Genomic DNA, 142,299 nt, shown 5'->3' on the forward strand with positions numbered 1-142,299 from the left:
TATGAAGCTTGATTGGAGCTGTGTTTTGGTTTGCTCCAAACTAAAGATTGCAAAATCAAATACTTGTCTTTTTTTATTCCATAACACATTTGAGTTTGTATAGGTCTAAATGTTACTCCATTGGTTTTAGAACTGCACTATGCTGCTGATTCCTATTTGACTATTTGTTGTTTCATATTAAGACTGAGATTAGTGTAGTTCCTGCCTGTTTTCATGACAAATGAAATTTGCTGGGCATTTGGGCACCCTAATATGTTTTGGGGACATTTTTTGCAGCCTTATATTAAGTGTCCCTGCAGTTCTTAATGATACTTATAATGTATTTTTATGTCAGGGGTGTGGCTTATCTGTCTAATTATCTATGTCCTCATAATGTTTCATAAAACCAGGTCATTATATCTAGGGTTGTGTAGTGTGTAAACTAAATTTTAAGTGGGATCTGTGTTAAGTAGGTAGTTAAAGATTTTTTGACACATTCAGTTGGTCTGTAGAGCAAGTGGAAAGGGGTGTCCCTATAGTTCCCCGCCATAATTGGTTTGAAAAAATGTCCTGATAGCTCACAGAGACCAGTATAGGTGTGTGTGTGTGCGCGCATGTGTGTGTGTGTGTGTGTGCTTGTACATGGAGCTGGGTGAGAACATATTTTGCTCATTTTACCAGTAAAGTGAGGACTCTGATGTAAAGTAAGGACTTTGTTTTTAGGTGTGGGCGCGCTCCACACATGCACAGTTTGCACTGGTTATGGTCAGGCATTGAAAGTCAATGCAGGTTCCTCATAAAGATAGTAAAACATGGATGTGTGTGCACATGTTTTTGTGTAATCTGCACATACTTGATAAGAGAAACCGCCCGTCGTTAAACAGGGGTGGAGGCCTTCGAGTCCAATTGTCCCCCTCTTACAAAGCTGCGAGCAGGACTCCCCCTGGGAACAGTGGCCATTAGTTGGTAGCCTCATGCATGTGAACAACCAGTTTTGATTGTCACCATTAAACGTGTTGATCCACTATGTGATGATATTGCATATAAGGTCGTGTTTACCTACAACTTTACAGACTCAAGAGGTTTCTTGGAGAAGAGACAAAACTTTTAAATGGAGAAGAACCCGTCCAGAGAATCTATCCAATTTCTTCATTTTTTAAATTTTTCTACCTGGATTATTGAGATGCATCAGGACACATTAGTAGATAATATATTGCCTTGCACCTGTACGTTCTGATACCGATTTTCTACAAAGCATAGTTTATCACTGGTTAGGATCAGCAGGTATGGGGTTAGCTTTCAAATTTAAGCTTATTTTAGATTAATCAAGATGAAGATAATGGCATATAACAATTAGTCACATCTGATAGAAATGATTTCCATAGCTGGGAAAAAGTAGGTCTGTACCATTTTTGAATTGCATGTCTTTCTGCTGTCTGGTGGTTCAACGCTTCCTTATCCTGGAAGTCATGTGTGTGTAGATGAACATGTCGTGTGACTTCTACTGTCATACAGCAGACTTGGACACAGAGTCACCGACCTAAATATAAGAACATCCCCTATGTCTCATGTGTCTGATGATGCGTGACTGTATTGCAGCTGGCAGATCTTACACGCACTCATACCTCCATCAGCAGATACAGATGTTTTAACGGACCAGCTTCAGTATGCAACCACCATCGGACCACCGTCACACCTGCTTTCAACGTGAAGAAGTGTTATACATTCATCATTGTTCATGCTCATTTTCTCTTGGCTTGTTGGATGCCATCATATCTGATGTATGTCTGTTAATCAGAAATTTGATTTGTTTTAATACTGTGATGCATTTTAAATACATGACTTTACTTCACAACAGCAGTGTCACTTGTTGTATAGAAAGTAACTGTGATATATGATTTGTATTTAAATACCGTGAACACTGTTACAATAGAGTTAAACAAGTGACACTTGATACAGTAGTGTTTCTGTGGCACAATGTCGGTAGTTTTATTTATTCAGTGCATGTGAAGATCTTTTTGATCCCAAAGCTCAGAAGAAACAAATACCTTTTCTTAGTTTTTCTTAGATCAATCTGAAGCTTTCTGGTTTCAATCTTTAAAACCTACGTTGATAATAACTTTTCAAAGGACTTCTAATTAACCCACTGCCTAAAGAGCTTCTTTATCTGTCACCTTCTCATGCACGTTCAAACATTGCTAATGACAAGGTGCTAATTAACCATTAGGGAGTACTTTGGCCTCAACGTTTTTCTTTTCACCTATTAAAAGATGCATGGCCTGATGCAACAGCTCTTGACATTAATGGGAAAAAAAAACAATCCTATGACCACTAATTTGCTGCATTCAATTTGAATGTTCTTGATTCTTAGATGCTTTGTGTAGATTAAAGCATATGCCATTCTTGTGCCCTGATATGCCTTCAACATCTTTTGCTGTAACTATATCAGGCAATATCTGTCTGGATGAACCTCCTATTATCAGTTTACAATAACTGATCGGATAAAAAATGGTGCTTATTGAAAAATACTTTGTCTATCCCAAGGGGAAAACGAGATATAGCACCATAATAGACACACTGTGTCGTAATGTCTATGGGCCTGAAAGAGCTCTTGATCAACCAGAAGCTGGGGGGAATAGAAGGTTACTGGAGTCAAGAAAGGTTAAGAAAGATGAGAAAGTCATCCAGCTTTTGACAAGTGAAAGTTATTAAATCGCACTGCTGTTATGTTATATTGTTGTTTTAGCTGTCTGAACCGACATCCGACATGTGTAGCAATGTAGCAAGTCAGCAATGTGGTGCTTCCAGCATTAATAGTATACAAGTTTTTTTATTTTATTTTATTTTTTTACCTAATGTGATCAGTTGCAATCTAGGTTCCTTAAAGCATTGCTATTAGCTAGGCTTGCAGTAAATTTTTACACTGAACTCTCAATGTTGACAAAACAAAGGGGAAAGAGCTGCAAAGCACATGCACAAACTAATAAATGCTGTTTTTGGTTTTACTCGCTGGGTTTTACGATTTCATTCAGTCAGGCTGAACAGCAACCTTTTTAACCTTTGTCTCAATTTGGTGTGTTTAGCTATTAAAGGTTAGTAAGCTCATAGGACTATTTTACTTCCAGATGACACTAAAGCTATTAGAAGTTGTAGTAATATGTTAAATAGTGTTTCTCTTCTGGCCAAGGACGGTCCAAAGTGGAACACCTGCAGTACCAAAACTAATGCAGGCACAACATATGATTTCACAATGCCCAAAGCAACAAACACGTTTGTACTCAATACCAAACCCATATTTATTTGTTATCCATAGTATGTAGCTGCACTGAAGACAAAATAAACCTTTTTTAGAACAAATGTTAGAATGTCGTCTCCAGCAATCAGTAAATAGTATTAGAATCCACACTTTTGTAATGTTGATGGAGATTTCTTTGGATGCAGTGCATTGTATGGACCTTTTCACAATGTGAAAGTATTTTCTTCGACAATTGTAAGACATAAACACTGTTAGTGACATCTGGTGTACAACAGGTGTACAACATGGCGCAGAAAATATTATTCATTGATTAACCATCAATAATATCCAATGGCTGTGATTTACTGTGATCATAGCACAGAGTATGATAAGAAAATAAACAACACCACCAATGTTCTTGTTCTCTGCATAAATTACACAACAAGAAGTGTATTTGTTGTGGTAGGGTTTTCAAAGGATACAACATACAAACATGATGTCTTGTGAGGCTTTATGAGAGAAACAACACAACAAAATAAATTAATAAAAAACTGACAGATGATGCGCCCTCTGCGACTCAGTTTGTTAAGTTTTTGTTTTTGTTTTCTCTGCGCTATTGCCTGTATCTGCCTCCAACACTGGGAATGCAAGGAACTGAAAAATTACAAAATGAAATGATGATGTTTAATATGGGGAATAAAGTTAAAAAAACGCCTATATAAGGTGGGGTGAGAGTGTGTAGTCTCTCACAAACTCTGCTTTAATCCACTCTTCCCAAATGTAGGTCCCATGATGCCGCAAATGTTTACCATACAGGAGTAAATTCCTGTTTGAGTCTCAAACCATGTCGAGGAAATATTATTCCAGTTTCTCTCCATCTGTTTCCTGTTCTCTGCTCCGTCAGGTCAACGACGACCTTGGGGGCTCTGCTGGGATCTCTGTTGTGCTAAGATCTTTGTTGTGTTAAGTGCAGAGTAGGCGAGCAGCTTCAGGCGCCGGCTTTCATCACTGACAGCTCTCTATCTATCTGAGCGCCTTTTGCTTTTCCTTTTTTCACAGCCCCGCTGGCTGTCAGTGGGCTGAGGAGCGCATCTTAAGCTCCAGTAAGACTATTCCTTCAGATTCCTCTTTGGCCACTTTAGATAATGAAACTTATTCTCTCTGAATTAATCTATCATCCGACCCCCCCCCCCCACCACCTCCTCCCCGCTATCTCACCACCAGCCACCATCACACAGGGGGTCATGACCTCAGCGTTAAATTATGTATGGGTAGATAGATTTATTTTCCAATAATCCTTAGTGCTGTGTGTCCAGGTTTTAAAATATATTTCCACGGTGGGCTCTTGACTCTTATATGATCATTGGCAGCCAGAGCCTCACTGTTGTTTTAGACAATGGGGAAGTTAAACCCCTTACTTGACAAAAATATAAAAATAAAACATCTTTGTAATGTATTTCTTTTGCTCCACAAACATGGAAGCAGATCAGGCCCCCCCCCCCTCTCTCCCCCCCCCTCCCACAGAGTTCTTTGCTTTGCACCATATGATAAATTTGCTGACTCAGAAGTCATGGGGAATCAGCTTCCTGTTATTACAAAACCAATTTGGCACAATGAAAATAGAACCTTACATCACTGCAGTGAGGCTTTACCGTGGAAATCAAATAACATCCCATTTTCTATATGAATGCATACCACCGAATCCCACTCTGGAAAGATTATCTAACTCTAATTTTGCTCCAGGTTTAAAGTAAACCTGCATAAGCTCTAGAAAACATCGAGCCCTCGAGCCAGTCAAAGGGAGAGAGAGCTCAAAGGGCCTTAAATCCCGATTTGAACTGTGTATACTTTTCCCTGACCAGTTCAGAGATTAGGCCAGCAGACACCAATGAGGTTTTAAGAGCTTGTTTTGATTTCAGATGATTAAACTATGTTGTCTTTTTTTTCTGCATTTGAAGCTCTGATTGTTTTCAAAAGCAAAGACATTCTGTGGGTTTACAGTGCTCCAAAGGTTATTGTTGTCTGAGCCACGTTTGTCCTGTTTTCAGTTCAATCCCAATGACACTGTTGGGCCATGGGAGGCAAAAAGGACTGCGCTGCATGCAGAAAACACAGAGGATAACAGTAAAGGCTCTGAACCCAAGAATGCACAGTATTAACACATTTTCACCACAGCTCCAAAGAAGGAGGAGTCATGGCTGGAACCCTACAGTTCTACAAAGAAAGTTGTGTTGTGAGAAAAAAAGTTTGTCAAACAAGATTTGTATATATATATATATATATATATATATATATATATATATATATATATATATATATACAAGGAAAGAGCATAGGAGAGCCCCAGGAAACCCCTCAGAAGACACAGTAAGAAAGCCCCTGGGAGCTGCTGCACCGAGCCTACGGTTTCCACCGGCAGCCAGCTACGCCACAGCGGATCCAGGCATGGGCCCAGGGGCATCCCACCCCCCAGCAGTGCCCCGACAGAGCCAGGGAACCCAGGCCCCGCGACGTAGCTGCCGGGAGGGAGTCAGCTCACACCTGAGCGCCTAGCACCGGACACCCAGGACCACCAATGCATCAGTTTGTCAAGGCAGCAGCCAAAGGAGGGGAGCCGGACGGGGGTTATGGTTAGTGCAGACCCCCAGGAGAAGGGCCAACCTCAAAACCCAGCCTCACAAAAAGAACAAGCAAACACTCTTTACCACACATGGAGACAAAAGGGGATGCTTTACACACAGTCACACTCACCACATACATACTGTACTCCCAGGTCCAGGTACCGGCACCCCAGAGGGGTGTCAAGCCCCCAGACCTGGGATGGTTCCCCATCATAAAGATGGGGGGTGGGGACCACCCCAAACCTGACATACCCAGTCCATACTCCAGCCCCAATGCCCCACCCCGATCCAAACCCTGGACCCACGAGCTTGTCCACCCGGAGATGGGGCCAACACAATCCGAAAGGGCCAGCCAACCGGAGCCCACCCCATGAGCCCAGACCGCCTCCCACACCCTACTCCCAGGGAGAACGCAGTGCTCTCCCTGGGAATAGGGAGAGCACTGGGGGAATAGAACCCCTGGACCCAACGCCAGTCCCCAACCACACCGAGGTTTATTTTTAACTTTATTATCAGAGACAAATTTAACATCATCCAGATTAAGTGATTGATTAAGAATTTTTTTTTCAAAGACTCTGATCCAAAGGCGACAACTTCTGTCTTGTCTTTAGAATGCATGTGGGGTGAGCTGAATATATATATATATATATATATATATATATAGATAGATAGATAGATAGATAGATAGATAGATAGATAGATAGATAGATAGATAGATAGATAGATAGATAGATAGATAGATAGATAGATAGACTGTGCAAAGCTCAACGATCAAAGATCCCTCTCTTTCTGTGCAACAAGCTTGTGAAATGTCATTGGACAAAACTAAAAGCTGATCACAGTAATGACAGAAGGAGATCCAAAAGAGTGGTGCCATTAATATATAAAATTATATTTTCTGTATAATTTATTTATTTTTTTAATCTGAAAAAATATGATCAAATTATAGGCTGGATTTTGTTTTGTCATTTTACGGAGGGAAATTTTGCTACTGCAATAAAAGATGCATTTATAACATTTTTAGACATATCTACCCGGGGGGGGGGGGGGGGGGCAGCATATACATCATGATTTGTCATATGTTAGGACTGAATCCAAATCAAAATAAAAAATAAATCAAATGGTGACAGTAATAGTCATTTAGTTGCCCCATTAAGATGAAACCCTACTCAAAGCATTAATAAATCACTTCAGCATTGGATCCAGCTGGGACATCTGTCCATAATGTGTTTGCCTGTGAGTGTGTGTCACATGACCTTAAGAAAATCATCAACGAACCCAGTCAGAAACTGAAGGCAAAACCAAGTCATTCATGATTCCTGTTGTCTAATCTCTTTATATGGCCTGGCTGCTGGGCATCTGCGATATCTGTTGATGCACACATGTGCTATACTGTTTAAGGGATTAGTATTTATTCTAAGCAGCCACAGAAACTCCCAGCACTACACACACACACACACACACACACACACAAACACACACACACACACACACACACACACACACACACACACACACACACACACACACACACACACAGCGAGATGAGAGCCCTTTTCACAAACACAAGCTGGGAGCACACATTCATAATTTTTCACTGGTTTATCCGTCACATGCTGATGGGTATCCACATTTGCTCTTTGGAGATTAGCAGCAGCGTTAGATTTTTAAAGTGCTGCCATGCCCTTTGCCTCTGCCCTTTAATTGATAATTTTAATTGAGGTTTAGAGAGAAATTGCTGATGTGCAAAAAATGAAATGAGCTTAAGGCTTGTCGCGGCACACTCAATGATACAACCCACCAGAATAGAGCAACCCTTGGTGTTAGTGGGAGTCTCCTAAGAGGAAGCAACAGCTGGGGCCTCGGCATGTGGTAAGAATCTAAACGGTCTGGCTTTAGCTTCGAAACTAGTTGGTATCCCATCACAGATACCATTCATGAGAGCTGCCTTTCATGTACGCACATCTGGATAAATCTGAAGTCTTGTAGATGGATGCAGCTCGGAAAATATGTTGAATTCAAATGTTGCATTGTTTATTTATTCTTAAATTTACACATGAACAGGGAGTGGTTCACTGCACAGAAGCTACTCTCAGGTGTTTGCTTGTACAACCATGTATATTGCATAGTTTTTCTCACATTGTTCTTCAAATTGGCTCCTGTCTTTCCTCTATTATAAAGCATTTTTTTAATCTAAATATGCTGCATTATCAATAATTTAGCAATATTTTCTTTTTTGCCTTTCTGTTAAGATCATTGTCTTTTGCATTAGGATCACATTAGCTTCTTTTTCATTGCTATTGTAGTGTGTAACTGTTTATGTGTTTTTGCCACCGTCACACCCACATTTCCCCATTGTGGGACAATAAAGGCATTTCTTATCTTCCTGTGGTCTTTAACAACCATTATTACAACCCTAAATGCCTGACTAAAGGCAACTGGACTCACTTTGTTTCTTAAAAATGTTTTCAGCCTCGACTTCATTGGGTCTCTTATGCTTGAGTCTCGCTCATCCTTTTAACATTGTCTGGTTTTCATGACAAATCAGAATAGACATTGAACATCTTCTAAAATACAAACACAGAAAGACGAACAATGAATAACCAAACCAGAATTTCTTTCTTAATTCTGTTCTCACAAACAGAAAGGAACATGATATTCTTGAAAACCCTCCAATGTTGATCATCTACCATCTCTTCATTCACATAAAAGCTGCTTGCAGTAAGTGAAAAAGGAAATGAAAATGTCAGGGAAAAAGCACAAAAGGTTTATTTAATGTCAGACAATAAGCAATGCACGGCTGATGCATTCTTAAAAATACCAAAGAGCTCTGAAAGCAGCGTTGGAATTAACTGACCTTCCTTTTCTTCACCAGCACGCCTGTCAGCTCTGGGATTTTTAGTAAGCGCTAAATCTGGTCACCACAGTTAAAGTTTCATGGCTTCTCTTTTATAATTAGCTACACTGTCTGCTGTTTATCTTAGACAAAACAAACTCAACTCAGGTTCTGATATAATTAAACTCTTGGGTAAAAAGCAGTACAAAGATGTAGTTTCACATGAAGACTGTCAGTGTACCTTTGGGCAAGGCTGTCACTTCTGCATGCACTCATTGATGATGGGTTGTCTCCCGGTATCGTTACTAAATGATAACATTTAATACTAATTGTGCTCCTAAAATGATGGCTGTTTGTCTTTAAGTTTTGTAATGCACACTTTGTCTAAACTTACTTTAACAATAACCTGCCTTAAATTTCTCTTCGGGGACTTTTGTTCAATGGAGCAACCAAGTGCCTCCTCCAAAGCTGTAATGGAGAGCTTCCTGTCGGCAGATCCAAGCCCCTGAGCGGCGGAAATGAAGATGTGCATGGCTGTCTTTCAGAATCCAGTGAACCAGCAGCAACAGGGATTAATTAAAATGGAAAGTGAGGTTTAGCCTCGGACCAACATCCCCTACCCAAATGGAAAAGTCAAAGCATCCTGAAAATCTGCTTACGGTCGGTCTGCGGAAACAATTTAGCTCCAGAGGGTAAGATTCCTACTTGTATACAGCTTTTTGATACCCCTGACTCTTTAATGTGATTTCACAAATTTACTCCTTTTCCCCCAACCACCAGGTCATCTAAAAATTAAGGTCTTTCATTTGATAGGTGTAAAATGAAAATAGTAAAATGATGATAGGACATTTTACAAAAATAGCAATACAACCATTATGTATTTAGATTAGTATTTTTTTATTTTTTTGGTTTGTAGATCAAGTTGCGTTTTGGTTTGGCTCCCTTTGTGTCCATTCTATGTTTCATGGTCACTTTTCCAGCTCAGAACTCTTCCAAAGTTGGGGATCACTCCCCTGATTATGCTCACCTGGTTTCCTTGTCGCTGATCACTCCTCCTCAGTATTTAAGCTCCTAGGTTTTCATCGTTTGCTGGTTTCTTCCGTTGAGTCCACCCTGGTTTCATGCCCTGTTCACCTCGTCTGCCAGTAAAATGTAATATTAAAACTCATCATGTTGCTCCTGATGTCTGCCACAACCTCACTTTGTCCCAAATAACAATAAACTGCATTACAAATGAATCATTTTGCTGATTCTTTGTCTCATATTAAAGCAAGACAGTCCCTAGTATAGTCTGAAACAATGCAGATGTCTGAAATGTATTGTTTTTCTAAAAAAAATATAGATTTTCACATGTCTTTGTTTTAAAACCTTACTAAACAGACCAATCACCAATCGTTTGTCCTGGGAGCACTGTCTAGTCTCCCAGCAGTGCTGTTCTTGTCCCACCTTTCACCACCATTTTTCTTACAAGAAAAGACTGAACAACAACAGTAACTAACAACGTATGGTGTAAAAAAAAAAGCTTCATAAAAGTACTGATTCTACATTGAAATTGTTTCAGCTAAAAGGAAAAAATGGTTTCAGCCTGAGTCTGTAGAGAACTTTACAGACTCTGTTGCAAAACACCAGATACTGAAAGTGACACGAAAAGGCAGAAGACGTCACATCTTGAAGATCCCTCTGTATAGTGCATTGACTACATATGCTTTAAACTGACACTATTTAAAGTATTATTCTGAAATGATAAGAGATTTGCATGTGTAAAGGAAAACTGCGTAGTTCTAGCCCAGGTCCTGCATGCTTCCGTCATCACTTGGACCCTTTTTGGTGCAGAAACCTAAGCCGGTACCGTGGGTCAAACCCATTCTGTTGTGTTAAATCAATCCAGGACTCAGCAGTGTTTTAGCAAAATAAGCCAAATGTTTTTAACCCAGGATTTTTTTTTAAACAGTTGATGCATATTTAAAGATGCAATGTTGATTTCCTTTTTTTTCAAAGAATAAATAAATACAAATAAATAAAATAAGTAAATATTTATAAAATATTTAGAAATAAAATCCAATACATTGACTGTTTAGTATTAAACAAGGGTGGTTCCAGATAGGGGGCAACAGGGGCCAGTGCCCCTGTTGAACTGGTCCTGGCCCCTGTTATGGCCCTTGTACTAAAGATATGATATTAAATAAATTTCTTATGATGATATATGCTGACAAAGATGTCATAACCAATCACAGTTTTAATCTAATAATAATAATAATAATAAAAACGATAAGCTGTTTCATGTTTAGCTCCAGCCATATTGAAATAGGATCAGGGGTCTGCAACCAGCAGTTCCAAACCCACAGTTGGCTTTTTGGCTCACTTAATATATTAAATAGGGCGGTCAGTTTTAACGCGTTATTAATGCATTAACTTTATTAGAACATAATGGCGACAATTTTTTTAACGCATGTTAATCACACGTCAAAACACACACACCGTTCCTAATGTTTTTTTCCCCACAGCGCTCTCTGTGTTTTTCCTTTTTCCCTCGGCGCTTTCTGTAGTTCCATGAATGCTAGAGATGGTAGCAAAACAGACCCGTGCTCACTGTTGCCAAATCCGCTTATTTTATGCAACTTTCAGCTTCTTTTTTCCAAAGTCGCTTGTAAAGTTCATGAATCGCTGGTTGCGTTTTTTTTTGGGCTTGTTTCTAGAAGTGAAGTCGCTTATTTGGGCTTTAAAATAAGTGACGATAAACACGAGTTATAAAGAGACTTGCTTGCGCTACAGGCACTTTGAGTATAACCAGCTGAAATATCCCTTCGCCTCAATACGCGCTGCAGCGCATCCTCCTCTAGACTGACATAGGAGCCGACGGTAGTAAAGGCAGAAGGAGCAACTCTGCCCGGATTTTCTGCAGTTTATGTTTACAATAACCGGTGATAACTGCTGAAAGTAGATAACGTGGGGCAGATCACCATTTTGAGCAGAGATTGGTTCTGAAGATGAGCTTTTACACCCTGATAACATTACAGAATCCCAACCCATAAACCATACTTTAATGCTTATTAATTAGTTGTCTCTGTATTTGACAAACTAAGGCTGAATCACATTGCCAAATGAAGAACCTGGAGTTACAGTGTCAGCAAATGAAGCTGTGCTAAACAGTTCTCTTTCAAGGGTATTAAGCTCCTGCCCCATTGCAAGCAATGTGTAAGACTCTGGAATGAGCTAGACATTTTAAACCTTTTTCTAGGCTTTTAAAAAAAACTGTGTATGAATGTGGATATAAAGAGCATACAAAAATATGCAAATAAATTATTGTTGTTGTTGTGAAAGCTCAGAATTAGATGTGTATGAGAGAGTGAGAAGATGAATAACACTTGTGACTTTATTAAAATGTAAAAATAGTATTACTTTATATGTAAATGCTTAATACCATGCCTATCTTTGTTTAAGAAGCAAAAAAAAAAAAATTTTGACATGAAATATTTATTTATTTACACATTTGTTTACACACTGTGTAAACATCAGGGCATTATGATAAGCGATCTAGCCATTATTGGCCACAGTTTAACATTTTATGACACCAGGATGCTTTCATTCCAATTATGAAAAGTGCTTGAAAATAAAAAATAAAAATATTTGTTGTACATGCATGTTTTTTACTAGTTTCATATATTGCAAAATTGCATATTAAAATGCCCAAATAGGCCTTTACCCTTTCAGAAATAAAAAGATAAAATATGCGATTAATTTATAATTAATCTTAAGTTAACTATTGAAATTATGCAATTAAATAATTAGGTGTAGAACCGCCACTGGTACTAAATATTGTTAGACTGTGTTTTTAAATGATGATGATTATTATTATTATTATTATTATTATTATTATTGTTATTATTATTATTATTATTATTATTATTATTATTATTCCCAAATTACTGTGGTTGTAATTGTAAATCACTTTGTCTGTTGTTGTTGTTTTTAAAGGTTTTCTGCGTAACACCCTTCGTTACTTGGGGATTTAAAGTATTACAGCCAGACACATGGCGCTTATCCAGCCTTAAATCTGCTGGACTTTTGTTATTGTACCATACTGGCAGCCGAGTGGAGAGATGCAGAGCAGCAGCATCAGCAGCAGCAGCAACGCGTCAGAGTGAAGCCGCTTCTCCACCTCATCACACCACAAGACAGACAGAGACGACCTAAATTATTTTAGTGCCATAATTATCTGAGAACTCCCCAAGGTATTCGACAGTCGGAGAAGGAATTAATGAAATGAGGAGGGCGGAGTGAACTGGCGCCGCTGCGGTGCGACAGATGTTGGGGATGTCTTGTTGAATGTGGAGGAAAGGAAGAAGAGGAGGGAGAGGGAGACTGTCCTAAACTCGGATGGGCATGTGAGCGATAAAGCCATGAAGGATTTGCGATGATTCCTTCCCCGAAAACATCCGCTGGTGAGTTTCATTCATGGAGTGTTGTATTTCTGAAAACTTAACACAAATTTGCTTTACTTTGGTTGGTTTTTAGATTAGAAGCAACATATCCACCTCACATTCCTCTACGTCTTTACTAATAACTCAGATGTAAACATAGACTTGTGTTGTCATCTGATGTCATCAGAAACAGAAAACCGTATTGCATCATTTGACATCCCCAGTATTTTCATATTTGTATCACACAGTAGTAGTTTGATGAAAATAGTTATTCTTATTTGAACTTTAAACAGTACTACAAATGATTTTAAACACAGTCACCTGACATTTAAAGCCTGTTTCTTTTCATAGAACTGGTTTACAGTTTAAAGGATTGAAGGAAGCAAGAAAAGGATTATGAAAATCAAAGTTTAGAAGTAAATATTCTTTCTAGTGCTTTTAGCTGTTTGTGTGGTAGTAGTGTAACAATGTCTATCCATGTTGATATTAAATGTGGTGCATCATCATCAAAAAGCCCAACAGAGTAAATACTCTGAGTAACCCTCGAAATATTAAAGCCTTTATGTTCATATCTTATGTCATACTAGTTGTGAGTGGCTACTGAGTATAAATATTGTCCTACTTTATGTTTACTCACTATTATTTCTTTTTTTTTGTATTATCGTTATTCAGCTGTAAAAATGCGTTTTCATTTTCATTTAACCGTGTGCATGAGTTGCCTGTTTGTGCAGATCCGGTGCTGTTTTTTTTTTTTTTGAAGTGACGCTGAGCAGTAATCCTCTGCATAGTTTGTTCTATAAACCTAAAAAGGGCTGCAGCAGACGGTGTTTTACCCGCCTTTGAGCAGCGTTACAGACAACAACTGCAGCCTCATTTCTTCACGGGACAGTTTTAACTTGTGTTTACGCCCAAGTCCTTCTATAACGTCCAACAAACGTTCTTTTCTCACGCAAAACTGCAGTATTACCACACTTGGTCCCCCTTGTGTTAGACTGTCACCTGCCCCTTTAGCTCACCTGGGTGAGGTTTAGTTTTCTTTTTTTTAAAGCATTGCAGAGGTAAACTTAGAGCTCTTCCCCATCATAATCAGGACACACATCACATCAGTTGAAGCTCAGGAGAAGCAGATCACCATCAAGGGAAAAACCAAGGATTTATGCCTGGTATTCAGCCAAATGGGCAATTTAATCAGAAGCCATTTTATGCACAGGAAGTATGTCAGTCTCCATAGGGAATGATTTACCTGAACCATTATATTCATATGCAAATTTAGACCACAACTGATTTCAGGCTCTGACAAGAAAGCGACTGACAAGTCTCCAGACTTGTTCGGTTCTTTGCTTGTGTCTCAGTGGAAATTATCTGAAGGCTAGATCTACTTCAGGTGATTCTGCTGTGGTAATGAGCCAGTTCATGGGTCCATTGACCTCCATTGCTTTGACAGGCTGTTAGGAACTCCATGCCGGTATATATTTTTACTCTTTGCAGTTGAATGTGCCTTTAAGGAGCTTTATTTTTACTCAGATGCTTAGGCATAAGTTCAGACATGTTTTTTTTTAGGTTTTTCATTTGGTATCTTTAAAAAAAATCCAGGAACAGTTATGAGAAACCCAAAACATCAAAAGATCAAATAAACTAACATTGCAGAGAGGATAAAAAAACGAATGGGTCGTGATTGGTTGTGTCAAACCTAACTTTAGCACTTTGCCAATCATGTTGCCAGTCATCCATTGACCATAAATAACCAATAACAAGTTTAATTGCTTGTTAAAGCTGCAGTAGGGAACTTTTGTATAAATATATTTTTACACATTGTTAAAACTGTCATGATGTTCTGACAGTAAAACATGAGAGAGATAATATGTGAAAAAACAATCTAGCTCCCTTGGCTCCACCTAGTGGTCCTAGCACCACCTGCAGGCATACACCGCTCCCGGTCAGAAACAGCCAATCAGAGCCAGGAGGAATGTCGACCTCTGATTGTGTTTACATGCACAAAATTTCACGATCATCTTAAAATGTATTCAGATTAAATAATCAGATTGTACCGTTTAGATGGGCACACAGTCAATTAATCTGATCATAGTGTGAGTTTATATGCGCTTTATTTAGAATAGAACCACTATGACATTCCCAGTTGTCAAATTCTCCTAAAAAAAAACCAGAAGAAGAAGTACTTCTGTCTGCTGGTGAAGATTATCAGTCATCCAGGTCATGGACATTCCAAAAAAGGTAAAAAACAAAGCAGAAAGCTTCCTGGAGAGGAAGCAAAACGTCTTCAACTACGGGAAACAAGTCCAGTTGCTTTGTTTTTTACTTTTCTTGGAACTACTTCTGTCTTTGCTACAAAAATAGTAAACAAAGCAGTATAATACAAGTTTGCTTGACTTCCAATCGCCCCAGCTGGACTTGCACAGTGTTCTAATTACGGTTGAAACTTTACTGAGTAAACAGCAATTTTGAGCTCTTTTATTTTTCAAACTGAAAGGTTGCATCGGGAGCCCTGACAGTTTTGCTTTCCCACATATTTCCGCCACTCGCCAGCGTGGAAATACGTCACGTTTAAGTCGGGCGCACATGAGCACTCGGGTCGGTTTGCCGTATTTGGAATAACTTAAGCCTGACTAGAGTTTATGTGCATGCTGACCGGATTATCAATCGGCATAAACCACTGCGCTCATTCGGAAAACAATTTCATTCGATCATCGTATTCCGATTGCCGTGTTTACATGAAGCTTTTTATTCCGATCGGCCCTTTATTCCGATTACTTTTGTCCATGTAAACGTAGCTACTGTTGTGTACACGCTGCTCACACCCCTCCCCCTCACAGCACTGCCTTCATTCAAGCTCAAGGTTGCTGGTTGGCTGCAGCTGTGTGGAGAAATGGTGGAGAAACCATCTGCTTTACAGGAAAACTGCCAATTTCCAAAAACAAAGACAGGTACATATTGGAATATGTAGGGGAGGAGCTGTGCAGGAAGAGCTGTAGTGCAGCAGAGAGCAAGGGGAAGGGACCCGGAAGGTTTCGAATTTACTGGAAATGCAGATTTAACACAAATAGCGACTCACTCTAAGTACCTTTAGGAATTTAGACACGGTGAAGACAACTTGCTAAAGTAAAAACCGGAGCATTGGATCAGCAAGAAAGGGAATTTAAGGGACTTTAATGGTTTGTGTCAAACAGGTTGGTGTGACTCTTTCAGAAACTGCTGATGCACTTCATTTTTTATGCATAACCATCTCTCAGGCTCACAGGGAAAGGCGTGGCACAGAGAACACATCCAGTCAGCTGCGGTTGTGTGGCAGATAATTCCTCACTGGTGTCCCTGTACTCCAGTGGCCTCCACAGCCACCAGAGCTCAGTTCAATAGAGCATCTTTAGGGTGTGGTGGAGCAGGAGAGTCTCTCTATGGATGGAGAGCTAACATTCTCCTCCAACCTACTGACATCTTTTTTTGTGCCTTTTCTTGTGTACATGAAATGATTTTGTAAACATTTGCCTTGAACCTTAACTTACGCTTAGGTTACACATACTTTTGTTTCTGAATATGGGTCAGTTCCTTTTTTCAAGTGCCAGTTGGCAGCCCTATGAGGGACCCAATGTGGCAGCCTGTGGGATTCAAACCTGTCAACTTGCAGCCTTCCCAGGGTGCACCTGAGCGAACTGCTTGGCGACTACAACCCCTTACTAGTAAGGTGTGCCAGATGCAGTGCACAGTGAATGTAAAGGTCATGGTCAGTCGTTCAGTGAAGTAGCTGTACTGTGTGAAATAAACCTCAGTGGGAAACGTAATTATAAAAATGCTGTAATGTCGCCACATTTAATTTACAAAGAATTATTTATTTAAGGTTTACATTTCAGCTTGTTCTCATTGGCTGAGGTTAAGATCCATGTTCTGGTCCTTTGACCCTAGAGCAGGAGTGTCCAAAGTAAAACCAGGGGGCCATTTGAGCACAATTCAAGAATGGATTTGTTCCAAGCTCAGACGCTTGATGCAGATACACATTTTAATAAGTCAGGGAGCAAATTTCAACAATTCGAGGCTGTTCAAAAATAAAGAAACAAGTGAAAACTTTTTTAAATTGGAAAATGTAATGTGCAACTTGACATATTTGTCTTTTTATCAACCATATTTATTTGACTTTGATGGTTAATAGCACTAAAATGTCCAAGTGACTTTTAATGAAACGCAGTCTTAGCTGAACCCATTTATTAAAAAGCAAGAGTGAGAAATACCCTGTTCTTGTTGCTGAAGATATACACACACAAAAATCTAGACACAGATTATCATCTCGATAATTTTAAGAGTATGTACGTTTTTTTTTTTTCGTTTTTTTTTTTTTTTAACCAGGCAAACCTCTGAGAATATTACATTTATGTTTTTGAATCTACATTGACTTACATATCCATTTTCTCTAGAAATCTGCCTGCTTTGCTTGTTTCCTTGAAATATTGTATGTTTAGTGTATTGTGGTAAGCAGATACAAAAACAGTTTTTTGCAATTTCAACGAAAACAATAAACAAAGTCATGTGGCCCCTCCCCAAGTACTTTGACACTTTGGCCCCCATGGCAACATTTTTTGACACCACTGCCGTAAACAAATATGACAGATTTTGACCCCTAATGAAGTTGAAATGACTGAGTGTAGGAAATCACCTGAAATCCTCAGATTTCAAAGCGAGTATGATGCTTTCTTACTGCAAAACATCCCATGGCAGACGTCTCCATCTCTTGCACAGAGATACCAAAACTGCTAAAGTATGAAATAGTGAAAGCAAAATGACGAAACCTTTATGAAACTAGACATATCTGTACTGATGTCAGGAGCTGTGAGCTTTTTAGGAATAATGACGATGTTCTCTATTTTCGTTAGTTGTGCCCTAAAAAAATTATACAATATTACAAATCATACAAAATTAATCAGATATGTTGGTCAGGGAGAATAGTTTTGAAGAAGATGCTTGCAGTCATTAAGATAAGATGGAGAACAAAAAAAATAAAAAAAAATTCTAACTTTTGATGCCTAAAATAAACAGATTTATAGAAGTTCAGTTTTGAGTGTTGGGAAAACTTAAAGATATTTTCAAATAAAAAAATGCAGTGTTTTGGTTTAGAAAATGTGAGAAAGCAGCAGAAGCCACTAAATACAACTATTTCATATAAAATAGGAATAAAGAAAAAGTGACTTCAAATAATCCCAAATCCAAATTTGAAATAGATGAAAAACCAGGTGGGTGGGAGCTGTCTGGATGCATAAACAGATCTAGTTGTATGTATATATATGTATATATATATTATATATATCATATATATATTATTATATATAATATATATATATAATATATTATATAATATCTTATATATATGTGTGGTGTGTGTGGTGTGTGTGTGTGCATTGAACCACTTGAGCCAATTGCGTCCGCGAGGGGTTTACTTTTCGAGTCTTCATTTGCACATGAAACCCCCTGCTGGCCAAGTGCATAATCACAGTCCACAATATAATCTGTGATGCTGGCATACTTTTTTATTGGTTAGGGCACTTGGAAATTAATAAGTAAAAACTAGTATTTACTCTTATGATTGTCACATGTGTGTGAGAAACTATTTTTCAACATGTTCTGTGTGCAGTTTTTCTAACAAAAGCACACTGTAATATGGGAGGCAGTTTATGTTTTTCTCTCACCTTAGTGAACTGACATGGCCTTAAGCAGATACAGGACAATGATGGCAAAACAGAGGATTTTATTCAAAAATAAGTTTTTCAATAGTTCTTTTTGTTTTTACGCTTCTTTGAAAACACCCGTCCACAGGGCACTGAAGATGCTGGTGTGCAAACATTTGTAAGAGCATGTGTGTATAAATTGGGACACAGTAGTTTTTGCCTCTCCTCGTACTCCAGTGGATCTTCCATTCTGCTAATTTTGGGCTCTAAAAGATAGCGCTGGACTTCAGCGTTAACATCAGCGGTTACGTTTCACATTTTTCTGGCCTCCGTTGCGCTCGTTTCCTAACGATGCCACAGTGCACTACTTAAGAGAAAACAGCAGATCATGTTAGCAGATTATCTCCAGTGATATCGTGAGAGGTGCAAGCCTGGGAGATTTCCTCTGAGCTCTGTCTCGAACACTTAATGGTGACACACTCTGAGGTCAGTCTTTTAGTTGCTTCGGTGGCTTTAGTTTAGCTGACTTTAAATCTAGGGTTGAGGAGGGTAGCTAGGGATAGGATGCTCAGGGACTGAAAAACCTGAAGCTCTTCCCATATTTTCCTGATGAAGAGGTCTCCAGCTTCTAATGCAGCTGCTGGTGATAGCTTTGACATCTCCTCCTGAAGGCTTTGCTCCAACATTTTCATGAAAGGAACCACTTTGGAGGGAGAAACATTTTCCTCTGCAGACAGCTCAGCAGCGACATCATGAAATGGAGAGAGCAAAGAAAGGCATCCTCCAACAATGCTGAACTCCTCTGATGTTAATAAAGGGATGTCGCTTTGTGGGCCAGCTAATGCACCTCGCCTATAAATAAATGATGAAACAGTGAAAAATGCAGTTCTTGGAAAGCAAATCTAATGAATCTTAAGTATGTTAGATTTACCTTACCTTATTGGTAGTGATCAAGTCAAAATGTTAACACATAGTTGAAATCCTCATCAGCCTTTTTACTCTCTTTAGTCTCTAAGCCATTTTTCATTCTCTCACCTAAAATCTCCAAAATATCTCCACACTATCAAAACTATATCCAAACCTGAACTCTCTAACAACTCTCTAACAAACACCCACATTTTGACTGAATACTGAGGCGCGTACATTTCCGTCAAAGCGCGCAGGCAATCCGAGCCGCTACCCAAAGCAGTTAACGAGGCTTCGGCCGTCCTCTTTTTCGGCTCCTCCCCTAAACGAAGCAAGCCTCGATACTTCTGCTTTGCGGAAACTTCTCCCTCCATCACTCGATGCATGCTTCGAAGCCTCGGCTCATCTCACGGCATTCCCAGCAGTAAGCGTGAAGCCGACTTTATGTGACAAGTGCGTCTCAAAACTACCGTTGTGCAATGGTGTGAGAAGCAAATGAACTGCATCCGAAGCAGGTGTGAAGATGACCAAAAAGATGGCCTGGTGTGCAGAAGAGAAACAAAAGCAGGAATAATCAAAGGAACCTGCAAAAGAGCTCAAATCCTTAAGAAATGCAAAGGCTTTAGAACAACAGCTGTTCACTTTGCTGCCTCTGTTCGGTATTTTTTTTTGCGCTGTCCTCAATTCTCTGCTAGACAAAACTGTGTCAAACTGTTTTTTTTCGATGAGATAAAACCCAAAAACTTCTTTTTTTTTTCCGGTTGTGGAACTGACTGTCCTCGTCCACTCCTAACGAATATTAATCTTTATTCAAAGCACTAGAGTTTAACAGCTCTAAGCCTCGGAACATCTGTCGGCAAAAAGCCACGTGCATATGTTTATAAAGTCATTGTCTTACTGTTCCTTTGACCTTTGTGCCAGAGCTCTAATACCAGGGTCAGGCCAAGACGGTTCTGTCAGGGAAGGTGAGCCTAGAACAAAGCATCCTCACATCCAGCGCCTGTGTTTTTTTTTTTTTTTCAGTCTTAACAGCCAGGAGATTATCTTCAGCACTTTACTTTTTTTTCTTTTTCCCAAAGCTGCAAAGGATAAATCTCTCAATTTGCACATGAGGCCAGAGCCATGTGCAGCTGTTTGTCTTTTCGTCGCAGTCTTAACTGCTTTTGGAAGGATGGTACATGAAAACATCTTTCCAGGGAGGAAACAACAATGAACAGCGCTTTTGAACCTGCTGTTCAGGATTTAGGCCACATAGTGATTTGAAGTCCTCTTGTAGATGAAGGCTGGAACATGCTCTGCCTGGAGTACAGCTGGACTGAGAATTGAATAGCGGCCCAAGGCGCATGTTTTTATGAACGTAGATAAAAAGCGTCTATACATTAGAGGGCTTCTTTCATCGTGTTTTGCTTTTACATGATGCATGTCTTTCCTTTTCAGTTTCACCCATTCATACACGCTCATGTGTAAGCCATGAACCTGTTCCACATTTGAAAGGAAGCGGGGTTACTCCACACAAAAGTATCTGTTTTGTGTTGCGCACAATATAAAGGCTTAATTGGACAATTTCTTTTTTATCTTCCATATTTTCAGACAAGAGAAACGGGCTTTTAAAAGTGTCTTCGACAAACAGGTTCATCTTAAATAATTACAAAATCCTTGAAAATGTAATTCAATTTAGTGATTCAATCCAAAAAGTGAAACTCTCCTATTAAAAAGATTCACTACCCACACTTTGAAACTTTATTTTGGTAATTATGTTTTATCAGTACATTTGAATTTACATCAAAACAAACAAAAAAAGTACTTTAATACAAAAATGTTAAGATATGGTTTGCCATAAACATGAAAGACTGCTGACTTGCTAGCTGTAGCTAGCATCACTAGAAAATATGGTGGAAGAAAAATACTGAGGAAGAAAAAAAGGCTAAAACAAACCACAGCCTTGAGAGAAGTGTAAAACAAAGTCCATTTGGGATTTTGAGGATCGACAATTGCAGACTGGACCTGGAGTTAGTGTTTCAAGAGCCACCCAGAACCAACACAGATGAATCCAGTAAATGGTCTACAACTGTCAAAGCCTTGGTGATAAGCCACTTCCAAACCAGAGAAGACGTCCAAATTGCAAATAGACTGAACATGTATAGCACTTCTCCAGTCCTGCTGACAGCTTAAAGTATTTTTACATGAGACCCACATTCAACCAGTTGGATTCTCAATGCTCAGCATTCACACACTGATGAGTGGGGACCTTGGAGTTACTGTAAGTGCTTTGGCCAATAGGTTTCAAGTCTAGTTAGTAAATTATTTGGGGAGCCGTGTCTTCTGCTGGTGTTGGTCCACTTGTGCTTCATCCAATCAAAAGGCAGTGCAGCCATCTTCCAGGATGTTTTAAGAGGCCCTCATGCTTCCTTTAACAGGAGGCTGATTTCCTTTTCCAGCAGGACTCGGTACCTACCAACACAGCCAACAGTACCCATACCTGCTTTATATACAGTGTCTCCATCTGAAAACCATTATTGAGTAAGAACCCTTTAGCCAAAGCAGAAGTATGTCTGCGGTCGCCATGATAAAAGTGCTGTCAGAAATGTGCAGTCAGTAAGGAAGGAGGTAGGAAAAGGAGCCTGTAAGCTTCCTCTCGTGGCTGTTTTGCCTGGGAACCTCGCAACGTTCCTTACCGGTGCTAAGAAGCCTTAAGGTATCCCACAATCCTTTGGGTGACATGACGTATAAGGACAGCCCCCTCAAACAAATCAATGAAAATTGCCAGAGAAAAGCGCGTGTGCACTTCGCAGTTCATTTTCAGAAGGCTGCTGGCCCAGATTTGACTCGTATCGTCCATGTGTGTTCCCGTCACGTAGTGAAGTCAGAGTTAAAGGAAGCTCCTTTCCTCCCCATGATATAGTTGTTATTGTTAAACCCGTGAAAGGTTACGGAACAGGAGCTAGGAGCTATGGGCATTTGGATGGAGCCCATGGTACTGCACACACTTCAACTATGTATGTGCACACTCATTGTCTTCCCCTCCGATTCGATTATTTCCTCTTAGCGTCTCACCCAAAATAAAACACCCTCTAAGCATTACTCAACTTCAGAGTTTAGCTTAACCATTCATCTAAATATGGCAGAGAAATTATTACAAGTTTCAGCGCTGAGGCTCCCACAGCAAAGCAACGCCGGTGACGTCCCGATGAAGAAGAGCCCCGAATAATGGCCACCTCGTCTTTTTCCAAACTCAGACACACCTCTAAGAGGAGGGTCTTGTTATGGAGACAGTATCTATTTTACGGCACGTGAATTCTTGTGAGTCTTAAATGTCCAACTAAATGCACACATCTAATCCACACAGTACAAATGTTCCAGTAATCAATCCCACTTTATCAGCTTAATCAATTCTTACTTTTGACAGCCAAAATGAAACAAGCATTTGCTGAACAGATTATCAACAGTACCGCTGAACTTGGTTTGGCGGAAACTCATCTGACCAAAACCCCACAGAGAGTCATTGGAATATTGTCAAAAGGGAGATAAAAGGCACGCTCCCCACCAATGCACATAAACTGAAGGCCATTTACAGCAGCTTTAAAGCTTCCTTAACACCTCAGCGGTTACACAGCCTGATCACCTCATCAATGTACTAATTCACGTAAAGGGAGCTCCTTCTATTTATATACTGCGCAGTACATGGAGATACTGTTCCGACCGACATTTATGTACTGTAGGATTTAAAATTGTGCAGCTCGGTGAGATGAAAATTAGGATGCTTGTGTCAGCGTTATGTTTTACACGTCTGCTATGACTAACCCTGTGTTTTAGTTTTCTTTGTATGGATCATCTGTCAGTAAGCAGCAGCGCATGTGACTCGTTTCTTTAACATTTTCTTTAAAGCAAATGAGGATAGACTTCTTGTAGCATTCAATCTTGGAAGTGTAAAAACGTGTGTGGGCACTGACTTTCTTAAAACCATAACTTTCTACGAGTTCAAGCACACAATGTTATTCCATATGTGCTGCAAAAAACAAATATTTCCCTTAATAGTCCCACAGTGGGGAAATTTATCTTTGCATTTAACCCATCCCTTAGGAAGCGGTGTGCTGCCACACAGGGAGCAATCGGTGGTCAAGGGTCTTGCTCAGGGTCCCAGAGTGACTGAGTTTTGAACCGGCAACCTTTGAGGTCTCTCTAAGATGCAAATGCCCATTTCCCTAACCACTCCCACAGTGCATACTCTGTTTCTAATTCATTGCATGAAGACCACAAAGGCAGACAAAATGCAAGTTCTTGAAAAGCTGCAGAAATCAGGTCATCCAACCTCAGGGCTTTTGTCTCACCTTCCACTGCAGACACTGTGAACAGCTCCCCTCCTGCATCTACTTGCTTTCTTCCTTCTGGACTAATGTATCTCTTTTAATAACAAAATTTCCTTTCCTGTAGAGATGTTGATAAAAGAAAGTGCTATCATACAGTGAGCATTCACAAAATTAAACGTAAGACCCTCTATTAAGTCGACCTATCGTCCTCTCTGTGGCTTTTGCTCCCATTTAGGCACAAAATTCCTCTTGGGGCCTGTTGGGTTACAAGACCCAACTTGTTTAAAAGCTGATTTTTTTTATTTACTTTTTTCCTGTAAGTAGGAAAAGCTGGAAGGTTCTCACTCATACACAATAACTCAGTTGATTTCAGGGGAGATTTCTTTTTAATTCGTAAATTTAGGTTTGAAAAGGCCACAGTGTGCAACTAAATGAATTTAACATAAGATTTTACTTCATTTGCAAATTTATCTTAATAATTCAAGACTTAAAAATGCAAGCTTGAAGGAATAAAATGGCATATTTTTATTTAGTCTAGCCTGGTACAGTGCAGATATCTTTATATTTTTTGGGTCAAATTTTTCAAGCCGTTTAGGTTTGTTTGTTTTCTATTACATTTTTTTTCACAGGGCTGGGGTGTTGGTTTCAGTTTGCTGTTGGCTCCCGGGCCTCGCCGCTTGTCTCCAGCCTCTGGCCCCGCAGATTTTGTTAGAGCTTCCAGTGGTGCCTCCCACTCATGGTAGATTTTTGGAGAACAGGGCTGCCTATTGGGGCCAGTGGGGGAGCTGGCTTCCTGGGAGGGCATGCTGCTCCCCAGTGATTTCTTACCCATCCGCGGATGCCTCCCTCTACCTGCTCCATCACGCAGCCATCCGGAAGGGGGATGGGCTGCTCCGGGCACCTCCCTTTTTGGCCCTCCCAGTCTTGAATGCACTTGAGGACAACATGCATCAACATGACATTTGAGCGGGCGGAGGAAGGCTCAGGGTCGTTTTCACACCCCAAGTTTGAGGCCTTGAGGAGGAGCGAGCCACCTAGTGGGGGTCTAGGCCAGGGATGGGTGCCGGGTCGGCTAGGGCTGTGGCTGGCACTTCTGCTCTCCCTGGAATACGGGGTAGGAAATATGGAGGACAGGGCATGGTGGAGGCAACACCTCCAGGTTTATGGCGTGGGCTCTGGTTGGCCGATCTGGTCGGTTTATGATGGCCCCATCTCCGGGTGGATGGGCTGCTGGGTCATCTGGGCTGGGATCAGGTGGGGGTGGATTTAGGGCGGGGTTGTGGGGACTATTGGGTGGGGTTCATCTCCCGGGTCTGGAGGCTGGATATCTCTAGGGTGCCAGTACCTAAACCTGGGAGTATAGGATGAGTTAGGTGAATGTAAATGTGTGTGTACAGCATCCCTTTTGTTTTGTTTTTTGTGGGTAAGAGTGTATGCATGTGGGGGCACAAGGGTGAGAATGTGTGAATGTGACTGTGTACCTGGTTTTGTGTTTATCTTTTTATCAGGTTGGGTTTGGACTGCCCCTCTCTGCTGGGACATCTCAGTTCTCCACTTTGTTTGTACCTGTAAGACTTCATCAGTTGGTTCTGCTGTTCCATTTATATCTCTCTTTGCAGGTGTTGAAGCAGACTCCATAGATGTTATCTTGCCCTCTCCTTTTCCTCTTTATTTTGTCACCATTTCTCCCTTTTAGCATTTTGTCTCATATTTGTCTCTTCGCCTTTTCTCTTCTATGTTCCCGTTTTTGCATCCATTGAACGTTAACCTTGCAGCTTCTTCAAGCACTCTGCTATCTAACCAGTTGACCACAACTCCCCTTCAATGACTTCAGTGTGAAAAGGGAGAACTGAAAAGCCTAATATGTCCCCTTTAACTTATTGTCTTTGGGTTTTGAAATGCCTAAAATTTCTCAGTGGTGCTGTGTCTCTTTATCATTAACTCACCTCAGTCCATCCCCTTCAAGATGTTCCTGATATGTTGTTTCATTTTTGATTCTGTTGGTCAGTCTTTTTTTCCCTTGAAAATTGTTTAGTAGTTCAGTTATAATTATAGTGTGCTATAAGGTGAGTTCCACCTCATAGCTTATAATTATTAATTTTGTGATTGTTTATCTTGGGTTTGGATTAAGTTGTTTCCTCTGAACTATTATTTGTTGAGTTGTACAAAAGGTGTTAAGCAAGCTTTTAGACACTTGTAATGCTACCATGATTTGCCAAAAAATGTATACCGTTTCTTATTGTTACAAATACAAAGACTCCATTTACATTGCTGCTTTATGGCTGTATTTGCACATTACATCAAATCAAGCTATTTTTCTATAGAAAAGGACTGGATCTTCCTCTGATCCCTTGTGCTGTTTTACCTGGCTCTAGTTCAAATGGAAATCGGGTGGGATTATGGAGAGGTCCTGCCAGATTATCTTGCAGGCAGCCAAAAGGGAAAGCCCCCACCTCAGCAATGAAGGCACATTACGGATTGATTGATTTTACCCAAAATAGAAAAGAAGAACATGTTGAAGAACTAACCAGTCTTTAAATCCTTCTGTCTCTTCCTGTAATCTCAGGCACACCTGATAATGTTAAGATCATGGATCTGAGAAGGCCATGCGATCACTTTCCATACTTCTTGTAATTCTCTATGCTGAATATAGTTCTCAATAACCTTGGCTCAAAGTTTAAAGGTCATTGTGGTTTTGCTGTATGACTTTGGGGCCTCCATGATGGTACTGCGTGATGGCCAAATATCTGCCTGTATTTCTTAGCATTGAGGAGACCATTAATCCTGACTTAATCGCCAACTCAATCTGCAAAAATGCAGCCCCAATATATATATATATATATATATATATATATGTATCTTGAGTATGATTTTCTACTTTAAGATTCTAAGTACTCACTCTTTAATCTTGTTTTTTTTAATGCAAGAGTTGTCTTTTGAATTAAAAAAAATAGAGGTTCTGTATTCCATATATAGTGCCAGCACGTAAGCAGGTTTCATAAAGAGATATGTGCAACAATGATCGGTAAGTGCATTGCCCTGAATCACTATCAGTGTGTAATAAACGACCTGTTTCAGGTTTGGAGCCTTCCGTCCCCCATCAGTCAGCTCGCCTTTAACGCATGACCTCCCAACATCTCTCTGATGCACAATGATGGAGCCAAAGCATAATTTATGCCGGCTGAGATGGCCTAATTTGTCACATTACATAGGCGTTGTGCTTAGACTAATTCCCCTCCCTCATTTAATTGCACTGTTATTAATATTGCAGGCGTTGCACTTTACGCAAAGTCAGAATGTGGAATAAAGGCAAAGTGGTTAACCAACGAGCTGTGTTGAGCTTAGAGTGATGTGAATGGAACACCTTTAACTAAAGATTTATGATCTGGATACTCAAGGACACCTTTCTTTTTTTAAGTTGTTGTATGTTCTGAAAAGAAATGTAGTCCATAATAATAAGACAAAACATTGAAGTCATAGTGACATCATATTGAATCTAAAAGTGGCTCACTTAATGTCATGAATGTAAAGTCAACCTGAATTATGCAAAGACTTTACGCTGTACTACCAACACATATATATATATATATATATATATATATATATATATATATATATATATATATATATATATATATATATATATATATATATATATATAAACTTATACTCAATTATTATCCTCCCAATATAATATCACTTATCAAATGTTGGATCATAATGTAAAGCAAGTGATGACAGAAATCTGTAGAAGATTCCTTTATATACAGTATGCACCAAATAAAAGAAAGAAATGACCAGTTTGTATCCATGTAGTCAAGCTGTATATTACTTTTACTAAAATAAGCTTGATTTCCTCAAAAAGTTTTATAAACTTCATTAGGATTTCTTGGACAGCATCCAGTTATGACTCTGAAACTGATTTGCAAAGGTGCTGAGAAGCACTTTCTCTTTACCCCTCCAAAATCTTGCAAATTTACTTAGAAAAAACAAGTCAACTTATTCCTGCCACTGATGAGGAAAAACCTTGACAACTGTATGAAGATAGAAACCTGACTTTTGGGTGTTTGTAACATTGCAGAATTACAACTCTGATGCATTTGTAAAACACCCAAGGCGTGATGATCCATCTCAACCTCTGATACAGTCATAAAATCTGGCAAACAATGTAACCTTTTTTTCACACCACCAGTATCCAAACATTGTGCTCCTATGACTAATATCCCTAAACTGCTGCATTCTTTTTGAATTTGGTGCAACAGATTTACTTTCACTGATACATCTTTTTATGTAGTTAATTTAGTTGTTTAATCAATTTAATTGGGTAGTTCCTGTGCACTTCTCAATTAATTTTAAGTCATTTTTATTTCACATTCCCCCACTTTTTTAACTGGAACCTATGAAGAACCATTTGCATGACCACAATTTGTTTTCCAACATTTATCTTTACATAAAGACAAGTTTTTTTAAACTTGATTATAGCTAAAACATGCTAATTAGTATAAACCTTTGATTTTGTAATGGCCAGAATGGTCAGAGGTTTATTATGCTGGTATGTTTCATATTATATGTTTCATGCAAAACATGCGTTGCGACATGGATCACTTTTATTAATACCTGGAAGAGAGTCTGTCTGATGCAAAAGTTAGGAAGAATTAAAAGGAATCTGTTCAGTTTAATTCAATTCAATTTTATTTATATAGCACCAATTCATGGAACATGTCATCTCGAGGCACTTTACAAAGTCAAATTCAATCATATTATACAGATTGGTCAAAAATTTCCTGTATAAGGGAACCAATTGATTGTGTCAAAGTCCCGACAAGCAGCATTCACTCCTGGAGAAGCGTAGAGCCACAGGGAGAGTCGTCTGCATTGTCCATGGCTTTGCAGCAATCCCTCATACTGAGCAAGCATGAAGCGACAGTGGAAAGAAAAACTCCCCTTTAACAGGAAGGAAAAACCTCCAGCAGAATCGGGCTCAGTATGAACGGTTATCTGCCTCGACCGACTGGGGGTTACAGAAGACAGAGCAGAGACACAACAAGAGAGACAAAAAAGCACAGAAGCACACATTGATCTAGTAATCTGTTCTACATTAGATGGTAATAGCGGGTGATCTGTCTTCTCTGGATGATGTCACAGTTAACACAACGCAAGACCAGGTGTACCTACTATGAAGGAAAAAAAAAGACAAAGAACAAAAAGTTAAAAGCTGAAATGACAACAGTCATTTCAATGTAATGCAAAACTAGAGAACAGTAGAACTCAGTAGAGTGAGAACAATAGACCCTGATGTCCTCCAGCAGCCTAAGCCTATAGCAGCATAACTATAGAGGTAGTTCAGGGTAACATGAGCCACTCTAACTATAAGCTTTGTCAAAAAGGAAAGTTTTAAGATTAGTCTTAAAAGTAGATAGGGTGTCTGCCTCACGGACCAAAACTGGGAGTTGGTTCCACAGGAGAGGAGCCTGATAGCTAAAGGATCTGCCTCCCATTCTACTTTTAGAGACTCTAGGAACCACCAGCAGACCTGCAGTCTGAGAGCGAAGTGCTCTGTTAGGAACATACGGGGAAATCAGAGCTCTGATATATGATGGAGCTTGATTATTAAGGGCTTTATACGTTAGAAGAAGAATTTTAAATTCTATTCTTGATTTAACAGGAAGCCAATGAAGGGAAGCTAAAATTAGAGAAATATGATCCCTCTTGTTGATTTTCATCTGTTATGGCAAGTGATACAACTGGAAGTAAATCACAATCGTTTCACATTTGTATATGCATGCTATCAGGAAATCCTGTGATGAACAGGTCATTGTTAAATATTGTGATGGATATAAGTTGCAACAAATCCACCTATTTCTCTTGAAGAGGGAACATGGATGCATTGGTGCAGGAGTCCTTTTCTATGTGAGTCAATGATGAGTTAATAGCATCAACAACTCTTTAAATGGCCTAATTGCAAAGGAAATCTCACCTAAAACGATAAGATCTGAGACAGTAGTACAATACTTGGGCAGAAATGTAAAGTACTTCTAATTTGTGGAAGCATTAACTTCTTAAATGGCTTTGTCCGGGAGAGAGAAAAGGTCACACACAGAAAGGCAGGGCAAACCATATTATATATAGAAAAAGAACATGAAGTTAGGGGTAGAAATTGGCAACAATAACACAGCTGACACTCTGTTACACAACAAACGAAAGGTGACATTGTTTTTGTCATTCGTTCCTATATTAGCCCAGCGATGGACTGGCAACCTGTCCGGGGTGTGCATAGCCTCTCATTCCGCCACTGCTGGAATTTACCACCAACCCCCTGCAACCTTGAACCGGATTAAAGGGGTATAGAATATGGATGGAGGACGTTTGCATCAAAAGTTGGTATTCTGATGTGATGTAACAGCCAGTTGGCACCTCTGGCAGAGGTGTCAGGTAACTCAGTACAAATACTTTGTTACCTCACTGAAGTAGAAATTCTGGTTATTTATACTTCAGTGGAGTAATTTTTGTTTTGCCTACTTTTTACTTCTACTCCTTACATTTTCATGCAGTTATCTGTCCTTTCTATTCCTTACATTTAGAAAATAGTCTCCTTACTTCTATTTTATTTCAGCCTGTTTTCATTCTGGCTTGTCAATAAAAACCAAAACCAAAAAAATATTCAGACAAATTGCGCTACCCAAACAGAGGGATTTGGATAGTGGTTGGAGGCAGTACTGCAGCAAGTTGTTTACCAAACGCCTAACAAAAACTTAAGAAGAACAAAACGTAGAAGAAGAACATTATACTTTTAGGATTATTTGTTATTTTCCTTTCTTTTTTTCTTTTTTGATTAACGGTTTGGATTAATCATTAATTTTGACAACACTGTCTTCTGTATACAGGCAACCATACAAGGGTAGTTGTTATAAGATGGTAATGTACTCATTTTCATGTCCAGTTATTAATTCCTGTAGCTACGCTTTGATGTGCATTTATAGTCTAATAATAACAACGTAAGAATTATTGATAATATGTTTCTGAAGTTTGAATTTTTGCACCAATAGTTATAGCCAACCAGACATCAGGTTTTCTGCTCCATGAAACTTATGTTTGTGCTCATTATTGCACCTATATGGACCTTTAATATATTTCCATTGACTAAATGGTTAATTTTTAATGGACATATATGTGGGTGAAACAGCCAATCCCAATTTCATTCAATATTAACATCATACTATACAATTACAGTAAGGGGGTGGGGGGTTGACTTCTACTTTAATACTTTAAGTAGTTTTATATCCAGTACTTTTATACTTTTACTTGAGTAAAAGATTTGAGTTGTTACTTCTACTTCTGCAGAAGTATTTTTTAAACCCTAGAATCTATACTTCTACTTGAGTACTAGATGTGAATACTTTTGGCACCTCTGGTCCAAAATCACTCATTGCTTTCATGAGTAGCTGGTGATGTCCTGCAGTCTTTCATTTTAAGTTTGTCATATGGGGGTTGTTACCAAAGGTAATGAGCAAGTTAAGATGGAGATTCTTAGAGATATTTCAGAGCAAGTTTGTGATTGAGTGAGTGTGCAAATAAACACGCCTTAATTGGACCAGTGGGCTGTGATAGCTTCCTTCTCGTCATCTTCCTTCAGCTTTTCTCAGCTTGCTTCTGATTTACTTTAAAAGTGCACTTTTAAATTAAACCTTGCACTCTGTTCTGATTTGGATTAGGCTGGCAGCTAGAGCATTAAGGCTTCACTTCATGTTTCTCTTTGCAGTTGTGTTGGATTGAAACTTTGAGGAAACCGCTTGAAATGACGTGTACAAATTAAACCATACTAAATTTGCTAAAAGGCTTTAATGGGGGAAAAAAAAGGTTTTACATGTTTTATTTTAGAGCTCCTGTCTGGCTGGCATAATTCTGAATTGACACTGTTTACACGTTTTCCCAGACAAACCCAAAGGAGAACCCCCGAGACCTTTGTTTGCCTGCTTTGCACCCAGCAGCTGTTCTGCTGGCAAACATTCCAATATTTGCCGTTTGAATTGAGAAGATCCCAGGGGCCATCACACTGTAGCTGCCAGAGGCCCTAAAGGAAAAAATGACTCACAAACACCCCCCCAACTCAACACACTTAACAATTCGAAAAGACACACAGAAAGCCCACAAAGTGCAAAGACCCGGCACTGTTGTTTTGTTCCAGAAGCTTTAATTGGGGATTTGGGACAAGCTCATGTCTTTCTCACTGCGATGAGCTAAAAATAGCCTCTGACAAGTGTCAGAAAGCCCCGTCGGGCTCAGACTGTTCATTCTCTGTCAGGACAGAGCAGCTCTGCACAGGGAGTCATGCTCGGGGCATATGAAGCCAAAAGGAAACAAAGCGCCGTGAATGTGGGGCTCCGCTGAGGTCATGTTCCTGTTTAATGGACCTGTTGCAGAGGAAGCCTTTGCCTCAAGAATTCATTTCAGTAATTGCACACTTGAACATTTGTCACACTTTTTCACATTCTGCTGCGGGCCACTTAGTAACAAGGCGCACTGAGATAAGGCGGCACTTAAAGAAGCAATACTCAGAGAGAGAGTCTTTTCTTCTCAAAGGTAATGAGGCCGTAATGCTGGCAAACGAGAACAGGATGATTTAACAGAGAATCACGGCGTCTCGCTTCCTTCTGGCAGAATCACAGCAGAGACTATGAGCACCAGGATGAGCAGCAAAAGTGTTTTCTCCCTTGGGATTTGAGTTTTAAGAATGTTGCAATCTAAAAATGCCATCTAAATAAATACAAAACCCCCCGCTGACTTCATTTTTTTCGTCACACAAAGAGGAAGACTATCAGTAAACACAAAGAGGCACAAAGAACTTTAGTGTAAGCCAGTCTGTGTCCAGTCGCTGAAGACAGACTGAACATTTGGTGGCAACTGGCCACAGACTGATGTAATGCGATAACGGGCCCGAGCTGAGAGGCTTGATGAGTTTTGCCCGATGAAAGAGCAGAGCGAAGCAAATTGGCAAAGTCGGCTCTGTTGGATAATGTCCCGTAAATAAGCAACAGAATAAGTTCAGCTAAAATCTTTTTCTAGGACAGGTCTCATGACATTCCTCGCTTCAGTTTCAAAACTTGCCATGATAAAGTTTTCATGGTTGGGTTTTTCAAGGAACAAAGATATTTTTTTAATGCAAAAAAAAAAATAATATAATCCAACAATATTATCATGAAAAATGTCTGCTACACTTAGAGGTAATGGCGACTTCTGACCATATACTCAATGGAGCCCCGGTAAAGATACGGTAACGTTTCAAATAAATTAACCTCATATTGCTGAAGCGTAATCATAGACTGATTTTTATTTTTATTTTGTTTGATTTGAGTAAAATAATTTTGAGCAGGAATGAAAATCTACCTTAAAATGCTAATATTGCCAGTACAACTTTTATTGGCACACCTTCCATCAAATGCTTTGTCCAATGTTGTTTGACAGTAGGAAATAACTTGCTCTCTTTTTAAGTCTTTAGGTCAGTGGTGATATTAATTGAGACACAAAATGGACAAATAAAAGGGTGGAAAACATACGGCAAAGGCCTTAAAGGGGACTAGTAACGTACTGTGACTTTGCAAATTTATATGCCAGTAGCTCACTCTGGTTGCATTCAAAAAGTTTTGTAATGAAATTAAATTATTGCGCCCTGTTGGCTCATCATACTTCATTTCTGTGTTTTTTGCTCTGTTAGTAAATTACGCACTCGTGTTCATTTTTATTATAACAACTCCAGATGACTGGAAGTATGACGCTGACATGTGCAGGAACGTTTTGGGGGGAACAAAGGAGCCGAGCGACGCCCAGCTTAGTTTCAGAAAGAAAGAGCATGTTACCCTGACCCTGTAGGTGGCGTTGGTCTTGGACCACGCTGAGCTCTCACTTTACTGCCAAACGTTGCAGAAAGGTCTACTGGCTCTTACAGTAGCTGTGTCAATTGTTGCCATTTTGCTTTCTGGTAGCTCTGCAGGACTACCAGCAGGTGGCACGACAATATTTATGTCTGCTGATCGAGCCCAGTTCAAAAAAAGGACCAAGTAAACGTTATCATGACAAATGCTTGATGTAAATCTTTTTTTTTTTTAAGATGAATATATGTTTTTCATCTTTTTTGATAGTCATAATTTAGGCCCATTTAAGGTAAATTATCAGCCATGAATAAATAATCTTGTCCTATAATTTCAGATATGGGCTGCCTGGTCTACTGCTATATCTATATCACTTATTCTTTTCCTGTAACATTTTACAAAGATGGAGCAAACAGGGAAAGCAATATTTGGCTGTTCGTCTTATCACCTTGTGAAAGAATTGTCCTTGGTCTTCTCTTTTGTTTGCCTCTCTTATGATCCCACAGCTTTTCTGAAGGATGCTGGTCTGTGGACTGCAGAGCATCAATTACGTGTGTGGTGAACCATTTCTGTGCTGATTTGGCCACACATGTTTTTGATCCTTATCCAGTTGAAATACCTGTTTTTCTAGCTGATGCAAGCTCATTTCAAATTTAAAATATCCAGGTTTTTCTGGTTCAGCAGGATCCCGACAAGCATCTGATCTTTTGGAAGAACAACAGGCCCACAGCATCACGGATCCTGTACCATGCCAAGCAGTGGACATGGGTCCTTTTTCCACACATCTCTTTTGTTTCACGCCAAACCTATCCTCTGTTTCAAGAGCAAGGAGTTTGCCCTGTAACTGGGTGGGTTGCCGGTTTGAGCCCCGCTCCGTACGTTTCAGTTGTGTCCTTGGGCAAGACACCTCATCTGCAATGCCTGCTGAAAAGGCGCTAAGCTAGCGGGTTTTTGTGACAAATCATATTTAAACCAACGGGAAAGAGAAAGTCATGGTTAGATCAAAGTTAAAAAGGTGACCTAAGACTCAATATTCACTGCAGTTTTATTTCTAAAGACTGCTCAAGGTGCCACCAATTGTGCTGTAAACAATTTTGTAAAAAAATTAAATAAATAAAATAAAAGACATTGTTTCTGAACATGAGATTTTCTTCCCTGACCCCTTTTTTCGTGTCAGACGAAGTTACTGTGATGTAAAAAAATTTTTAAAAATTGCTCTCTGGCCTTCACAAGTAATTGCGGATGATACAAATTCTAAAAATGTTTTGACATGTCTCTTAATTGGGCGACGCCGACACAAGCTCGTTTTATAACCTCTCTGATTTCAACCTCCATCAGCAATAGAAACGACAAATGACTCGGTGTGATAGAAAAATAGTTAAAATAATTAACACGGTAATGTGAAACTCATGCGACTTCGCTTCTCGCAGGGCGAGAAATAGATGCCAAAATTCCAAATGCGTCCCCCCCCCCCCCACACCCTCCCTGTCCCCCTGTTTGATTTGATGGATGGGGTCAGTCCCTGCAGTGGGTTGGTGCGGTGACCTTTGTATAGACTGCAGCTTTATCATGTGTATAAAAGACTGAGAGGAGGCGTGGTCCTGATCCCAGATTGGCTGAAAGGGCACAGTAACTGACCCAGCCTGAGATTTCACACACCTGCCAGGCTCTGTCTCTGACAACTTAGTTTAGGAAAGGCATTTAAAACTAATTTAAACTGTAAAACCCACCCATATGATCTATACATATTTGGAGAAGTGCACTAGCGACCTGTTGATTAACAAATCCTTCACACTCCTCGGTCTCATCATGCTAGAAAAGGTCTTCCCTAATGCTAAAGAAACTTTACTATCACTGAAAATCTGAATTGACTCATAAATCAAGCTGTTGTCATTGTGGATCTGCTGTAAAATGCTACTTTTTCAGCCATCCTCGGAAAGTGTATAAAAGTCTTTTGGGTTTAGCAATTTGATGCATCGCCCAACCACAAGAGCCGTGAGTTTAAAAGTGCAAGTCTTTGGCTTGTGAGTCAGCACTCCCTCCCAGTTGGTATAAGAAGTGTTTGCCTGGAGAACAGCAATGAGACAAAGCCTGCACAGCTCTGGGACTGTTGGCAGCTCTGTCACTAAAAGGAGAGGCTGTAAGCGAGGCTGGGGCGAGACTCTGGGAATTGCCTGATGTTGAAGTTTACGAAGCTTCGGCTGCTCCAGGTTGGATTTAAACTGCTTTGAGAATAACTTCAGATTGGATTTGTGGTGCATGTGATATCTCCATTGTTTTTAACAGAAAACGTTGGCGACGGCATGTTGCTCATCTTTAGGGTTCGCATGCTCCTGTCAAACTGTGGGACCTTTTGTCAGGTTACAAATTAACTTCCCTGGAGGTTTGTTGTATTTTAGCAGGTCTTGCTTGTGGTCGTTTTAAAGGAAATTCAAATTTGAAACATATCAGTGTTATACTTTTATGCGACTGGCACATTTATACCCTTAACGAAGAGTTAGATTAAAATTTCTGTCTGCACCATAACAATGGGAAGCTCTCTTTAAGATGCTTCTCCACTGCACATGGTTTTTACACTTCATTCTGTGGTAATGCACTCTGTGTTAAAGGTTTGTTTCATTTTGCTGTCTGCGTGATGTTCTGTGAATGTTCGTGACTGTATGCAAACTTTGGTCTGTTTTGTTTCGTGTTTGTCGCGCATCATATCACTAGAACACAATCGTACACTTTCCACAGACAATACTATAAACTATATGTGTTTGGACAACAACAAAAAATAGATAACTGAACAGAGACAAACTTGAATTATATTCAGGATATCAGTGAGAGCAGATTATATGGGATAATTTGCACAATGTTAGTAAATCCTTCATATCAAACAAACAAGCAATGCACTCAAGGTGTTTTCTCGAGACCAGAAGTTTAGAATCAACCTATAACTGTGAAATGTTTCTCTACCCTTAATTTAAGCTCTGGTTGCATCCTTGCCTTTCATGCAGCACATCTAGACTTCTGCTAGATGAATCATTTAACACTTAAGGGAGACCGAATGCTTGGAATGTTGCCTTTTAAGTTGTCTGATGTGTTGAACTTTTCATTTAGAGGCATCAACCTAATCCGACGGACTTGCTTCATACCTCTTATGTTTATTCTAAGAAGGTTTGCAGCCTTTTCACTGAAAGGTTAAAATTGTGTTTGGCAAAAAAAAAAAAAAAAAGAATTCTGGTTCTGAATGTTTAATAATTTTTAAGTTGATATTACTGTTCAGGACACGTTGCTCAGACTTGTTGTTTTCTCTGCTTCTCTGTTTTATCTAGGACACATTAGGAGAAATGCTTTAGAACCCAAAGACTTTCCTACGGAGAACACGACTCGGGAATGGTTCCTGCATAACTGGTTATGAAAATCTGCGCTCCAGGTCTGAAAAGGTTTGTGTTTACCACATCTTCAGGGGAGGGGGGTTTTATGTAAGGACCCTCGGACCATGCAGTGACTTCATGTTTGTCTCTTTTCAGGCAGGGGGTAAGATGTTTGTGGAGTCAGTTGTCCGATGGTGGGTGTGGAGCGTCCTGCTGCAGTTTGGACTGGATGTTTCTGCAGGAAGCTGTCCCGCTCGCTGTACGTGCCGACCCGAGGCAAGAGAAGCGGTCTGCTCTGGCAAATATTTGACTTCGGCGCCAGAGGGTTTCTCCAGCGATGCCAGGCGCTTGGATTTATCCCGCAATAGGATTAAAACTGTGGGACGGCGTCAGTTCTCTGGCCTTCTGCAGCTTCAAGAGTTGGACCTCAGCGAAAATATAATCTCCATGATTGAAGTAGAGGCTTTTTTGGGCCTGAGGAATCTTAGGACGCTCCGAATTAAAAACAACCGTCTCAAGATCCTTCCAGTGGGAGTCTTTTCAGGCCTGTCTAATCTGCGCTTTTTGGATTTGAGCCAGAATGAGATTCTGGTTTTCCTGGACTATACATTCAAAGAGATGGGCAACCTGCAAACGCTGGACGCCGGAGAGAATGACCTCGTCTTCATCTCCCAAAGAGCTTTCTACGGCCTGCAGAATCTGCAAGAGCTTAACGTAGACCGCAGCAACCTGACCTCTATTCCCACCGAAGCCTTGTCTCAACTCCAGAGCCTGGTGCAACTTCGCATGATACGCCTAACTGTTTCTGCAATACCCAACAATGCGTTCCGCCGACTCAACCGCTTGCGAAGCCTCGTGATCACGAACTGGCCAGCGCTGGACACCGTAGCTGCCAACAGTCTTATCGGTCTAAATCTGACCTCGCTTGTCATCAATAGCTGCAACCTAAGCGCTATTCCTTACGCGGCGCTTCGTCATCTGGTGTATCTGCGCTACCTGGACTTGTCAAACAACCCTATCACTGTCATCCAAGGTAACCTGCTAGGGGATCTCCTGAGACTGCAGGAGCTGCATCTTGCTGGGTCAAGTCTGCTCCAAATAGAGCCAGGGGCCTTCAGGGGACTGTCCTTCTTTCGCCTGCTTAATGTAACATCAAATCAGCTCACTACTTTGGAGGAGAGTGCTTTCCATTCTGTGGGGAACCTTCAGGTGTTGCGGTTGGACGGGAATCCCCTGGCATGCGACTGCCGACTCCTGTGGGTGGTCCGTCGCAGGCTGCGCTTGAACTTTGACGGACACCAGCCCACTTGTTTCACTCCTCACGCGGCGAAGCACCGGGAGTTCAGGGAGTTCTCAGAAAAGGAGCTGCCAAAGCTCTTCACCTGTCGGCCCGCTCGAATCTTGGACCGCAGGCCACAGGAGGTGAGAGTGGAAGAGGGCACCACTGTACTGTTCTCCTGCAAGGTCGACGGAGATCCGCTGCCGGCTACCACCTGGATCTCCCCCCAAAAGGCCGCGATCTCCCGTTCAGGGAGAATCCGAGTTTTACCCAACGGCACTCTGGAGGTGCGTTTTGCCCAGGTTCAGGACAGCGGTACCTACCAGTGCCTGGCAGGCAATCCAGCTGGCAATGACAGCCTGACTGTGGGTCTACACGTGAAGGGGCTCGCACATAACAGATCCGTTCCTTTGTTCACAGAGGAAGGCTGGGTCGAGCCGTCGACTGCCCAAGCTGCAAACTCCTCGGCTCAAATGGCCAAGCCATACCCCTTTGACGCAAAGACCCTGATAATTGCCACGACCATGGGCTTTCTGTCCTTCCTCAGCTCTGTGGCCATCTGTTTTGTCTTCATGTTTTTCTGGAGTCAGAGCAAAGGTCAGATCAAGCACACGGCAACTATTGACTTTGTCCCTCGGTCTTCTGTTGGCGGAGGAGGAGGGGACGGGGGTGATGGTGGCAGGTTTACCATGAAACTGATTTAAAGAGATGTAAGGTGATCAGACGATTCTCTAACCGAAGCACGTCCACCATATGGCTCACAGACGGCGACCTGCACTGAAACGCCCCTTGTGAAAGCACCTGGAGTTTATTCTCTGAGACAATGCCAGAGTTTCAGTGCTGAAAGTTACATCAGTGGCTTCTTTTCTGTGTCTTCTGGGTAAATACAGTCTTGTGATCCTTGAGCAGTAAAGTTGCTTGGCATTTGCTCTGCATACGTTTTTGACCTGTTGTACTTTCAGTCAGCATATCATTACCACATCATTCTTTTTTTTTCTCATTGCTAAACAACTATTATAGGTTCATCTGCTCTCTTAGGAAGATGTGCTGAATTTCAAAATGTATCGCTTTAAAAAATATAAAACAGACCAGATGCAGTTTAATCATCCACATTTTACTCATGTACTCCCATCTTATCTTCACATGCCAGAACTGACTTACTAGTTTTATAATGGCTTTATTTTTTTTTGACACAGAAATTGTGATTAAAGTACATAGATTAGAGACATAATTTCTGACTTCAAACCAAATTTTGTGTGATTTTGAAGTTGTTTTTTTAAAATCATTTTATAGGGTTGCTTCATTGAACAAAAATTAATGCTCAGCTTTTTTTCTGTAAGTTATGTTAAATCACGACGTAGGAGTGTCAAGCCACTGATAGCAAGCCATAATGTACATAGGAATGTATCCCTGTTTCTGATTTTAGATTTTCTTTTTTTATTTGCCTTTCCTTTTGTTACATAAGTTCACCTTATTAAAATGTTAGCTGACTGTTTATTCTATCAAAGCATGCTAAGGGTTCTCTTTTTTTATATTCAAGAAATGTTTTTTTTTTTATAATGTAACTTCACAAAACAGAGAAATATGTGCCTCAGCAACATTCTCACCATCGACAAAGAGAATGCTCACCTGAACAATGTTGTCGTGTTGATATTTAGGTCAGGGGCAACTTGCGTCCTCTCTTTATTGCATCATTTTTATCCAGTTCTGCGGATTAGTGTCGCTCAAATATGTCACTCTTAGTGCATGTGTGCTTAATTTATTAGATGTTATACACAAAAGCAGTGCTTAATAACACCTGGAGAGGATGTTTTGAAATCGACACACATGCATCAGCACGTTTATTTACTGTAAATTAATTTTTTTTCAGCCTGTTATTAAATGCCAATCTCAGTCTTCAATGTCTGTGTGCCGTGTTTTTCATCTCATTGTGACTTTTTCCAGGTTGTTTGGAACTTAAAACAAGTTTCATTAAGAGTGTTGCAGTTGCAGAGTTCTGCACATTTTCTTACATGGTTGAAACCGTAGATCTTAATTCTGTGAGTCCAGAAACAAGTGTCAGATTGAAATAGCAAGCCGGTTGAGTTGTCCTTTTTCGACGTAACAAAACCACAGCTGGCGTGTAGCCACACAAACATTGGACTACTTTTTCCTGTAAAGATGAAGGATTATGAGCACAGAGTAATACTGTATTTGCTGCTCCTTCTCTCCTGGCCCCACGTTTGCTCCGGCTGACGTACAATTAATCCCTTCTGCATTTACAGACATTTTCTGCCCCTTTCCCTCCGAAGGCTTTAATGCTGACTCTGAAATACCAAGAAAGCGTGGTAGCAAGGAGTAGGAAACAGTCATAAAGGTAGAAGCAGCCCAGGTTTTCACAGTTAAGGGACTTTCTGTGCTCTTAGTGAAACCACGGAGCAGCAAATCATTTTGTTCGTCTCATGCAGTTGCCCAGAATAACCCAGAAAAAAAATTATAATCACGTGTATGAGCAGAGATTTAAACCCTTTAGGATTACCTCTCCCTGTCTCAATCTGTTATATAGGTCTGTCTGGCGGGTGCTATCCTTCGGCCCAGCCCGGCCTGTAATATTATCTATTTTAATACAACTATTTGCTCCCATTGGACGGAAAGCCAAAGAAGCAGATTAAAGTGGTGTTTATGAACCACACCCTCAACCCTTTAACAGGCATGAACACGCCCCCGAGAATATTATGCTCTCCACGCATCTGCTGTAGGTTGCTTTCAAGCTCTTGATCTGTAACGTTGGTAAAGATTCCTTTCAAAATGAGTTGTCGTTATATATTCATGCTTAAAACCTTTAGCTGAGACATTTTTCAGGAAATAATTTTTTTTATCACAACAGCAAAATGAAGCAATGCTGAAATGCTTTTATTTTATAGATAAACATATAAAAACATATCCATTTACATAGTCTATTCTAACAGTTGAAACCATATATTTACATGCAGTGTATAAATAGGCTGATAACCTTAGATGTTAGACTGATGTTAAGTCAGTCTAAAATTGTCCTGTTTTTGTGTCAGTTTGGATTTCCTAAATTATTTGTATTCGCTAAATGTCACTGTCACCAGACAATGAATTGTTAGTTTTCTTTAAGTTCAACAGTTTATCAGCAATAACACATCTATGCCTTTAAAACTATTTGGGAAATGCCATGGCTGTGTAAGCTTTGTCCATCCTTGGACAAAGTTTGCAGAATGTTCAGCCATTAGGAGAGATGTTCTGTAAACCAGACATTAATGTGTTTTGATGCAAACTGTGCATCTCAACGCTAGAAAGAATGCAAAAGACCTTTTCAAGTTGCTGCCTGAAGCTGGTAAGAAAGTAATTTTATCTTCATTAAAACAAGTCCTGCGAGGAGAAGGGCTGGAAGGTCACTTAGAGGTCAAGAAGCCGTTGCTCCAACGCAGTATAAAAAAGCCAGATTAGTTTGCCAATGCACTCAGGGACAAAGATCTTAAAGGAGCAATAAGCTAAATTTCATTATTTTAGATAAGAAGAACTAAAGGTATATTTTTTTGCATGTATGTGAATGTGAACAGCTGTCACTCAGGGCTTAGCCCCTTCCTGCCCGTAAAACGCCACCGTGAGAGCAGTGTACCGTAGAAGCAGAATGGTCCGCTGGACCACGTCCAGTGGATCGAAACATTCTTTTGCTAAAAGGATTATAAAGTTAGGAGTTACTTACTTCTTCACTAGACATGTTCCTCCTGAAAGATGACGCTGTTTTTCTGTGTTTTTATGCTAGTAAATATGTGCATACAAGGTGACGGGTGAAGGGGAGGAGAATGGGGGGTGGGCCGGGTTGCAGCTGGAGTGGAGATACAGTAACCTGACTCCGCCAGATGGATTTGCTCCGCATATCCATCTGGAAACCTTCCGTTGAAGTAATTTTGGGAAGGGGCGAAAGTACTGGTTAGCTGATTGGCCTATGTTGGTGATAGATGGGCCAAATAAACCAATCAGATCAACGAAGCATATGACGTACTAACAGCGACGACGAAAACACAACCACAAGCTCTTGCCGGGAGAAGAGCAAAAACATCTTTTCCTCTGAGAAAAGCCTCCAGAGCAGCGTTTTGTTCTTCTTTCAGCAAAGAAATACTCTGTAATTCCGATAAAACTTGCTCGATAGCCACGCTAACGCTAGTTTCATCGGCTGAAGCCGCCATGTTCTTTAGACTGAACTGTCGCGCTTCTCGTTGCGTCACACCTCAACCCGCCTCAAAGCCAACGCTGATTGGACGTTCGTTTGGTGAACGGCTCCAAATTTTCTTTAACGGAGAGTAGCCAGACTGATCTGCGAGTGAAACCTTGAAAGCTCGCGAGATCAGGATGGTCTCACGAGGCTAGAGGTACAGAGTCGTGGCTTGTCACACATCTTGTTTTGGTTCTCAGACAGAGCTCAACAGGCCACCTAGTGGTGAAATTTCACTTATCGCTCCTTTAAGTTTTGAAGACATCTGACATGGTCTGATGAAACTAAAGTTAAGTGTTGGGCCAAAATGATCAACATCACATTTGCAGCAAAAAAGAAGAGGGAGCTTACAAGCCAGAGGACACCATCCCAACTGTAAAGTACGGGGAGCAGCATCATGTAGAAGCCTGGCTACAAAGTGACTACAGGGGAAAAAAAGTCCATGTTTTGGAGGGACTATATGTCAAAACCCTAAACTAAGTCACACAGAAAATGCGGGAGCACTGTTTAAAATTTTTGTATAATTTAAGTCGACCTACTAACCTGACTCGGTTACAGCAGAGCTGTCCGGAGAAATATTGTAAGAAGCTTGCGGTAGGACACGCCTGATGGCTGTGGAGTCATCTTAATATTTCTGCAGATGACAGGACTGACAGGACTGAGGTGTGCAAATTAAAAAGGGAAAGCTGAAAGTACAGACCCCCCTGCTGTGCTCTTGTGCTGCTGACCACCTGGTTAGAAACAGGACCTTTCAGTCCCACAAACTGTGGTCTGTTTGTCAGCTAACTATTAGTCCAGGCATTGGCGAGGCCTCCACCTGTGTCTTCTGGAGTTTCTGACAAACTAAATCAGACTGAATTGTGTTATATGTTCTAGATGAATCAAAGAACAAAATCCTCACAGTGTGTTCTGTTTTATGCAGATGACAGCTAGTTTGTTGAAGCAGGTGTAATGTGTGACAGCATCTTCTTCTCCAAAACCGTAAGAAAGCTGCCAATGGTCCCAAGTTGTGGTTGTTTGCTTACTCAGGTGGGCAAACATGAGTTTCTCTTGGACCTTCGTCATGTGGGGTGTTAGGGCAGCAGGTTAATGGTCATCGAGGACTGACGGTTGAGTTCTCGTTGGAACCAGAACAATACATTAATTTCCACTACTTCCTTCAATCCTTGCAGGATTACATTGCCTGGCTCAAATAGTCAAAGTCTGAGAGGCGGGGTACATCCTCAACAGCTCACCAGTTCATCGCAGTAAAATACCGAGAGGCACAGGATAAATATTTACGCTAATCCGCAAACACATAATTGTGGAGCTAACTTTGTTTTTATCGTATCGTTCTCGCTTGGTTTAAAAACTGTTTGTGGACCGGTTAGCATCCACCTTATCAGGTTTAGATACCTGTAAGTACGATAACAGCGTTTACGAGTTATTCATCCGCCTTTTACGTCACTGTCCTGGCTCTCACACAGACTTCTGTACAACATTAGCAGCCACAGCTCCACAAAAAAACGCTAATGATAGCTGTGCTGCTTTCTTCTTACCTTTCAACTTCTTCGATGTGATGTGGTCTTAAGATTGCCGGATTCTGATTGCTCAAAAACCAAGAGGCCGGTCTCTGCGTGAATTCTTTCTTTCTGTAAACAATGTGTTTCTGTATGTCACCCTAACCCTTTAATTAGTAGCAGGACCGTTGCAGGTAGGGTGCAAAGCCCTGTGCGAACTTGAAATGTGAGGCCCTGTGGTTTGATATGGATGCGTAGTGATCACACATTATCTTAATCTATCTCTAGATAGATTAATAGATAGAACATGGATGGATGAGATATTTAGCTTTAAAAAGAAATATTAAAATTGTTCTAAGTTTATCAGAAAAAACTTGCTAGCTTTTAAAGGTCAGCACTTTTTTAAAGCTTATTAGAAACATGTTGTTAAACTTTTGCGTAAAGTTAAACATCTTTTATGGGCTTATGAACCCTGGTGGGTATTTTTGGCTTTGAGTAAAAATGAGTTTATAGTTCGACAGGAGTTTTTTTCAGTTGAGGGTTTCTTCTGCGACTCGCTGCCACAGTGTCGCTTTACATCACGGTGTCCTCCGTGAGAAACTAAAAAATAACTTTGGCAAACTTCACAAAAAAGCTCTGAGAATCACCTTTCTCTGCCCTCACCCAGTTAGAAACCGTTCCCCCCATCTTTGTAGCAGCATTTTCTTTACTTTGACGTAGTTTTGTGTATGCATAAAAATCATTACATGTCTTATATTTTACGAGCGTCCTGGCTCGCCGCTGCTCATGAGGGGAGACACTGCTGCATATTTTTATCGCAGCTCTGCCTTTTTTAATTCAGAAAAGTAAATTGTCCAATGTTTTTGACTTTTCCAAATCTAACCCAGTTAAATGCAGGGTATTGTTTCAGTTTGTGGGACACCAAGACTACAATGAAACAAATCGGGACATGTGGTCACTCTAGCCTCAACATAAAGTATTGTATTTGTGAAGTACAGCTACTTAATTTTTTCTTCACCTCGGACTTCATCGTCATTCTCGGTGCCCACGCTCCGGTCCTTCTGTTGTTGAACCCGGTTAGGCTCTGCCGCCGGGTTGGTGAAGGCGAAGATTGCTGGTTTCACCACATTAGCAAAGTCAGACTCACTATGGGCATCAGCTCAGCCACCGCATCTCTGGAAGTGTTGATAACTGTAGCCAGCGATCCCCATAGTGACTTATTAAATTACTCCTTTTTCTTTTTATCTCCATTTTCCTCAGAACCAGATTTGTGCTTGCTAAATCGGTCTGGTTCTCTTGCAGCTGACATGTTGGCTTGCCCCCTCTTCCTTCCTCGGGGAGGCATAATGACATAGCAACCACTGATAATCAATGATAGCAACATTAAAAACCCACTAGATCTGTTGGATTTTCTTTGAAATTTTTTATGTGTCCCTGACAGAAACAGACACAATCATATATAACAACAAGGGGGTTAGTAGTACAACTAAGCTTTCTGGATTTGTTATCGGCACCGCATAAGGTGGAAGGGGACCGGACTCAGAGCTGGGATTCACCGCATGGCTCAGCGGGAATCAGTTATTTTTCCAACACCTATGTACAAAACACCAACCCGGCACACACTGCCTACCCTGTGGCAATCTTCCAGGGACATCTAACCAGCATGTATGTGATAGGAATAACTTGTTCCTATGCAGCAATGACGAAACTGATTTCTACTTATGATTTTAAATTCCCTTTCACGTCTGTCACATGAGCTCATTGTGAACCTATAGGAACCGGGCATCAGTGCTGAACCTGCCAATTCTGGTGTTTCCTGGCAAATACCAGTTGAGCTCCACGATGCAGAGAGCACAGTGCCTATAAGTTGACATTTAGCCCCCACGCCACCCTCATGATGTCTGTTTCTAATGGTGTGGTCAGAAGCATTCACATCAGTGGCTGCCTGGAGGTCACGTTGTAGGGCTCTGGTAGTACTCATCCTGTTCCTCCTTGCACAGTGGAGCAGGTACCAGTCCTGCTGATATGTTAATGTGCCACCCTGATGGAGCTGGACTGCCTGTGAAACCTCTGTAGGGTCCAAGTATCTCCTCATGCTGCCATTACTGACCCCAGTCAAATACTAAACTAGTAAAAAGCAGTTAAAAGAAATGAGGGAATATCTGCTTGTGGCTTTCATCTGTAAAACCAATCCTTTTTTTGGGGGGGATTGTCTCATTGTCACCTATATCATTTCTTTAACTTATAAATAACAGCTTTAGATGAACTCTGAGGGTGTAGTGTAGTGATTGTTGTAGGGACCCAAATGCAGAGAGGCAGAGGCAAGAAGTGGTGATCTTAATGAGAATCCAAACTCAGAAAAACACTGGAGGACACAGGAACCAGAGCAAAAACAAAACATGGACCTTGGGTGCAAACAAGGAAGCGATCAGGCAAGGTGACATGAAGCAAACAGCAGGAACCAGCAATAAATGGGACAATGAGAGGAGCTTAAATACTAGGAGGATGAGAGTTGTAGCAATGGCAGGGGCTGATTGACTAATTGATGGCAGGTGTGGAGAAGGAGCTGGAAGAAGAACTGAGGAGAGCGCTAGTGGCAACAGGGGGCGAGAGAGAGCAAGAGAGGAACAGGAAATACAATCTAACTGCAACTGAGGACAACTAGATACAGGGAATAAACTAAATACATCACAGAAGGGACCTGAAACAAGGCTGATCTGATAAATACCAAAACCCAGAACCGTGACAGAGGGACCTGGTTGCAGTTTACAAGTTAAACATTTTCATCTTTCCCCTTGAATGTTTGAGAATTTAGAGACAGAGGCATGCAATTCCACAGTAGTCTACTACTTAAGATCCTTTGATTCATTTTAATTTCATTTCAGCTTTTTAAAGGATCATTGTATCGTATTATGGTGCAACATTTCAGCCTCTTTATCAGATGTATCAGCCAAGGAGCCCACTGAATGTTCAGTTTTGAGTTTAGTTATTTTTAGATTTTGCTGTAAGCCTGATGCAACCTAGCCTCCAACATGTAATAGAAGTATATATTTTAAGCAGTCCATGTAAAGGAATCCCAAGAGATTTGGGCTCAATCATACTGAGTGCTTTCAACTTTATTCAAATTTCAGAGATATTTTGCTTAGATGCTAGGCCGGTTGAACGGTCTTATTCTATTGCATTATATGAAAGCTTTAATGAGGGGATCACTGTCATGCTGGCTGAGTTTCTGTACATTTTGTTCTTTCATCTTTGATCTGTCATATTAACGTAACAAACCTAAACATATGTTAAAATAGTACAATTATTGCATTGTCCCTTTGCTGATCACCAGTCTGATCCTGCAGCCTCTGATGTATATTGACTTAATACTGCAAATTGTGCTGAAAGTGTCATTAAAGAGACTCATTAGAATCAGCAAGCAGAAGTAACTCACCACAATTAGCTTCGTGATTTAACTAAAACACAGCAAAGCCTTAAGCTTGAATCACATTAGATTAAAGAGGATCTAGAGAACTTAATTACAATGAGCAAATAGCCTTCCACAAGCTGCAGAAGGTTCTTGCTTAATTTTGTTTGTACCTACTGCAACAAAAAAACACAATTATTTTCTATTTAACTGCAGCATTTGTCAGTTTTGTTTTGTTTAAATATTAGGACACAGTACATGTATATCGTGGTAGTTACATCATCAAATGTTTTGCAGATTTTACAAAAAAATATAATATACCTGTGACTTTGCAACATCAAAAATTTAAAACAAACTACTCCTGATCAACAAACCACCTTTAGCAACACAGCTGATGAATTCTAGACACTCTTAGAGTATAATGCACTGTAATACACAACAATTTATTCAATCTGAGATTTGAGAAGACCTATTTGTTGTTTTCACAGATTACAGCACATTTCTGCATTAGGATGTTTCCCGAACAGGTGCTACATTGTGAGTTTGATGAATAAAATATGCAAAATCTCTTTTCTTCAATTGGAATATTTATGTGACCTCCATACAGTCAGTCCTCATTAAAAAGAAATACATAAATTAACAGCACCAAATGTTATAAGTTAATGACTGCCTGTTTCTAAATCTGATTTGTTCGACAAGCTTAGAACGGGGTGAGAACCAGAAGGTAGTTTTTGACAGAAAGAAAATATTAAAAAGACATAAAATCCGTGCACCGAGCTGCAGAATGTAAGAGAACATCAATTATTCACCAGGCAACATCAGAAGATTAAGATTTCCTTTTGCTTCCCGTTGAAGTTAACCCTGAATTAAAACCCTGCTTTTGCTGCCACCTAGTGGTCAGCGACTCCATGTATAGTTATGGCTTTTAAAGGGCATGAAAGTAATGTTAGGATTTGAAAAATACATAATTATGATATAATATAATTGGTGAATGGACGCATTGATTAAGAGGTTGATTGATGAATAAAAGCCTAAGTGATTTTTTTTAACAGACAGAAACAAGAAGATTAACAAGGAAGAGGCTGAGCAAAAATGGAATATGTTGGAGAGTTCAAGAGGAACGCTTCTATAGACCCAAAAAAATGTTAGCCAAAAAAGGTGATGGAAGATTAAATGTCTGTGATTTATGTAAACATTAATTCTGCTCCTCAACATAAAATCCTGAGACACAATGTCTGGCTAGCAATTTGTGACCTTAAACTCAGGTATACTTGGATTACGCAGCAGAACAATTATCCAAAGTACGCTAGCAAGGGTTACTTCTTTATGACTTCAAAAATAAATAAAGAAAAGGAAGGTTTTGGAGTAGCCTCATTAAAGTTCAGGATTGCATTAAATTGAGATGCCGTGGGATGTATGTAAACGGGTCATTCATCCCGCAAATCCTAAAATCTGAATGACCAAAAACAACTCTACAACATAAAAATAAACTAAAATCCCTCCACATCAAAGTAAAAGAGTCTTTGCCAGTGAATGCAAACACTTGACAGCCAAGGATATCACAACTAGTTAAGAGGCTCATGAAGCCATTACTCTTTCTCAAAAGACTTGGTAGGTTTGGAGATCTTTCTTATTTTCAATAATAATAATAAAAATCTTAATTTGAAAACTGCTTTTTGGTGTTTACTCAGATCAGATATTATTGTCAGATATTAAATATGACGTCATGGCATAAAACATTTCAGAGTGACCAAAATTCATAAAACAGGAGAAAAGTGCAAATAGAATATACATTTCTGCACAGCCCTAGGGATCAGTAAAACAACAGCACGTTTGTGAAGCTTACACTTGATTAGCAGCTAACGGGTTACGTTCCTAAGAGGGAGCTCAAAGGTCTGGATTTCAGGGGCAACATGTGGAGACAACGAACGCCTCTGAATCAGATACAAAACGACAGTCTGGCCAAAGAAAGGAGTTGGGAAAATCAACCCTTGTGAGTTATGAGGCGCTCTCTGATTGGAAGGTAAAACAGAATCCCTCTGCCCTGTTTTTCCAGTCAAATCTGCTGCTTATTCCATTACTTTACGAGTCCATGTGCGCTCTGAAAGCTCTCATAAGTGTTCGGATTGTTTTCTGAATGGCACCTAAGAGATCCGTTTCATTAAATTGAGGGCATACATTTTATTATTAGCACCAACACAGATTAATTCTTTAGAGTTCTTTGGTTGTTTACATTTCAATCAGCTTTCTTCACAAATGCAAGCACAGCAGATTGAAACTGCTGATCCACTTCTATTCAGGCACTCAGGGACTATTGACACATATTGATTGGCCATTACAGTGGAGGCTGTTGATGAGGCAACATCAAATTAAGCCATAGGTGTGAGGAGCTTGGTGTGAAAATAAACAATCACTAAAATGATCATTCAAAATTATAATAGTTATGCTTAAGGCCATGCAAGAATCGATGCCGCTTTATCCGACATATACAGTCACACTCAATAAAGAGGAATATGATGAAGCCCATTTGTCAGATTAAATGAGCTAGTGAAGATTCTCAGTCGTCCAGGATGCGGCAAATCCAAGAAATGTCAAAAAGACAAAACATCTGGACCTTTGAACCAACAACCTTGAAGCAGGTGTTAAATATAATGCCAGTTTAAGCCCAGGTTTCTGTAATATAATTATTTTTTCTGATGTAATATTTGAATCTTAAACTTCACGTTTTATGCATTTTGGTGAAATTAATTGCGTTTCCAAAGATTTTCTGATTTATTGAATAGATACAAACACGTTGGACATGGCATGGCCTTTGGTGCCAAACGAACTGCAGTGAGTCGTTCAGAAACCATTCATCTCCTGGGATTTTCACGCACAAACATTCCAGTGAGCAGTTGTTCGAGAAAGCAAAAAGTGCCTGGTTGATGTCCGGGGGAAATAGGTAGAGTGGTTTGAAATGACAGATTACAGAAGTTCAGATAACCTCCTGTTGCATCACATTAAACCTTGAAGCAGATAAGTTACAACAGAAGAGGAGCACATCAGATGGCTCTACTGTTTGTGAAGACCAGGAGACTGAGGCCCCAATTTGCACAAAATTGGACAGTAACAGGAAAATGTTGACTGGTCCAATGAGGTTTGATTTTAGCCACAAAGCACAGTTGGTCGGGTCAGAATATGCTGAACGTTAGTTGGTCTCCTGGGGGGAGATGTGTCCCCTGACGCGAGGCAGCAGCTCCTCATGCTGGGCCACATTACATACAGCACCATGACTGGCTCGCTAAAATCCATCTCCTTCACTCCATGAGTTGAACAGACAGGAGGAACCGGCAAGCAGATAGACGCTCCTCCTATCTGGTGACGTGGTGAAGTGGGCTGAGGGGAAATGGCTGCGTCGTCCAAGATGCGTTGCTCCAACGGCAGGCTGTCCAGGCGAAACATTTGCCAGGATCATTTTCAGTGTGAACGTACCTTTACTGCCATTATTGTGTGGGGTATGTTTTCTTGCCACTCTTTGGACCCTTAAGTGCCAATAGAGCATAATGTATGCAGCCTACCTGAGTTGTGTTACTGACGCTGTTTGTCCACTCATAACCACAGTGTACCGATCTTCTGATGTTTACATGTCGACAGATAATGCACCATGTGGCTTCTTTAATCAATCGATCAACATTTATTTATATAGCACTTAACAACATCCAAAAGATGCCCTTTAAAGTGGAGATAAAACTATTAAAATCCAGACAAAACAATCAATTACAATAAAATAATATATTAAAATTCAATTTGAATAAATAGGTCTTAAGTTCAGACTTTAAAAATGCTGGATCTACATTCACGCCGGCCTATCGCAGGGCTACACAGAAACAAACAACCATTCACACACACAATCATACCTAAGGAGAATTTAGAGAGGCCAATAAAGCTAACAGTCATGTTTTTGGACAGTGGGAGGAAGCCAGAGTACCTAGAGAGAACCCAAACATGCACAGGAAGAATATGCAAAACTCCATGCAGCAAGAAGGTCCTGGGTTTAACCCAGGATCTTCTTGCTGCATGGCAACAGCGCTACCCACTGTGCACTGTGCTGCCCCACTAAACTGTAAATTGAGAGGAAGTTTGTTTCATATCCTGGGAACAGCAGCAGACATATGAGCCACTGTTTACCTTGACCTTGGTACAGTGCATTGATTTGAAGACCCCAGTGCTCTCTTGTTTTTATAAAGTTTGAGAATTTCTGTGCGATAAGATATAATAAATTCTTAACTTGAATTCTAACATTTACTGGAAATGCACAATAAAAAGCACAGGGGGAGATGTTGTCCCATCTGGATGTGTCAGTCAAAAGACGGACTGTAGTGTTTCTCTCATGATTTCAGCACTGTTGCCCGGTCTGATTACACACCTGTTTAACTCCGCCCTGTTCTCATTACCGCTCACCTGTTCCACCTGCATATGACAGTATATATTCACCCTGCAGACCAGACAGCAGTGGCAGTTTATTTCGTCTATAGTGATCCAGTTGTATCAGCATTCTTTACTCTGACTACCTGTTCTGCCCTCCGACCTCCGAGTTTACCTGTTCCTGCCTGATCAGTCTGACCTGTCTTTAGACGCCCGCCTGACCAGATACGTGCCTGATCTCTGTCTGACCATGTACCGAACCTTGAACTGTGACCCGACTTTGTTCTGGATTATCCCATGGCACCACACCGGCTCTCTGACCTCCTGGTTCCAACCACCGACTACGTTCCCAACATCGGCTCTTGCTTTACCCACTGGATTTTCCTGCCCTCTATCGTCTACACGGTTTCTGACCTTCTGCCTGTCCAACGACCATCGCTTCCTCCGCGCTTCGGATTCTCAGAGCTTGAAAACCTGCCGCGTCGTGTTGGCAGCTCGCCAGCTGGAATCCCTTTTTGTCACCGGACCGGTACTGGACATTAAGACCAGGTTTGTGGCCCACACGTTTGTGTTTAATCACATCCAGACAGATGAGGTCACTAACTTGTTGTCTCCACCCGCAGAGGTTCCTGCTGAAAACACAGATGCCGTCCACTCCATTTCAGTTCTTAATAAACTGTTTGTTCGCCTCGAATACTGGGTCCTTCTGTTCTGTGCTTGACAGTTTCGGCCTAACTTATTGGCCAGCAAGACAGGTCTGGCACAAACCGATGTAAAGGGCATTACACTAATCAGGTCTTGAGCTTATAAGCGTGAATGGCTTTTTCCATGTTGCAACAACTAAGAAGTTTAATGTTGGCCTTCTGTCAGTTTTTGCCACAGTTGTTACTGGGAAGTCACAGTGGCTGAAATTGAATATGCAAGGTAAGCTATTTCAGAGATTTAGTCTGATTATTCGGCTGAATATTCATATCAGCAAGCTTATTCTGGCATGTCGTGTTAATTAGGAGTTGAATGGTTGGAGGCATCGATAGATGAGTAAATGAATCAACGGAGCAAATATTTTGAGTTAATGTTCTCTGATGTTTGTCATTGAGACTTTTTTTCTTTTTCAAAGGGAAGTGAACAACTTAGAGATAGTTTAGCTTTGGCCAGGAGACAAGCATGGAAATAGCTTACTCTGACAACAGAGTCAATCAATTTGCCCAATTCCAAGCTGCTGTTAAAAGTAAATCCATATGTTTCCCTCGCTGCTTGAAAGTTTAAAGTCAGGGAACCAAAATTTGACAATTTCACACTAAGTAGGCTTGGGGTGGAAAACAGAATACATCCAGTCTCCTCTTGGTTCAGTGGTGAAACATTTCTGGACAGCCAGAGCTTTATCTCCCAGGTCAACAAAGAGCTAGATTCCATGCTTTCACTGGCAAATAGATTCATAAATCATTTGCACAACACAGTGGAAAGACACTTGAACATGACAATGAGTCCAGTGTGGTACCCACAGCTGCCATGACCCAATTCAAGTGAGTACTTGTAGGATGTGGTGGAACACACTGTTACTCAATAAAAGTGCTGGAACTTCATCACCGCCGTCTTTTTATTCAGTAACTCTGGGAAGTCAGTTATTGTTTAGAATTCCATCCACAGGAGGCTGCAAACCTCAACCCCCCCCTTACTGAACACCTGCACCCAGTCCCTTATCACCTCATAACCTTTTTACCCCATGCCGCTTGTCGGCCGAGTCTAAACCTTGGTGCTTTCACACCTAGGAGAAATCACTGACCCCCTACAGTTGCCTACAGAGCCAACAGGTCTGCAGACGACGCTGTCAACCTGGCCCTTCACCACATCCTCCAGCACCTGGACTCTGCAGGAACCTGCGCCAGGATCCTGTTTGTGGATTTCAGCTCTCATGGGACTGATCTCTGATGGTGACGAGTCCGCCTACAGGTGGGAGGCTGACCATCTGGTGACCAGGTGCAGAGAGAACAACCTGGAGCTCAACGCTGTAAAAACAGTGGAGATGGTTGTGGACTTCAGGCAGAACTCAGCCCCAGATACCCCCATCACCCTCTGTGACTCCACAATTCTCCAGGCAGCAGGTCGGGTTGGGTCAAAAGGTCTTGGTTCTCTTTTTCTGAGCCACAGACGTCCCATATCGTCTTTTCTTCTCGGCAGATTTACTGTAAACATCTGCTTCTCTTCTTCATCCGTTACTACCTCTTTCCACTCATCGTTAACCCGCTCCTACACGGTTTTACATCCTCTCACTGTACATGTTAAAATCTATTTTCTCCTCAGTCTGTCAAACATATCTACTGCATTAAAATAATCATTAATTCACTCATTTAATACATGAATGCTTGATCCTTTTAAGAAAGGAAAAACAATCAGTCAAAACGTACAATTCAAAATAGAGAAAACAGTCAATTTAAACACACAATTGCAGAGCACTCAGGGCAATAGCCCCCACTCTGGAGAAGTGGCTCCAACAGATACCTGGAGAAACATCAGACATCTCAGGCCAGAAGGGCACAATCTTGGATCCTAAGAAGAATCCTCAGGGTCCCAGGCCGTTGGTAGATGACCCGGGCTTAAGAAATGGAGAGCTATCCACCATGAGGGGTGGGTGAGAGAGCAGTTTTCTTTTTTTTTTGCTTTTTTTGTACTGATGGGACATTAAAATCTGGATGAATTTGGATTTTCTGCTTTTAAATTATGACAAGAGATAAGTAGTCATCTTAGGATCAGAGTCCTTAAAAAAATTTAACTTCTTAATCAATCACTTAATCTGCATGGCATTAAATTGGCCTCTTGTAATAAAGTAAGAAACATGGTGTTATGTCATTTAAATCCCATATCAAACAAGTTTCTAGGGTTTCCTTTTTATGCCTCTGGAATATTGCCAAAATTAGATATATTCTGTCCAGTAGTGGCATTGAAATATTAGTCCATTCATCTGTTACTTCAAGGCTGGACTATTGAGTTCTTATGAAAATTAAACAGGGAGATCATATTTCTCCTATTTAGCTTATCTGCATTGGCTTCCTGTTAAATCAAGAATAGAATTTTAAATTCTCCTTCTGACATGTAAAATTTGTATTAATCAAGCTCCATGATATATCAGAGCTCTGATTACCCCGTATGTTCCTAACAGAGCACTTCGCTCTCAGACTGCAGATCTGCTGGTGGTTCCTAGAGTCTCTAAAAGTAGAATGGGAGGCAGATCCTTTAGCTCTCAGGTCCTTCCGCCTGTGGAACCAACTCCCGTTTTGGTCCGTGAGGCAGACACCCCAGTAAACATTCTGACAAAGCCCTAGTTAGGTGGTTCAGTTACCCTGAGCTAACCTCTGTAGTAGATGCTTGGAGGTGTAACACAAACCTTCCGTGCAACGAAAATCTGTCGTAATTAGAGTGAATGGATGAGACCAGCTGTGCTCTACTTGGTAGAGCTATGCGCTGTAAAGTGCTCATCCTACTGAAACATGGAACTGTCAAAGAAACTGTCCGATGTACGGAAATATGTTAATATAATTAATGTCCATTTTTTTTCAACTTAAATGTCTTTTTCTTTTTATAGAAGGTACACCTGGTCTGGCGTTCTGTTAGCTGTGACATCATCCAGGGGGGGCAGATCATCTGCTATTACCATCTAACATAGAAAGTACTCCTGGATCAATGTGAGCTTCTCTGCTTTCTTGGTCTCTGCTCTGTCTTCTCTAAGCCCCAGTGGGTCGAGGCAGATGAGCGCTCACACTGAGCCTGGTTCTGGTTCTGCTGGAGGTTCTCCTCCCTGTTAAAGAGGAGTTTTCCTCTCCACTGTCGCCTCATGCATGTTCGGGGATTGCTGCAAAGCCATCAACAATGGGCTCTAGGCTCTTTCAGGAGGAGTGAATGCTGCTTGGAGAGACTTGATGCAACCTGCTGAGTTTCCTTAGAGAGGAAACTTTCTGACCAATCTGTCTGGATGATTAGACTGAATTTGACTTTGGAACGTGCCTTGGGATGACATGTGTTGTGAATTGGCACTATATAAAGACTGAATTGAATCTAAATATGTATTTATATTTTATTTATGTGGATTTGTTTATCTTTCTCCATGTTAAATGGACTCAAGTCAAATGTGTGATATTACCTCACAGACAGAAAGAAGTAAACATCAGAAAATGAGATCACAGTGTCAAAAACAACCAAAACCAATAAAAATCATATTTAATAGCAACAGGTATGACGTGCGATGCTCCACACACACCAGTGAAGGGATTTACAGTGACTTCCATTACCCCCAGCTGGGATTCCTGCGCCTCTGCTGAAAAGCGACACTCCCCCGCCCCGTTTTTTCGCCTTCTCTTTCTGAGGTGGAGCCTGATACCCCGACTTTACCGACCGCTGGCGAAGGAGACGGCGGAGAGAGAACCGGGACCGTCAAACGTCGGTGGCTCTGGGACGCGGCAGATCGGGGAGTAGACCTCATAAAGACGGCTTCAGGGAAGGAATCTGGAGGGTTGAGCGTGTAAAGCGAACGAACCGAGAGTGAAGGGCATATCCACACGAAGAGATGAATTATTTTATACTCCTGACAGTTTTGGCCACGGTTGTTACCGGGAAGTCACCTCGGCTGAAATTTACTGTGCACGGTAAGACATTTATTATTATTATTATTATTATTTATTTTTTTGTTACAATTTCATAGATTTAGCCTGATTATTCGGCTGAATGTTAATGTCTACAATTGTATTCCTTCACGTCGTGTTCTTTATGAGTTGGATGTGATGGATGCGTGAATGGCTAAATGGTCGGAGGGATGGACAGCTGAGTAAATGAACCAGTGGAGCAAACACCTTAGCTGATGCTCTGGTGTTTTTCCTCAATTCGACACATTCAGACTCTCGTTTCTTTTTCTGAGGAAAAGCTAAAATGCAAACGGCGAATTAATAACCGGCGCTCTTAATCATCAATTATCTCCATCATCAATCAGGATGTAAATTACGCGTTCCCACATTCAGGGCCCAAACTATCTATTAAATGCTTTTAATTACGTTTGCATCTTTATAGCAAACCAAAGTCTCTATTAACCGTGTGTTTAGAAAATACACCAAAATGGGTTTAAGGTTTTCTTTGAAAGCCTTTGCAGTAGTAATGTTGGACCTATTCATGCAACTTGTGGATTTTTTGTTGTTGTTCCTTTTGAGTTTAATTCCTTTGAATCCACCTAAAATTCATCGTCTGGCAGTGCCCAGGTCAAATGCGCTTTATTTTCGCTCCTCCCGTACTGTCACATCCTCCAGGCGCACAATTAGATATTAGGACCAGAGGCGCTGAAAAAAGCAGCCTCCTGTCCGCCGAAGGGTGGTCCACGGCGCCGCTTTGATCCAGAAGGCTGTGTCTTTTTAAGAGCGGCCGCTCATGGCTGGAAAGCGTCATTATTTTTGATATACGAGCCTTTGGAGGTTGACACGTTCATTGTAGCTGCCGTGTCCTTGCGGAGCTGCAATGCGGGACGCGGCATCTGCTTCACACTGCAGCAGAGGAATCAGGCTCAGGAAGAGAGGAGGCTGCCGCGCAGTCAAGACGACGGAAAGGCGCGCAGCCACACGCACGGAGGCTGAGGAAAGGGCGCACGGACGGACAGCAGAGCGGGGAATGGAAAATTTCGAGCCCCAGTCCCCGTTTTCCATTCCGCTCACGCACTTTTACGCCGCACACAGACCTCTAATATATTCAGCAATCAATAGCGATGTGGCTGCGTGTCAAGCTATCTGGATCCGTATCGCTCTCCTCCCTCCGGATAGAGCAGCGCACACAAAAACGCATCAGAGGATGACGTCCCTGGACGTGCGTGTCATATCAATCAAACTCGTTGTTATGCGTTTCCAGACGCAGGCACACACACACACACACCGCGGAAAGCAGGTAGAGAACGTCACACACAATCCACGAAAGCCTCAGTCTGCCCCAAGGCCCACTGTGATGTTGTCATTTGGCTCCCTTCATCCAAATGAGGACATTGTGGAGATTTTCATTCCTTTCACACGCCGCGCTAAGGCGAGTTTGGGCTCTTGAAAGCTAGACACATTACTCTGCATTCAGCTCTATTACAGTAAGTGCATCAAGCCACTGGGTAAACTAGACCTCTCGCAAAGCTCTGTGTGTCACAAACAATTATGAGAGAGCAATAAATTCAACACCAGTGGCAGGTGTGCTTTTTGGAGCGGTACCTTCATTAATGCGCACAAATGGACTCAACCGCATTATGTGATGCATAAAAAGGCACCATAAATAAAGAACGCTAGAAACAAACAAGCGGTACTCATTGCAATGTAAATGCTAGCTTTATTGATTGCATTATGGGCGTCTAGAGGAAGCAAACCAAATGCTATTAACCAGGATTGATAATAAAAATCATAAAGTGTTAAAATGATTAGAGTATTACACAAAGCAGAAGCACCTGGGGTGTCTAGACAATTGATATTTTGATGTAACTGATCGTAAAAAAAAAAAAAAAAAAAAATCTTAAAGATGCTTGTTTGTGTTAACCTGGCCAGCCAGGCTGATCATGTGTAGCGCTCTGCACATCATCAATCTGGGTCTGCTCCCATCAAATCCGTTTGGGGGAAGGAGGGCCGTGCAGCAGAACTCTCCGAACTGATTGGACGAAGCAACACTTACCAAAGGTTGGTTTCATCCAGTCACGGTATCAAATTAAAACGTAAGCGTCATTAGAAACCTCAAGAAGGTAAGCTAGTCAAGGCGCTTCGTGTTGTTCTTCTTTCGAAGATGAAATTGTGGATTCTTACAAAACAAATGTCACAGCAGCCGCTATGCGTGCGTCCTCCTGCGCTGTCATGTTTATGTCTGTTTGGCTGAAGGCTCGTCGGCTCTTGCTTTCGTCGCACCGATATGTCCCACTTTAAACTATAATACTGCAAAGGGATTGGCCCAAACCGTTTTTGGTTCGGACACAAACGGTTGAAGCTGGAGCGGTACAAGATGGATTCTCGTGTGTCTGTGAACGTATAAATAGAGCAAGAACTCAACTTGCAGGCAATGTTGTGTTTGTGTCAGAATGGTTGGAAATTGGGCCATTTTCATCTTCCTAAGCTGGCCCACAACTTCCTGCTACAGCAATGTAGAGATGTGCATTAGATTAATTACACACAGGCTGATGTTTTCAAGTCTTTATTTCTGTTAATCATAATGTTCTTCCTCTTACAGCTAATGGAAACACACATTTTACGATTAGAATATAACATCAGACGAGTAATAAAAGTGTTTGCTCCATGAAAAGTATATTTAATCTCTGCTTAAAAACTGTTATTTTCAAAAGAGCCTCATCGGAATGCATGTTGTAATTTATTAAATACGACTGTGTGTGGATATAATTTGCAGTCCGTTTTTGTTTTTTTGCATGTACAGCTGAACAATAAACGTACCACAACATCCTTATAAAATGTCCCGAATAAACAAATGATAAGCATCAGAGCATAAGAAAAAGATGTATTAATAGAATTTTAGTTGAGTCCAAACTGACACCCAAGAATATAAAATCACAGACCTCCTACATTTCCTTTTGATCTATTTTAACTGTAACTACAACGGCTTTTTTTTCTTAGAAAAAAGCACATTAACAGAATAAAAAAATATTACAGTTAAAGTACTGTAGCTTTTAGTTTTTAGCCAATACAGCATCATGTTCATTTCATTTGTTAATATCTCATCTGTTGCATTTGAGGTTGTCGCTGACACTAATTGTGTCGTTACCATGCAGTTTGCATCCTTTCTGTGCGAGCTAAAGGGCAGAGGGCCCGTGATTGAGCCTTGTGGGATGCAACTCTTTTGTCTGTTTATCATTGATCTTAACAATTTGTTCTCCACATTAGTGTGTTCTCTATAAAGGTTGGGGTCCTTTGCTCTTTCAGGTGTTCTCTACATTGCTGGGTCTATGAGAGCATCAATTATTATCATTACATTAAAAAAAAGCATTAGTGAGCAGATTTGCTGCGTGTTGTTTTCAGCCGTATTTGCTCTACAGAAATGAGAGCTGGTGTAAAGGTTAGCTGAGATAGCCTATTTGATAGTGGTTACACTTTACTTTTTAGGGCAATATTGTTTGTGGGAGGCCTTGTATGCAGTGACAGATCTAGTGCAAAAAGGCTGGGACTTTTTAAGTAGTTTTATTACCGTCACTTTTATTGCAATAAAAAACAAATGATGTTGTGAGAAAACCTTAGATCCGTGTGATCCACTCCTAGTCTGCCTCAGTTGTAGTTAGGAACGAACTGCTGCAATGGTAACGACTCTCTCCAGTCAGTCTGGAGTCCTTAAACATCTTTATTCTGATGATTATAAACCAAATTTGACGGGAGTGTAACAAAATAAGATGACATTTCCTCCAGGTGTGTGGAGATCAGGGTTACACAGAGCTATCCTTCCTTCACCTGTTCCTGCACAATGCTGGTCAGCTGGCTGAAAGATGGCTCCTGCAATTTACCTCTTGCTTACAAGAAAGAGAACTTTGTCAGTTTGTCTCCGTTGCAGTCCTTCACCCCACGTCACAGCCACATCTAGCTCCTGATTGGTTGTCGCTGCATGACAACACACTAAAGTTCAGCTTTTCCAACTCCAACAACTGTCGATTGCATCCATCGCAGGTTTCGTGTCGCGTAAAGCGAAGCCACTCTTTAATCGCCAAAATCACACGTTTTGCGTTGCTAGAATTGCTTCTGTGGCTTCGCTGCTGTGTGGCACCTGTACGCAGGGATATGTTGTAAATCTGTCGCCTGGCCTGACACATTTGCAATCAGTGGGAATTCACCTTTAGCCTTAAGGGCAATTTAGAAAGACCAATTAAAAATTATTCACACTCATATTTTTGGACTGACAGGGTAGTACATGTAGATAACCCCACGCATGCACAGGAGGACATGCACACACCTTCTTGCAGCAAGGCAACAGTGCTACCAACTGCACCGCTGTGCAGCCCTAAAAGATTAGAACAACATTTCAATATGTTGTTTAGACATAACAGGAATATTTGTTAGTTTTATGTCTTTAGTGAAAACACTTATACAATGGCAGACACTTTGGTTGAAATATGTGTTATGAATACTGTGAAACTGGCATAAAACTTCCTAAAAATCCCATGCAGGTGACTGTTAGGTAGTAACTTTGTTCTGTTATGGTCAACGTCCTAATGGAAGTGACTTTCAAGCAACAGAGTTCTGCATTCATTCTGTTCAACAACTGGTTGCTCTATTTTCTCTGGGCGCCTTTCAGAGATGGACAGAATGGGCTTATAGCTACTCTGAGAGCTTTTTCTTAGGAAATGGTGCCGCTGAAAATGGAGTGAGTGGCAGAACCATAAGAGTAAAACTCTATGCAATGCAAGCAAAACAGCTCACTGGTGTATGCTAAAAAGCCTCAGGGGTCTAATAGGACGGGCAGAATGGCAGAATAAATATCTGAGGCAGCTGCTGCCATGAGTTCATTATTTGGCTTTATGCATAGTCATATAAACCAGCCGTTGCCAATGTGAATATTGACAAGTGCAACTTGAATCATTGTAAAACTAAATGGCAGCTTTTCTGTTTCACATTTGTTTTGATCTGTTAGTGCAAATTCTTCTTCTTGTCTCTTTTTGCTGGTGAACCTGCTTCAGGATTAGGATTTGGATTAGTCAACCAATAGATTAAGTAGAGGGGAAAAACAGGCTTGCTTTGCTGAGCACTGTCACCTTTGGATTAGAGAAAAACAGCAAAAACCCAAAACACAGACAGAGGAACTCAATGACACTGAAATGAAAAATTATAAAATGAGTAAAAAGCTGATAAACAACAGGCCTTGTGTCCTTTTCATTTCTGAAATTTTGTGTTGACACCTCATCACCCATAAAATTATTAATACATTATAAGTATGTGAAACTAAAATTTGTTTTTTTAATTAGCTTTTTAAATGGCAGTCTTATCCATCTTGCTCGCAGTGTGTTACTGTCTGATGTTTCTTTGAGCAACTAGAATTTAGTTTCTTTAGAAATGCCTCACTAATTTCAAAATGTTTTGACTTTAAAGAAAGTGTTGTCCAAAAGCGTTAAGAAAGCCTTCCTTTGCTGGCTTTAAGGACAGCTTTTCCAGCTAAGTAGAAAGCGAGTCTGATTGTCTTAGTATGTGAAGTTTTTTTTTTTTACAATTCAAGGGTATTTTCCCCAGTAAGTACGTTTAAATATCCTGGAAAGAAGACAAGGAAGCACACAACAACCTACTTGGGGAGAAATATTTGTTAGTAGAGATCAACATCAAGTATTGTCTTGATAAATTCAGATTTAAAATCCCTGTTTTCCACATATTTCCAAAATATATGCAGTATTTGCATCAGTAAAGCAGCTGTTAAATTCATTGTTTATCCTGATTTTGCTGTCTGCATGATCTTTGAATGACTATTGGGCATTTGGAGATCAGAGAAAGGAAATATGGCCATGGAGGAACATTTCCACTGAAAACTCAGATGTTTCTAGACTATTTTTACATATTTTACAATCCTCTGGTCTCAGAAAGTCAGAAGGAACATTTTTTATAATATTCCTTGATTGAAGGCATTATTTTCCACTTTCAAAACTGAGATATTCTCTGACATAAAGTCAGACATTTGCAGGTGCAGACTTGCCATGAAAGCCTCAAACGTCAAAAAGATGTTGTGCCGGTCTGCAGAATAGACGGCTCAGACAGTGAAGAAGATGCTTCAACATGACCGCATCAATTCTGCACCAAGGCGATGTTGTTCTGATACAGGAAAACAGCCTCGATGCACCACTTACACTTTGGAAAATATCCATATGCACATCTACTTGTACTTTTTTTTTGCCTGTCTTTATACTTTATTCAGAACTTTTTTTCTGATAAATTTCAGTTGTTTACTAACAGAGATCTGACTTCTTGACAGAGAATATCACAGCCTTTTCTTAGAAAAATGTGAAATAATTTTTATATATCTCTGAGTCTTTTGGCAGAAATGTAATCCTCCGTGGCTGCATTTTTTTTCTTTGATCTACAATGGTCCTAACACTGTTGTATATTTCTGGGATGCACCCCCAAGAACAAAAAATCTCCCAACAAGAAGGTTTCCACAGGGCTGAATGGATGCTGAGAAAAAGTCTGTATTCTGCACTATTTGTCCTATTCCTTTGTTTCAGTCGCTCCTCAGCATTAAGGTCTAGGTCTTAATGATGCATTACGTAGCCGCTTAGAACTGCAAGTGCAATACCGGCAACATTTAACATCTTTTTCAGGTACTCAAACTCAGAAATTCAAAGGCAGGAAACATTAAGAATGCTAAAACAGAAAAGGCTGCTTGTGGAGAAGTTGGAGTATACTTTTAAATAAGCTATCTAAATGCAAGTGTTAAATTCCTCATTCCCAGGCTTTACCTGTTCTCTATATAGCATATTTATGAGGGTAGCTGCCTGGTCAAATTAAAACTTTGTTTGCCATTCACTGTCATAAAATAAAAAGTTACTAAAACAGGTGAAGGCAAACTGCATAAATATATGTAGATGATGGCAGTTAGTGTTGTAAATGCAAAAGTATTCAACCACAACCAAAACTTTAACACATTTTAAGGAGGAATTTTTTTCTGTGATAGACCAGCACCAAATTGTGCATAATTTTCAATTGAAAGGAAAAGGTTAAGAATAAATACTTATTAATTTATTTTACCTCTAATTTTTTTTGTCTGTGCTCGTATTCAGCTATGTGAGGCAATCTTCTTACATTAGATGGGCCCAGTCAACGTCTAAATCTCCATCTAAACTTAAAAATGTATGTTTTCCAATGTTCTCCATCTAGTCTGATTCAGCTTGTTCTGATTTGCAAAGAATAATGTACATAAATGTTAGTGTTGTCATTATTTCTAGAAAGAAATCTGTTTCCATATGTAAAGTAAGTCTCCTCTCAGACTAAACTTTGTTCAACAAAATAAATAATTGAAAAGAAAACAGTTTAAGCCTTAATTTGGCAAAAAATACTTGAACACTTTCCAAAATCAGCATGAAATGGAAAGGTATTAAAAAGTGCCACAGAAACATCTAAGAAGAAGATATGCTGTAATTAAAATATATCGTACTGGAGTGCTGAAAAGTCCTGTTTTTTAATAAATGGGTCAATTGTGTTCCTGGAGTTGATTTCTAGGCTCAGAAGTCAAAGTCTTACCGCAACTCAAGGAGAAATATTAATAGATATTTAGTTCTCTTGACAATTTCAACAAATGTTCTTTAATTTTTCAGCCACTTAACTCTTACCTATCCTAAACTAAGAGATTAAGCAACAATTGTTGTGTTAACCCGTAACAGGCAACTTAGCAAAGACCTGATTAATTTGGATCTCTAAGGTTCTGGTACTTTTGTGTGTCATAACTTTATAAAACTGGCTTACAATAATGACTTTATGAGGGATTTCAACTCTAAGGGAAATACACACAATATAGTTATAGAGTATCTATGGGGAAGATGAACGATAAAACAAAACTTTTCTGCTTTCATCAAAAAACGTTGCTGTGTAAACGGAGCCTTAATTCCTTCTATCTTTCTTTCCAGTTTGTGGTTTTTGCAGACCCTGGCCCACATTAATCTGTAAATTCATAGGGAATGCTTTGTATTTGACAGTTTTAAAATGAATCTAAACAATATATACAGTACATCTGGACAGTTGAGTCTGAAAAATTATGGAGTTATTAGAAAATACGTATAAATTTAAGGTGCAACTTCTCTATGCTGATAATACGTCTTACTCTAATTGTCCTTTTTACACTAACTTTAGTGTTGTTATTCTATTCACTTTCTGTTCTTGTTAAATGTGCTTGTTCAGAGTTTCACCTTAACCTCCTGGCCACCTATACCTGGGCCATCATGATTATCACAGACCCCAATTTAAACTGCTATAGGTTATAAGACCATATCATTAAAGTGTTTGCTTACAAATGTATGCAGGGCCTCTTCATAGCATAAAACATTTTCAAAAGTTTTTGTGACTTTTCTTTTTAACTTGACTGAAATCATTCAATTTATTTGAAGGTATAAGTGGACGATTCTTCTACAAATGTAGGTAAGAAAAGTCACTTTGTGCATAAGACCATCTTACCTACTCTTCCGCCATCGCGGGAAAGAATCTCCCAGAATCTGGTCTTATTTCTCTCTTCTGAGGCCTTCTTCTCATAAACCTGCAAGACAGTTTGCTTCTTGCGACTCTCTGCCGTTTCCAAAGCATACGGAGCTTTGAGATTCTTGTGAATTTGTCTCCCCCCCCCGCCTAAAACTGCCAAGGCGAACGCTACAAGAAATCTGTTTGTTTGACTGCTACATGTTTTCCGTAAAAAGGGTGTCCTTTGGTATCTCTCGTCTCTTTCGAAGAACAAGTTTCATCAATTAGATTCCCGTCGACGAAAGAGGCCGCTGTTTCCATAGAGACGTAGCTGGTTGGCTAGCAACCTGTATCCTCTTCTCTCTTCATCCTGGTGTTGCTGTCAGACTGAACGTCCTTTTTTTTTATTACAAGACTGAACAGCAAATCTAATTTATGGAAGTAATCACTTGTCTGATATGTAAGCTGAATACAATGAGATCTCCCGAAACACCTCCCAGTGAAATAAACACAGACGTTTGTTTCTGCTTGATGCGAACGACAAGTCTTAACAGTTTAAAATAATCATTTTAGGGCTACCATCCTCTTGCCGAAGGCCAGTAATCATGATATGTAGCAAAATCTCTCTCTCTCTCGAGATGTAACTCTTTTTGGAGCTGCTCACATATTTCACATAGCAGCAGGGGGTTTAATGCAACGGAAAGCACAGTTGCAGTGTAGGTAAGTGTGATTCCGAGATGCCCAAATGTTCTTTGGAGCCTTCTGGAGGTGTCTGCAGTGACTGGAAAAATCATGTGGGCAAACCCTATCACATATTCTCTGTGATATTTACGCTCCCACCACATGCCCTTTTCCTCCAGCACCCCACTTCTCTACTTGACTGGCTTGTTGCTTGATGAGAAACCAGAAAGGGCAGTGATGTTGGAGCTAATGTTCCTGTAAATACGGCCGCTTCCCTTGCAGGAAGTACTCAGCTGATCCCATATATTGCTGGGAAATTTAAATGAAAATTAAAACATCGGAGGTTTGGCGATTTGCCATGAAGATCTCAGGACTATGATTTACCTGTAAGAGCAGCTTAGGCCGGCTAAATCTGGATAATCCTTTTATTATATTTTTGAAAAAAAAAATGCATTTTGGCTTCATGCAATAATCTTTTGTTATTGCGTTGAAAATCTACTTTGTGGTGAGTGATTTATTTCCTGTGATTTGAAAGTTGTTATTAAACTGATTTGAAAAAACAACCCAGCATTTGCCCTCTTCCTTGTCCCTATGTTGGAGGTTTTTAGCTGTAGTCCTATTTACAGTGCAGATCGGAAATCTTACTTACATTCTTTTTTTGCATGAACTTAATGATGCATTTTAATAATGTTGGATTAGTGATAAACAGCTTCAACATGTTTTAAAGCAATTTGGTGCACAAATTTAAATTTATTGTGGACATTCATCCACACAGATTCCAAATTACACATTCAGCCGGAGATATTTTCATACACAAGCCAGCTATACTTCATCCAATATTTTTTAGCAACTTTAACTCTGACTGCAAACTTTTTGGGGCCATTAAAAGGGTCATAGCATAATTCTTGCTGGATTTATGACAACTATTCAAATGGTAGAGCTCTTTGAAAGGACATGGGGCCCAACTTTGGGCAAAGTTGGGCCCCATGGAAGCTGGAAGTCACCCAAAGCAAGTCTGGATCTGGGTCATATTTCTTTGGCCTTAGTGCCAACTGTCAATCATCCTCTGTCAGTTGTATTATGGCCTTGCCTAAAGAGTGTGGGATATTTTATTTATTAATTTGACCCATATTTTACCAGGTAACAATGACCCTGCCAAGATAAGAAAGGTAAACTACCTTCCAATTGTTTTTAACTGGAACATTGCAGCTCTGGATACTGGATCACCGGAACCACATGCAGATCTGAAGCAGAGAGACGAGTGACAGAGAAGTAGGGACCGGCCAACTTGTCGGGGGTTATTCCAAATGTGAAGGGGGGTGGGGGGGGGGGGGGAACCCAGGGGAGATCTGTGAGCAGAGGATCCTCATGAGGTTGTAGAGCAGACGAGTGACCATACTTTGTTAGGCAACGCTGGTCAGAGAAAACAGAGAAGGTTAAAGCTTTTCACACCATTACAGCAACAGGATGGTCCTGGTAGAAGAAATGGTCCAGCTTTGGTTTACACGAGGTTCGCTGTTTGAGTTCAAAATCCAGCTTTTATTGACAGTGAGCTGACAGGAAGGGGGGGGGGGGGAGACAGGCGGCAAAGCGCCGCGGGTCGGAGTCGATCCCGGGCGGACCGCGTTGAGGACTAATATGGTTCGCGCTAACCGCTAACGGTTCGCGCTAATCGCTAACGGTTAGCGGCTAACCGCTTGCCAAATCCGGTCGGGAGAAGGGCGAAAACATCGTTTCCACCAACAAAAGCCTTCAGAGCCGTCCTCTGATGTTCTTTTAATGAAACAATATCAGGTAGATTGGACAACACAGAAGAAATAGCAGCATCAATGCTAACGCTTGCTTCCTCGATGCGAGCCGCCATTGTTGTTGGAACGCTTCTCCGCTACGTCACATCCAGGAAACACCCGCCCTGCGTCCTGATTGGCCAGACCATAAATTTGGTTGGGGAAATCACTTTCAATGAGCGATGTCCCAGATGTATGTGAGTGGAGCTAGGCGGAGTGAGACATGCATCTGGCTGTTGTCAGGTTAGAAGAAATGTTCACTGTTTGAGATTCAAAAATCGGGCAGGCTGAGAACAGTCAGAAGTTAGGCAAGGGTCAATAAATCAGAGAGTAAGAATGAGGAGGCAAAGAGCAGGGGTTCAGGCAGGAACAGGGTTGTGTTCTCGGCTTGACTTGAAATGCTTGATTTCGTCTGCATGAAGCTTCAAATGATCTGGCCCTTGTGCCGTGGCTGGAAGGCGCTTTTATCCTAGAGCGCTCGAGTGGAGATAATTAGACAGGCACAGGTGAGCACGGTTAAGTGATTGAGTAGTCATGGATAAGGAGTGCAGTGAGTTATGGAAAACCTTTCATAGGAACGGTCAAAGTGTGACATGAAAACTGTCCAGAAAGAGGAATCATGACAGGGTTACGTTAAACAGCTGGAATGACTCCTACCACCAGAAAATCAACTCATTTATATGTTGGCTACTCTACATTGTCTGATAAGAAAGCTTGTTCAGAATTCTGCCATGAACCTCATGATAGTTTCAAAACAACGTTTGGTTTCCCCTGTAACTTGCATATGAGAATTTAAATAAATATTAGCTATATATATATATATATATATATATATATATATATATATATATATATATATATAGTAAATAAATGTATGGACAATCAGGACTCTGTGTGGATTAGAGAAAATCCACAACAAATTTAATGCAGTGCTTGTTTATAAAATGTATGGATGTTGTTTGCTGAGTCATCATTCCAACCAGGAAAAAGAACATTTCAAATGCGTCAATAAATCAATAAATCATCAATCAATCAATCACATTTTATTTATAGAGCACCTTTCACAGAGCCAAGTGGAACATAAAGCGCTTTACAGAGGTCAAAAACAAAACGACAGACATAAATCAACTAGAGCCACATAAAAATGATCAAAGTAATCAAACTGAAAGACAAAACAATAATGATAATAATATTGATGATGCTAATATGAATAGTAGGGAAACACTGGAGAAAACACACACATCTATCTATCTATCTATCTATCTATCTATCTATCTATCTATCTATCTATCTATCTATATATATATATATATATATATATATATATATATATATATATATATATATATATATATATATATATAGATCACCTGTTTTGTTGATACATCATGCTTTACTGGTATTAAACTTTGTCCCAACATCTTTTGATGATGTAATAAAAACTATTCTTACAGTTTGATCACAACTGGTCTCTCTGCTTTTCTCTCTCACACTCAGAGCATTTCAGGTTCCACTTCACCAGACCTGAGAACTACATCAGCATGTACCACCAGGAAGGAAGTGACACGCTCTACGTCGGCGGCAGAGCAATGATCTACGTGTTGACGTTCACCGACAGAGGGGTCCGTGACATGCAGGTAAATTTCGCCCTGAGCTGACTTGGCTGGCTTGTAACCAGGTTACAGTTATTCTTTAATATTGTTTAACCCCAATCATGGCACAGTTTAGTTGAACGAGGGATGAACTCAATCAGCATTCAAGTCTGCAAAAACCAAGAGAGGCAAATCTTTATTTTTCCCAAGATGATCTTAAGTGACTTGGCTATGACTTTCTCTGAAAATAAAGAAGCATGTTTTATTGGAAGTTTTATTTGGCCTTTATTTTAAGACAATAAAGCTGCTTTTTTTAGTTTGATTTTTGTTTTTATTTGAAATACAAAAGTTCATAAATACTATAAAATAAAAGGTTTTGTCTTGATCAACATTGGCAAGGCTGTCCCTGAACCTTGAGACAGTGTCCAGCCTGTCATATATGGGCCATTGGGCTCATCACCCAGGAGGCAATGCCTTGGAGGCACTACTAGCAATTCAAAAGTAATTTTGAGACGAGTTTTCATTTAGTTTTGCCCTGAACATTTTCTGTTTCTTGTTTGCATGTGCAGAATATAGGAAGTGAAGCACTCACCAGTTTTTTTTTTACTTTTGGAAATAGTGAAGGCACTGTAACACAATGTGGCTGTACTCTATGGGGTTGATGAAGGTGATGATAATGTTGATGATGATCATCATCATCATGATCATCATGATCATCATGATTATCATCATCATCATCATCATCATCATCATCATTATGATGGTAAATAAATCACAGCTTTAAGTCTAAGAAAGACATTGAGGTCTAATTCAATGTTTTTCAAGGAATCTGTTGTTCATAGCCTAAAATAAGACACCTCAAACCTGAACTTTGTTAATTATCACTGTTCAGACACTATTTAAAACCTAGTTCAAAATTATTTTCCTTAGAAATTGGTAGAAATTAGTTTTAAGGTGACGCTTAGGTCAGAAACTTTGGTTATTCATCCCTAATCTGTGAACAAAAGTTAGCTGTGATTTGGCCCATTCCTCCTGAAATGATTTGACTCTGGTTCGTTTTCTGCCTTCCTCATGCACACCTTTTCACCTCTGCCCACGAACCTGCCATTGCGACTGAAATCCATGCTTAAGGATAGCCCCTCCTAAACATTGACTTTAGTGACCTTATGTTGCTTTGAAACTCAAGTTTTGAAACTTGTGACTTCCTGGCTGATGTATTGAGATGTCGTCTCAATACCTCCACATGTGGTGTTCCTGATGACATCATGACGTAAAGCTCACCTGCAGCAAGACGGCCACGCATGATGCCGCCAACCTCGTTCTTCAAAGTTGGGATGTTGTCCTCTAACTGGCAAGCTTTCCCGGTTTCCCTCCAAATAAAACAATTGTCATTATGGCCAAACATTTCAAATGTAACTTCATCAAACCACGGAACATGTGTCCAGATAGTGAAAACCAGTCTCCTTCCTGAACGGCATTATTTCTGGATATTCCCATGCTGCTTGTCATCTGGAAGTTGCACCCAGGGATCAGGCAGACTGGTGGAGGTCTACGGTTCTGTTCCTTACATTTTGTCTTAGCTCTTTTGATTTTTCTGTGATGTCACAAAAGATAGTTGTGCGTTTGACACGTTGCCTTGAAATACATCCACATGCGTGCGTTTGTTTGACTCAAGTGGGACGAGCTAACCCACCAGAAGCTTAAAAAGCCATAACATTGCCATAGTTAAAAAAATATAGTAAATTTAGTGTATGTAAACCTCTGAATTTGAATCAAGGACAAACAGGGAAATGTCACAGGTGACCACAGGAGTGACTTGCCCAGGTCCCCATTTAAGAACGAGCTGCCCCTGGCTGCAATGTTATCTAATTCAAGCAGAAAATCTATTACACGCATGACTCGGCTGTTAAAGAGAGTCATCATGTCGGTAACACTAAACTATAAAATTGGGTGTAACACATTAACTACTCATTATCACTATCTGACTTGTGATCTCAAGGGGAAAAAAATGCTTGTTTTCTTATGCTACCATCACAGTGTCTAGAAAAAAGGAGCTTGAGATCTTTAAAATATTTGTGCAGTCATGAATCTGAGAATATTTTGTTCAAAATAATGAATCTCTTTTTCTCTTTGTGCATAAACCTCCTGCACGGGTGCGCTTATAAAAACAATTGGCGGGCTGTTAAATGTTATTACCACAACCCGATATTCAAAGGTTAGGTGCCTTTGAGCCAAACAACATTCAGCTCTAGTTTCTGGGCAGTTGTCGAACATAAATCATTAGGCGAAAGCACAGACCTTTCCAACCCCTTCTCCATAGCAGAGCTAAATTAATCTTTTTGTTTCGCTCGTTAGAAAATAACGCTGAGTTTGTTGTTTTTTTGGTGGAGCATTATGGGAAGGCTGATGCTTCCCTGTTAGTTTCTTTTTTCCTGCAGCCTGTTAGCTTAGCATCGCGCTGCAAGCAAAAGTATGAAGGGGTGTCTTCTCCTCTTTGCTGCGTATTTTAATGAACGGCTGTTTGCATAGAGGGTTTTGTCGATTGTTAACAGACAAATCAAATTGATGATCCTGATTAACAAAGCGTTTTTAAATGAAATAGAGTCCATTAATGTACCACAGTGGAGTTAGAGAGAGGTGATCTGATTCAGATAATTAATGTGCTTTGATTGAAGTTACAGAAAGATGGAGGTGCTTAACACAGTAATTCTAAATGTGTTGATTGGATCTCTTGTTTTTGATTGCTGAAGGAGGAGTAATGTTTAATGACTATTAAACACTGACATTTTTATTAAATACGATACAATAAGGAATTCAGTGATATATCTGCTTTGATTTCCCAATTAGAATTAAAAACCCTCCACTTCTGTCTTCATTGTGCCATTTTCAGCTCCTATTTAGCGTCATTTTTGTCTCAATCTACAAATCATTTACCCCGATCACTTGCAATGTAACTGCAATCTGTTAACAGCACAGTTGCATAAATAAAAGCACCATGTTTGTTTGACCAAAATTTGATTCTAGATTTTATATTTATTTATATTTATTTTGCCCTCCCAATAATAATAATAATAATAATAGAAATAAAAAAATATCTTTATGCTATTGACTTTTGCTATTTGCAGTGTGATGAAGCTAAATGTGGTTGCCATTTTGTTGCATGAGCAACCTGGTGATCCATGTATGCAGAGAGAGATATGGTTGCTGACCCACAGCTGACTCCTGAGATGCAGAGAAGACTGTGGAAATGAGGACATGTGTATGGGAATGAAGCTGCACCTTGGGAGAACATATTTAACAGCGTGAATGTTGACAACATATAGGCTCAAGCTTACTCCCTGGAGTATCATACAGCTCTACACTGATTGGCCAACACACTGAAGAGATAGGAGGTTTTCTGTTTATGCAGGATGAGTGTGTTGAAATGGTTGGAAAACAGTAAAGAATGTTTCGTTTCACTTTGTGGAGCTTTTTCTGGTTGGGACACATTAAGATCTGATGTGCTTCTCAAAAGTGAACACATGGTAATATGTCCGGTTTATGAAAAGCATTAATAAATAATTTCTAAACCATATGAAATGTGACATTGATCCAGTAACATTTAACTTACATGCTTTTAGAGGATGAAATGTGAAATATAAAAAGCAGCTATGAATTTGCTGCACGGATGTGGACACATTTAAACTAACACTTTGTTGAAGCTCCTTTTTAAAAGAAATCTTTGCCGCTAGTGGACATTATTGAACAGTAACTTTACAGGAAAGACATGCAGATAATAGCCAGAGACCAGGAGTCAAACCCAGGACAACTGCATTGAGGACTACAGCCTCTGCCCATGGTGTGCCTGCTCTACCAACTGAGCCAAACGGTGCCCATTGAAACAGCTTTTGATTAGGTTTCAACATTTAGTCTTTGTGTGTTCGTAGATGCCATTGATTAACCTGAAATAAACTCTGATTGTCCTTGTAGTTTTTTTTTTATTTTGCTGAGAGGTCACCATAGATCAAAATCATAAAAAGGGTGCAAAAAAAAACAACTTCGACCACAATTTCAAATCGTACGTCTGGTGCACAAAATGTCACAACGCATTACCAAAACAATATCATACCTAAAAGAAAATAAGGGTGTTTAGCATTATAATGCTCTGGGATTGCTTTCAGATGATTCTAGACTTTTGGTCTGGCTTCACCAGAAGAAAATGAAAGTTTTGAAATTCAGAAAATAAGTCTGACAGAAAATCTCAGTGGTCATATGGGGAGGACAAGATCCGTCCTCACAGTCTGATAGATAGAGTTTGACCCTACTGCTAATTCAGCCTGTGAGATGCTGACAGACTCCTTCCAAGGAAGACTGGATGCAGAAATTAAATCAAAAGGTGCTAGTTTGAGTACATTTATACACACTTACCCAGCAGGGTTGCTGTAGCTGCATTTTTCATTCCAACTGATTTGTTTTGCTGCTGAACTGTGCAGGATAAATGTCACATTAGATTTGGGAATGTTTTAATATGGATTTATCACAGTTTAATTTTTATACCTCACAAAGTGATGGCATTTTAACAGGTGTGTTTAAACTTCAGAGTCTCTGCATTCTGCATCTGTCCTCAAAAAGGCAAAGTGACACTTTGTCAGTTATTATATATATATATATATATATATATATATATATATATATATATATATATATATATATATATATATATATATATATATACTGCTCAAAAAATAAAGGGAACACTTGAAGTTACATTGTGTTGTTTAAGTGTCCCCATTATATATATATATATATATATATATATATATATATATATATATATATATATATATATGTATGTATAAAGGATCTTATTGCATGATGTTATGTATGTTCTCATAGCAACAAGCTCATTGTTTTCTGCAGGTTATACTGAACAGAAATGTCAAGGCAGGCTAAAGAACACTAGCTACGGCTTTAATCAGAAGTATAATCAAAAATGTGAAGAGTGAAATAGTTCACATGATCGGGGGTGTTAGCCAGCGATATGAATTTCATCTGTGAGAACTGCGTTTCAGAGGCTGTTGTGAGACTGAAAGAGTACAGTGTGAAATAACTTGGCACAAAATAAACCGTCCTTCCTCCCACAGATCCCAGCGGCATCGGATCAGACTGCAATTGATACCTGCAAGGCGAAAGCTTCCCCGGAGGAGGTAAAAACTCATCCTCACTGTCAGCGTCTCCATCGCTCCTGCAAAGCCCTCGCAGGCTCAATCAGTGCGTTTGTCTCACTAGCATGCTGTTTCTCATCACCGGTATATTCAGCACCACATGGCTTCCTTTCTAACACTGTGAGATTGTGATCTATCCACATGCGTGAAGGCCCAGATAGACCAGATAAGCATATGATGAACCATAAAGACATCAAAAAGTGGTCAACAAGTGGTAGTTTATATGCATTATGTTGTATGTGGTGTACCATATTACATCCCATACATTTCTTTGATTTGCTCATGAAATAACCTAAAGTGACATGCTAGTTATGTAGCTTGACAGCGGATGGTTCTCTCAAAGGTCATGATACAAAAGTTTTGAGGAATCAGAATCAGAAATACTTTAATAATCCCAGTGGGAAATTATTTTCGTTACACGCTCCAGATATACAAACAACAAATGTAAATATACATACAACATTCCACACAAAAAATATAAATATATACATATGTAACTATATATAATATCTATCTATCTATCTATCTATCTATCTATCTATCTATCTATCTATCTATCTATCTATCTATCTATCTATCTATATATATATATATATATATATATATATATATATATATATATATATATATATATATAATATCTTAATCCAACCTTTTGGGACCAGTGTAAATTTAAGACATAAAATAATATTTTTTCCTGTGAAACCACTATCACAACTGCTACGATGTTTGATTTATCTGTGATTAAACAAAGAAAGAAAGCTAATCTTTTCAGTCTGTCTAAATTAAACTGTGTTTAGCCTATTTTATTCAATTAATTAAAATCAGATTTTAAGACACCAAAGTCTTTATCTGAGTAAAAGTCGCCCTATTTACTATGAAGCGAAAGCGGATTCAAAAAGTGTGCTTATTAAGAGACAAATGTTTTGTGTTGTACTGAAGATTCAATTAAACATTCAATTGTAAGACAGTTTTTACATTCTGTGTAAATAAACAGTGAATAACCCTGTGAACGTCCTGTTGAAAACCTTGGAGGCACCTCTGATTGTATTCATGAACATCTTTACTATTGCTGCAGCATATCTGGAGCGAATCAGTTGAAGCACATTTGTTGCACAAAGGTGTTAGTGGGCCATTGTGCCAGGACTCGTTAGTTTCCAAAGATACCAGCCATGAGGGGGCGGAGCGAGAACACGTCCGTGTCCTGACGTCCGTGTCCTGACGTCCGTGTCCTGACGTCCGTGTCCTGACGCATTTTTCCAGAAGAGTCCGCCATGTTTCATATACCTTTAAATGGCATCTTCTGTGTTTAAAATGCTGCAAAAAACGATAATGTGTGTAAAAAAAAAAACACAATTTCAGCAACTCATTAAAACCTCCTCCTTCGAGGCATTTATAAAAAAAAATAAAAAAAATGACCGTGTCTGAACTGCTTTTAGAAAAGGCTGGACTGGTTGGGCTTAAAGGTATGTAGATAGGTAGATAGATCTATATATTATAACCATGTTTTACAAAATGCCATTTTTTGTTACATTTCAACATAAGTTTAAAGACTTTCTCAAAGCTTCACTACATCTTAAGAAAATAAAACAGTATGACAGCAGCTTCAGATTATCAAAATGAAATGTAGAATGAAGGGTTGAAAATAAAAAAACACTGATTCCTCTAAGTAACACAAGACATTCAACCATATATTTATGGTTTCAGTCCTATGAGGGAGAAGTACAGCAGCTGGACCTTCTATAGGTTAGGCCCTGAGGGTACAGTGTTTTATTATGCATGTCTGCGGCTCTTTCTCACAATAGCTTCTGCATTCCCCTGAATATATACATTTAATAACGCACAACAGGGCTGCTGCGTCGGTCCTGAAATGCAATCTTTATTCTGAACAGTGCTGCACTGCTCCGTCTTACTCATTTTAGAAAATTAATCTCTGGCAGGATCTGGGCGCTGATTGCTCTGCTGTTTTATGTGAGGCGACCATTCAGTGGGACATGTTTCCTTCTTAATGCTTTCGTTTAATCTTCCTGTAACAGCGTGAACCTGCTCCAGCTTCTGTGTCACCACTGCCACAGAAGCACAGGCAAATACAAGACTTAATACAATATTCAGTCGACACACATGCTGCCGCGTGTTATCAACGTTGCAGCTTTAATAAAGCAACGTCTCACTCTGACAGCTGTGTCATCCCGAGGCTGCGGTATTAATCACAGCTACGCGCCGACGATGGTGACTACCGCGAGCCGGTTAGCCGCTCAAGCTGCGTCATAAATAAATCTACACCGGTTTTGATTTACAGCATCAGGCAAATGTACCAATTGTTCCCAACAGCACAGGCTGGCTCCTAAAAAAGGTGTTTGCTGTGATGCTTATTACAGAAATCCAAGCATTTAAACCAGGGGTCACCAACACAGGTAGCCCCCCCCAGTGCCATATGTCGCGTCCTCAAGCTTGTTTAAAACAATAGCAAAACCCTCCATTGAGCTGCATTTAAAATGCTTTTAAATCCTTTTTAATCATACTTGTATTTATGTAGATTTCAAATTGACAAAAGCATTAAAAACATATTTATACTATGTAAAGTTAAGGTAATCTTGGACTCTTGTGACACAGTACCGATGAAGTAGCTCTCGGTTTTAAAAAGGTTGGTGACCCCTGATTTAAACCCTATACTTTTCTTAATAAAAATAATTAATAAAAGTCAGGTTTGTTACAAGAAAAAATAAACACTTTCACCCAATCATTAAAAATATGTTAATTTTTCTATTGAATCTTGTCGGTGACGTAAATAAAATTTGCCTTTTATGACATAACGGCTTCAAAAAACATGGCGACCTTGCTAATGGCGTCCTTGGTAACCAAACGCCGTTTTTTTTTTTTCCCCAGACAATGAATCAAATAAAATGGAATCCACTGCATAACACAGAATATAGCAGACATAGAGCATTTGGTCTAATGACTAGAGACTTTCTGTAATAGTCTGAGTGACCCTTTACGCTGACATTCACGCTGAAAGTCGGACCTTTTTGGCCGCTGCCGTGTCCTCCCTGTCTGGGTGCTGATGTGCTTATCTCTGCCGCCGACCAGCTGCTTTGTGGGAAAGACTCGAGCTCAGCACTGAAATATTAGCTGTAACATTAAGTTGTATGGAGTTCAAACCATGGCATCGAATTTCTGAAGCAAGAGAGTAATATTTTCTGTCAGCTTTATCAGCACATAAATGCATGGAATCAAGTCATGTCTCTTCACTCTTATGCGAAGATCACCACAGGAAGCAAGATTTGCATTTACCAAAAAACTAATTAAAGCCTTCAGGTGCAAAGTCTGGTTTTAGAAATTGTAAAATATAACATATAAAGCAAACAAAACCATGCACACACACGCATATGTATTTGAAAAAAACTAGCATGTAGAGGTAAAAAGCTTTATGCAAGAACATTTACGTTTAGGTACTTTATTTGTATTAAACTGTTAACATTTTATCACATTAGCTTTATAAATGAATGCTTTAAATGTTTAGAATGTGTTTACTTGTAAAACATAGAAATGCAGGTAGTCCTAAAGTCTGCAAAAACAAACACAAAGCTAACCTCCAAAATCAACAGACCACACGCTCTTCATTTTTCACACCGTTTTGAAAGTGATTGATGCATTTTTGAGATTGCAATTATATCAGTGCACAGTCAAAAACAGAGCAAAAGACAGTGGGAGGCATCTTTAGGAGCTCAGTGGGTCAGATGGAGCCCATGCAGCCGAATCGACCGTGTTGCATGAGTGAACTCTCAGTCTAGCTTTGCTCAGGTTTATCAGGAGCGAACACAGCTTCGAGAGGCTGAGCATGGCGGTGCTTCCCGCATACAAGAGGAGGAAAAATAAAATGTCTGCGTGACTCAATCTAATCCCACCTGGAGCTTTTCAGGCTGATATGAAAACATTGACACTCTTGAAGATAGGTTTATTAATTCCAGGTGGTATTATTCAGTGTGTAATGCCATCTCTGTCATTTGCTTTTTCACTCTTGGTGAGCTGTGTAAAGAAAAACGCTGTTATCCATGATGATCGTGCTACGGACATAAAAACTACAGAAACTACTGAAGGGTTTATAGTGACTCTAAAGTTACTGGTCCTTACAGTTCTGGGCCTGGATTTGGCCCAATAAACAATTTTATTTATGTTTTGTGCATAGATCAGGCATCAGTAAAGCTAAACTCTGTTACAGTGAATTATTTTGTTATAGAGAATTGAACATAGACACTGGTCTTGCTTTAAATCCAAACAACTACAGTGCCTTGCAAAATTACTCATGGCCCTTTTTAATGCGTTGGCATATTATATCCACAAGCTGCAATGTATTTTATTTGCACATTCCATGAGAAAACAACACAAAGTGGTTCAACACTTTTTATTAAAATTTTGTAAAGTGTGGAGTCATCACTTTGCAGAAGCACATTGCTCTGCAATTACAGCTCCAGGTTGTTGGGAGTATTAGGTAGCTTTGCGCTCTGAATTGGAGAGTTTTGCTTATCATTCTATGCAAACAAAATTAAAGTTAACATTTTAATTAGAAATTTGTTTTTTTTGCCACAGATTAATAGCTGCATTTGACTCCAGGCTTTTACTGGGCTGTTCAAACACAAGGATATACTTTGGTCTAAACCAGCGCTATCCAAACTTTTTGCCTATTGGGCCAAAACTGTTAAATCCAAAGCACTCGAGGGCTAAAAAATTTATAAAAATACACCACATAACCAAAAATATTGTGATTTTCCTTTAACCTACACAACGAAATATGATCACTTAAATAAATATGAAACTGTATTTAGCCTATTTTATTCTATTAATTCCAATCAGATTTAAAGGCACCAAAGTCTTCATTTCAGTAAAAGTCGTCCTTTTTACTATGAAATACAAGCGGATGCAAAAAGTGTGCTTATTAAGAGACAAATGTTTTGTGTCGTACCGAAGAGTCAATTAAACATTAAATTGTAAGATTTTAACTTGTCTATACTAATTTTGCACCAAAGTGCTTTATAAGAAAGACAACAACAACAATCAACAAAACAGAATGGGAAACACTGGTTCAAATAAAAGCCAAAGAATAAAAATAAGTTTTAAGAGGCGATTTAAAATGATCCATGCTGTGGGAAGATTTAATTTGAAGAGGTAAATTGTTCCACAGAATTTGAGCAACAACAGAGAAAGCCCAATCTCCTTTCCTCTTAAGTCGAGTCCGAGGAACTGTCAGTAGTAGTTGATTATTTGAACATAGACTTCTCGACACAGACTGGAATTTTAAAAGGTTTCTAAGATAAGGGGGAGCTAATCCATTTAAGACCTTACAATAAAGTAACACTTTGATACCATCGCTGAAGCATATGTAGTATTATTTAATACAAGATGTATAATGTGGCAGCTGAAGATAAAAATAGGGGTTTTCTGTATGGAAGTGAATCTCTGAAGTACCTGGAACCGACCACCAAGCCAAATCTCTCTTGAAATGCAGCTGGAGGGCCTCACAAAATCAGCACAGGGGCCACAAATGGCCCCCGGGCCACACTTTGGACACCCCTGGTCTAAATGGTCTCAGGGCATTTCCAGCTGTATGTTTAGGTGGAAGGTGAACCTCTAGTCTAGTCTCAAGACTTCTAACAAGTTCCATGATTAGCTTCATCCATTTTCTCCTGAATCCTGACCAACGTCCACACAGCATGACACCACCACAAGGTTTAACTGTGAGAACGAAGGGGTCCATGTCATGTGATGTGCAGCGTCACACATAGCGTTATACGATCCATAAAGTTCCATTTCGGGTCCAGCTGAGCATCTTCTTCTACATGTTTGCTGCGTCTTACTAGGCTTGTGCCAAACAGCAAACTGATAATTTATTATTAGTAGTTCAGGATCGTCTCCCACCTAACCAGTGGATCTCAGCAGATCCTCCAGTGTTACCAAGAACATTTTGGCTGCTCTTCTGACCTTTGCCTAGCCTGCCAGTTTAGGCCGTGTCTTGGTAGGTCTGTTGTTGTACTAGACTCTTTCCATTTTATGTTGACACATTAAAAATAACTCTGTTTGAGGCCCAAATATCAGGACACTGTTTTATAAGCTCACTGGTGTCTCTCTGGTGTTTTCATAATGTTGATTATTGTTCTCTTACAAATCACCTCACACCGGAACAAACTATTCATATTGAGATTAAATTACACGCTGGTAGACAATTCAGGTGGATTTTATTTGGGGTTATCTAAGTAAAAAAGGTTGAAAAATCTAGGTTTTGTTTCCACATTTTGAAAACTAGTCTTTTTCTTTCACGTTGCAAAACACTACTTTGTGTTTGTCCAGCGCATAAAATTCCAATAAGATGCAGAGAAGTTATAGTTTGCAGTTGTAACATGACAATATTCATTAAAAAAAAATAATCTAATGGATATGAGTTCTTGCATGACAATTAAACTAAACCTTGTTTTCAGAGATATGTTTAAATTTCAAGGTGGAAGTTCTTAAGTAGTTGTAAAGGCGTACAAAAAGCAGAAAAAATATAAAACAATATTTCAGTATTTGGTTTAGGGGTGACACATGTACCCAACAACCCATCACCTTTTCTTGTCTGACCAGATAGAAAATATCAGTTTCAGTGTCAGCTGCTGCCTTCACTGTATAGCTAACAGGTTTTAGCTTCAACTCTCTGTTTAACGTGAACATTAAAAGCCGACGCACAAACAACGGCGTCTTTTCAGGAACAGAAATGCACATGGACACAAAGTAACAGAAGCTAAGTGAAATAAAATATCAGCCCACACAACCACCTATCCAACCACCTACATACCCTCCTACACACGCTCACTCCTTGTTCTGGGTTTTTAGCAAAGCTTCTGTAACGGCGTCTAAATTTATGATCTGAATAATTTCAAGATTCACGCTTGTTTCAGAAAAACTCGGGACAGCGTGAGAAAAACTTAAGAAGAGCTTTATATTTTTATTTAATCGCTTTCCTCCTGCATGCAGTTAATGTGGACAGTGCAGTTTTTTTTTATCTGTCCCTGTTTATGGAGCAATGCATGTGCAGCATTGCAGCCTCGTACTGCAGGCCTCAGCCTTTTATCTGCTGTCAGCCAAAAATCCCATGCAGTGGATGGCTTCCAATCTTTTCTCAGCAGCCCATTTTTTTGCCAGTAATCTCTTTTGTGTTGCACTTCTGCTTGATTTCTCCATCCCTCTATTCTAGCCTCCACCGTTTGAGTCCCTTGGTAAACATCCTGTTGTCTTTCGTTTTGTTCTCTTTTCCCTTTAATCCCCCTTTTCAACCTTCCCAATTTTTTTTCTCCCTCTCCCTTTAATCTTTAAACCCTCAGAAAATCTGCATATCTGCTCCCTTACCCTCTTTATCCCTCCCCGACGTGTTCCCCTGGTTTCTGCCTCGCTCAACTTCTTTTCCTCCAACAGATGGAGTGCGACAATTTCATCACCGTCCTTCAGAAAGTTAATGACACATTCATAGTGTGTGGGACAAATGCTGGAAGCCCCAGATGCTGGATGCTGGTGAGTGTCTCCGGATAAATTCCTTCGAGTTTGCCGATCTCTCTTTCCGCCGCTGTGAGTGCTTTCCACAATAAATCGAGCATACTGAAGATAAGCAGTAAATAGCATTTATCCATTTCCCCACTTATTTCTTCTGCTGGTAAAAAGGAAGATTAACAGCTATCTATGCCCAAAGAGGATATTCTGCTTTCAATATGATCCTCCACGGATAAATTGAAAGCTCTAATATCAGTATCTCCCACCTTTGCCCTGCAGGTAAACGACACGGTGCTGACAGACGTCCAGGGTGGTGGGCAGATAGCATCAGCCTCTGACATCTCACCTCCCTACCCTTCGCAGAAGTCAATCAACTTGCCCGCAGGTAATGAACTCAACAGGGAAATGCTTTTTTCTTTTCTTCCAAAGGTTTAGGCTTATCTGAAAAAAAAGAGGAGTGGAAACGCCAAAGAAGATTTTATTTGTAATTTAATACCCGAAGAAGCCGCTGTTGCGGGACATCCCGTAGATTCCCGGCCAACCGGATCCCTTAGCGGTGCTGTAAGCGGTGAGATTCTGTTGAAGGGGTGTTTAAAGCTCTCAGGTATGAGACGGAGGTCGCCGTGGCTGCTGAAAAATACCTGCCATTTGGAAATGTGTAACTTCTAAAAAACAACTACCTCATGTGATGCAACAGTTCTAAATTAGGAACATTTATTAAATCTATAATTCAGCCAAACCTTTTTTTCCAAATGAATTACAACTGCAGCCACGAGGAAGTGAAATAAAATGCAACAAACAAGATGTGGTGGATACGGAAAATGCTTTATATTTATATGTATGTTCCTTTAAATGTCATAAGAACTGATTTGTGGTTTTAGATATCCCATATGGCATAAATTGAAGTGTCCAATAGATGAGGGGTACTGGATAGATTGCATTTTTTCTGTCCTCTCACGGTATCAGAACCCTGGGCTGATATGGAGTCTGCTTCCCGCCTGGTGGGAAGAAAGCTATGTTATGTCTATGAAGCTACACTTAACCCTTTGGAGTTTAAATGCTGCCTTAAAGCGATTAAATTAGTCTAAATCTTTCTAAAGAAAATAAGCTGACATGCTTTGATGTTAAAAATAACTTTTTGCAAATAGCCATGGCATTGCCTACCCTGATAGAACATCGCTGATGCACTCATGCACAGCTAGGCCCCACATTTGTCATACCCCTGGCGGATTTAATTTTAAAGTAATCTTCTAATTTTACCAGCGTGATCGCTCTGACTGGAAAAATAAGTATCAACATCTAGAACCTAGACTGGAAGCATGAGTTTGTGGAGGGAGCTGAAGATTAGGGCGATGGAAAGAGGCCTTCCGATCTCAGAGACTTGGAGCTCCTAACCAAGGATAAATCTTCAAAATACCAGCATATACTTGCAAAGAGCCACATCAGCATTCATTAGAAGGGTTTGTCTGCAGTTCCAATAGAGATTTTGTCATTGATCATTGAGAAGGGCATAAATCTTTCATAACATGGCGTTTTAAATAAAATGTGAATTATTTTCTTAAAAATGTGAGCCCTTATTAAGAGTGTATCTGTTCCAGAGGTACTATTACATCTAAATTAAAATATTGTGTGTTTATTTGATGCAGAGAGATGGACAGAATGAATATTATTTGGGGTGATAATGACGGGTTTAATGCCGGGACATTAGAAAACAATATATAACAAAATTTTCTTTAACATTTAGTTCTTCGGAAGTGTTACAATCTATTTGTGAAGCTTTCACTTTGGCACCTGTCTGATTCTGGAGCAAAGCCACTTCCAGCTCTCCATATTAGCTCAGCCTGTTTGTGTAAGGAGCAGCGACACGACACTTGTGACTCCTGTGATGACACGAGCAATCTGGCTCTCATAATCATCTTCTATCCATGATGCCAAAATAACAGTTTTTTTTTTCTTTGGAGACTCATATTATCAAATTAACGCTTTGTGTTGATCACACAGACTCTACCTTCCTTACCAATACTTTTACATTTTCCAGCAAATAATCAAACTGCAGTTCTTTTTCTATACTTATAAGGTTACGTAATGTTACAATTGGAGCTTAAACAATCACATAAGTGGTTTATTAGACCAGCCTGGAAACTCATGTGTTGAACAATTCACAGTGGGGGCTGAGTAACTTGAGTCATTCTGCAATATAAATAAGTTCACTTAATTCGACCAGCAACTGAAACTAATAACACCCAAAATCTATAAGAACAAATTACTTCTTGGTGTCAAAGGGTTTCCTAACAAGAACGAAAAAGACCCAGCAGATCCCGACCAGTGTAGCCAAATTAAATGTGCTGTTCTAGCTGCATTAGACCTAAATGTGCTCCAAGTACAAAGTGTAAAACCAGAAGGATTTAATTATTAATGACCTCAGTGACCAGGGTCACTATTATTAGCAAAACTGGTTACAATGGATTGAGTTGCAATTTACGTGTGCATTTTACATTTATTGACAGAGGTTACACAGTCCTATATGTGAGACAGATGTATTGAGGAAAAACAACAGAATAAGTGGGAAAACAAAGCTTGCTCTCGGAGAGTTAATGGCCTTTTAACGGCCTAAGTAGGGCAGCCATGTTTTCATTTTGAGGTCAGGGCCAGTATCTAATTTAAGGGGTGTTCTAGCTAATTCTTGTGTCTGGCCACTGGGAAATTCCAACGTTTGAGTTCAAACAGGCTGAAAAACCCCTTTGCAGTTTCTGCCGATGCAATTTACATAACGTAATGTTTGATGGTTTTATAAAACACAATAATTATTCCAACAACTACCAAAACAGACTGAGACAGGGCTGAACAATGCAATGTTATGTTTTTAAGATGAATTATGTTTCATTTTGTTTCGTTCAGGCAATGCAATAAAATCAAATAAAGAAAAGCAGCTCTGGTCTCCAGGTTTTGTCTGGTCACCAGTATGAAATTCTTACATAATGCATGCATTTGTCTTAGAAAACCGAGTTTATGAACAAATTTCAGCATCTGCACATCCCCCAAGAAATACGATGACTATATCTGACCTATTTTTTTATATATATTTACTTGTCTTTGTCTCAAGACAGTCCATGGGGCTGGATTGAGTCTTTGAAACAAATATCTCATATGCATATTAGAAAGACAAAACTTGGGTTGTATAATAACACTTGACAACACTAAAAATTGGACTCTTAATTAAACTATTGCGTGTGTAGTCATTAAGCCTGGTGTAGCATCGCCTAAATAGAGCTGTATCTAGTTAAAGTGACCTTCAGTAGTCATTGCGCCTGAAGAGGAACGTGCAGATTGCATGTTTCCTCCACCGCCTAATGCAGATGGGCTGTTTAAGGAGGCACTTACACCAGCGAGCGTTTTCGGCTGCGCCGCGGGATGCTCCTCCACACGGGCATTGATTATGCATGCAAGGAGTCGACCCCTTTGCGTGAGCTCAGCAGCAACTAAATACTGATCAGTCCTGATTAGGATGTCACTGCCATGATTTCAAATGCTCCCCCCCCCTCCCATTGCTATGGAGACAGAGCTCCGCATTGGATTGTAACAATATGATGATTGGTAGCTCACAGGGCAGTGGCTGCTCTGCCTTATAATGTTGTCTTTGCTCTTCGTTCCCCATTACCTACCCTGATTTTTTTTTAGATTCTGCCTTTGTTTTCCAGGTCCTCCTTTGTCTTTATTTAATCTTCTCTCCTCTGTGCATGCCCCCCCCCCTTTCCTTTGCCACAGTCACTTATTTTCGTGTGTCACTCCGATCTCTCCTCTCCACCATTTCAACCTTGCGCTGACTCGTTAAAGTGTGTGGCCGTCTTTTCTGTGACCTGCCGCTCACCGTCTTCTCCCTGGGCGTCTCTGCTGTTTCTCGCCTGCCTCAGATGGGAGCCTGTACTCTGCTATGTCGTCAGTGGGAGGTCATGCTGGCTCCATCCGTCGAACATTTGGCACCCAGAGACTCCTGAAGACGGAGAACGTTTGGCTGCTGAGTGAGTAGGAGGAGGGGAGTCACGCCGAAGCTGTACAGGTTTAGACAAATGTATATGGAGATGGTGGGTGTTTCTCTCTCTAAATCATCTACTATTATTCCCTTAGGGGGGGGAAAAAACACACGTAGGCGTATTCACGACTGCCGTCTCTCCACTCAGATCAACAGTTTATCCTCCTGTTGATTCCCACATGGTTCTTTTCTTTTAGGATTAGAGATTCACCACACAGAAACATTCCAACTAATACTTCTAGTCAATCATTCTTGTTGAGTCTTCTTTAAGGTTCGATGCATTTGCTAAAATTTCTAAGGATATAATTCAACCTCACATCTAGGTCCTCAGTTTGCTGGAGCTGCTATAATCCCCGCCTCGGAGAAGTTCAGGGAGGAAATCTATTTCTTCTTCACCGAGTTCAACAAGACAGCCCGAGTGGACGAGGAGCCCTACAGAGCCCGCATCGGCCGGATCTGCACGGTAACGCTTCCCTATGCAGCTGGGACCAGATATCCACACACACTGTGTAACAATTCACACAACTCTTTGTTCTTCATTTTAAATTCAATTTTATTTAAATAGCGCAATTCATGAAACATGTCAACTCAAGGCACTTTCCAAAGTCAAATTCAATCAGATTATACAGATTGTTCAGAAAGTTTCCTCTCTAAGGAAACCCAGCAGGTTGCATCAAGTCTCTCCAAGCAGCATTCACTCCTCCTGAAAGAGCGTAGAGCCACAGTGGACAGTCGTCTGCATTGTTGATGGCTTTGCAGCAATCCCTCATACTGAGCAAGCATGAAGTGACAGTGGAGAGGAAAACTCCCTTTTAACAGGGAGGAGAACCTCAAGCAGAACCAGAACCAGGCTCAGTGTGAACGCTCATCTGCCTCGACCCACTGGGGCTTAGAGAAGACAGAGCAGATTTACACGATCAGACTCTATCTGATGTCGCACAAATACATCTCCATTGTGGTTATTGTGTGTTTGAGAAATGTAAACCTGTATTCCTGCCAAACATTCAGGGCCCTTTAAGAATACCCCGCATACCCAGTCATAAAACAACCAACAAAAACTGCTTAAAGTCTTATAGTCATTGGGAGAAGAGAGCTAATTCCTCCCACTTCTCACATTAAGTGTGTTTTCCTTAACTACGATTTTTTCTTTGAAGTTGTAGTCAAGATTACGTTTAATTGCCTTGGTACAATTGGTTAGTTTACTTTAGTTGACCTATAAAGCAGACATTCCTGTGATGATGAGTTTATTGGATCTAAGTTGACCGTTGATTATTGTAAATGTTTTTCTATGGGTTTGTCCACCAAACTGGTTGCTGTCTCTCTCTGGTACCGGTGCTTGCTTCAGACCAGTTTGTTGTGTTTTCACGACTGCAAGTAATGACTCTGGCACCAATAAATTGTTCCACGACTTTTAGTTAGGGCAAAGGAAGGCTTCAGTTGCATCAGGAACTTGAGACAGACTCATAGACACAAACAACCAATAGAAATGTGAACTGACAGAAAAATAATACGTTGGCATGTACAGTTTGACAAACCCATGAGTCAGTTGCTACAGATGTTTTTGGATGTGTTGACAACGTAATGTTTTAATTTTAAATTGTTGAATCCTCAAAAGATTGCATTCCGCTACGGTATCAAACTCAAAATATAATAATTCATTGATACATTTACAGTGGTTGAAAAAATAGGATCAAAACTCGTTCAGCTTCTTGTGTCACTAAAAATAATTGAGAGCTTGAATTGAGACGAAAACATTTATTTTTTACCACATTTTTAAAAAAATAAATTGAAAAGTTGAATGGCGTTGTTGTGACGCATTCTTTCAGAGCAGAAACCTGGACTTGGTTACCTTGTTACGAGGTCATCATGAATGTTTTAGTGTTTATGATTCCTGACAGCACCAAAACCTTATCATGACCTTATGATATAACATCCATGTTGGCTTCAGCCATAACAACAGCTTGGATGAATGCTTGCTGCAGACAATATGGAGATAAATCCAAAGCTAGTAGCTTGAGGCTCAGGATAGAAAAAAATTTTCTTTAGAGTAAAATGTCCAGGAATATAGTATAATCTACAATCAGCAACTGTATTTACCTGCACTGCTTTATCTAAAGCCTTTGTCTGCACATAAAGCTGTAAAGACAAGTTGATCTGTGTGGAAGTTGAAATCTGAAATGAGACGTTCTTCACCTTCAGTGTCTCATCTCAATATGGTATTTTTGAGAAGTGCAAACTGAGCTTTTTAAAGCCAAACAGTAGATTATGAATATAAACAACTGTTGGCATAGTTATTCTACAGATAAAGTCATACTAAAATGCAAGATGAGCATAAAACACTTTGTCGGTGCCAGTATATTTATAAATCACATTTCTTAAAGGCTGAAACAGTCAAATAAAACATATTACCTAAAATGATGCAAACGTAGATAAAGATATCAATAAAATGTACTATTAAATATGAATTTGAGTTTAAAGGGGGAAAATTGATGTGATAGGGTGACTTTAAAGTGTTAAATCTTGCTAAATCTGAGTTTTCCTTCAACTATCCAAGTTTTAAGCGGTTTTGTCTGCATCTGTAAATTCTTCAACAACAAAAAAAGAACTACTGCTAAAGCCCATTTCTTGTGTCGGGTTTAATATCAAAGAGCATCATTTTAGTAGGTCTGAATGTTCCTGCTCAAGTATGGAGGTGTGAAAAGCTCATTTAAATAGGCAATAATTAGGGATCGTCTACAAGAAATTAGTGTTTTGACTGAAAATAAGATCAATAGATAAAAAAACTGTGCTGTTGCAAGATGGCAGGGTTATTTCTGCACCACTTAGGTTGTTTTGGTGAATAAAATGTCAAGAGAATTACTGAAGGGTTAGACTCTTGAAGAAGCAATGGAGCACCAGGTGTGTGGTACGCTACATTCCCTATAAATCTATTTTAATCCGTGTTACAATTACTCTGATGACTGAATCTTTCACCGCAGAGTGTAAAAAGGCTGCTGCTCCGCTTTAAGGAGGCTTCTTTTAATCAAACTTTGTAATCAGAGACATCAAATCAGGTGTTTTTCTAATTAGCTCTCAAAGGGAAAACACCTGCAGCTCTGAGTCAGGACTCATCCTCCCAATTAGACGCAAAATCAAGAACCTTAAATGTAATGAGGAAATGTTTAAGTGGTACATTTTCTCAGCTATTTACGAAATGGCGTCATTTCTCAAGTGATTTTTTTTTCTTTTTTTTGCATTTCTATAGGCTTTGGTTTTGGCTTTTGTTCTGAAGTATATCTATACACAAATTATTTAAGGTTCGATAATTTCGTTTAAACTCCAAAAGCATTGATATGACTGTCATACGTCAGAAAGTAAATGCATATTTAGTTAGTGAGCTCCAAATGACGTTACCACATCCAATTATTTGTTGTTAGGATGAAAAAATCAAAAACATCTTGGGCTTAATATCCAAAGCTTTGAAAATTAAATAGCAGAATAATTTCTTTCAGAGGGCAGAAGAAGGAGGATTTAGGTTCTGCCGCTCTTTGTCAGGAGGCCAAATGTTGTTCCAGCCATAAAAACACAAAGCAATCACAGACCTGGCTGCCCCTCTGTGTCTCTGTTAATGAGAGCGTCTCTGTGTTATTTCCAGGTGGATGAAGGGGGCATCAAAGCCCTGCTGCCAGACTCTTGGACCACCTTCATGAAGGCCCGGGTGATGTGCGGCGCAGGAAACACTCAGCAGCAGTACAACAACATGAAGCAGGCGGTGGTCCTGACGGCTCAGGACAAGAGGGCCGGGGTCATGTACGGCCTCTTTTCCAACGCATGGTAGGCGCAAAGCCCTTAATGCTACCTGACAACACGACTGGCTTCATAGTGTTTGATATTTTAGAATTTACTGAATCTGATTGACAAATTAAAAGGTCTGTCATTTAATTTGAATTTAAACATGATTCTACTGGATTGAGCTCTAATTAAAATGACATAAATGGCTTAGAATCAGATGGAAATAACAAGGTCTGCACTGGTTGGGACTTTGTTATTATTTTTTTTTTACCAAATTTCCCTTTTGATCAGCTTGATTCTGAACTGATGCTCTATGAATAAAATCCATCGAATTGTCTTTGACTTCAACAGTTGTTTGACGTAGCAGTGGTGTTCAGGGACATACAAAGTTTTCTAGAGGAGCAACTATATGACAGTGCTTTGCCAAAGTGTCCATACTTTTTGAAGTATTTTGTTAAAGGCTTTATGTGAAAGATAAACACAAAGTTAGCAGAAAACTGTGGGGTTAAAAGAAAGCGATACACCGTTTTCAAGATGTCTCTGCATATAAAATGCTAAAAAGTGTGGGCTGCATTTATTCAGTCCCTTTAATCTGATACTTCTAAATGAGTAAAGCAGTCATCTCCCTTCAAAGTCACCAAATCCCCCCTGTGTGATTTAATAGTAATAAATAAAATAAATAAAATATGTCCTCTGTATTTAACCCATTCCTAAGAGGATGCAGTAGGCTGTGGCTTGCTCAGGGACCCATATTAACAGTCTGTGGGATTCAAACCTGGGAACTCCGGCCATTTCTAGGATGCAAGCACAATGCTTTAAGGCAGAGGTTCCCAAAGTGGGGCTCGGGACCCTCTGGGGAGGGGGGTTCTATCTTAGTTTCAATATATCAAATTTATGCCTTTAATCGAGGAAAATGTTACATTCTTTCTTGAATTCTTATGACTTTTTAACATCAAACAACATCCAAGCTTTTTCTCACAAATATGTGAAATTAATCTCTAAATATCTGCATATTCTATGGAAATATATTCCTTCTTGACCTATATGCTATTTTCTTTAATCTACGATAGCCCTAATATGAATGTTTTTCCTGGAAATGATGAATAAAGTCAAGAATAAATAACATTGAAAAAAATAAAGTCATAATATTATGATAATAAAGTCACACTGTTTGCACAATTGTTTGAAAGATTTAGTATTTTCTTATTTGTAAAACTGATACCAAAATATAACGTTACCAGATGCCCACGTTCCTTATTTTAATACAGGGGGAAGACTGTGCTTTGTTCTAAGAGTTCTCCTAAAATTACACCAAAAAGGGTGTCGCCCGTCTCTGGCCCTCTCATTTCGGGGGTAACAGGCTGAAATGTTTGCTCCGAGCAATTGGCCACTACTCTCCATTTCATCTGAAATACAGCCATTTACGTAAAGACTTCATGTCAACATTAGTGAACAAACAGCATCATAAAGCAATGAAGTGTTACATCATGAAATATTTTCAAAGACAACATCCTCTGATTCCCAGTTTCTAGATGGCAGTCGAAAACTTCTCACAGGGATATTTTGATGGGCTTTTTTCTTACAGCTAATGACAACCTAAAATCTGGTTTGTCAGAAATATTAGAATTCAAAATGAGATGAATGAAACATTTTTTTTGATGCAGAAATGTTATGTTATGACCATGTTGTTGTCGACACAATCAAAGGAAAGACTGTTGACTTGACACTTGGCCAGTATTGACAACCTCTCCAAAGACAGTAAGGCCTCCAAAGGTCATTGCTAAAGAGCCTGGCTGTTAACAGTGTGTTCTTTCCCAGCATACAAATAAAAGTTGAACAGAAGGAAAAGTTTGGAGGAAAAAGGTGCAAAAGCATAACTGCGATCTTGAAAGAATGAGGAAGAAATTATTTAAGTACCATGCATTTGGGTTCCCTATGCCTATAACATATTTTTTACATTTAGTTGCTTAATGCAGCATAAAACATTTCAAAAGATAAAAACATAAAGACATTAAGAAACTATGACTATTTTTTGTCATTGCTAAAACCGCAGACCTTGACTAAAAGCAGCTTTTTTAATCAAACTTTACTGTTTAGATGGAGATAATGAATTGTATTCACTTTGCTGTGATTGCTGGACAGACAACTCACTTTCTAGGATAGAATAGAAAAGAATAGAATGGAAATATCCTTAATTTTGCCTCAGTGGGGAAATTTGTGTATTAGCAGCAAAGTGCGAAAGCATTAAAATTCAAATAAAGGAATCTGCATGTTTCACAGATTCTTTTATCTGCGAAGCATGATAAGAGTCTCCAATTTTTACAGTAATAATTAGAGAATGTAAAGTAAGGGCAGATTTACAGCGTAGGAAAAACAATATTAAAACAGCATACTCAAATTCAAAGAACAATTTTAAAAAAACTACAACATACATACAAACATATTTGTGCATACAAATTACAAGAAAACTTTTAAAAAATTTAAAAACTGCAAATAGCAGCAGCAATTTAAACACCTATTGAGTTTGTTAAGAAAACTGATAATGATATATATTGTCTAACAGCTGCTGGGAGGAAGAATCTGCGATAATGCTTCTTTGTGCATCTAGGATGCAGTGGTCAGTCGCTGAAGGGGCTCTCCAGTTTCTCCAGTTTATTATCTTTAGCTGATAACAGGAGAAGTAGATATGAAGGTTTTCATTAATGGTAAGCATAATTGGAATCAACTTTATTGGCCATGGTCATGAACACAATCAAGGAGTTTGAATTTGGTTACAGAGCTCACGGTGTACAGACATGTACATAATAATATACATGTCTGTCTATACAAATATGTGATATAATGAACAGAAACAAGTAACACCTTTTTGTCAAGCTGTGTGAGTAATCGATCATTGAGTTTGATCGATTGTTTTTGTTGAGTTTCACATTTTGATTTAAATTACAGACAGAAATGTCCTTTTCAATAATGTTTCATTTACAGAAGACAAAAGAAGGTATTGTGCCAAGAAAAAAAAAAGTAGAGAATGACCACGAGCAATGACTAATCCCGGTTGCAACAAAGAGTAATCTAATTTGCACATTAATTAAATAGATGATAGACATTAGTTTCAAAAACAAAAGGCCCAATTTATTTTGGATTTATTGCCTCGAGGTGCAATGTTGAATAAATAATTTGGCTTGGTGTTTTTGCCACACAACAGCTTAAATCCCTTATTGAGAATCAGTTCTTATTCTTATATTCTAGGGGAAGAACGGTGATCTGTGCCTATTCCATCGAAGATATTGACCGAGCTTTCTCCACCTCAAAGCTGAAAGGCTACAGCAGCTCATTCGGTAGCAATCGTCCAGGGATGGTAAGAAATGTTTTTTTTTTTCGTTTGTTCTTTCCTTGTCACAGAGCAGGGACACAATGTGTAAAAGCATGAGTCAGCCTATAATTTAGTGACTGAAGTGCTATTTTTGAAATTTAATAAGATGGAACCAATTTTGAGTTCTTTGTCCAAGCTTTTTGTACGGTGCAGGCTGATGTGGACAAAAATGATTCCGCCTTTTGTCTTCAGTGTGCACGCAGAAGCAACTCACCAGCAGACACTCAGAACAACATCAAAAATCTGGGCGTGATCAGATACCACCCAGAAATTGAGGACGTGATTCGGCCGGTGGGTGTGAACCCACTCGACCTCCCCACAGATGATCAAATCACTCACGCAGTCGCAGATATTGTGCTGGCCGTCAACGATGAGCATTACACCGTCCTATACCTCGGAACAGGTACGTGAGCGCGTCTGTGCGTCAGAAAAGGTAACGGTGGCTACAACGGTAACCGTTTTTGTTCAAATGTGAATTTGTTAATGTAAAATGTGACTGTTTTCTTCACTCATTTTTATACATTACCTTCAGCAAAACTGCTGAAGGTAATATGTTTTCCATTTCCCATCAGATCTGATTGATAAGTTACTGGACAGATTGCGACTGCCACAGGGGGTCATTGTTTCTCTCTGTTGGTGCAGCTTTTGCAGTTGCAAAAATTGCATTTAGCAGGACTCTGCTTTGTGCATATTTTTAAAAAAAGTTGTGTAAAATGACATAGGAGACGTATAGGAAACTACGAGCTCAGGGAGGTTTGGGAGCTCTGCAGAGATGTACAATCTGTTAATTGTATTTCTGTCAGGAAATCTATTTATCAACTGAAAGGATGTACAGTTTCTCTTGGTGATTTAATGGAACATCCAGCTTTTTTTTCTTTGCAGCCTCTGCATCTATTTCTACTCTCTTAGCTAGAAGAAAATCACATTTTCAGTATCCGATCATCTGCAAATCAATACATGTCAGCCTGTAAACTGCCACTGGGGCCCTAGCAACTGCAATAGATACAACACAAGCTAATTTGTTTGTCATTTGATACATGTTAAAAATATACAATGACATGAAATTATTTTGTATTTTGCAGAGGATATTGGTTAAATATCTGTCAGATCAGAAGAACCTACTGAAGCAACCAATATAAAGTCTTGGTTAACAATGTATTTTCACTGTCCCTGGTAATAAACTTCTATACTAGCTGATGGACAACCTTAATTCCTGCCATACCTGAACTTATTTTTGTTTGGTTAAGAAAAATACATTTTACAGAATGTACTGTGAATTAAGAGACGTAATTTGACTGAGCGATGGAGCGAGTCCAGGCTTTCTTTAGTAGGAATAAGCAGCAGACGGAGAACAACCGGGGACCACTGTTCTCTGCCAGTGGCATAACGAGGTGCAGAGTCGTTGGTATACAGCAGCTACTCCAGCGCGTACAGGATAGGGTTTGTAAACAGAAAAGCATGCCGTGCATATAAGTGTTGACCAGTTACGTGAGAAAATATCGTTTACCGAAGATGTAACCATTTATGTCAAAGAAAACAAAGAAAAGTACCTGGATGAAGCCTTGTTTCCACCGAAGGATTGTGCATGAGCTTAAGGAGCATTTTTAGTCTTGTGTACTGGAAGGAGACAAGGAGGAAGAGATGGAGGGTTTCTCATTGGTAAAAAATGGTTACAGTTCAAACTAAACTGTTCTCCTCACCCACAGTTCAAAATTGTGAAGGACCAGGTATAGTTCCTTTAATACGCATCATTATTTTTTCCGTATTTTTTACATCCTTAATTGGTCGACTTGTCATGATTTGGGTTTTGTTATGGTTTAGGCTTGTTATTTGATTATTAGTTCTCTCTCCTGTCTTAATATTAGCTCTGGTTTTTATTATTTGCTTGTGCTCTGTTTGGTCTTAGTTTGGTTTTCTAGCTTAGGTATGGTCTTTATGGTTATTTTGGTTCTGGAGTGGTCTAGTTTAAGTTTCTGTTTTGGTTTAGTGATTCTCTTCGTTTAACCAATTCTGTCATAGTTTCTTTTTTAGGTTGGGTTTGTCTTGATTTATCCTGAAACTGTTTTTTTCACCTGCCAAACATTCAGTTTCACATCTCAGTAACATCCTCTCTGTTTGCCTGTCATTCCCCTTCACCAGTCACCATCCAATCAGCTTCAGTTTACGTTCAGCCACTTTTTCCCTCCTGATCAGCTCCACCCATTCTGGTAATTAGCTTCACTCTGTTCACCTGCTCACTCCTCTACTTAAACCTGCCTCTTATAAGCTTTTCTTCTCAGCAGTAGGCTATGCGTGTCCTCCTACGTAACAAGTTGTCTATTATCTTCCACACATCACTGAAAGTTTTCAAGGTTTTACATCAAAACGTTCTGCTGTAAAGCTTAAAAAAAATGTGCCATAGTGTGTAAAGACGGATGCAAGAGAGATGAAGTGTAGGAAAGAACGAGCAGAAGCAGAATGGTAAAAATGATGCTGAGTGCATCACAGAATTACTGGGCCAAAATTACAATTAAATGGCTTAATTGTTGAATTTCTTTTGAAATCTTACATAAGATCAAAATGTTGCCCACACACTGCAAAAAGAGAACTAAAAGTAAGTAATGTTTTCTTAAAATTAGTGTATTTGGTCTCTTTTTTTTGCTCTTAAAATAGGACCAACTCATCTCCATCATCTTATTTCATGTACAGTATATCTAATTATCTTATTTTAGGGGTAATAATTACCATTTACCTTCTCAAATCAAGGACAAACACATCATTTCAAGAAAATATGTATTTACTTTTAGCTCCCTTTTTGGAGTGCCTACATTCTAACAGTTACCGTCTGTCACCAAATCGCCTCTCCTCCATCAGAGCAGCGACTCTGAGGCACAGCTGTTGCTTGCAGCAGTTCATCTAAAAAATTGTGTTGGGCTTTGAAAGGCTTTCCTACGACAATCATCACAACTCACATCCTCGTGCTCTGAATGTGTCACAACTCTGAAGTTTACCAACGAGATGTTTTCCGTCTCTCTTATTACTACTGGGGCTTTGTTCTGTCATTCGTCAGGCCTTTCTGGGCTGGATACGTTTTTAGCAGACGGACACCAACGTTAGGTAAAAATAATAAAAAAGAAAAAAAAGGTGATGGCCACTCACTGTGGGCTTTAGGAAGTGTGTCAGTTATAGCTGTGGAAAGGGACAGCTGTGGATTTCTGTGTTGGCCTAAAAAAGAAAGTAGAGCAGTTTGATTCACTCCTGTAGCTGAGGCCATGGGGAACATTGCACTAGAAATTACATCTTAATCTTTCTTTTATTTATTTTCCACACTCATACATGGCCGTTGTCGCTTGTGGATAAGCGTTTGACTTAAATGCTTTTTCATTTTAATCATATGACATATAAAAAAAAGAAGATCTTTATATCAGAAAAAACGACTTTTGTCCATTGAGAATTTATTGAACCACTCAAGGTCACTGTACATGTAAAAACAAGGACCCTCTATTCAGCTCACTGCACACACCAAGGTGCACACATTATCCCAAAGAAAGAACGTCAATCATTCAGTCCAAATACATTTTATACAATGGATGAAACAAAATCAGAGAGATTTGTTGTAAACAAGGTGGGGCTTAAGGTTAAAGGCAGGATGAGTGATTTTGATTTTTGACCCCCCTTCGTGAAGATTAATCCTCCCTTGTCTCTTCCTCGTGTTAACCTCATCACATCGCCGCCATGCGTTACCATGACAGGCCGCTGAGCTCTCGCAGCCTTGAGGGGGACTGTTGAAGCGTCTTCACCTCTCCGTCTCTGTCAAAAGGCTTTTCTCAATGAAAGCAGCTGGCTGCTTCTTTTGGCCCCTAAACAGATATTCATACACACACACACACACACACACACCCATAAAAAGACGTTTTTTTTTTTTTTTTCATCGTGTACCAAGTGAAGCTCATCAATCGTCATAATTACTTTCAAAGAGCCTTTTGTATTTGTGCAAATTGTGGGCAGAGGTTACCTCTATGATATTATTGAGTCTCAAATGAGTGAAACAGGGTTAGATTCAAAGAGTCAAAGCCAATCGAGTGAGCAGCTGTGGGTTCTCACTGATGATGAAGATGAGATTTTGGCTGACAGGGCGTATTAGTCCCCACTGTTGAGGGCAGGTTCAGCAAATATCTCGCATAAACTTTAATGAGGCTGAAATATTTTGTTTTGCAATAGCTAATTTCAAGGCGTGAGTACAAAAAGCAAATATCACTGAGAGTTCGAACTATAAATGTCAGAGAACAAGATGAAATCAGGCTCTTTAAGATAACTCGATTCACAATAATCACATTTGTTTGATTTTGTAGACATACAGTTTAAACCAGAAGTTTGCATACACTATATAAAAAGTTGCCTTATAATGTATCCATGGGTACGCCTCCAAATAATTGCTATGTTGCTAATTAAGCTCTCAGAAGCTTGCAAAGTTATGAGTGCATCATTAGGGCCTTCAAAACGTTTAAAGGCATGAAGATGGTTGTGTAGGCATTCTTCTCCATTGTGGGAAACATACGTTTAAAAATGTCTTCTCTGATGTTTTTTACATTAGGCAGATCAGTATAGTGTTGGTAATCCTAACTGAATGTAGCAGGAAAAGGTTTCCTCTGGTTTAAGACTAAACACAGAGAAGAAACGTCCGCTTTCATCTGTACCTAAGCAAAGCCAAGACAACTTTATTTATAAAGCACTGTCAAAGCAGTAGGCGCTGACCAAAGTGTAAGTAAGTGCAGACCACATTCCTTGAAATATATGAACATCATAACATTCCAAATTAACTTCTTAGCAGGCGTGGAGCACTAAACGTGTTCAAACATTTTCCTCAAAAAATGGGTGCGGAGGAAATCATTACAGGTATTAAAGATCAGGATTAAAACCTCCGGCTTAAAGAAATACCGATGACTTTTATACAATGATTTTTTTTTGCCTACTATTAAAGTAGAAAGCACAATTCATTCAGTCTTCACACATTCAGCAGAGCAGCTACGAAGGCACAGATCATGTTTAGAAGTGGACAGACGCGTGGATTCGGAGGCTTAAAGAAATCATTTGAGGAACGCTGACCTTGAACAGACTGCTGAACTGTCGCCATTCTCCTAATAAGAAAAGGTTGACATTTCTCTCCGATTTAAACCCCCTCTTACTTATTCCACTGGGATACTGTGAACCGAACTAGCAGAGTGTAGCAGTATTTGACTAAACTAATTTATTTGGCTTTTGATCACCAGCCAGGAAATGTTTGAAGGGATTTGATCAGTTTGAAAAAAAAGGCACATTCCCTTTTTTTTTAAATCTTCAGCCACAAAGCCAAAATGAGGATGTTTTCTGTTTTCTTTGAAAAAAGCCGTGAAAGAGAAATAATTGTATTAAAGGCTTTATTTTTCTGTAGAAAATGAACTTGATTGTTTTAATATCACATTAGAATGAGGCTATAGGTCCTTGGATATTTCTCTGTTCATTAGTTTGTGTATTTTTGAATCAAAAGTCATCGTAGAGTTGAATATTATGTATTCATTTGAGAAAACCCATTAAATGTCTGGCCGTGTGTATTAGATGTTAATTTCAGCGAAGTCTCATTTGTTCAGACGTATCATAAAGAAGACATTTAAAGAACTTTACCGCAGGGCTCATGGCTGTCTATGCATTCATGAGAAAGAAATGCATGAAGTCGATGCGATTCCAGGAGTTTTTGTGTGAACGCCAGAAAACACCCTCAGGTGCCTCTTAAAACTTAGAAAGTAATATTAAAAACAAAATCACACGGCTGGATGTGGGCAAACATTATCATGAGACCTCTCTATCAAACTTTTAGTATGTGTACTCGTCTGTTACAACAGAGGGAAACCATGGAAATGTGGCATTATTTTAGATAATCCTTGTTCCTTGTAATGGAGAGGCTGTAGGATGATGGAAAGCTTAGAAGCAGCTCTTAGCTCTTACAGCCTTGGCTGAAAGCAAGACAGGAGGACCCTTTCAGCGGGAGAAGGACGAAAGGCAAATAAATTAGCATTTTTTAAACTTCACTAACTCTTTATTCAATGAGCCATCTTGAAGTTTACATTTGGAGAACATAATAGTTTAACCAATGCAGCTAAAACTAAGATTATAGATGCACTGATCAGAGCTTTCATCATATTTATTTCTATCCAACATTGGAACTTTGCACATTTCAATGAAATTTGTCGTGGCAGTGTGAGGGATTCAAACCGGGGAACATGCGGCCACTCCAGGACCAAGCGTCCTGCTCTAACCACTACAACGCCGTTCCCCCAGAAAAGATATATCAGAAATAAAATCTGTCTTTTAAAGCTCCTGCCGTCCAGTTCAGGTTTTAGCCAGTTACGCTTTCCCTAATTTTTTTCAACTAAACATTTATTTAACCAGACAACAGACCCATTCAGGTCGACACCTCTTTTGTAAGACTGACCTTGTTTTACAGTAAAAAAACAATCACAGCAAATTCCCTTTGCTCCGTTTCAAGACAGATTATGACTTTTTGTACACGAAAAAATACTAATTTAAGATATATAACAGCTTTTCAGATGTGCTGTTAGGTGTATTCAGTTGTTAAATCCTTTCATTTAAGTCCATGTAATTAGACTTTGTGATCAAACATTGATTATTTACATAAGAAGCGAAGGCGGCATCTCACTGTAGTGCTGCAGTGCTTCACAAAAGGAATTTCTTTGTTTTACAGTCACCAGCTAATGAATAATTGAGTAGACTCAGTTTAAATTGGCTGTGGTTTATATTGTTTTATCTTAATCTAACAGGGCTGCGAAAAATCAATAGTTTTTTTTTCTGCAAATGCAGTTTCTTATCATAACTTTGTGGTGGTGGAGTTGTTCTACAATTAAAATGTTACGGTAGAGGCTTTCCTTTCCTCAGAAAATGACTTGTATTTAATTTAGTTATTATTACAAACCTTGGACAGAGGAGTTGAGTGTTAATTTTTAAGTGTCAATTCAATTAAATGTTATTTATATAGCGCAAATTCATAAAACATGTCATCTCAAGGCACTTTCCAAAGTCAATTTCAATCAGATTATACAGATTGGTCAAAAAGTTTCCTATCTAAGGAAAAGAGCCACAGGGACAGTCGTCTGCATTGTCCATGGCTTTGCAGCAATCCCTCATACTGAGCAAGCATGAAGCGACAGTGTTCTTTCAGAAAACAAATATATAAAGACTAAGGCCACCTGACAAGCATTGCGGTATGTAGTCATGTATTTTACTCCTTTACAAGGTTTGCACACAAAGTATAAACGTGCACCGTGTCACAAGATATTCTCTCTTTTCCCACATGAAATTAATAAATAACAGCTTTGTCAAACATTGTGATAGAGGGCAATAACTTAAATAATGAAATTATTTAATTCTGTAATTTCAGTTAGTCCTACTAACTGCATACACCGTCTCTGTGTATTCTCCAAGAATACACCCTTACCTTAGCCGAGAGACTTCCAGACGTTTCCAAATCCAGCATGTTACGTAACAGACACAATTAGGCCTGGACGATAATTCAATAACGATATATATTGATCGCTAGACGTTTATCGACGATAGAAATAAGAGTCAATAAAAAGTTAAATAGAATATAACATTTTTCCTTCCTTTTTCATTCCAGCCTATCATGTAGGGTTAAATATTACAGTCATTACATCCTCCCAACCAATCACAAATGCAGACCCAGGAAGCTCCGCCCCCTTCAAAGAGTTCAGAGAGCACACGTTATGTTTTCTTTTTTAAAAACTTGCAGTTTTGGTGAAAAGTTGGTTGAATAAAGGGTTGAGTTTGAATTCGAGTTTGTGTGTTCTGTATCTAGAAATAGGTTGATAAACAACAGCATAAAACAGTCAGGGCTGCACTTAAGTTTTGAATTTGTTGATAATTATCAATCAATATAATTTGTATTCTATCGATATGCTTTTTTTCGATATCGTCCAGCCCTAGACACAATTATATTATTTTTAAGGATTCAACAGAGCAACTCAGCTGCTATACTTTTGGTCAAGTCCAGCATAAACTCAGTTTTATAATACTGGGCTAAGAGAGGAGCAGGAAAGGTACATATCTGAGGAAAGAACCTCGAAAAAGATCCATATGGGCTGAAGGATTGTAGTTTAGTGACCCAGAGATGTAGTAAGGCCTAAGGAGGTCCTCAGAGACAAACAACATGCTGCAAGTGAAATGGTACACCTTTAGGAGCCTGAAGAGCAACCGGAGCAGTCAATACATCCATCAGTAGACTGTTAGAGGTGGAGGAAATAAGAGACTACACTAAAGATTTATTTTTACCTCAATAGTTCAGTGACAGACTGACCACCGCGAGCGTAAAGTGGTTTTGAGTGTTTCCGCCATGGAGGTGATGGAGCAGAAGCTTCCCTCAGGGTTGGAAGACATCAGAGCCATATATTTGTTTCAGCTCCACTTCCTGTTCCAGATTAGAAGTCATATTCCTTTTCTCTCTGCTGCGTGGTCAGACAAGGTAGTAGGGAAATAAGATCAAAGTTTACAAAAGTGTAACAGATCCTTTCTGGAAAATAAGGAGGTGCTTGAGTCAAAGGTAGGGGGGGAAAAGGCTTCTCTTATTTTTTGTCTACTAATTTAAATTACTTAAAAATAAATGTGTGCAGTTTTAGAATTTCAAAGGTGAGGTGGGGAACGTGATACCTTTAAAGCAAATGTTCCCTCAGCAGTTTCTGCCAGGATAAATATAGCTAAAAACAGATTTACCCAGCAGATGTCACAGTAGTTCAGTGTTGTCACCTTTTCCCCTTCAGCTACATTTTTTTTTTTGTGCTGATACACGAGTTTGATAAAAAGAGCTGAAAATAGCTGCTGACTGGATTAAAGAAACATGAGAATAAACTGGAAAGAATGGAGAACGTTATCTTTGACAACACGGAGGGATTTGAAGTTGATGGGGGGGGGAAAAAAAGAGACAAAAGGAAACCAAGTGACAGCAAAGAACCTGATTGTCTTTTTATAAATGAGAAAGTGTCTCACAGAGTATTCAGGAAATGAAGAGGTGCAATAAAAGGCATCAATGTGTCGAGTTTTTTTTTTATAGCGCAGAAGATAAAATAATCCTTTTCTGTGACAAAAAGAAAAAAAACAAAACAAAGTTGTCAAGCTCACAAGATATCGTCTGGACAAGAAGACGTTGATTGTTGACGGTGAAACGTAGCGTCGTTAAGAATTCAGAAGGAAAATTAACCAGTAGAAATGAAAACCTGCAGGGAAACAGCGACGGCGGTAAGAGCAAGATGATGAGAGCAGCGTGAGTTGTGGATGCTCGGCTGCTGGCGGAAAAAAAGTGAACGCTCACGGCTGAGAATGATGACTCATCATGTTTGGAGCCGAGGGTCCATGCTCTATTGACTAACGGAGTGAGGCTGTTGAGTCATGTCTGGATTCGCAGCTGTGTCTGTCGTAACTCTGTCCATTTGTATTTAAAGAACAGACAAAACATGTTTCTTTTGTCCATTTGGGCTGAATAACAATGCTTTGATTCCATCGTTTGAGTGGTGCACAGATCCAATGCTTTTTGCAGATAAGAAAAAAACACAAATGGGTGTGAAGAGGTTAAACTTGCCATCATTTAGTCATTTAAACTAGCAGCAGGAATCATTTTCATTAAGAAAGACGTTTGTCTTGCCTGTTCCCCCAGGCTGGTGCATTAGAGCAGAACCTAGAGTTCTGATTGTGGACCACTGGAATAGAATAGGATAGAAATACCTTTGTTGTCCCACAATGGGAAAACTAAATGGGTTTCTTTGTAATCAGCTCCCTTGTCATTGTTTTAAAACCGTGGCATGCTGCTTCCACAAGCTTATTTACAATTTTGAAACATGCGTTGAAATATGCAGCCAGGGGGCAAAAAAAAATGTATTATTTTTTTTCTCGGAAAAATTAAGTACCCCAGTAATTCAGCTGTTTGTTGAAAATGTTTGGGATTGTTTTAAATGCTTTTTATTAGTTTTTCATATTGTTGCAGAAGAATTATGGCCTCCTCTTTTAGACAATCTGTTAAATGTTTTAATAAAGAAGCTTGTTTATTCCAAGATCACTTAAAATTGTGCTTATATTAGGTTGAGGTCGGCACTTTTTACAGGCAAATTGAGAAGAAACTGATCAACCGTATTTTATGCTTTTTTGTGTGATTAATGTTGGGGGACTTCAAGCTGTTTGGAAATGCTCAGATGATGGAAAGCCACAGTTACCTGTTAATTTCACCTTTATCTTATGGTTAAAGCATTTTGATCAGATCATTGCTTTCGTCTTTCTACCTTAAATCACATCTGCATGCTCCAGACCAGCAAACTCTCAAAGGTTCATACCCACGTTATTTGACTTGCATACAGTTTTTCTGAAAGATCATCACCTCCTGCTGCCGTATTAGTTGTTATTTTTTGTGTTTTACACTTTGTTTTTGCTTAATTTGTTAGTAAATAAAGCCCTTTGTGTTTATGTAGAATAACAATGGAGGTACGACACTGTCTGTATACGCATAGAATAAACAAGGAAGCAGCTAAAGGCTTTTAGCATTTCCCTGTGAAGTGTGGAAAAATTAAAGAAAGGGCCAAGATCCAGTTTTTAAGAAAACGCAAAAAAAAACTATCTATCTATCTATCTATCTATCTATCTATCTATCTATCTATCTATCTATCTATCTATCTATCTATCTATCTATCTATCTATCTATCTATCTATCTATCTATCTATCTATCTATCTATCTATCTATCTATCTATCTATCTATCTATCTATCTATCTATCTATCTATCTATCTATCTATCTATCTATCTATCTATCTATCTATCTATCTATCTATCTATCTATCTATCTATCTATCTATCTATCTATCTATCTATCTATCTATCTATCTATCTATCTATCTATCTATTAAGATTGCCATAATAATTGTTGGTCTTCGATCACACCGAGCTGCTGTTTTACCGTGAGGCATTGCAGAGGTGTTAGACTCAGTCCGGCATTATTTACTAGTAATTTAGTAGTCGCTTTCTGAGAGTTTTGCAATACTGCCAGTAGATGACGCCATGTCTGTTTGTATGTAATAATCATGCCTGTTCCTGGGGTTCTTTTTAGCTTAAAAAAAGGACCATCAAAACACTATCAGGATGGACTATTGGTGTGTATATAACCTTATTTTATCTTGATCAAATGATTTTTGGTATTTATTTTTTACAAGAATATAACGTGACTAAGTACCTTTAAAGTCTATTGAAGAAACAATAGTTGTTTTGTTTTCTTTCGTGATGGCCTTGACAACCATGGAAACTCTCTTTTTTTTATGACTGCGTGTTATATTAATTATAACACGCAGTCAATTTACCCCAGAGAATCCTTGAGCACAGTGCATTTTATTCTCTGTCATTCACCCTGTTTTAAATGGGATTACCGTCGGGCAAACTGAGATAAGCCTAAATGATTTAAACAGATATGTAAGACTGGCAATGTAATTTTTGAAACATAGTGATCAATGATGAGATCTCTTGGACATCTTATTATTGTTTGGATGATTTCAGGCTTGGTTGTTAAGAAACCCTGTGATGTGGTGCAAGTCGTTTTGTTTAACCATGGGCATTTTCATTGTTGTGATTGCACATTGTTGTCACACTTTAAATTCTCTGTAATGAAGCACAAAGTTTTTAGTGCATAGTTTAACTGGTACATTTGGAATTTTAATGTCATCAGATCAAGTCTGATTTGCTGTGGTTCCTTTTGATGTGTTCAAAGAGCCTCATGAGCAACCTCTCGAATCTATTTGAAGCGATTTCTCCTTCCTTGTTTCTGCAGATCAGGGCAAAGTTCTCAAGGTCCTTCACACCATCCAGGACGTCTTCATCATATCGCAGTACTCCCTGTTCCACAACGAAGGGCCTGTCCTAAATATGGCCATCAACTCACAGAAGGTAGAACTGGTGTTTCTCTAACACATGGTAACGGTTTATTTAAGGTGCATTTTGGGCTTTAATCTTAGATACGCCATATCTTAAACCAGAAAAGGAACAGCCGCTGGAGCCTCTTTAAATGTGAAGGAAAGAAAATATTTTCTATATCGACTTCTATGCGCCTTGATGTGACCTGATTCTGTCAATCACTGTGAAAAAAGGGAGGCATGAAACTTTCATTTTTAGCAGTGATAAATGGAAGAAGTTAAGGCTTAAACATCTACATTTTTATATTTAATGATGAAATACTACAGACAACTGAAAGAGATGTAAAATACTAAAGTAGTTTAAACAATTCAGAGATCTTGGGTTTTTGTCTATCTCTCCAGGTTTGTCTGCAACTTTCTGATTACTATTATTCCAAGAAATCAGTACACATCAGTAACTCACAATCAGAAAACTGGATCCAACGTAGTGATCCTTGTGGCATAAATACACAAACCTGGGAAAAACAAAACCCATCATTAGCAGACAAAGTCACGTACCGTCAACTTCAAACAGATCCAGATGGATAATTGTGGCACTGCTCAAAATCCTACAGTACTAAATGAGCTAAATACTCAGGAAAAAGCTTATCACAACATAGAATACACACAGTGGTATTGGTTTGTAGCCTGAATTGACCAGAAACACCTCGTAATTTTTTGCTGCCTTGGTAGAAATCCGTAAAAAGCTTTAAAATAAATCCAGGTTTTATTTCCGTAGCATAATTTAGCTATCGGTGACACAGGAATACTAAATTGCGGACACTTTTTTCTCTCCCTAGGGTCACTTGTATGTTGGCACAGCCATGGAGGTCCAGCGACTGGCGCTGGCTGACTGCAGCCGCTACGGCAACACGTGCAGAGAGTGCATCCTTTCCAGGGATCCGTACTGTGGCTGGGACAAGGCCAGGAGGAGGTGCATCGCCATCCCGCCTGGATACAACGTCACGACTGGGTAAGTTTAGGTGTGACGTCACTGCTGCCGCACCATTGGCTTATTTAACTGTAACCAACAGAAGAGAAGACTGAGCTTATCAAATATGTTCTAATACTCTCAGGGGAGATGCCTATGTGCTCTGCCTGATAATCTTATTGCCAAAGTTTGGGGAAACTTGCTGCAGAATACCAAGATTTGGAATAAAAACAGAATATAATCGTCAAATGTAAAGCCGTTTTTACATTTAGACGGTCTGTCATTTGCTCGCTGTGTTTCCAATGTAAAAACAATAGCGAAGAGCTAGGCTTTGAATAATTCTCGTTTTCTCTGTTTGTGCTGAATGATTAGGCTCTGCTTATGTTAATTCACGAGTAAATATAGTTTTACAGAAGAAAATAGGAGAAAAAGAGAGACTCATTAGTTCTTTTGTGAAATAATTGTACGCTCCTAATTCGGTCTCTTGTTTTTTCTTTACAGCACTCTTATTCAGAATCTCGACAGTTCCAACTCCTCCGTTTGCGAGGAAGCTGCTGGTGAGCTCTTATCTACTCTCTCTCTCTCTCTCTCTATCTCTCTCTCTCTCTCTCTCTCTCTCTCTCTCTCTCTCTCTGTCTGTCTGTCTGTCTCTCGTTTTATCTCTCTCTGTCTCTCTCACACTCACTCTGTCTGTCTGTCTGTCTCTCTCTCTCTCACTCTGCCTCTGTCTCTCTCTCTCTCTCTATGTCTGTCTGTCTGTCTCTCATTTTATCTCTCTCTCTCACACTCACTATGTCTGTCTGTCTGTCTGTCTGTCTGTCTCTCTCTCTCTCTCTCTCTCTCTCTCTCTGTCTTAATTAAACCAACGTGCTGGCTGTTTCTGTGCAACTTCAGCAAAAAGAACAGATGATTATCATATAATTGAGCAGAGTCCATATTCCCCACAGGGACAGTATTTTCTATTCCATGGCTTGCCCTGTTTCATAGCTTTTCATAACCTAGATGCAACTTTGACTACATAATAACTGAAGGCGCTCAGTTAATGTGATGTTTAACCTTGCGTCTGTTTAAAAGTTGTGTCACTGGCTGCGGTTCCTGAAAGCCGATACACTTTAGTCTTGTTATCACATCAAAGTCAGTCCAAAAGGAAAATGGTGTGTCTGACAGAGACAGGCACGTCTCCTGTTAAAGGTGTTTGATTAATTAACCAGAAAGCTTCACACCCTGTGGGCATTCACCGGTTACAGCATGACTACACGGATGTCTCGTGACCTTTCACATCATTTTCTCTCTCTGTTACAGCCGCGTCATAGAAAATATACTTCTGGTTCTTTTCATTTGATTCATTGAGGAATTCCACATTGCCTTGGTGCTGACATATTTAAAGGAGCAATAAGCAAAATGTTAATATTGTAGCTAGAACTAAAACATAGTAATGTGAAGTATTTGTATACAACATCACACCATCTTTCTGGGCCGTGCATGCGTGTACGTCCATGTGCAGCTGGTTTGGTCTACAGATGGTGCTCAACAGCCTACCTAGTGGTGAAATTCTGCTTATTGCTGTTTTAAATAGGTCATTTAAACAATATATATTTATGTTCTTAGTTGGATAAATATTATACTTTATTATTTTTAATATTACAAGTAGCATGGACGTTGTTAGGTTTATAATTGCACCCCCTAAAATTGCTGTAGCATAACCCCCTAAAATTATCCTTTAACTCCAGTTTGAGATCGTTACAGATATGCATTTTATAACACCTTAAGACATAATTCAGAGTCAAACATGAAGAATTCAACCGTTAGATTAAAAACATGTTAGATAAAACCAGGTGGAAGCTTCTTGTTCTTCAGCAGGACTAACTCTCAGGAGTCATACCTGTCTGTCTTTTGTATAAACCTTGTTTACAATATTCCTTTTGCTCTTTCAATTCAATTTTATCTATATAGAGACAATTTACAACACACGTGTCATCACAAGGCACTTTACAAAGCTAGTTCAATCAAATCAAACAGAGTGATTGGTTACCCAGCAGATTGCATCTAATCTTGACAAGCAGCATTCCTGCATAAAGATCCTAGAACCACAGTGGACAGTCGTCTGCATTGTAGATGGATTTCCACCAATACTGAGCATGTATGTAGCGATGGTAGAGAGGAAAACTCCCCTTTAACAGGGAGGAGAACCTCCAGCAGAACCAGAACCAGGCTCAGTGTGAACGCTCATCTGCCTCCACCCACTGGGGCTTAGAGAAGACAGAGCAGAGACACAGAAAGCACAGAAGCTCACATTGACCCAGGAGTACTTTCTATGTTAGATGGTAACAGTGGATGATCTGCCTCCCCTGGATGATGTCACAGCTAGCAGAACGCCAGACCAGGTGTACCTTCTATGAAGAAAAAAATGACAAAGACAACATAAAGTTAAAAGTTTAAATAACAACAAACATTACAAATTGGAGAACAGTAGGAGAACTTTGTAGAGTGAGAGAAATAGGCCCTGATGTCCTCCAGTAGCCTAAGCCTATAGCAGCATAACTACAGAGGTAGCTCAGGGTAACATGAGCCACTCTAAATATAAGGTTTGTCAAAAAGGAAAGTTTTAAGCCTAGTCTTAAAAGTAGACGGGGTGTCTGCCTCACGGACCAAAACTGGGAGTTGGTTCCACAGGAGAGGAGCCTGATAGCTAAAGGATCTACCTCCCATTCTACTTTTAGAGACTCTAGGAACCACCAGCAGACCTGCAGTCTGAGAGCGAAGTGCTCTGTTAGGAACATACGGAGTATTGCTCAGTTCAGAATTCTTTAAGTTTTGCAGATTTCTCTTTTGGCTGAAGCGTTTCTATTAGTTAACGGTCTGAGTCTTCACAGGGCGGTTTTGCTCCAGTTGCCAGCTCCAACACCTGAGGTGTTCTCTTTTGTTGATGATAGTCTGTACGTGTCAAGGGCAACACCTGGTGGTTTCACCACTAATTCACTGAATTTTTTTCATGGTTAAATAAAGGTTTAGTAAATGGGGTGTTACCTTTTAACTCAGTTGAGGTTGACGTAACTTTTCTACCATTAAAAAAATGAAATCATAATTTCCAAGGTTTTTATTTTAAATCCCATTGTAGTAATTTAATATTCACTCTTAAAGTTTGAAAATGTTTAACTTAGACTTAGACAACTTTGTCATTTTGTATGCAAAGAGTGCGTACAGAATGAAATTTCGTTGCGAATTGCAGTGAAATTAAATTACAGTATAAGGTGCAGCAGTGATTCAAAAGTGAACAATTTAAATGTAGACAATGCAGGAGAAGTCACATTACATTATACAGGTGAGTATTTTTAAAACCATTTGTATGTGCAGAATTGATTGTGCAAAGGGCATTTGTGCAAGAATACAAGAGAGGTGTGAATATTTTTTTCTGTGGTCTACACTTCAGATTAACCTTATATGAATGTCTAAACTATTAACATTAGAATAGCTTAACTAACTGCGCATTCCTTTGTCTACTCAGCACTTAAGCTGCGTCGAACGTCTCCCAGAGAGATTGTGGTGAAGGGAAGAAATACCACCGTGTTCCTGCCCTGCCCGGTGCACTCCTTCCACGCCACCTACCGCTGGGAGAAGGACAACTGCATCAGGAACTATCCGTGCCTGTTCTCCGGAGACTTCTGCGTCCTGGGGCCCGTTGTTGACACTCCCCTGAAGGAAGGTGTCTTCCGCTGCATGGCCACTGAGGACGGATTCAAGGTGGAAGTTGTTTCCTTCAGGCTGGTGAACGATGGCAGGCTTATATCTGCCTCCCTCGCCTCCACACTGGGCCTCTCAGCCCTCTTTGCTGTGGTGACCTTATGGCTTCATTAACTATAGCTAACACCGATGCTATCTTCTCTTTTGTAGTGGCTCCCACTGACAGGATAAACAAGGAGCTATTGCGGAAGTTAGGTTCACAATGCATTTGGCACCGATGGTTGGGTTGTGCACTGGCAACTGACTTTTTTTTTATTTAGTTATTTGTTTTTAACAAGAAAATATCAATACATAAAGGTTTAAACACATCTAAAGCTGCAACTTATTACATGAAATGAGAACTGTAGAATACAGAGGATAACATTTTAACTTAGCTGACTAACAGCTTGATTCAACCGTGGTGCGATGCTTTGCGAACCTTTCTTCTCTGACAAAAAAAAAACAAAAACATGAACGAATCCAGTGAGTTGGGCAAAAAACAAAACAAACACCAATCAATACCAGGCCAATTCTTTTAAACTTTTCTCTACATATTTTGAAAATACCTTGATTGTGCTTATTTGTGGATATGTAAACCTTTAATAACGCTCTTACATCATTTAATCCATATCATTATCGTCATGGCTGGTTGGAACCTAAACAGTGTCTGGTATTGAGAGTTAAAAAGCCTTAACACTTTTGGGACATGGACTCCTAAGCACAATTTTGCAGTCGAGGCAGAAAACTGCAGACTCAGTTGGACTTGGGGAATTGATGAGTGCGGCTGAGACTAACAACGTGTCGGGGGAGGAAGTGACAGCGTTTAGATGGGAAGTAGGCGGACGGGCCTCGAACATCGCTGCGTCTCAGCACTTCCTCCTCAGACCGGGCAGTTTCTGGCATTTTTACAGCCGATGGTTTCAGACAACATAACTTAGCCTTGTTCACAGGTTCGTCCATTGTTCTTTTCCTTTCAACATGCCATCATCTCTCCTCTTTCCTGTCCGCAAAACCTGCGATCTTCGATTAAACACTATTATAATTTAGTTATGTCCAGAAATGGTAATGTTTTTAAATAATTGATGGCATGTCATTACTAAAAATTATTAATGTATGTAAAATTTGGGGGAATTAGAAGCTCCAGGTCAAAGAGGAGCTTTTGCGTCACATGAAACATTTTTTTTTTCTATCAGACCAGTGGCGGTTTTTGATATGGGTGATATTGCTCCCTGTACAGGGTCAATTTTTGTCATAAGGAAAGGCGTTTCGGTTGCAACCCAGTGGAAGTTTTCTATTGCTTGTCTGCATGTCTATGGGAGATTCTGTGCCCTACTGTGTTTGCATAGTTTAAGCACTGTAAGTAAATATGGCCGTGCACCACAGCTGGTTGATTACGCTAACGTTCGGCGCCGAACTAAAGGGCTATATCAATGTTTTTCTAAACATCCAAAAAAAAAAAAAAACGTTTTCATCTCTAGTTCAAATGTAAAATACCTAGACTGCTCAAAACTGATTTGGATGAACTAAACAGAGATTATTAAACACGATCTGACATTTATAAAACCTGTGTTGTATTTGTGAAAACACAAAAAGAGCATTGTTTTTGTTTTTTGTTTTTTTTTGCTGGCATCGGGACAACCTTAGATTAAGACAGGTCTGAGGATATTTAAACAGACCTGGTCAAACTTACTCTAAATTAAGCACAGAGTCTAGAAAACACAGATTTGATTGGTGAAAACTACATTTTTCAAGCAAGACAGTATGCCAGAAAAGAGGTTTCTTAGTTTTCTCAAAAATCTGTTTTTGTCTCATGTGACATTTATGCAAAAACCGCCACTGTACCAGACAATGCCTAAAGATGTGAACAAGACGTTATGCTACAGCCATTTCAGTAAAGACAAACTCACACAGACATAGGGACAGATGAAACTTAGTGAAAAGTATCACTGATGCATTTTAGAGTTTCCAGGAGAAGAGGAAAAAGGCTTATAGGCTGACTAAGTGTTTTTGGAAGTTATTTTTCTCTGCAGATGCTGATTTTTACCATTGCTGCCTACGTATATAAGCATTTGTGTTGATTATTTATTTCACGCCATAGTTTGAACGTGATTTCCAACCACTGCTGTATTTTTATATTATTCTCTGACACAAAAGGCTTCAGTAATTCAAAGCAGATCCTGCACTGGTCTTGTAATTTCAGACCTTTGAATCTGTCCGTTGGAATAAGCCGAGTGTTAAGAGTTCCTTAGTTGTGCTTACCAGGCCGTCACGGATGGACAGCAGCGTTTTCTACCCGAAGTAAGAGGCAAGGTTTAAATCAAAACATAAATTAATTTTACTGTTTTCGACCCTGGACAAAAATGGTTGAGGAGATAGATTAGACTTTATAGCTTTATGTCAAAAGATTTATAATTAATCATAAGCCCTAAAATATCAAACACTGTGCCAAACCCTTAGACATACTGATCAGCTGACTAAAGAAGTAGGATTTCCGGTGATGCATTGGATTAACGAGTCCTCCAGCGATGGAGGGTTATCATTCACCAAAGGTACACGGACCTGACTGAGATCAGCCTTCCACAGTGGTAGAAATGTCATTAATAGTTAATCAGGCAACAGCACCAGCCTGTCATGTTTCCTATTAAAGAATTTATTCTAGGCCGTTAGGGACGCAGGCAGCAATCTTCTTCTCCACTGTGAAAATGTGTGTGAGTGACACAGCATTGTGTTCCTCACTTAGTTAAGTACTTTCTGCTGTCCCTAGATGTGAGCCACTGACTGTGCCATTAAAGGAATAAAAAAGGGACAACAAGGCTCTTTTTAAAGACTCTGTGTTTAAACGCTCGGTGCTTACCGCCTCATTTGATGTTCATTTGAAATAACATTTTGTGTCAGATAAAACCTGAGTACTAGTAGAACACGGGTCTTCCTCGCAGCCACACTCACAAGCAACCACTTCAGGTTCACTGTAAATCCTGCGTGTGTTTTTTCTGTCAGCACGTTGGTTGGTTAACTCCAGCCTTCAGCCGAGTGCTACTCAACACTTAACTGAGGCCGTTTTACTCCAGTCTGCCACAGAGGTTTGGCAGAAAACAAACAAAAATCATAGTTGTGCTCGAGGCAAAGAACGTCTTTATGCTGCAACTGTATCTGCTGATTGCTGTATGCGTTTATGTGATTAGATTAGAAATGCCCTTATCACAAGACACAAGGAGCAGAGTGGTGTATGATGCCCGTCCAATTTGGTGATTGAGCCTGATGCTGTGGACTTTTCTCCACCCCTAAACTGATTATTAACAAAGAAAATCAGAGAAACCATAGCCTATCTGAGACAGTTGTACTGAAAGTAACATTTTCCTCTGTCTTACCATGTAAATTTAGCTACAATGAAAGCCAAAAAACTAACTAACTACATAGTAACTATGTGGTTGAGAAGTGGTTTGTGTTTTCATGTTGGATAACCAAGCCAGAATTTTAAATTTTGGCAGGACACTTGAGTTAAAAAAAAACATGACTTGTCAACCGGAAAGAGTCATGGAAATGATGATGCCCATTGCTTGACACATATTTGTGGTATTTTAAATAAATATCGTATTACAACAAATGAAAATGCAAGGAAATGCTCAAACTACTGCTTGAAAGTAGACGATTTGCCCCCAACACAAATCCGAGCCGCTAAAGAATAAATGTATGTAGATCATGAGTCCAAGCCCATGATAAAAAGACACTAAATTTCATCAGTATTACCTTATCAGTATTTCGTCTGCTCGTCTGTATTCCTCCATGGTGACAGATATTTTGACCCTACAGGAGTTTAATTTTGGTCAGTTTTGGGTTTGAAAAGACACGTCTGGGTCACACATAGAGCTGCAGTCTTCAATAAACCAGAGTCGCACTCCTGCTGGCAATGTTTGCTAAAGTGCTAGGCTAATGCTAGCATGTTTCTGCGCTGTTTTGATGCAGCTTGTTGATAATGCGGCTCGTAACGTATTTCAGTATCGTTCCAGTCAGTGTTGTATGGACGAAACTTGGGGGGGGGGAGGGTTCTGCCATTTTTTTAACTGAACGCTTTGCTTTGAACATTTTTCCATTTTGTGTTTTAGTAGCCCTCCCTGCAGCTGTTCTCCAAACCTGTCTAAGCTGAAGTCAGGAAAAAAAGCTGCAGCATCAAATACGGTCTCTCTTTCACTGTGAATAGCATTGTAAAGGTTAAAAAAGCAACTCCCTAATTTATTACATCTGTAGAATGACTTTTCAGGTCTAAACCCCTGCACACAATCATACGCAGTTGCTTTCGAAACATCTGGGCAACCACATGGTTCTTTGTGATTATGGCATACATAAAATCACAACGAGTGTTTTAAAAACAACAATTATTGCTGGTTGGTGTTAATTCAAGCTGAATTAGCAAATGATGTTTTTTTTTTTATTTGACACAATAACAAATAACCTTTATTGGCTAATTTCTTGTTAAATTCTCAATTAAAAACTTTCTTTTTAACAGTGTCAACTAATTTATTATCTTGTTGTGTTTCTGTTATACAATTATAGTCAAGGGGGAAATGTGTGTTAATTATATTCTCAATTTAAGAATCTTTTAAATACAGCTATGAGGTAAATTTAGCACGTAAAACTGTTAAACTATCTCACCAGAAGGTCTCTTAGCAATTGTATAGCTGGCAGTTTCTTTCTAATTCATACAGAATGCTGTGTAAAAATGAGATATTAGCTTTCTGTTTCCACTGACAGTTTTCTGTCTCTCAGCCTCTGTTGGTACAAAACTAATTAAACTAGCATTTTATTTATATATATATATATATATATAAGGAAATATTTGAAGCCAACACTACTGATAACTTCTTTAGTTCAGGAATCTTTGTTTGCTCACCTGAAAGAAATGACTTGTTTGAAGGTTCATACCAGGTGGAATCAATTCTCTATTGTTCATTACCAAACTTCCCCATCCACCCAGATCTTTTTTTTTTTATATTTGTGTTTACAACACTTGCTGCTGGGTTGAGGATTTATAGCACTTCCCTGAACTTGCATTCATGAACCACCCTGCTTAGTTCTTCTGAGTCATTCTTTTGATATGGATTTTGGCTCAGTTGCTACATTCAGATTAAGTTATCGCTCTCTGGCATCTGTCGTTGTCAGCCAGTCAGCTAAATGCTAATCTCCTTCAAAGCAAACTTTTGATTTTCAATAAGGGAGGAATTTCGGTGGATCACGTTATCTGTTGTAAATTAATCAGTCTTGTAAGGCGGGTTGCTTTTTTTGTTTGCTGTGGGGCTTTTGAGTGTCAAGTACTGTACATGATGTGCGCCCATGATTCTGTGTCTTGGTAGATTTACTTTTAATAGCAATGTGCGAAACTCTACTATATGAAAAAGAGATTTATACTGTCTTGGTGCCATGCCATTCTAATACCATTTCATGACATGTATTTTTAAAAAAACAGATATCTATAGTGCAATAGATATTCATGTAACAAATTCATATTGACATGTGTTTACCTGAACATGTGCAGTGAAAATTAATAAAATTACAAGTATAATGAAAGTGATTTGTTGTTTGTTATTTGAAAAGGAATATATACTTTGGGGACTCTGTATGAAGAAAAAAAATTAATAGGTTTCAAAAGGCTTTAATTGCTTATCACGTTATGGAAATGTATAATCCTATGAATTCAAATCCATAAATTCCTAATCCATTCTTAATACCTTCATAAACGATTTCACCCTGCAATTAAATTTAATATATTTAAGATCTCTTTAATAAAGGCAAATCAATAAACCAACAGGCCGTTTCTAACACTGCTTTAGATCGAAAGCCTTGTCAAAATGTATAAAAAAGGAACCAAAAAGAAGCGTTTGCATTTCTACACACACCAGATTGCAAAATGGTTGTTATTTATGGGGGGGGGGGGGTGTTAGGACAAGCAGGCTGCATCACCATCTGGTGGCCAATATTTGATGTCCCGATGAGACTAGCAAAGTCTTGTTTGTGAAATGTTTAATCACTGGCTCTCCCAAGCTTTGGAGTCTTTAATTTAAATCCTTTAACCTCTCGCTAATCATCATATCAAGATGTGCTTGAGCCAGTTGTGTCGCAGCGGGGTGACATTGTACAGCAGGGTATGAAAAAAGACAAAGTTAGCAATTTATACCTTTTTCTGCATGAATACCTTATTACTGTGTCTTATAATTATTTGCAGTGCACACACCAAATGAAGCCTGACAAGGCTGCTGGTCTAACACGTATGTGGTAATTAGGTCTGTCGATGAAAATGAATTTTCACACATCTTTAACACATCTATCATTAACACATTTTAATGACTCCCCTAATGGCTTAGCTTTTTTCAGAGCGTGCTTCTTGGCTTTATGTTAACTCAGAGAAAGCAGCTTTTTTTTCCTCTTTGGTTGACAGTTCACAGTCAGAGTCACATTCCTTCTCTTGGACAGATTTATAAATACACAACTTTTCTCTCTGTTATATGTGAAAGTCAGTGGTGTTCAAACATTTTGTCACGGAGAGCAAACAAGACAGGTCGGCCAAAAGAAATGATCTAAACGTGGCAAAGACATGCTTGGAAGTTACCAGTTCTGGGTCCCTTCACTGCTCAATCACACGACATTCAGGAGCGAAAAGAGACAGAAAAAAGGAATTTACAAGTATTTACCTTCTCCTCCGGTTACAGGCTGACCCTAACCAGGCACACCCTCATCGGGGATGGTGCGTCACGTGACATCATCAGGAAAAATGTGTCACCACTTACAGTAGGTGTTTATCTGTATTTTGCATATCCTTATGTGTGCCTTAAGTGTCTAAATTAGGCCTGGATGACAATTCAATAACTCTCTCTCTCTCTCTCTCTCTATATATATATATATATACCTATATAGATAGGCTGATAATCATATATCGATGATAGACAAAAAGATCAATAAAAAGTTTAAATAGAAAACCATTTTCCTTCCTGGTGCTTGCCATATAGGTTGATATTACAGTCATTACATCCTCCAAGCCAATCACAAACGCAGACCCAGAAACCAAACTCCACCCCCTTCAAAGAGTTCAGAGAGCAATTGTTGCATTTATGATACTGAAATTATGTTACAATAAGGAAATTAATATTTACAGTAAGGGCTAATTACCAGAAGACCTAAAGATTTGACTCAGGGAGGATCAGGGTTGTATTTAACACACTGGAGACAGTTAGATTGTGCAGAAAGTGATTTATACCACAGACATCATATACGTAGACGCGTCGTTGGGCACAGGTTCGCATGTCACCGCCATATTGTATGTGGCAGAAAAAAGTTAAGTTATGTTGTAGTGAATGTGGATCAGAGAAGATTTGTGTGTGTGTGTGTGTGTGTGTGTGTGTATAACACTTATATAGTGCAAAAATGGTGGACAGGACGGAAAATTGAAAGGGAGAAATAAACTTAATTATAAAATATATCTGAATTACCCCCAAAAACCTGGGTTACACACACATTTTTTTTTTCTTTTTTTAAAAACTTTTGGTAAAAAAGTTGGTTGAATAAAGGGTTGAGCTTGAATTCAGTGTTTGTGTATTCTTTATCTAAAAACAATTTGCCAAGCAACAGCATAAAATGTCCAGGGCTGCACTTAAAATATATGTTTTGAATTTGTTGATAATTATCGATCTATATGATTTCTATTTTATCAATATACTTTTTTTCTATATCCAGTATATCCTATGTCCAGTCCTAGTAAAAATGAATGCATACATGTAATCCACACCACACAAATGTTCCAATAATCAAACCCACTTTATCCCATGATTAGTTGATCCAATTCTTACTTTTAACAGCGAAATATTTAATAAAAAAAATTATTAACACTTTCTTTAAAACACTTGTTGTATTTAACCAAGTTTCATAAATTAATTAAAAGCACATTTTGCCTTAATTAACAACGAAATGTTTCCATTTGCATCAACCACCTGTGAGTGAGGGCCAAAATTGCATCATTCTAAAATTGCAGTCAGGGGTCAAAGAAAATCAGTCCGAAGAGTAGTTTCAAAGTGGAGAGAAGAACGTCAACCAAAAAAACACTGTAGATGCAAAGACATTATGATCCTGCCTCTCACCCAATAATCGCTGGAGATAGGAATCAACCCCCCAGCGACCCTGCATGGATAGGTGAGTATGGAAGGATGGCGGTATCTTAATTGCGTGACTGACTTTAAAGCCCCAGTGTGTAAGATTTACTTCCGTTTCTGGTGTGCTAAATGAATTACAAACAACAGTGAAGCATGCTTTGGTGTCTTGCTGTTAAGCGCATAATAATAACTACTACGGAAGCCGCAGAGTGTCATAAATGTGACAATGTCAACATCCTACACAGATTCAAGGGTCCTGCCAGGTGATAGCTAATAAACAAACTAACCATCTTTGCTGGCAGGACAGAGAAGTTCCTGGACTACACTACCCTGTTTCTGACTTAACGTCAAAATAAACTTCACTGTTATATTGAAACTTACCTGTTCAGCAGATAGTTTGCAATCGCTGCAATCAATTTAGAAGCTCCGTTCCCTCATGAATTGCCTCCACCTGGTAAAAGCTACGCTGTAATAGACTCTCATTTTCTTCTGGTTATTACTTCTTTTTCTTTTCTTGGTTACTTTCTTTTCCCTCTCGCTGCACACAGAGAGTAACAAAGGTCCTCCATTATAACAGAAAACGACAGATAGAATGATCTACGGTCGTCTTTGCTTGTTTTCTACTCCTCCTCCACCGACACAACATGTTCATATACAGGTAAACGCTCAAGGCTAACAAGTTTGTCCCCTTTTGGCTACTGTAATCAAAAATGCCGACGCAACATGGCGTCTTTCTATAGGCACACCGCCACCTATGTATTTACAAACTACCCATTCTAAGCTATGAGAACGCTTTCATTTTTCATGTGTTATTAGACCTTGGCAGAATATGTATTTATGAAAACAATTCTTGATTTTTGCTAATTAAATGCCAAATTAGTTAGACACTGTCCCTTTAATAATTAAGTCTAAAACCAGCATCAAAGTCGAGTAAAATATAAAAGTATTTGATCCCACAGCTAAACATTATTCATAACTTGATGCACAAACCTTTATTGTCAAACAGCACTAAGCTTTTGTCTGTAGTTGGTTAGTTGGTGTACATGCATTTCAGAAGAGATTCTGGCAGAGTGGACCAGTAAACTAAATTCTTTAGGTTTTGGCTCCCTCTTGCAAACTCGAAGACTTAGCTACCACCAGAGACTTTCTGGAGGATTGGCATCCAGGGAGTGACTGGACCATTCAGTCATCTTAATGTACTTCTTTAGCTACTCCATTGTGGTGCTGTGGGAAAGCCTGCATGGTAAAAGTTCCTCAAATCACCCATCTTCAGTGTTGAGGCTTCTTCCTGGTTTTTATGGCACTGTTGACCCTCTCAATGCAGTAAAGTAATGTTGTATCCTTCCTAGAAAAATTGTTTCCGATTAAAGTCTTCTTTAACTTCTTACTGATGGTCTTATCCATCCCATCCTTGGACGGATGTGTAACCTTTTCATGTTCACTTTTTTTTACTCTTTAATGTCACTGTCTGTAAAATTAAACTATCGTTAAACTGGAACCCTTTGTGAGATAAGAAACCAGGCCAGCAAGGGTCATAATGAGCTTCTACGAGTCCTATTGATGAGGGGGGCCTAATCTCCAATGGTAAGTTAGATTTTCATAGCAACACACTCGTGTCATGCTGCAATAAAGTCTGTTACTTCTTCAGCTCTTGCTTTGAGTTGAAAACGCCCTTCAGAAAAAGAGCAAAACGTCTTCAACCACGGAACCAACATCCAATTTGTTTAACCTTTTTTAGATCAGGTTTCCCCTAAAATGAGAATAAATTTTAGTCCAAGAAAATAAGACAAATTCGTACACGGAAATGCAAACAAGAAGGTTATCGAATGTTGCAAAATGTATAAATACTTTGTCTGTTTTGCAAAAAAAAAAGGGGTAGAGGAAAAATAGGGAGACTTCCAGGAAAAACAAACTCTGTTCATTTTTTAGCATTACAGATGAGGAACCCTCCCAGATTAGTAGCGTGGGAGAGAATCTGTGAGGAAGCATTCGAGGATTCAGAGCTGAATCACAGTCCTCCCAAACCTTTATTACGTCTGAATGAATGTAAGATCTCTGCAGCCAAAAATGACTCATAACATACATAAAAAAATATGACGATGCTAAATGTTATGTCAACAAAAGCCAATGACCTTGCAAAAATAGCAGAAGCCAGAAGCTCAACAAACGTGATGACCACTTTTGCAACGAGTGTTGTTAGTCATGCAAGCAGCGAAACGACTAGAGAAGAGCTGAGTCAGCCAAATATTCCTCTGCTGACGGAAACATTAAAGAAACACTTGCTAGACTTTGGTGAAACTTTTCTTTTTTTTTCTTTCTGTTTTTTTTCTTTTTCTTTTTTTTTTAAACCTTTCTAAACTTCTCCATTTGTCTTCAGATAAACCGCCACACTGTTAATCCCCTTTCTTACTTTACAACCTCGCGTAGGCAAAGTATTTCACAGCCACATTGGCATCACTGGTGTTTTTACGTGAAGTTGCTCAAGAAGTTGCCAAACATTATGAAGACTGAAAAAGGTGCCCTCTGCAGCAGACGCAGTATCTTTAAATCACCCACACACACATACGAGGGTGGTAGAATCTTGTGTGGGTCCAACCTGTGGCCTGATGTACTAGAAGTATAGCTCTATGATACCTTTATTATGTTTAAAGTGAGCAGTATTGACTTGTAAGGAATTAGAGCAGTAGGATTACTATTTTTTTCTATAGCATTAGGGCTCTCAGTAGGTTTAGGCTGGAATGCATCACATAACTGGGGATCATGATGGGAATGAGATGGACTCTAGATCTATCTGGAGGGGGTAAAGTGAGACTAGAGCTGCAGGAGTTCAGTAAAAAAAAAATACAGATACTAACAATGTCTTTGCAGCTTCCTTCCTATAGTCATAAATTGTTCCCCTCAAATTATTCAAATCGAAAAAAACCTGACAAGAGTGGCTCAAATTTGAAATTTAGCACTTCTGATTCAGACTTCTTGTGAAACCACCTTTTTTCTAAAGCTGCATGTCTCCACTAGGTTTAGGTATCTAGAAAGTGAAAATGTTTTTTTTTTTTTTTTTTTTTTTTTTTTTTTTTTTTTTTTGCCATTTAGCCAGAATGAACTAAGGATTTTTTTTTATTAGGTATTGCATTAAATTCTCAGATGGATTAAGGTCTGGACTCTGAATACTGAAGATACATACAAGTCTGGATTGCACTGTATTTACTGCTCATCAACTCTGACCAGCTTCTTTGTGCCATCTAAAGAAAAGCCTGCCCAAAACACGACGCTGCCCCTACTTCGTTTCACCTTAAAGAAGGTAGCTTAGGGTGCTGTGTAGTCTTAGCTTCTTCTTTCAGTATTAGGGTTTGTTAGACATAAGTCTTATCTGACCCAAGCACCTTCTTTGACAAGATTTACACCTTCTATGTTTCATATTTTCAGCTTGCTCCCACTTCACAATCATGCACTATTTAGCGTTGGTCTACTGAAAAATTAATCCAGTTTAAAAAACAATGAAATGCTTCGGTACTGAACAATTTTGCGCTGCACTGAATGTTTATTATGAACCAACATTCTGCCCCTTCTGAATACACTTCATTATGCTCTCTGGTGTATTCTCCTAGCTATCAGGGTCAGGAAAGAATTAGAATTAGTTTTAAACTAATTAATACTCGAGGCCTTTCCAGGTATTACAGCTGAAACAAAAATCCTGCTGCTGTGCATGTTAGTGTCTTAAGGAGTGCTGTGTGTGTTTATGATCCAGCAGTTCGAGAAAATAGACTGGTCACCTTCAGTTAGAGAAGTTTAAAGGAACAAATGTAAAGATTTCAAATGCACATGAAGGAACAGTAGCTCAGTAAATGAAAATCAAACCTGTAAAGTAAGTCTCCCTTCAAACATTGTGATGCAATTTCCTAAGGCAGTCTCCCTCCCTCTGCCTTCTGTTTCCTTCCTGTAAAGTTTTAAATCCAGGAACCTTTACCTCAGTCAAAAAAAAGGGACAGATTTACTGTAATAGTAAATGAAGCAGCGTATTTTCTTCCAGTGACTCACTCGCTCCGAGGGTGAAAACATCACTCCAAGATGCAATGACAAACAGAACAGCTTTTACCAATATGAAGAGATAAAGATCATGTTTCAGCTTTCGGTTCTGTTTTGAAGTAAGAGTGCCCTGACTTAGTTGTCCAAGGTTGCATATTTTACCTTTAAAGGACTTAAAAGAAATCACAAAGATAATCAAGACCATAAGAAATGGAGCCAGGTTTAAGAAAAAATAAAAAAAAAAAAAAAAAATGCAGTTTCTAACTGTTTCTCAGTGTTGAAAACAGGTGACGACAGAATGCAAAGAGACTTCCAGCACACTGTTCTGAAATGATGAAGAGATCCCTACACACAGGATTATAGTGAAAGGTAAGTATGGTTTATTAATGCCTAAATATAAGCCTTTTTTATTAATTTATTTATTTATGTAAACTGTTTCAAATCTGTATTTGAAAAGGTTGATTTTGAGCTTGAATCATACTGGATTTAAACTTTTCATGTAAAAACCTTTCTTTTGCACTCTTTATCTATTGCCAGTAATTTAAGGAATCCAGATTTCTTTGAGAAGAGAACAGCTTCAGTTATTTCCATGATCCCTGCCAGGCGAGACTTGTGGACACTTGCCTAGATAACCTTTGGCAAAACTCAGAGATCGGATGATTTTCCTCTCACCTCCTTAAACACAATTTTGTAGAATCTGTGCAAATCGTAAAATCTGACCTATTTACTAAAATCTACTATTTTGATACAATGGAGACGCTAATCATATAGGCGATGTTGGGATTTTGTAACCCTCAGAGATGTGTTCATTTTATTTAATACTAAATTAACTTTGTTTTAGAATCACCACAATTTGAAAATCCCATTTTGATCAAATCATTTTGGTTTTAAAGTGGCAAAAATAAACCAGCTAGTTTTTTTTTTCAGTCTCGGTATGTTTTTTTCCCCCCTTCTGTTAATACTTCTCACTGGTTTAAGCAGATTTGTCACAAGTTAGTAGAAGAGTCCTGTTGTGTCAACACAACAGTAATCTCTCCCCCCCACCCCACCCCCTGCTCTCACTCTCTGATTTTCTCTAGTTTGAGAACATCCCAAAGTTTCAAGCTTTCCAGTATGTCCTGGAGGTAAGAGCACAGTCTGAATTATTATGATACTGGCATACTGATATAAGTCGTTAGGTCCATTTTATGTTTTTGGGACTTCTCTGTTTAGTAGCACTATAATTGTCATAGTATTTATTTTATTTTATTTATTTAACCATTTATATCCAATCGAGTTGCTGTTCAGAAGGAAGACCTGGCCAAGATTACAGTTACATGGTACAAAAATACAAAAATTACTAAAATATTCCATAAAAACATAACCAGAAACATTTGCACACGGTTAGGCTAGAGTCTAAAGATTTCAACATGACTTTAAATTCATTTAGGCTTGCAAAGTTTTGCACATTCACTTCTCAATAAGCTTCAATAAGTTAATTAAGTAATACTTCAACTCCAAATTCTTTCACGTGTCCTGTCCTGACAGCTTTGGCAAACAGCACGGCGTGTCTGGTTGCCAAAGAGTCAAAGCTCAACAAAAAGAGTTAAAACGAGACAATTCATTCCGGTCAACATTGACTTTAAAAAGGCTTGCCACAGCTCCCTTTTGTTTTTGCCAAATTAAAACTCACTGCCAGAAAACTCTGGAGCTCCGGGGAGGAGAGGCTCAGTTCCTCCACTGATACTTCCCACATTCCTGGGCAACTCACACACAAACTGAGGGGAGAGTGAAAGGGAGCAAAAGGCAGGCAGTGGGAGGGGGCGTGAGAGGGAGAAATAAAAACTAGTGAGCTGACAGCGGCTAAAGGCTAACTCCTCCAGAGTTGAGTCACTAACCCAGAGATTTACCACAGCACAGGTTCAAATCTGTCAGACTACCTGGTGAGTAGTATCTCCTTGTGTGTTTCAGCCTTCTCCCTGATGTTACAAATGTAGTTATTATATTATTTTTTTGCCCTCTTTAGGAAACTTTTCTAGCAAAAGCTGTTGAAGGTTTCCCACAGCTGTGACACCATTGGCTTTGATTTATTTTAAGTTTAGTGTACTTTGCTTGTTATCTTTGCTAGAAGACCTTCGTCAGACACTTTGTCGATGGGCGTTTCCCACATGCTGGTTTTGTTATGTTTTGTCGCAGCAGCTCATCGTTGCTTTAAAAAGAAGCTTTTGAAAGTGTGCAGCTCAAATTAAATTCATGGTAAAATGTAAATAATATTTGGTGTCTAACCCATGTGTGCTGGCTGAAGAGAATTCAACAACCCATATGCTGAGGTGATCTCTGTTCTAATTTATATTGTTTTGACACGCTGTTCTTCAATTTGAAAGTGCCTATAAGAGTTAATTTTTTTGTTATTCGAACATGGTTTTTGTCCCTGAAAACTGTCATCTATAGAACACATTGGCATTAAAGTTTTATTCACATTATCCTTGCATTTTTGATGAAAAAAAAATGATGTGATGATGAGCAGGATTTTAAATTGATAGTAAACAGCATTAGATTATTGGGTAATGGATGAAGCCTAAGATCGGCTGAAGAATCTTGCAAGTCTGACAGCAATCAAGCACGCATTCAATAAAATATAACTTCAATAGCTCCAGATTCAAGTCGTATATGCACAAATTTAACAAAATAATACCTTAATGCAAAATTAATTTGGTAATAGAAGCTTACATGATGCACTTTTACTGGTTTCTTTAAGCAGCCAAAAGTCTGGCTAATTTCAAGAAACCAGCTGGAAGTGGGGAAAATGACAATTATCAGAGTAGAACAGCAGATGGTGGTTAATTTATTGACTAAATATTTGACTTCTGTTCTGTTGGAATACAATGTTACTTAGCATTGACCCACTTCCGAGCAATATGTTGATTAACAAAGTGCCCACAGCAAACACTCCCTTTCTCTTCACTGGACATGCCATCTTGAGCAACTTCAGATTAAAAGGCTGTTGCCCAAGGTTTCCTCAATCTTGGTAAATGGAAAGGTTTGCCATTTTCACTTCTCCTATCCAACCGTGCAGTTAAAAAAGGGTTACCATTGGCAATAATATCCAGGCTTTCAAAAGAACAAAACAGCAGGGGGGGGGAGGGGGGGGGGGTCTCGGTTGATTGTTGCCAAACTCAAAACAAGGCTTTTACTAAAGTTGTTAGACAGATACTGAAAAGTTTTGTTTGAATTTAGCAAATTCATAATCTCGATCACCATGGCAGAAATGCAGCTTCATTAACTTTGTGCTTCCTGTACAATGAAGTGCTGTGTAAAAAATAAATAAATAAGATAAACCAGATTTTTTTAAAATTTAATGCTGCAGCTTATTTCTGAGGAGGTGGGTTCTTTATTAGCAGACTAACAGCACGCTTTGAGCAATACACATTAAGCTTACTGAAAGGCCTTTCATTTCAAATTAGGACCTTCAGGTAGCTCCACTGACACTACATTGTTTTTATTTATTTTTATTTTATTTTTTTGTTGCTTCCCTTCCAACAATAACTTTAAATCATAAAATGGCACATAAAGTCAAGGAGAAGTAGACATGGGTTTGGCCATTTACCCCCTTACTGTCAAATTATAATTATGTAAAATTATGGTTTTGCACCAATCAGGAAATTCTGAAAAAAGGTGCCATCCTAAAAAAAACTAGTCATAACTTAGAATAGCATCTTCAGTATCCGTCAAAGGTTGGAGTGAAAAAACAAACCAAAAAATTAAAATAAAACAAAACAAAACTGGCAGATAAAGACAAACTCAAACAAACTATCAAGCATGTGAGGATAAATTTAAAGTAATGGGCCTGATCTTTTGGAAAATCCAGCGAGGACCTTAAGCAAGACGTGATTTATTCTTGGTTGGTTGGTTTATTTATGGCATGTCTCACTTTCAGCATGTAGCTCCAAACTTTTCATCTTGAGAAAACGCAAAATGATAGTGGAAGAGACAGTGGCGCAGGAGATTGGGAGTTGATCCCGCAATTGGCGGGTTGTTGGTTTCACTCCCCCCTCTCTCCGACCATTTCATGTTGTCATGTCCTTGGGCAAAACACTTCACCTAAGATTACCTGCTGGCACTGATGTATGGCTCGCCTCGGTCACTGAACGAGGACTAGTTGAAGCGTTGTACAAGTACAAGTCATTTACCTTAAACAGAAAATGCAACAATTAATATTTTAAAAGCACTGCTGTGACCAGCTTTTGGCCATTTTACCATGTATTGCATTGTATCCCCAGTTTGTGTCAAGTTTTCACCGTGACCAAACCAAAAAAAAAAAAAAAAATGTGAGCAAATGATATCTGATCAATATTACCTTCCAGTGGACCAACAATAGATTGTAGAAAAGGTATCAAAATTGTCGGTAGTCAAATGTCCTCAAGGCTAATAGATACATGACTGGTACAAACATGGCTTGGTTTTATACCCAAAAGATTTAGAGAATAAAAAAACAGAACTAGGAAAGTCACAATGTGGAGAGGGAGTGAAAAGTCCTTCATCTGCTTGGATTACAGTTTTAGCTTCTGTTGCATTATGAGCCTCCTTTCCAAATGCTATTTCAGAAATCAGAAAAAAATAAATAAATTAGTGATAAATTTGCTAAATGTGTCACGGTAATCAGACTTTTGAGTTTTTGGGTTTAATTATGTCTCTTGCTCTTCCCTGTTATTCATGTTCAGTAGTTGCTATCATTTCCATGTATGGTAATTGTGGATGACCGAGCACCTCATCCACAATTCATTTATTCTACGTACATTTTGTATTGTTTCTGTTAAATTTGTTCCTGTGTTTTCCACTGCTCAGTTCATTACACCACTCCTCTCTGCTTCCTTAGCCTTCATTGGTCTCAGCTGCTCCTCACTTCTACCGAGTTACTCTCACCTGTTTTTGCCATACTTTTCTCCACACTTCACTCTGGATTTAAGCTCCCTGGTTTTCACTGCTCCTCGCTGCCTTCTTTCTTGATCTGACTGATGTTGTTCTTTCCCCTACCCCGGTTTCCATTTGTGCTTCTTGTGCCTGTTGTATGTTTCTTTTGATTGTATTGCAAAAGTCTTGCTTTTTCCATTCTGTCTGCACTCTAGTCCTCCATAAACCTACACATCATGACAAAATGTTTCCTGTCACAACACTTTCAATCCTTATCAGGAAGCAGATATTCTGCAAAAGTTAGTATCTATAATGTTTTATAAAGATGATAGACACAGACATAAATAAAAATATATATATATAATTTAAGTGTTGCTTTTCTTGAAAACACAGGATGCTATTACATGTAGTAAACAGGGTTGATTTCATAGCACCACTCAGCAGTTTACAAGAAATTAATCTCAAACATCCATGTTTAGTTTAGACCATAAAATATTTTCCAGGATCTTTCCAGTTTAAAAACAGTAGCTTTAGTGGGATAACAGATTAATCCGAAGAGGGCTATTTAGCCCTTTGCTGAATAAATCAAAATTACTCAGTGACCAGTTGTTCGTCGTTTAACAATTTGAAATTTACACACCAGGACACAAAGGCAACGGCCTATTAGGAGCTGCATCACATGGCAAATCTTTGTTCCTTTTTAAGGCTGTGAACCTGTTTTTTTATTGTTGTTAATTAGCTACTTTTTTTTTTTTAAACTTGCTGGGAAAATTGTAAATGTCAAAAAAAAAAAACAGCATATTCAGTACTGGGGATTTCTTAAGAGGAACTTTCCTTGTCACTGCAGAACAAGCTCAGGTGTTACAAATAACAGTCGGAGAGGCAGTTTTCATTAAAGCGCTGCTATCAGTCACAACAATGAGCCAGACTGTGCAGCTGCAAATCTCTGGCAGTTAAAGACAGAAGTAGTATTATATCAATAGTATTATATCGTGCGTTACCCCCATTATAGGTTCCAGATGATGTCATGAAAAAATGGCAGAGTGTAACCTGAGAAGGATTGTTATTTTGTCATGGCAATGAGGCAGCGAGGCATAAGATTCAGGAACAAAACTGTCTCGGTTCATCGCTCACGGTGCAACTGACTCTTTTCCGTAAGAGGCTATGAAACTTTTAATTATTTACCAGTACACCAGACTCTAGGTGTGCAGTGATTGCAATACTAGAGACTTGCACAGTTTGTTGCAAAAGTAACCACATCCCTTGAAAATTTTTTTTCACACTTTCACGTTTACGAATTTCAGTTAACTAGTGGGTATTACATGTAGCAAATTTTACATGATACGCCCCTGCAAAGTACCGCAACTTTGAAACAGAAGGAAAAGGAAAAATGGGTTTTGAGTTTTTATTACACACAAACATATGAATAGTGTGATGTAGAAGTAAATTTACGCCTCCTTAATCTGATACCCCTTAAATAATCATCTATGTTACCGCCTGGCGTAGGAGGTCACTCATTCAGTAGCAATGTCACAAATCCAAACATCTCACATGGGGTTCGAACCATTTTAACACAGCTGCAAATCCACAGAGATAAAGCTGTCCGCCTACATTTACAGGTTGGGCAAGGAGAGCTTTAATAAGAAACTGGCCCAGGATAACTGTGAAGGAGCTGCAGAGATCCACGGCTTAGAAGAGAGAACCTGTTGACAGGGAAATTATTAACCGTACACACAACAACTTTGGCCTTTTGTGCAAGAGTGGCAGGAAGGAAGCTGTTGTTGAAGGAAAGCCAAAAGAGATCCTGTCAAAAGTTTGGCACAAATCATACTGGGAACAAGACAGACATGTGGAAGAAGGATGCAACCAAAATTTAATTTGCTGATCTTAAATGAAAAATGTTCCCTGCTGGAAAACTAATGCTGCGGGTCTCCCTGAACCTACCACACCCTTGTATCCTTGCTGTGGTGGTGGCAGTATTATAATGCAGGGATACTTTTCTGCAGCAAGCAGGCAGACGTTGGTCAGAGTTGATTGGAAAATAGTTAAGCTAGCTAAATGCATAGTGATTGAAAAATAAAACTTGTTTCGAGACGGGAGAAAGGGTCAGAGATTTAACATCCAGCCAGACATCAACACCAGAATGAAAACTAGAGCTGTAATGTAATGGTTTCAATAAAATCTTACACGGTTGTTCAAATGACCACGAGGTCCAGAACTAAATCCAGTCTGTGGAAAGATCAGAGTTGGCAGAGATGCATCAAAACACATGTAATTGTAATTACATAAAAAAAAATGTTTGTGCCTAAGGGACTCCATATACTGCATGGCGCGCTTCTCTGTCATTCTTTGTCCCTTTTATTTCACTCAATATTGCAAGCAGGCCATTAAGTTAAAAAAACAACTTGATATACGACAGGAAGAAGCTCGGCACATAAACATATTGAGCCTCTGTTGCTGTACAGGATGAACATCATGACCTAAAAGCTCCGCGCTCCGGTGTCCACCGGTCCCACGTAAGCCCAGCTGTGTTTGTGGATCGCATGTAAACACTGAGTCTCATTAAACTAGGAAACAACAGCAGTGGCACAAGTCTGTAGCCTTATTAAATCTTTATTTTGTAAAAGAGGAAGTCGGCCTGATGACATAACGCTCTTAACACATGTCAGCAACAGAACTGTTTGCCACTGCCTATTGACAACTAGATAGCAGATGCACTAATAGAGATCTGGGCTCTCAGGAATGACGCATTTCATCGCATATCAGATGCAACAGTTTAATCATTTATCAACCATTTGTTTATTATTCCTTCCATAGCATGGTAGCCGATTTTATTCTTGAACGCCTTCATTAAGAAAGTGTTGAGAGCAGCAATAGGTGAAACTGGACTCGGTGATAAACCTGTCAATCATTACTATGTCTGGTTTGGCAGAAATTATTTCAATAGTTAACATTTAAATCAACTATATAATGTAAATAGAATCTAACCTTGTTCGTGAGGTAGTCTGTGAGCAAAGCGACGGTTAAATGTAGAGATGCTTCACTTATATGCCCTATTTAAGGCAATATACAAAGTTTTTGAATTTGTAGTTTATTTTCAAGAAAACTTTTTATGATCAATTGTAACCAATCACAACTTGGGATTCAATAAGTTTTACTTCTTCCCACTTCTTTTGTATTGTTGAATTTGAGTTTATCTTTCAGTCACAAAATACATATTTCCATAAGAAATACACAAAAGCAATCAAAAAAGTTAACTAAAAAAAGTGGGTAGAAGCAAAAAGCTTATATATCCAACTCCAAAAATTGCAGTACTTCGTAAGATGCCTTTATTATTAAAGAAAAGATAATACTAAGAGGAAAAGAAAGCAAAAAAATCTTTGACCTTCATCCAAAATAAATATTAATTCAGTCTTATAACTGGCTAAGATATATTCTAACATTTTGTTTTCAAATTGAAATAATGAATTACACATTTTTATATCTATGCTACAGTTACATCCTCTATGATTAAAATATCAATAGCTTCACAAGTAAGGCATTTCTTTTTACATATAATGCCACACCGCCACCTTTTTTACTTTTTCTATTCACATTAAAGAAATTATTTCCTTCTAACATAAATTGATCACTGATTTCCTCTGTTTGCCATGTTACTCTTACTGGAATGGCTTGAAAAGTAAATGTTAAAGATTGCAAACATTCCTTCAATTCATCAAAGTTGATTCTCAGATTTATGGTAATTATTTATTCTTCATTTTCTTCGACTTAGTTCTGCAGCAATATTTTACTGTATTAACTTTTGTTGTTTTGTTCTTGGTGAATGACATGATTGAAATAAACTAAACTAAAAACTTAAACTCTAAAAAGAGAATGTTGAAGCAACTTAAATTAATTACTTCAACTGGTAACAAGTGATTGAATTAAGTTTACCACAATTTATTTAAAATGGTGTAACTTGACATCTTATAAAATAAATTAAATAAGTTAGATAAACATGATATAATTATTTGTTACCAATTGAAGCAATTTGTTTAAATTTTTTTTAGAGTGAAATCTTATACTTTACCTTCAGATATTGTTTCTATTGTGTTGACAAGTATTGTGTGTATGTTGTTTTAAGCTTTGCTTCTTGTAGCTGTAGGATATTCCCCTTGCCAGGTTGGACCGCCATTTGAGTGCCTTAATTCTTGGTCGCATAAAATCAACAATGTATCTGAAGCATTCCTGAGAGAAATTGGTCCTTATTGACACGATAGCGTCACGTATTTTCAGCATTTTTGTGGGCTGAAAATCCATGATGAAATTTAGTAATAGACTGAAATTATTAGAAAGGTATACCAAAAAGAGTGGCCGGTGAGTGTGTCTCTATATTCATTCGTTGATTAAGAAGAAAACCCACTTGTATCAGCGACCTCCCTGAGCTACTGGTTGATTACGTTTGCTCCCACCATTTCCCCAAACTGTTTGCACAGAGACCAAACACTCTTTTCTGTTTGTCTCAAGCGAATGCATTCCAATGGCTTTGGTTTGAGGATGTATCAAATGTTTGTAACAACATTGTAAGTTCATTATTCCATACAGGACAGAGAACAAATTTCCAGAGTACGGTTATAATTTTCTTTAAGCTGTTGCCATTTTGCCGCCATGCATGGTGTTGCGTGCCACAGGTCCATCAGGATATACTCTGTTTTCTTTCTATGAAGTCTTCTTGTTATCTCGCTGTGGTTCTGGCTACTCTCTCCAGTATTCCAGCTTCATCCCAAAGTCCAAAACAATGCATGTCAGGGTCTACATTCTCCTTGGGGCGTGTCTGTGCGTGTGAGGCTGTTATTGTGATGGACTGGTAACCTGTCCAGGGTGTAGCTCACCTCTCGCCCACTGACCCCTGGATATATGAACCAGTCCCCCTTTGACCCTGCGAGGATTATATGGGCATAGAAAATGGCTTGATGGATGTTTCCGTTTTCATCAGCGAGTCAGACTACAGTGTTATCTTCCTTTATCAGTGTTTAAGATGGACAAGGTTGTTCTGGGTCACCGGCAGAATCAATCAAACAACTTAGAAACATGACATGAAATGTCATCGCCATTTTTCAGACACAGAGAAAGCAAATATATTTTCTGGTCTCAGGTAGTTTCCTTGTTGGCTTTATAAACCTGACGGGGAACCGAACGTGAAAAGTTTGGTCTAGATAACATCCCACGTGTTTTGTTTGTACGGTCAACATAATAGCTGTGACGGCAGCGCCTCATTTCAGTAGCAAAGGCCCGTTTAAACCTGGGACAGCGGGAGGTCTGCTGCAGCAAGCCTTTGCACATTCCTTTCACAGATAAGCTTGCATGCCAAAGAACAGGAGCTTTTCTTCATTTGTGAACAAGTCAGGCACAAAAACCAATATGACTGATGCCGAAAAACAAACGTCCCTTCAGGTTAATGTCAAACCAGTTTAAGCGAATGATATATCTTCCAGGAATCTTTGTTAATACCCGGAACTAAAATCATTGAGTAAGAAAATGATTAAGACATATTTGCTTTGAAACTTTTTTGTTTTATTCAGTGCAAAAAGCTGAAGCTTTGTTTCAGAAAAAACAAACAATAATAATAATAATAATAATAATAATAATAATAATAATAATAATAATAATAATAATAATAATAATAATAATAAAAGACAGGCTGCACAGTGGAGCAGTGGGTAGCGCTGTTGGCCTCTCTAAATTGTCCTTAGGTGTGAGTGTGTGCGTGAATGGTTGTTTGTCCTGTCTGTGTCTGTCCAGTGTGAACCCCGCCTCTCGCCCATTGAATCCTGGAGATTCAATGGGCGAGAGCCCAGCACCCCTCGTGACCCCATGAGGGATAAGCGAGTCAGAAACTAGATGGATAATAAAAGACAAAGTGGATTTTCTGTTAAAGTGCAAACTAATGCTAGATTATGTCAAGGTTCACTTTTGAAGTCAGTTTCGAAGGTTTTTGGAAAAACACCACCAGAGTGAAAATATTTTGATTTGCAAAAAAGAGGCCCAGTTGTGAAACACTTCAATAACACTATTTACATGAATAAGTCTTTTTTACATATACATACAGAACCCCATCTCTGTGTGGTTAAAAAGAATACTTAAATAACAAAACTGCAGATTGGCTTTAATAAATCTACAAGTATAAAACTGGGTTTAGAGAATCTGAAATTAAATAATGATAAAAGAAATGATTCTTCTGCATAAGAAAATTATCCTGTGGCAATAATTGCTAATTTTCTGAGTCATACTGGACAAATAAAAACAAATCTGAAATAATGATCCGAGAAAATAAGTATTCTTTTCTTTTCCATGAAATAATAAAAAAGCAGCAATCTCACAAAGACCCATATATAACAAATGTTTATACTCCAGTCTGTAGTCATCTTCATTCTAATTGCTTGTCTCCCCGCGCATGTTTTGCTGTAGATCTGCTCTCAGTGATCAGTTTTTGGCTGCTCCAGACCCAACCCCCATCCCCACTCCTCACCTTGAATACCCCTGAATGTGAAAAGTGGACCTGTCCAGCCAACAGACATTTGCTCACCCGAAACCTTCAGACTCCCAACGTGCATGAAATGAAACAAATGACCGGTTAAGCAACACTTGAACTAGGAAACAACTTTTTTTAACAGACCAGTGTGTCTTGGCTTGTGATCCTCATCAGGGTGGGCAGTGATGGGCATTAGACAAACAAGCATGTTTTTGTGACAGTGGAAGAACTCACTCCTGCAGGTGGTACTGTTGCCTATCTCCTTTTATCACTGAAATCACTGAATGGCTTAGCAACAAAATACATTAAAGTCCTGTTGTTGCTGTATCAACCTTCCAGACCACCAGGTCTTCTGGTTCTGGTCTACTCTGCATTTCCAGAACCAAACATGGAGAAGCAGCATTCAGCTTCTTTGCTCCAGAAATGTAGGTCAAAATTCCAGAAAAACTATAAAACAGCAGAAACACTGAGTTCCTTCAAACCAAAACTGAAAACTCTCCTGTTCAGAGCTGGTTTCAGCCATAATAACAGGAACACTGACCAACATATTTGCTGTTTGATGTTTTCTACTTCATAAAATGTTATGTTTGTTACGGGTCTCACAACCCGTGACTGTTTCGGTGTGTTTATGATGTTTTTATGTTTTCATGAAGTAAAGCACTTTGAACCACCTTGTTGTTGAAATGTGCAATACCAATAAACTTGACTTATGCTGGTGAAGATTTCCAGTCATCCAGGTCATGGTCATTCCAAAAAAAAAGTAAAAAACAAAGCAACTGGACTTGTTTTCCGTAGTTGAAGATGTTTCGCTTCCTCTTCCGGAAGCTTTCTCAATTCAATTGAGAAAGCTTCCAGAAGAAGCTTTTTTTGGAAAAACCTGACTTAGCTTTTACGTCCCACGTCAATAAAACTGGAGGGACTTCAGAAAACCAAATATGTTGAATTGATTTTTCTCGGTCAGAATAAATAGTAATGCCCACATCACAATGTGGTGTATTTGCCTTTAAATTGTACATAAAGAAAAGTATATCATGATCCAGCATCGTCTTTTCATGAATCTGTTACTGGAGCACATGCGATCTGATCTCCATCTACAGTTGCTAGTCTCACAGATTATTTTCATTGACCAACATATTTAATGCATATTGATGTTTTCACTCAATAAAAGTTCATATTTGTTACTGGTCTCATAACCAGTGGCCATTTCGATGTGTTGTAATGTTTTTATGTTTTCATGAAGTAAAGCACTTTGAACCGCCTTGCAGCTGAAATGTCAAATAATACTTGACTTGACTTTTTCAGCCCTCCTCATTAGACTTAAAGTACAAGGTTCCCTTAAAACATTTGAAACTAGACCTGAAGTTAATTATGTCAACCATGTTTCCATACAAAACATGGCTTTTTCTAGAGACGGACTGGTCTTGGATGCTGGCTAAAAATAATTCTTCAAACTATGTCTTGAAATATACAACATATCCAATAAAAGATGCATGGGCACTTTTACTTTTAGCTAAATGTTTGAATGAAGTCAGTGTTTCATATTGTGTTTGTGCATGCTCCAGATGGTTGTGCTTTATTCCAAAAAGACCCCACTAACCTAGTTGTTTCTTATACACTTTTAAATATCCTCTTCTTTTCTGCAACAACCCTTTCCAGACAGAAATGTTTGGCCACGTCACTCCTGGACCTGATAAAATGAACACTGGTTGTTCAGGAAGTAATCACAGAGTTTTATTGTTACTTCACGTGAGGATACAAATAAATGCCTAGTGTCTCAATATAAATACAGGCTGAACACAGGATCATTTAAATTAGACCGTCTTCAGTGGTCTAAAACAGAGTATGTTACTGGAGCACATCCAATCTGATCTCCGTCTACAGTAGCTAGTCACAGCTTTTTTTCAAAATGTCAAAGAATGTTCTTGCATGATTGTTGCAACAGAGAGAAGGGGTTTATACCATACATGATTGCCATTGCTATGAATTTTCTGTAAATACTTGCAAAATTTGCAGGATTGATGCCATAATATTACTTTATTACAAGCTTTGCTATGCAGATGCTCTGTCTGTACTGATGAAAATTCACTCACCTCAGGTTGTTGAATGCTTGAAGTGGCTGAAGAGGCAGAACCCTTATTTAATGATTAATATGATATTTAACTATTGTGGCCCTTTAAGTACTGAGTATGGAGCTTTTTACATTTTAGCCTAAGGGGTCAGGAGTTCATTCGTTTTTATCACTAGATGTCAGGGGCTTCTCTGGCGCAGGAGCTGTGGGTGCTTTGCCCTGTAACCGGCAGGTTGCTGGTTCAAACCGCTCTGCCAGCTGTCTCAGTCGTCGTGTCCTTGGGCAAGAGAGTTTGACTGCTTTGCCTGCTGGTGGTGGTCAGAGGGGACAGATTGTCTGGCAGCCTCACTCCTATCAGTCTGCCCCAGGGCAGCTGTATGTAATGTAACGCACTTTGGAGTCCTCTTGACAATACAAGCCATTTACTAAAATAGAAAACACTGAAGGGCTGAAGTAACCATAGTGTAAATATTTACACCTTTCACCTCAATACACACAGTACACAAAACAGAGGGACGGGCCTTTACCACATCTCTTCCCCCTCTCTCAGCCTGCCTTGGAAAAACAATTCACTAGTGCCATGAAAATCCATGTTAAACAAAACAGAGGAACATATTAGCAAAACACTATTTATATTAACATGGCTTGATTTCATCATAAAATGTGTTTCATTTTCTTCATGTTTAGACCAAAGCAAAATGCATTAGTAAACATGTCATCCTGGGATGGCAGGAAAATAAACTTGAATTTGAAGGTTTGAGTGCTGGTAACTTGCTCAGGGTGGAGACTATTTTGACCTCTGACCTCAGTTAAATTCTTACCATTTCTTTTCAGTCCTTAAAAGCAAATTTAAAGACAAAACGACCTATGCTTCAAAAATAAACTTTGTACTTTCTACTTTAAAGCAACAAAGGTTTAAAGTTAATATATCATGCTTTTATTTCTTTTCAGATCTGTAACCATGATTTGGGAACTGCTCAGTTGCAGTGCTCTGTTTCTTGGAGCTGTGTCATCTCCATTTTCCCCTCCCACCATCAGTTCTCATGAAGGACCCTGTCGCATCTTCGAACTTCCGGCCTGTCCGCTGACTGCCGCGGAAAACAGCTGGATTTTGTCCCATGGACCCACTTTCCTAATACGCTGCAAAGCATAGATCTCTCTTATAATGGGCTTCAGTCTATCAGCGCTGCTGACTTCCAGAACCTCCCTCAGCTTCGCATCCTTCTGCTGGCAGTACAACAACATTTCACACATTGACAACGATGCCTTTAAAAATAACCCATTACTGGAGGACCTGAACATTTTTAATAACTCACTGCAGGAAATTCCTGCATCACCCTCTGACATCCCTACTGAATCTGAAGAGACTCTACATGTCAAATAACCTTTATAAACATGCAACTTTAGCTGAGAGCTTCTCGAAATTAGTCAGACTCCAAGTTTTCTCTATGGGGGGCCCTTTAGTGATGGGACTAAAGAAAAATGATTTCCACCCCTTGGGGAACATCAAGTTACAAGCTTTTGCTATCAAGTGCTCATCAAATTTAAGTTACTATGAGCCAGAAAGTCTAAAAGTCATCCAGACAATGAATATGGGCTTTGACATGGCGATAGATCAGCGACCAAATGTTCTACACCATATGCTACAGGATCTCGCCAACAAGACGTTCAAGCGTCATTCAGTTTCGTAACCTCTTTGAATTCACATACTACATGGGTGAGGACGATATTTTCTCACATTTAAAACACATTAGAGCGTCTCAGCTCATCTTTCACAGAGGAAAGTTTAATGAAAATCTCCTGAGGATGGCTTTACTGAACTTGCAAGTAACTCCCATCAAAAAACTTAGACTTCAGTACATCGACTTTGCCCGTTCACCAACATTTGTCGACAATGGAGCAGGTTCCAGCATAACCAACTTGGCACTAGATAACTTGGACATTTGGTGAGTATTTTCAAGCATTAAACATTTATAATATAAAAAGAAACTTAAGCACTATGTTGTTTACATTATGGAGTATTTTATGAATAGGCTGACCAATTAAAAGCTCATGCTGACAAATTAAAAGTCTGACCTTTTGTTATTAATGCACTCTCCAGCTTATTTCTGGTCAAGGAGAAGCAATAGAACAGTGACATTAGAAAAAGTATTAATGACAAAGCTACTCAACAATAGAACAAGAAACTGAATCAAATACATTTGAATAGATGGTGACAATTTTTATTTTACCTTTTTATAAGCCAGTTGTGTAGTGTAAAAACAGTGAAATATAATTATAGAAATTTGATTCAAAACATTTTTTTATAGTTGCGGTGTCCTTTCTATTCAGCCTCTTTCACTCTGTTCCTCCTAAAAACAACCCTGTGCATCCGATTGTCTTAAGAAGTCAGCCAATTGATAAATAAAGGTTACCCTTGTCTGGATACATCTCAGTATAAATACAGCTATCGTTGACGGTATCAGAGATTAGAGAGCATTATTAAGTAAAAAGTATTATAAAGACCAAAGTAAACGGCAGACAGGCGATTGGGAAAGTTGCAGAGATGTTTAAAGCAATGTCTAAAGCTTTGAACCTCTCACAAGGCACTTTTTAATCTATCCAAACCCACTGATGCATGAGTATCAACTTAAACTAACTGGAGGTTAGAGGTTGTTGCTCTTGTTGGGTAAAGTTGTGCACTTTTATTAAAGTTTATTAAAGAGTGGAGATCAAGAAGCCATTGCTGACACCATGAGAGGTCCTGTTAACATCTTTCCTCAAGGCAAGTAGAGGAAACAGCAAACGTGAGCAAGAAGGTGCTTGAGTCAGAAGAGACCAAAATAGATGTTTTAAATCTCCATAAAAAATGCTGAATGACAGAAAACTGACACTGCACATTGTCTTGAACACACCTTGGTGGCAGAATCATGCTGTGGAAATGCATGATACAGGATACAGAGGCACACCACTCAGAATTTAAATGCTTCTTTGAGTTGGTCTTTCCCGTTAAATAGCAATAAAACACACATAAGGTTGTGTTTGTAATGTGGCAAAAACGCAAAAAGTTCATCCAATGATGTCATGACTCTACACAAGGTACTGTGATTTAAAAAATCTAACTTTCTTCCAGGTATATCAGCAATCCTGATGTGCTGCGATTTGACTGGCGCTTCACCTGGTTCAAGAGAATAAAGGAGCTGTCTATTCAGTATGTGTATTTCACCAGCGTGCCTTGTGACTCCTGGACGGAGATGGAAGGTGTGGAGTTACTGGATGTCTCCAACAATCGACTGAATAATGACGTTCTCTACAACAAGCGGTGTAGTTACAGGGACAGCATGCCAAATCTACACACCTTCAACCTGAGCACCAATGAACTGACCAGTTTAACAGACATATCGTCTCTGACAAAGTACTTCAGGAAGCTGCGAGTCCTGGATCTGAGCAACAACAAACTGGGAGCTGCAAATAAAAGCCTAAACTGTGACTGGACACAAAACATAACTCGTCTCATTGCTCACCACAATCAGTTGTTAGCAAAACCTTTAATTGTTTACCTACCACGGTGCATTACTTGGATCTGTCTGAATGCAACCTGGACCAGCTGGACATGACCTACTTTAAGAAAGCCACTAATCTGAAACATCTCTTACTGAGTGGGAATAAAATCAAGTTCAATCCATCTAGGTGGGAGAGGTCCATCTCTTCGATTTTTAGCTATGGATGGAAATTCGTTTGGTTTGATAAGCATTGCGTCCTTCCAGCATATGCCTCAGCTGTCTCAGCTGAGGGCAGGAAACAATCCTTATCATTGCACCTGTGAGCTTCACACATTTATCCAGGACACCATAGCGAAAGCCAAGGTTAATCTTACTGACTGGCCTGAGAACTACCGATGCTATCACCAGAAGCTTTCCTGAAAACCTTGATATCCAAATACTTCCCTGGTCAAGTGGCGTGTGACATCAGACTCGTTATAATCATCTCTGTTGCAACCACTGCCGCCCGTGATCCTGATATGTATTCTAATTTGCTATATTTTTGACCTTCCGTGTATACTAAAGCCACGTATCAGATATACGGGCCAAATACAGAGCTCACAAGGAGAAATCTAGCAGGGGACGTTGGGAACTTCAACTATCATGCCTTCATATCCTACAGCCACTCGGATGCTGACTGGGTTAGGAGCAACTCTTGCCCTGTTTGGAGAACAACAAGAACCCCTATCGTCTGTGTATTCATGAGCGGGACTTTATGCCAGGAAGATGGATCATTGACAACATCATTGAAAACATCGAAAGCAGCCGTAAGGTACGAAAAAGTTCTTTTGATATATTCTTCAACTTAAAACAGTAAGAAGAAAATCCTGACAATTGTGATGGCTTTGCAAGAAAATAAGGAGACTGTGGGGAATTATTTCTACCAAACACTTTTTGTATTAGTGGATGTTGAAGCTTTTTAGCAACTTTGCAAGCAAGACATGTTTATCTACTCTATTTTCATTATTTTGTTCAATAGAATTATAAATTAATTCAGCCCCTTACAGCTTCAGAAGGTATTGCCAGGTAATCAAAATTGCATTTTGTTAACTGGTAATAGTTGGAGTCCAGGGTGCAGCAATCACCAGCTTTTACAGAATTGGGTTTGGCTCTTCCTCTCTGGAAATTCCCTTGACATCTAAGGCACTTAAAGGAAATAGGATGTTAATTTTAACAAGTGTGATGCCTGTAATCCATTTAAGGTCAAACAGTGGTTGGGAGTAGCATTCAGTGTTATTAAAATTGAGTTTATTGCTTTGATGTTTGCACAAACAAATTGCAAAGCCATATCACTCGGTTGGTTACTGCTACAAAACATGCCATGAGGTCCTCCAGAGGTTATAATAGAAAGTACTGCAGTGTCTGCAGTTTTCTGCACCTAGAATGATTAAAAAGTACCGCAGTGCTGTCTCTCCCCAATCTGTTACTGCAATCTGGTCAGTTAGCTGAAAGAAGGATCGTATAATGTCCCATCGCGCAAAAGCAATGCAGATGTAGCTATTTTAATTTTCTTCAGTCAGAAAGAAAAAAACATTGCCAGTCATGATAAAAAAAAACTAAAGGGATGGCAACTATCACCGAGGTGACTGTGTTTTAAAATTACAGCTGGCAAACTATAAACTGTGTGCTTGTTAATCAGCTGACTGCAGGCTAGCTACCCAGATGTTTAGCCTGATGACACATACAAGCTGATATGCAGCATTCTGTTTGTTGTCAGATTTGCCAAGTTTCAAGTCAGGAAAATTAAACATGAAACCTGGACGTTGGAAGACCAACCAAGTCAGAGGTCCTCAGCCAACCCATATTTAGGGACTGTTGCTTATATTAAACAGAATGAAGGGTCCTTTAACTTTTTCTAACGGTGAAATGATAGCACATATACTACAGAACTATAAATATATATTGTGTTGCTTATTGTTTTGTGTAAAAACTTTGATAACATGTAATCATGGGATTTTTACTAGAGGTTATTACACCACATGAATCTCACACTCTAGCCTGCGCCACATTGACGATAACAACAGCACAAATAACAATTGTTGGATTTTAAAGTATGTTCTAAATTTATTTGTGTTCTACCTTAAATTGAATCAAAAAATAGTCATTTTAATAAACCATGCACCTCCTAAGCAAAATGTATATTCATTACCTTTTAATTTCTTCTTTTCTAGGTTATCTTTGTCCTGTCCCGGCACTTTGTGAACAGCGAATGGTGCAACTACGAGCTGTACTTCGCTCAGCAGAGAGCAATGGGAAAGACCTTCAGCGACGTCATCCTGGTGGTGAAGGAGCCCATTGATCCAAGCTCCTTGCCCAGCAAGTACTGCAAGCTGAAAAAGATGCTGAGTACCAAAACATACCTGGAGTGGCCCCAACAGGTCAACCAGCAGCCGTTTTTCTGGGCGCAGCTGAGGAGTGTTCTGGGTAAACCTACCGTGACCCGTGAGGGGACCAACAGTATCAGGAGCAGAAATTCAGCTACAGGAATTTCTGTGATTGGGCCTCTTGTTGAAGAAAGGAGGCCAGAAGTAGGCAAACCTGATAAAGATGCCGCTGAAGAAATAAATAATGAAAACATTCACAGAAATGACATTGAACTAGAAGATCGAATAATTATAGAGGCACGTTGATCAAAACATAAGGCAACTATCCACACTCCCATGGTAGTATATGTTTGGCAAAGCCTTCCCAGTCTTTTTAATTCCAAGTAGCAGGAGCCATTATTGCCTGACTTTTTTTTGATGACTGATTAAAAGAAAAGAAAGCCCTTGAGGGTCAAGGTGGTGTCCCTTTTCTGCTTTACCTTTAATTATCACTGGCTTTGTTCTCTGCTGACAGACCCTCAACGGTCACTTCCAATTAGAGCTTCCATCTTCTTGCTGGATAATGAAGAAGGTCTGTGTAAACTTTACTTCCTTGTTTGACAGAAGTATGAGATCATGATTGTTGTAAACTTTTTCCCCAACATTTCTAGGTTTAAATGTGTGCGCAGTACACCATTAGGAATAATGATTTGATTGAACTAATGGGATGTTGCACTGATCAAGCCTGATATTATGACCACAGGGAGCTAAAATGAAAAATGCTGATACATTTATCATAGTATCTGTTGGTGGATGGAAGTATTGGGTATCAGGTGAACATTTCTCCTCAAAGTTGATGTGTTTGGGGGTCAACAGCCAACATGACGTCTACTTCGACACATCTCTTGATCAGAAGCTTTTGTATGGTGTACCCGGCAGAGGACGTCAGAACCAGTGACGTGCAGTCAGGGGAGGCAAGTGAGGCCAGGCCTCACTTGTCATCAAAAAAAGAAAATATATAATATTGATAACATAATATAAATTGTGATTCACTCAGTCATTGGTAATAAAAGTTCATTTTTATCTAATTTCCTCATTTTTGATCATATTTTCTTTAAAATCGCAGACTTTTCGCTATTTTTTCATG

At 39.3% G+C, this 142,299-nt stretch overlaps 4 protein-coding genes across 5 annotated transcripts in view; all 4 read left to right on the plus strand.

Annotated features, from left to right (window-relative positions):
* LOC105936613 overlaps window positions 1-15 on the plus strand; it is a 4,276-nt gene extending 4,261 nt beyond the window's left edge. Inside the window, exon 6 of the mRNA XM_036135394.1 lies at window positions 1-15. This exon is cut by the window's left edge and continues 805 nt beyond it. The gene's annotated coding sequence lies outside the window, so the exon portion shown is untranslated.
* Window positions 16-12,747: 12,732 nt separating this feature from the next.
* On the plus strand, window positions 12,748-40,376 carry lingo4b (leucine rich repeat and Ig domain containing 4b). 2 transcript variants are annotated; one of them, XM_012877557.3, is made up of 3 exons: window positions 12,748-13,113; window positions 37,155-37,265; window positions 37,353-40,376. In XM_012877557.3, exon 3 carries the CDS (start codon window positions 37,365-37,367, stop codon window positions 39,177-39,179), a length of 1,815 nt encoding a protein of 604 aa, XP_012733011.2. In that variant the 5' UTR covers window positions 12,748-13,113; window positions 37,155-37,265; window positions 37,353-37,364; the 3' UTR covers window positions 39,180-40,376. The 2 variants fall into 2 exon arrangements, with proteins under 2 accessions (XP_012733011.2, XP_012733020.2); XM_012877566.3 differs by lacking the exon at window positions 12,748-13,113 and adding an exon at window positions 35,827-36,047.
* A 15,896-nt stretch (window positions 40,377-56,272) lies between these two features.
* si:ch211-113g11.6 (Sema and PSI domain-containing protein) lies at window positions 56,273-115,258 on the plus strand. Its single transcript, XM_036135395.1, has 14 exons — window positions 56,273-56,646; window positions 69,102-69,241; window positions 74,320-74,382; window positions 81,844-81,939; window positions 82,195-82,300; window positions 85,827-85,934; window positions 86,269-86,408; window positions 89,580-89,758; window positions 92,963-93,071; window positions 93,279-93,489; window positions 104,930-105,045; window positions 105,851-106,023; window positions 106,483-106,538; window positions 109,487-115,258. Exons 1-14 carry the CDS (start codon window positions 56,568-56,570, stop codon window positions 109,834-109,836), a joined length of 1,926 nt encoding a protein of 641 aa, XP_035991288.1. The 5' UTR covers window positions 56,273-56,567; the 3' UTR covers window positions 109,837-115,258.
* An 8,286-nt stretch (window positions 115,259-123,544) lies between these two features.
* On the plus strand, window positions 123,545-141,628 carry tlr18 (toll-like receptor 18). Its single transcript, XM_012877545.3, is given in 16 exon segments — window positions 123,545-123,781; window positions 136,280-136,394; window positions 136,397-136,558; window positions 136,560-136,661; window positions 136,663-136,998; window positions 137,000-137,274; window positions 138,441-138,838; window positions 138,841-139,001; window positions 139,003-139,213; window positions 139,216-139,316; window positions 139,318-139,360; window positions 139,363-139,383; window positions 139,386-139,423; window positions 139,425-139,494; window positions 139,497-139,621; window positions 141,021-141,628. Coding segments are annotated over 15 exon segments (2,607 nt in total). The 5' UTR covers window positions 123,545-123,781; window positions 136,280-136,289; the 3' UTR covers window positions 141,480-141,628.
* The last annotated feature ends 671 nt before the right edge of the window (window positions 141,629-142,299 follow it).

This window comes from Fundulus heteroclitus, chromosome 3 (genome assembly GCF_011125445.2).
Source record: "Fundulus heteroclitus isolate FHET01 chromosome 3, MU-UCD_Fhet_4.1, whole genome shotgun sequence".
NCBI lineage: Eukaryota > Metazoa > Chordata > Actinopteri > Cyprinodontiformes > Fundulidae > Fundulus > Fundulus heteroclitus.

What these genes read in the sequence shown, in the direction of transcription:
- lingo4b (XM_012877557.3), top strand. Translation starts at nt 37,365, where the DNA reads ATGTTTGTGGAGTCAGTTGTCCGATGGTGGGTGTGGAGCGTCCTGCTG.
- si:ch211-113g11.6 (XM_036135395.1), top strand. Translation starts at nt 56,568, where the DNA reads ATGAATTATTTTATACTCCTGACAGTTTTGGCCACGGTTGTTACCGGG. An exon ending in GTCAATCAACTTGCCCGCAG is followed by an intron (nt 82,301 to 85,826) that starts GTAATGAACTCA and finishes CGCCTGCCTCAG; the next exon opens with ATGGGAGCCTGTACTCTGCT. An exon ending in GCATCGGCCGGATCTGCACG is followed by an intron (nt 86,409 to 89,579) that starts GTAACGCTTCCC and finishes TGTTATTTCCAG; the next exon opens with GTGGATGAAGGGGGCATCAA.